The sequence below is a fragment of the Natator depressus genome, chromosome 1, assembly GCF_965152275.1.
Source record: "Natator depressus isolate rNatDep1 chromosome 1, rNatDep2.hap1, whole genome shotgun sequence".
Classification (NCBI taxonomy): domain Eukaryota; kingdom Metazoa; phylum Chordata; order Testudines; family Cheloniidae; genus Natator; species Natator depressus.
The window spans coordinates 16711039-16855217 of record NC_134234.1 but is presented as its reverse complement, the minus strand read 5'-3'; the positions used below and the strand labels follow the sequence as shown (position 1 = coordinate 16855217).

The following is a 144179-nucleotide window of genomic DNA, read 5'->3' as shown; positions in this document are numbered from 1 at the left end:
GCTGATGTGGTTCGGTCCTATGATGGTGTCCCTTGAATAGATATGCGGACAGAGTTGGCAACGGGGTTTGTTGCAAGGGCTAGTTCCTGAGTTAGTGTTTCTGTTGTGTGGTGTGTAGTTGCTGGTGACTGTTTGCTTCAGGTTGGGGGGCTGTCTGTAAGCGAGGACTGGCCTGTCTCCCAAGGTCTGTGAGAGTGAGGGATCGTCCATCAGGATAGGTTGTAGATCCTTGATGATGCGCTGGAGAGGTTTTAGTTGGGGGCTGTAGGTGATGGCTAGTGGCGTTCTGTTACTTCCTTTGTTGGGCCTGTCCTGTAGTAGGTGACTTCTGGGTACCCTTCTGGCTCTGTGAATCTGTTTCTTCGTTTCCCTAGGTGGGTACTGTAGTTGTATGAATTCTTGATAGAGATCCTGTAGGTGTTGGTCTCTGTCTGAGGGATTGGAGCAAATCCGGTTGTGTCTGAGGGCTTGGCTGTAGACAGTGGATCGTGTGATGTGGTCTGGATGAAAGCTGGAGGCATGTAGGTAAGTATAGTGGTCAGTAGGTTTCTGGTATAGGGTGGTGGTTATGTGACCATCACTTATTTGCACTGTAGTGTCCAGGAAGTGGATCTCTTGTGTGGACTGGTCCAGGCTGAGGTTGATGGTGAGGTAGAAATTGTTGAAATCCTGGTGGAATTTGTCAAGAGCCTCCTTCCCATGGGTCCAGATAATGATGTCATCAATGTAGCTCAAGTAGAGTAGCAGTGCTAGGGGACAAGAGCTAAGGAAGTGCTGTTCTAAGTCAGCCATAAAAATGTTGGCATACTGTGGGGCCATGCAGGTACCCATAGCAGTGCTGCTGACTTGAAGGTATAAATCGTCCCCAAATCTGAAATAGCTGTGGGTGAGGACAAAGTCACAAAGCTCAGCTACCAGGTTTGCCGTGACATTATCGGGGATACTGTTCCTGACAGCTTGTAGACCATCTTTGTGTGGAAAGTTTGTGTAGAGAGCTTCTACATCCATAGTGGCTAGGATTGTGTTTTCTGGAAGATCACCAATGGATTATAGTTTCCTCAGGAAGTCAGTGGTGTCTCGAAGATAGCTGGGCGTGCTGGTAACATAGCCCTGAGGAGAGAGTCCACAAAGCCAGACAATCCTGCTTTATTCACTTTTACACTTCTGGATTCCTGTAACAAGCAACAGTAATTAAGTCAGGAGGAGAAGAGAGCTTGCATTGCAACACCAGGCACAGCATCCAGTCATAAGGCCTGCTTTTTAAGCTTGCATTGCAACTTTAAAGTGGCTGTAACTCTTAGCAGTGCTTTATTTTTCAATTTTGCTGAAATTTTTAATATATAACACTTTACACGTAGACCACAAATTACTGAATGGCAGATGGGTGATTCTTTTCTGTCCCCCTTGCTAACAGTGATCTGTTCAAAGGGAAGTAATTGGGACACATACTGAAGAGAAGATACTTGGTGTGCTTCTGCAATCTCATTGGTGTTGTCTGTGCAGGGCTCTCATGTGGTCATACAGAAGGTTCTGGCTTAGGCAAAGACACATTGTTTGTCCTCCGATATAGACCTCTTAGCCCTTTTGGGAAGTGCACAGTCTGATTAATGCAGACTGTTTTGTCCCATGAGTACTTGCTTCATTTGATCACTCTCAAAAGTTTTTTACGTTCTTATGCAGTTAAGATTTATTGGCTTTGGACTACTATGGAGTCGCATCTTACACGGCGGTTAGGTTCTAAAGTCAGTGCATAAGGTGAAAATCGCGTAGAGTCAAAATTACCCTTGAAAATCCCTTAAATTGCCCATAAAATACAGTATAGTGTACATGGTTTTGTGTATACAACCCTGTACAGTAATATGTATAATGTATACAGTAATGTACAGTATATAATAGAGTACATATGAAAAATGTAATTTTACAGTACTGTATTTTTAATTACGGGGGGTAATTACAGGGGGTCATCAGGCCTTGATGTCGATCCAGGAGACGGAGGTGATGGAGAGCAATTCGTAGACGAAGTGGTTGGCTCTGGTTCAGTTCGAGAAGTTGATTGCGTAGGCTCATCTGCTGCTGGTTGTTTTTCCTTGAAAAACATGGTGGTCGGCAACTGTCGCTGTTGTCTCTTGAGCTGCTCAAACATTTCTTGATATGGTCTCAAATCGTCTGTAATACTACGTGTGATTTTTTTTGAGGCTTCCTTCCATAGAGGGATTGTATTCAGAAATTAAATCATTCAAGTGTTTCGCAGCTTAGAACACTTCAGCAAATTTATGAAGATTCCAACTTTCTGGCTCGTCCTGTTCGTCGTCGTCATCTTCGTCTTCTGTAGACAATTTTATCAGTTCCTCTAACTCTTCGTTAGTCAATGTTTCTCTATGGCTCTCAATTAATTCTTCAATTTCTTCCTCAAGGATGTCGACAAAGCCATCACTACCCACTTGCCTGGCCACCTGAACAATGTGTTTCACTTCTTTGTCAATTGTCGGGAAACCCTTAAAATCATTCACACATTCTTTCCATAGGTTTTGCCAACGTGCATTGACTGTTTCAGGCTTGATTGCATCCCTTGCCTGTTTAATATAAGTGATGCAATCGGCAATGTTGAAGGACTTCCAACACTCCATCACATTAAGATTGGGATCAGCATCCATAGCGCTACGTATCCGTGAGAATGTAAGCCTCGTGTACATGGCCTTGAAACAGCGAATCATGCCTTGTTGAGAGGTTGGAGGATGAGGTGGTATTGGGGGGGAGAAAGACTACTTCAAAGTCGTTATGCGCAAACCGGAATGCCACAGGGTGGCGAGGAGCATTGTCTACGATCAGCAACACTTTAAAGTCAAGTCCTTTCTCTTCTAGGTACACCTTGACCTCCAGAATGAAACACTTGTGGAACCAATCCATAAATAATGCTGCCGTCACCCAAGCCTTTTTATTTGATTGCCAGAACACAGGCAGGAGATTTTTGTTCTTGCCTTTTAAGGCACGGGGATTTGCAACCCTGTAGAGCAAGCCCGGCTTTATTAAATGCCCAGCCGCATTGCCACAAAACAACACGGTCACACGGTCTTTAGCTGCTTTGTCGCCAGGGGCTTGTCTTTCTGATTTTGAAGTGAAAGTGCAGATGGGCATTTTTTTCCAGAAGAGCCCACTCTTGTCAGCATTAAAAACTTGCTCCGGAAGATAGCCCTTTTCTTCTATGATTTTCTTTAATTGTTCGGGGCAGGCTTTTACTGCCTCTTCATTGGCAGATGCAGTTTCACCAGTAGTCTGCACGTTTTTGAGGTTGAAGCGGTTCCTAAAACTGTTAAGCCAGCCTTGGCTGGCTTTGAATTCCTTCTCCTCAGAAGGCTGTCCCTCTTCGGCGGGAGGTTTGAACAGCGCATAGAGGCTAAGAGCCTTTTCTCGCATGTGTTACCATCAATAGGCACACGTTTACGGTTCATGTCTTCCAGCCATAAGTTTAATGCCTTTTCAGTCTTCACTAAAGTCTTATCACGCACCTGTCTCATCACCTTAGCAGTTATTGGAGCACTTGATGCCACGGCTTGGTGAATTTCTCTCTCCCGAATCTTGATGGCACGGATGCTAGATTCATTGCGACCATATTTACGCGCCACATTGGAGACCGACATACTGTCTCTCAATAAGTCCAGCACAGCCTGTTTTTCCTCCAGCATTGGAACAGATCGCTGTTTCTTTGGTTGAGCACCAGAGAAAGTAGTTGGCTTGCGTTTCGGGGCCATGTTGTACGAAAAATACGTACAGTATCTTTAAACACTAGAATCACACTCAGTGCGACGAGATGCTCACACTATGAGAGGCACATGGGAACGGAGACAGTCTGAGGGAACAGCAGATGCACGTCTCCCATCTCACGCTCACTCCGGGGCATACGCTCATTGAGTGGAATGGTGGGCGGAATCGCCCGCACTATTTACAGGTATCTTGTTGTTTTTCTTTTTTTTTGCCGAGCGCGTATAGTTGAATTCGCGTAAATTAAATGCGCGTATGATGCGATTCATCTGTAGTCTCTCTGGACCCTTTGACTGTGAAATCTACAGGTTTCCAGTAGGCTGCTTCCACCAGCACTGGTTTGGGATCCAGATGTCTGTGGTCTTCTGAGACTCACCAGCTGTGTGTTTGATTCCTTCCTATGTTTATTGCTTAAAGCAAGCAATTTGAACATGGTGCCAGTAAGTAGCACTTAGATGCCAGTGTAAGGGCCTTAAGAAGTATTTTGGAGAGACCCATATCAGCACCCATTTTACAGATTGGTAGGGTATGGTCATACTTTCACGTGCAGAAATCAGCTGCTTCCTTAAGAAACCAACTCCTGTTGCTGAAGTGCTTGCCAGTTTCAAACTCTCCTTTCGAAAAGGCAGTGGTTCTAGCATACCAGATGTGCTTAAACCCATGACCTCTGTGGAAGGCTTCAGACTGGGTTCTAGCTTTCTTTGGAGTTGAGACTGCATTTATCAGGAATAAGAATAATCTGCTGGTTTTAGTTTATGGAAACTTGGTCATTGTGTTCATGAAAAATGGTTTCAACAGCTCTGATGCCACTGCGTAGTTGCTTGGGCAATTAAAAGGCATTTCCAGTGTTTCTGAAACTTCCCTACTTTGGTTTGAGTGATACATAAAACATAGGAGTTGGTCATGGATGTTTGATGTGTCTTCTCCAATGTTTGTGATATGCAGCATCCCCCAATGATCTTCATGTTTAGAATGTTGAATACAAGAGATAAAGTAGAATGTCATCATTTGTTGGCAATAAACAGTTGTATCTCTTGTTCTAAGTTTTGGCCCATGCATTGGAAGAATGGACAACATAGCTTGTCCTCAAAACAGGCAAACTTGCTGCTGTGCAGAAGTCATTTTTATGAGATGGTACTTTTTTTTTGTTACCACTTTCTGAAGCAACTCATTCAGCATTAGCTAGTGAAGTTTGGGCTCACTTTCAGCAGTGCTGCTCTATCGAAAGCTACATGCTGGATGTGGTTTAGAAGCTTACTTTGCCCTGGGTGCACCCTCTGTTTAACAATAACATCTTGATCAGGAAGATTGATAATTCCCTTAATGCTTTCAAGAGAACTTCTGTTGATTGCAATTTGTTCGGGATGCAGCAGCACTTTGGGCCACTGATTTAAGCATCCATGGTACAACAGTGCCACTTTTAAAACGACCGTCCTTAACATTGTAGTCTCTGGGTATATTTGAGACTACCTTGAACTTTGTTGTAGTGGATACTTACACTAAGATACCGCACACCAACTAGGGATCCCACTATTGTATCTTAAATAAGTAAGCGGCCACTAGTGCCTTTGCTATTATGGGTCCTAGGATGTGAAACTTGCTCCCTCATGACCATTATTTTGACCCTCTCACTTAAAAAAAAATCTAAAACTTATTATCCCAACCCTGTTTTTCCACTGTTGATCCCATATATTCATTCTCCACCACCACCCACTTTCAGTGGTCCATTTAGTCAGTGTTAGTTGTTTATATTTTTAAAGAAGGTCTTTTTATTATGTTTTCAAACACATTTTAAATGGTTTGAGGTATGTGCTCCGAGGACCTCAGCATTTTATATGTAATTACATCATTTTACAACATCGAATGAATGGTAGTCTCACTTACTATTTGTATTACAGTAGCAGTGCCTAGAGGCCACAACTGAGACTGGGATTCCCGTTGTGGGTACGTCTACATTGCATTATAAAACCCACTGCAGCAAGTCTCAGAGCCTGGGTCTGCAGATTCGGGCTCATGCTACGGGGCTAAAAACAGCTAAAAGACGTTGCTTCAGAACCCACACTACATTACAAGCCACAATGTTTACACTGCTGTTTTTGGCCCTGTAGCATGAGCCCAAGTCTGTAGACCCAGGCTCTGAGACTTGCTGCCATGGGTTTTAAAACACAGTGAGACATACCCTGTTTAGTGCTGTACAGATATGTATGAAGCAGTCTCTGCTCCATAGTACTTGTAGTCTAAATAGACATGACAGACAAAGGGAGATGGGAAAAGAAATGGATGCACAGAGGTGAAGTAACTTGTCCAAGGTCACATAGCAAGTCTATGACAGAGTTAGGAATAGAACCTGGGTCTCCTGACTCCCAGTCTAGTGCCCTAGCTGTAGATCATGCTGTCTCTTAAGAGTTGCTCAGAGCTAGGAAAATGGAGGTGATGATAGTCCAGATCCTGGTGATATGGTCTTTCAGGACTTAGTGGAGACATGCCCAGTGCTTGCCTTCCTACACCTGGCTTTATCTCTGGTTTTTGTCTATGGCTTTTTTGCTTACAGAAGTTACACTGTTTATAGATAAAAGTAAACATTGGTATTGCAACAAAATACTCTTCCTCTGTAGAGTTTTCAAGTGACATTCATCCACTAATGCTAGTTAATTTAATATTTTGTTTATCTGACAGATATGCCAAGAGTTCAACAGTACTTGGGCGTGGGAGATGGAGAAGAAAGGATACCTGGAAACAAGTGTTGAATGCAAATTGGGAATTCTGAAGGTAATGTATTTACTATTTTTTTAAATGACCCTTTGAAAACTTATACATTGCAGTAATTAAATGTATTAAATTTGGAGCTGATGTCAGAGCATGTAACAAATAAATATCACCAATCATAGTTGCTGATGGTCTTGTTAATGGGGATAAGCCTCAACTAAATATGGTGTTTTCTATTTGTTTTGTTCGCACTGAAATATATTTGTAGTTACTGTTCTGCCCTTGGAGGGTGTATACCCATGCAGTATTCTTTTTTGTTATGTGCATGAGCTAGTAATGAAGCAATTTTATCTTAAGTGCAATGGTGAGAGATGGGGCTTATCTTCAGCTTTTCAGATCATGAGAAAAGTCAGGAATACCCATGCAGTATTCTTTTTTGTTATGTGCATGAGCTAGTAATGAAGCAATTTTATCTTAAGTGCAATGGTGAGAGATGGGGCTTATCTTCAGCTTTTCAGATCATGAGAAAAGTCAGGAGTAATGAGCCTCATGTGTGATGGCTTAAATTACATGGAGTTTTACTGTAGACTAATATACTAAATAAATAAATATCCACTGTTTAGCTAGGTCATTCACAAAAAAGAAACTTCCATATACATTGCTTTCAGATCTATATAAAATACAGAGGTTAGAGTTTCAATGCTACTTTTAAAAGAGGAAATAGAAACACCATGCTGTGTATGTATGCTTTGGTGGTGGCTTGATTTCATCCTGCTGTAGTAGCTGTTAATGTTTACTGTAGTAGAACCTCAGCCTTGCAAACAGCAGTTATGAACTGACCAGTTAACCACACACCTCATTTGGAATTGGAAGTACACAATCAGACAGCAGCAGAGACAAAAAAGAAAGAAAGCAAACACAGTACAGTACTGTGTTAAATGTAAACTACAAAAAAACAAACAAACCTGGAAAGCAGCATTTTTCTTCTGCATAGTAAAGTTTCAAAGCTGTATTAAGACAATGTTCAATTGTAAACTTTTGAAAGAAAAACAATAACATTTTGTTCAGAGTTACAAACAACCTCCATTCCCAAGGTGTTCGTCACTCTGAGGTTCTACTGTACAGTAAGGATGCCTTCATTCTCCACTGTTTAAAGTTTGCTGTTGAACAGGTTTAATGCCATTCTAAATGGCCACTAACAAGAAATTAAAAACTAATCTCTGATTTACCAAAAGAGTATAATCTGGAGAGGCCTATGCATTGTATCCCCCTTTCTCTAGTTAAGTCACAAAACCAATAAAAGCAGGTATAAAAAGAGAACCCAAATAAATAAGTTTTTTTTGTAGTATCTTGGTGTTCTAAAAAAATTTTTCTACATTGCGATTTTTTTCAGTACCTCTGTGAGTGTCAGTTTGATGACAATCTAAAATTTAAGAATATCATTAATGAAGAGGATGCTGATGCTATGCGTCTGCAGCCAATTGGTCGAGACAAGGATGGTCTAATGTATTGGTACCAGCTGGATCAAGAACATAATGTGAGAATGTATGTAGAAGAACAGGATGACCAGGATGGGTCTTCTTGGAAATGCATTGTCAGGTAATTTTTTTTTTTCTTGTTTGTAACTGCAAATTTTAAATGTGATTTATCTGTGACTATGAAGTTCGGATGTTGACTTCAATAAGTATCCTCTTTTCAGAGAGCAGTATTCCTGTCAATTTAATTCTCTACCTTCAGACGTACACAGTATGTGCACAACTACAATTTATGAAGAAAAGCAGCTTACTTGTTTATGGGATAATAGCCAATGCATATGTCATTTTATGGTTTATAAGAGAAACACCATCTAGAGTTTCAAGAGCACAGTGGTTATAGGGCAGTAAGATCAGGAGGAGAATTGTGCCCCCTGGAGAATGGTTCCACTACGTGCTGACAATGTGCTATCGGGAACATGGAGGAAGACCGTGTTAATTCTCTAACCTCTCATGCTATCGGTCACAAATTAGTAATAGACAACATTATGCTCTCATTAGAATTGCAGGGTTGAGTTCTAGGCTCATACAATGAAAAATAATTCCTTAATCTAGTACAGGAAGCCAAACACAAAAACCTTCTGAAGTCGAACTCAGATCCTGGATGACTAATGATTGAGTAACAGTCTACTAGTAACTGCGGAAATGCAGGGGCTCACTGCTCCTCTGAGTCTCAGTGAGCTCCAGCAGTTTAGCCTGGTGACCTTTTCATGATCTTCTGGACTCAAATTCCTTTCATCATTCTTATTAAAATGAAAGAAAGTGTCTTAGTACTATGTAAATATTTCATTTTCTAACATGTACCTTGTGTACTGTGGCATATTCTCCAAGGAAGAGTCTTTTAATTTTGAATTTATTTATTTAAAATTTTCAGATGACTGATTTTTAATATATTCTCATGTAAAATCTTTATTTAAAAAAAAATCTAGTCAATTCCAAATGTGTTTAAAGCTGGACTCTGATCAAAAGAGAATCAGCATTGAGTAAAATGGTAAACAAATATGGTGAAAGAGATCTCATAAATGCCAAATACTGTCTGTAATTTAAATGATGTGTGTGTATATAGCTATAGCTTTAGCAATTAGGGTTATTGAACAAAAAGTTTAAACTGCAAAGTCAATTCTCAGTGGGTTACATAACATGACCAGTGTTACCACTAAGGAGATTTTAGTAGCTGCTGTGTGTGAATAAAGTAAACACAACAAACCAAATCAGCCAAAAGGTAAACTATGCTCGCCTTGCATCATGCCCCTGGGGACTGCCAGGTAAAAGACAGGCCAAAAATCAAAATAGGATAGGCTTATGCTGAGGGAGCCCTGGCACTATGTATCTCCCGCTGGTAAAACACAGTAATTGTCTCTAAGATCTGAAGTGGTTTTAAAACCACCAAACTCCCCATGCTAAACTTGCGCATGCTTCAAGGCTTTGGTTTTTTGTGTATGTAAAACCGAAATTCCTATCCAAAACAACTTGCTGGGTATTTACTTGAGAGCAGAAATATGAGAGCCCTGACTTCTAGTCCTGTAGTGCAGCATTGCATCCGTTTAACCAGCTCTCAAAACAGATTGTCTGTTACTGCTCTCTGCTTCCTTACTTAAACGTTTTAATTGGTAACTTTATTTTACTTGCTTGAGCATTAATTTCCCCCCATAATCTCTGCATCAGTATAGTAACTAATTTTAAATGTTCAAGTTTTTCTAGCCTTCTGTGTATTGTTTAGGGTGGGATTTTTGAAAGTACTTCAGTGCTTTTTGAAAATCCACTTTTAAATGATATAATTGCTCTTCTGTTTCATGAGTGCTGCACTACAAGGCCTTTCAGTGAGGGAATCTGATAATTGCTGATGGAAAACAGAAAAAATGGGCATTGATGATGATAGGTTAATAATTACAAAACTAATAAACAATATAAGCTCAGATCCAAAGCAGGATGTCTGGAAGGGTCAGCAAGGTAGTTTTAGTTTTACTATAGATAAAATGGCAAGTCGTTTAATCACAAAATGATGGCTATTCTGATTGGACAAAGCCGATCCGCTGGTCTTGTAGTTTGTAATGCAGCATTCATTTAAGCAGGTGGTGTGTTTTGTTTTAGATGGATGGCTTTGGGAAGAGCCAGTAAAGAGCTTTATCAGATAACTTATTTCTTTCCTTTGTCATCCAGAAACCGAAATGAGCTAGCTGAGACGCTTGAACTTTTGAAAGCACAAATCGATCCTGCACTGTTGAAAAAGAACAACCAGCAGGACAGCTCATCACGTGAAAGCCCTAGCATAGAAGATGAAGATAGCAAAAAGGAGGAAGAAATATCTCCACCAGGTTTTCTACCCTCTTTTTACCATTAGAATAGGCCTGGGTTTTTTATTATTATTCTCTGAGCTAAAAATCTCTGATCCATGTATCTAGGATACATTTTAAACCTTTTCACACATCTTAAAATTCAAAATAATTTGGGTGTGTACTTAGTTTACTTTTAAAAAAAACAAAAAAAAACACCCAACAAATTACATCTACAACTTTCCATTATTTTAAAAAATCTTAACTTTGTTTTTGTGGTATTTTGTGTAACACCATTGACACCTGACATTTGCTTTTCTATCCATTATCTTTCTTTCATTTGTCATGCATTAGGTTTCAACCCAGCTTCACGTTTCTAATGGATATGAAACTCCTTCCACCCCCCAAATTTGTGGAGTGGCATAATTGATGTCAAACACCACACCCATAGTTGTGTTGACATTGTCTTTAGCTTTGTATCACAAAATATGGATTTTTCTTCACTTTAGTAATCTATTCTTTAAAATCAAGAGCAACACATCCGCTCAAGATAGTTTAAATTGTTGGATTTAGGTACAGTACTGTCAAGTAGCTTAATCCCAGTGAAGACCTGTGATGAGTTTTGTCTGATAACAAGCCCTTAACTGTGCACATTTTATTTTTCTCACCAGTGAAGAAACATTACTTCATTCCTTACTGCTTTGTCACTGCATATTTCTGATATGTTGCCTAACTTATTTGATGTGTTGGTTTTTTATTAGGAATCAGTTAATGTTAAATGCTTCTCCTTGTAGTAAAAGACCTAATTTTTCAGGTTCAAAGCAATTAAAGGCCTGTCTCCCCTGGGGAATCTGATATTAAAATTGGTTTGCATTTTTTTGGGAAATTTCCACAACGGGGACAGGCTTTCAGGCTCACATTGTGCCCTCAGTTACACCCATGCCAATAGTATTAAAGATAGTGGGTGTTATAGGTGTAACTATGGGCAGAATTTGGCCTAGAGTTCTGGCCTACAAGGGGAAGTATTGCTATTTCATTGACATTCTATGCATGTTCTTCCAAAGAACTGGTAAAGGGAAGAAGCAATTAATACAATGATACTATATTGTGAGGTGCTGTAGAAAAAGTTAAGAAATCTTATTGTACAATTGTATCATTGCTAATATCAATAATTAATACAGAATGTGATCTGTATTGGTTGTTATAAGTTTAATATAACTAAGATATTTTACAATGGCTAAAGTTGCAATTACATTACAAATAAGAGATGATACAATCTCCCCAATCATTGATACTACAGAGTTAATTTCAAGCATTGGTTCAGTAAAAACTGGTCAGACCAGTTTAAGCTACCTAAACTCAGGGCTATTTAGCTGAACCAGTTTTAAAACCTTTTAAAACAGTTCTCCAGTATAGACAAGCACCAAGACCGCATGGTACACCAATCCATCAAAGTTAGCTAATGTCACTACTCATGTTAGGCTAGCATCTGATATGTATTGCTTGTAGAATTTCTAGTGCTAGACAATGGGGTTGTGTCTATACCAGACAATGGAATTACTTGTAGCTGGTTTAAGTACAAACAGTTCAGCACTTAAAACCGTTCCAATTGCACTGCCCTCTGATACCTATCGCACAATCCAAGCACTGCTTTCAGAAACAGTACGTTCTGGGAGATCTTGAAATAACACCCTACCCCCGAATGTACTGTTTGTCCACATCTACACCGGCACTAAATTATTCCATACTAAAACAGTTTAAACTGAACCAGTTCTTAAATCTGCTGAACGTCTACTCAACTCAAATGATATTTTGAGAACTTGTAAACAGCTAACATCCTCTTTGTGAGTGGATGTGAATGCTTTGATGTAGGGAAACTAAATTGGTTCTGAGAATGGAGAATTTGTCTAGCATAGACAAGAATTAGAATGGCTGCTGCCCTCTAATGCTAGAAACTTGAGGGAGAGGCATAGCTGAGGGAGAGTCATAGCTAAGGGAAAAGGGTTGTGAAAGAACAAGGTCAGAGACAAGGGAAGAGGAAGCGGAAAAAGAGTAGACACAGAAAATGCATCCTACTCTTATCTCGGGTAAGCACTGCCTTCAAGAAAGCCACTTGCAGCATTAAGAAGTTACAGGGGAAAGCAGAGTGTAAATCACCTAAGGAAGGAGGAAAATATGGGACTGGACCCTTTGAAATATTGTCCCTGGTTTTGCATTTGTGGGGAGTTGACTTCTCTCTGACTTCTGAAATGAACTAACTTGGTTTTGTTTTTGTTTTTTCTTTCAACGTCCCATGAGTTTCTCCTCACCATTTTATTTTATCCTTCCATACAGTTTCCTGTTTGAATGTGAGTTAAGCTAGCTCTTGGATGCCCCCTCTTCATTTAGAACTAAACCAGCTTTCATCTGGGAAAGGGCTTACATTAGTGCAGGGGGAAAGGAATAACTTGGTGCTGGGATTTATTGCCTTTTGGAATAGGAAGAGCCTTTCAAGTGTGGGAAGATCACAATGAAGAATATGCAGTGCTATTACATCTCATTTTTTGTTGACTTACAATTTCCAGTAGGTATGTGATATACCTCAACTTCTGTGCAAAGACCATACCATCTAACTCTGGGTAGATCTGCTCCCTGCAGTTTTCTCTGACGTACTTGTACTCTGCACTTATTTTGTATGTGTTGGTCCCGTTGAAGTCAACAGGACTTTTGCGTGTGAAATGAATGCAGAATGTTATTTATTATTTGTATTGTGGTAGCACCTAGGAGACCCAGTCATGAACCGTGGCCCCACTAGAGTGCAACAAATCTGGGTGAATTTTGGTTCAGGACATAGTATTGCAGCTTCTCCTCTTCCCTCTGAAACAGAAAAAAATAATAAGTAAACCCTTCTGAAAATATCAGTGTGTATAAACAAGAGTGTGGTTTGGATGTGGACACATCACTTGAAATTCTAGTATAAGGAATTCTGTAAAATATTTTGTTGTAGTGAAATAATTCAAACTGTCAAGTCAGACTTCTTTTAAAAACTAGTGTTTGCAGACCTCGTTCTTAGATTTTATGTACACATACTTTTAGAAAAACTGTACTAAAATTGATTAGGGAGCTAAAAGGTCAGCATAGAAAAGATAGATCTGGGGCTCTGCTGATATTTTCTGTCAAGTTTAGAATTATCTCTGGTTTTTAGTTAAACTGAACTGCCGTTCTGTCCTATTCTTTAGCTAATATTTGTCAATCAGGTGGCAAATGCCAGTGTTAGACCAAACCCTTAATTTCATTAGAGAGGACTCATTTTGATTGTTGTAGGATGCATCTTTTAGCTTTATTTTTTATCCTAGAATTCATCTGGTTATGTTGTTTTGTTTCTATTTTAACAGGAAATGAATTAAAAATAAAAGAAGAAAAGGAGACAGTGGAGGTACAGTCAAAGGAATTGGAAAGCCTTCCTCCACCTACAGTCCCAGCAGATGAAAACATGATGAAAAAGGAGAAAGTGGAAGAAAAGGAAATTATAAAACTGCCAGTCATAGTAAAGCTAGAGAAGCCTTCAGAAAACAATGAGGAAAAGCAGATTACCAAAGAAGAAAGTGATTCTTTTAAAGAAAATGTCAAGCCTGTTAAAGCAGAAGTGAAGGAAAATAAAGTAGAACCAAAAGATTTAAAAGAAGTAAAAAGCAGCACAGATAAAATAACAGTTCATGAGCCTGAGAGATTAGAGTTTTCTGTCAATGTCAAAACCCCTCAAGAAGTTGTGGAGAAATCTGCAGAAGAAAGTGAGAAACTTAAAAATGACCAGCAGGCAAAGATACCACTGAAAAAGCGAGAGATCAAGCTGACAGATGACTATGACAGTCCAGTAAAGGGGTCCTTGTGTAAATGTGTTACTCCAACAAAGGATGTCTTGAAAGAGGAAGGAAAACCAGAGGAGGAGGGTTTTAGACGAGTCCCTACAATCACTGCTTTATGTCCTGATGGGAAATTGCTAGTAAATGGAGAGGTTAGTGGTGAAAAAGTCACCCAAAATAATAAGTCAGAACATTCCATTAGCACAAAGGAAGACAGCAGCAGCTCATCGAAGGAGAAAAATTGCATAAGTGGGGGGAAAATATCAGACTCTTTAAACTCTGTTAGCAAAATTGTGAGAACATGTGAAGATGAGAAAAATGTGCCTACAGCCAAAGAGGTAGCTGCTATGGTCTCTGAGGTTTCTAATCAGAAAGTGCCTTTAAAGGAGGAATCTAGTCCTATGGAAAAAGAGTCCCTCGACAGTATGACTTCTGAGATGGCAATGGAGGACTCCTGGAAAACAGGATACTGCCCCAAGAAACCTGAAGAGAAATTAGCTTTGAAAACTAGGAAGGACAGACGACCACCACTCAAAGAATGTTTAGAAAAGCTGGAAAAGTCCATGAAGACATCCACTCCTAAGGAGCCACCCAAGCTTGATCTAACAGATGAAGAATATTTGAAAAGTAAAAATGAACTGGAGAAGAAATCTGACTCTCCAAAAGCAGCTGAAACACCTCCATCATCTATTCCTCCTGTTCCTTCTGAGAAATCTGCTTCAGAAAAAGAGGGCTCAGATTCCAAAAACATACTTGCTGATGAAAGCAAAGTACAGGAAGGATCAGACTTAAAAAAACAGAAGGAGGAATTTGAAGCTGCCCAGACAGAACCAGATAAACAAGATAATGCCCAAACCTCTAGTGTAGAGGAGTCTTCAGAGACTAAAATGGAATCTGCAGTACAAAAAAGCAAATTTAAATATAAACTGGTTTCTGAAGAGAACATCTGTGTAACAGATAACAAGGAAATAACCTCCGAGAGGCAGAAGGAAGGGATCAAGTTAACCATCAGGATCTCCAGTAGAAAGAAAAAGCCTGATCCACCTCCGAAGACTCAGGACACTGAGCAGAAGGAAGAGGAGGAAGTCAGTGTTGGTCGCACTTTAAGGAGGTCTCCAAGAATATCTAAACCTACTCCAAAAGTGGTGGAGACTCGAGATCAGAAACCTGACAAAAAACGAGGTGAAGAGGAAGAGGAGAAACTGGCAGTGCTGCAAAAGCAAGACCGAAGAGAGGAAGTGAAAAAACAAGAGAAGGAGTCCAATTCTAAAGTGAGCAAGGTAACAGGAGGAGATAGTGGTTTTCGATCTAAGGAGGAGATGGTGGTTTTCGATCTAAGGAAAACACATTTGTGGAGGAATGTTGAGAAGCATGCGATTATGGTCAATTTATGCATGTTACTAGTCCAGTAACTTGGTTAAGGCAGTGACTGATCTGAAAACAGCCCCCAGGAGAGTGCTAAGATTGACTGTGTGATGTATATGTTGATGCTTCGTCAGTTTGATGATGATGGTGGATAGATGGGAACAGGGAAAATGTTAGTGTAAAGTAGTAATGCTATATAGAATTTAACAGGAGTTTTGTTCTTGAGAGTAGCTGAACCACTTTTAGAGGGATTATGAGGGAATCTCTTATGTAGGTTTTATTTTGGGTTCAGAAAGTGTGTTTTGCATGAGAAGTTTGTCTTTCAGGCACAGTTTTAAAGCTTATAGAGTAGAAATCATAGTGAGCTTGCAGGTAGAAGACACGTACATCCTGCTATTAGCCCTGCTGTGACTTTGTGTTCTCTTTGTTTGACCTGTATGTCTTCCTGAAAAGCTAATTAAAATAAATTTAAAAAACAGGAAGATAGAGGCAATATTTTTCTTTTAAAAAGTGCCCTTGTTAAAAGAACAGTGTCAGCTTGAAATCTGGTTAATTTCAAAAATGAATAACTAGTTTTTTTTCAGGTGCTATTCCTGTTCTGAATCTCCGTACTAGCTTTTGTAGTTCTACAAACACCTTTTCCTCGGTTTAAAAAAAGTTTTCTCTCTTCTGTTGCGGTGTGAATAACCTTCACAAACAAAATGAGAAATTGACCTTATAGGGGACAAAGTGAAACTATTATATAGTAAATGCTGTCAAATGCCTTACATAAACTGCAAAAGTACTGAGATTTTTTTCATCTTTCAGTTCTGGTAATAGGTGCTACAAGTAACTATGTTAAAATTGATACGAGTATGGTCTTAAATGGACATAGCTTTTGAAAGACTTAGTGATCTAAATATGTGTAGTGAGATACAAAAATTAATATAATAGAGACTTTTGGGCCTGGTCTCTTTGTATAAAACACACACATGCACACAATCCTCTCAAACATCTTCCTCCTCCAACCCCACAGGCAGAGACCACACGTATTGATGACAGCAATTTATCTCTTACAATATGATGATTCTAAAAGTAAAATAAGTCACATTCTGTAATTTGTTTTTCAAAAAGGAAGCAATGTTAGAAATATATTCTCTTTGGATTGAGGAAAGGCAGCTTCAAAATAAGGTTTTATTGTACTCTGGAGGGGAAAAGTTTACATGTTAAAATTCTCATGTTCACTATGCAAAATTACCTTGTCAGAGTAGAAATTTTAGATTTTGATAGCTCAACAAAGGGGTGGAGTCACATTCTAAGGCTTTGTCCTCACATCTTTTAAACCTCATCTGAAGCATTTTCTTTGCCTATACCCTTTAATTTCTTTTTTTCCTTTAGTTTTAATGAGTTCTGTAAGGATTTTTGGACTCAATGAAAGATCTACTGATTGAAGCTGCTGTATCATGCTATGTTTTCCTCTAGCTATTCTGATTGAAATGAATCCGTTCATTTTAGAGAACATTTACTCAAACTTAAAAGCGATAGTCTTTTTAACTTAGAAAACCCCCAGTGTAAATGACGAGGCAATGTAAGAGCCTTTTGCTGTGTTTTATCTTTGGAACACTAGGCCACACAGAGAAACAAAGTGCGGTGGACAGGTACTCGAACACGTGGCAGGTGGAGATATTCAAGTAATGAAGAAAGCGAGGAGTCTGAGACCGAAGAAAACTCTGAGGAGGAATCTGAGGGGGAAGAGGAAGAAGAAGAACCTGCACCTGCTGATGATGATGAACCATGCAAGAAGTGTGGCCTTCCCAATCACCCTGAGCTAGTATGTTCTTGATCTACAAAATAGTGTGATGGGGGAAAAAACTTCCATTAATCACCCTGAAAGTGATGGTTTTTTAGACTAGTAATGTGTAAAACATAGTTATTTCTGCCATGAGAGAGCTTTCTTCTGAGAGATGTGTAATAGTATTTTACAATAAACAATCCCTCCCTGGGAAAAGTGATATGGCAGGTTTAATAGGTATTAACAGTAAGGGGACATAGATGAGGCTGCAATATGTCCACTATTCATCTTAATACAAACAGGCTTTTAATGCTGTGGGTATGCCTTGATGGCTTGAAGCTAAGATGAAATCTGCTTCCAGCATGGCCCCACTTACATCACTTGTCCTGTCTGCTTTCCAGTCTGGATCTTGCTGACTAACATAATGGTGGCCTGAGTAGGAGGAGGAGGCAGGGTTCAGAATCCAGCTTGATCTCTTCAGCCTTCCCCAACATTTTCTCTCTCTCCTTTCCTCCTACCAGTTCTGAGTCTCAAGCTGGGAAAAGGGAGGTTATATGAGTCATCATTATTCTTGGAGCAATTCTGCGCCAAAAAACTAAAAATTCTGCATACAGTATTTTAAAATCCTGCATATGTTTTTTGTCAAAATAACACAATATAATCATGCCAGTTTCAATTATTTTGGTAATTTATTTCAAAATACCTGTCAACAAGTGTGTCTGTAACAATACAGATGACAAAAAAGATTCAGGAAATGTTTTTTGACAAATAGATTCCTTAGTAGTCATATTAATACAGAACTTTGAGTAATAATTCATTTAAACTACAATACAGAAACATATTTCCCGCACCCCACAGAAGTAGTGCAAAGGCTTGGGGGAGTCAGGGGGAATGGAGGAGCTGAAGGAGAGGGAAGTAATTGCTGGGAAGGAGCCTGGGGGTGAACCTGGAGGGTTGTTGTGGGGAAGAGGGGGAATGTTATAGAGTTGGGGAGCCTTCCCCATGCAGACCCTAGCTGATCCCCTAGTCTCTCTCATTCAGTCAGACACAACTGTCCCTGTCCCCATGCAGAGGTGATGCATGGCGGGGGGGACATGCATATCTCCTCTCCCCTCCCGCCCCCCCCAGGGATTGCTCAACCACATGGTGTGGCCAGCCCCCTCCCTGTGGAGCAGCTGAGCTGGCAAGCTGTGCCAGACAGGGAGAGGCAGAAGCAGGAGGAACAGATGGAATCTGTGGGGAGGGGCTGCTGCTTTCTGGGATGGAGGGGTCCTGCTTTCCTGGAGGGGGGGCTACCTAGGGAGCGAGTGACTTGAGCTGTTCTGGGGTTGTGCCTCCCCTCCCCCACTATCAGCAGGTATGGGTCATCTCTGTCCCCGTGTGTCCCTGCACCCCCACTCAGCCACACCTCCTCGCCATCCCCATGTGTCCCTGTACCCCCATCTGGCCTTGCATCCCTACTTCCATTCAGCCCTTGCCCTAGTCTGTCCCCAGCCACTAGCCCTTCTGAACCCATTCTGACACCATCCCAGGAGCACCATGTGCCCCACTCTGTCTGTCCCCCCCATATCCCGTGCCTCCTCTCCTGGCCCCGTGGGCAGGGCATGGCACTGTGGGGAATGCAGCCTCTCTTCCACCCTATCAGCTGCTGACTGCTACAGTTGGTGAGCCATCTGCCCTCTGTTCTGGTGCCATAGCAGCCTCTGGTGGCAAAAGGCATAACTGCAGCACCTTTCTGGAAGAAAGTATTTTCTGCAGAGAAAAAAAAAAACCTGCATGAGACCTGAATTCTGTGCATGCGCAGTGACGCGGAATTCCCCCAGGAGTAGATCATTCTCTGGCCTCCTTTACTGGGTAAGCTGTGTGATGTTCTTGATCCCTTTGACATCACAGGCAGAGAATTGGGACCATTTACTTGGAACCAAGAGGGAAAAGTGCAAGTTTGTTTCACCCCCTAGGATGTCTTACCTTTTATAGTGTATACTCTGTTATGTTTGTACATAGCACCATGAAGATCTGACCTGATTGAGGCCTCTAGGTTACTAGAATATAACATAAGAATGGCCATAGTGGGTCAGACCAAAGGTCCATCTAGCCCAGCATCCTGCCTTCCGACAGTGGCTAATGCCAGGTGCCCCAGAGGGAATGAACAGAACAGGTAATCATCAAGTGATCCATTCCCTGTCGCCCATTCCCAGCTTCTGGCAAACAGAGGCTAGGGATACCATCCCTGCCCATCCTGGCTAGTAACCATTGATGGACCTATCCACCATGAATTTATCTAGTTCTTTTTTGAACCCTGTTACTGTAATATAAATGAATAAATTACACACACACACACACACACACACACACTATTCTAAACGAACATTAAAGTTGCAAAATCAAGCCACTCAGAAGTTAGGAAAAGGCAAAATTAAGGTTCCCATGCAAACTTAAATGAGCCCCTTTGTATATATGCATTATGGGAGAGTCTTAATTACATGATCACATATTATTTTTCCGCAGGCCCCTTGCCTCATTCAGTGTACAGGATGGATGGTGCTCAATTAATGAGCAGCTATTCAATAATTTGTTTTATCCTCCATTCTTTAATATGTAGCCATAGACCTTATTTACTGCACCCTATTCAAACCCTGCTCAGGAAACAGAATTATTAATTTCTTCATGGACTTTCTATGGCACTCAGACTACATTATATCTGTGTGTTTCACAAATGTTAATTTATTTTCAGAACACCTTGTTAGGAAAGGGGCTATTATCATCACCATTTTATAGATGGGGAGCTAAGGCACGGACAATTTGAGGTTGAAAGTGTCCACTAATTTTGGGTTTCCAATTTCAGACTTCCAAGCACCTGATTTTTCAGAGTATGTAGCATTATATGGTGCTTTGTGTTTAAAGCACAGCTCCCATTGACTTCAATTGTGTCTGTGAGTATTTGTTTCAGAGTAACAGCCGTGTTAGTCTGTATTCGCAAAAAGAAAAGGAGTACTTGTGGCACCTTAGAGACTAACCAATTTATTTGAGCATAAGGAGAGTGGGTTTGTTTGGGGGCGGGGGGGAGAAAACCTGGATTTGTGCTGGAAATGGCCCACCTTGATTATCATACACATTGTAAGGAGAGTGATCACTTTACATAAGCTATTACCAGCAGGAGAGTGGGGTGGGGGGAGAGAAAACCTTTTGTAGTGATAAACACCCATTTTTTTCATGATTTGTGTGTATAAAAACAAACATCTTCTGTATTTTCCACAGTATGCATCCGATGAAGTGAGCTGTAGCTCACGAAAGCTTATGCTCAAATAAATTGGTTAGTCTCTAAGGTGCCACAAGTACTCCTTTTCTTTTTGTGAGTACTTGGCACATCTGCAAATCAGAACCCAGGATCTCAAATTAGGCATGCAGAGGATGAGAAGCACACAGTTAGTGGCCGCCTGTTAAAAGTTGGGTTGAAGTGGCTTGCAGAGCATCACAAAGGAACTCTATGGCAGAGGCAGGGATAGAAACCAATTTTTTACAACAGACTTCAGAGCCTTAACCATGAAATCATCCTTTCTCTTCCTGTAGTCCCCTTCCTCATTTGCTACACACCTTCCAACTTCTGCAAGAAATGAGGCAGGGATCCTGTGATAAATAAATATGTAATTAAAGACTTTATCATAAATACAAGAGTAGCAAATTAAAGTTTGGTAAGCAACCCCTAATTCTGGCATTTCCTAACTTTTGAGTGCTTGCCTTCACAGCCTTAATTTTCCTCGAATGTAGCTTTTTGGCATGTAATATTCACTTTAATTGCAGACTGAAGTTAGAACACTTTCTTTCTCCACGATAAACTGAATAAAAAGAAACTATCAGGCTTCTCACCTGGTTCACTCTTGCTTTGTTTTTAAAAATCGGTTTGGATATTTATGAAGTAAGTGCACAATCAAGTAGTTTGAAAACTACTTGCAGCCCAGTATAAAAAACAAGTGCTCGGAAATCATCCAGCTTGGTGCCATTTAATGTGTAATAAAGTCCAGGCCCATAAAGGACCAGACCCAGAATGTAAACATTAAAAACATCTTTTATGTGAAATTTTAAATAAGACAGTTATGACTTATCCTGAATTTAAAACTCCAGGCAGTTTGGTGATGAAACATTGGGTTTTATATTCTGGATATGTCCTTTGGAATAATAAGGGTTGATTACTTTTTTCCCCCTAAATAAGCCATGGGCAACAATCTGTGTGTCTTTTAGAGGTCATTACTTTTTCTTTAACTCGAATGACATGGGGTTTACTGTGCGTGAACAGTAAAAGAAAACTCCAGTGTAATATACGATCCTCTGATGATTACTTGAATAATTCACCAAAAAGCTAGGTCTTACATATAACAAAGAATGAATTAAATAGGAAGCTACAATATGGGGTATCTGAGAATGCAGGGTAGGACTTAAGAGAAACCGAGAACCCATTTGTGTGGATAGGAAAGGAAATGTAAGGGGTAAGATTTCAGAAAACCCACTGCTATGTTCAGCTTTGAAAGTCCTTGCTCTTCCATGTGGAAGCAGCAATCCTAGTCTCAATCTCCATCATCTGTCTAGAATGCTTGCTGAGAAGTATCATCATTTGCAGCTTCATCTGAGGCCATTCTCATTTGTGAAGGTAATGTGACAAGTGTTTCCTAAAAACTGTTCTAGAGATCCATTTTGAATAAGTATATGTTCATATACAGTAAATTAACTATTTAAGGATCATAACTTATCACTGGAGTTTTCCTTTATATTTTTTCAATATTATAAGATGCTGAATATTACAATATTTTAAATGGAATAGAATTTATAAGAAAAGTATAGCCTGAATATCAGGAAAGACTTCCTGACCTCGAGTTTCTTTAGAAGTGGCATTATCTGCTCAGTGAAGTGTTGAAAACCCCATTGCTTGAGATGCTTACCACTAAATTGAACAAAGGACTAGATAAAACGCTATAGAGAATAGTCTTCTATCTCTAATTTCTACAGTTCTGATTTAACAACACTTGCCACTCAACTTTAACATTTATATTTATCTGGCAAATCAAAATGCTCACTCCTGCCATTAATCCACAAAGTAAGCGTTCTTTTAGTTATGTGACAGACATGCCAGCATGGTTGAGCCCACTTTAGTAGCTCCTTGAATGATTTGTAAACTCCAGTGGATGAGCACGCAATTCACATCAACTTTGCCATCTCCTGTTTGATGGAAAAGAGGCATCTAGGGTTTATCCTGATAAATCAGTATGCATTTTAACATTGTGTGTTCACCTATGATTCTAGGCAATCCAGATAGGGTTTGTTTGTGTCTGTACACATGATAAACAATCCAGAGTTAAGTCTGAACATCCTGGTACACCAACTGTTCCATGAAAAGACATGTTTCATCTTTCCATAAAGCCCTACAAATAAGTGATTTTGGAGGTTCTGAAGTTTGTACAGATCAGAGTATTTATGCAGATGTTTCAACACTGCCTAGGAAATAGCTTTAGAACTTGTTACCTGCCAAGAGGTGCAAAGTGATGCTAATCTGTTACTTTGTTTCCACAGATTCTGTTGTGTGACTCTTGTGACAGTGGATACCACACAGCCTGCCTTCGACCCCCATTGATGATAATCCCAGATGGAGAGTGGTTCTGCCCACCTTGCCAACATGTATGCTTTCTAGTTGACTAGTTTTCGTCTCTGCTAGATGTTGTGGAGGATCATTGTTTGATTAACAAACTGTTTCTAGTATCCATCTTTCTCCATTAAAAAATAACCCCTCATTTGGGATGCATTGCCTCAACCATCCCCCGGCTCTGTTATTAACCGAGCTCTGAGTGGAGATAACCTTTTCCTCATGCTTTTTTCTTTTTTTTCTTCATTATTGTAGATGGCAATTCTACTGCTTCACAGAATCCGTTCTTTCCTACCTTTGCAAAGGTTGCATCAAGGAAACAGTAGAATCGGAAATATTCATTCTCTTAATTTTTCCTGTAAGAAAGACCGAATGTGGGAAGTGTGGCACTAATCAAGGAAGCAGCATCTCTGGTTGAAACCCACTTCCCTCCCCAGACCTATTTGCTCAGAACCTGGTTGGAACATGCAGCCAGTTGCCTGTAGCAAGCCAGCAGGAGCATGTTTGTGATATGCCAGTCGGTCTTTTCTGAGAACAAGCGCTGTCATTGCCTAGCGGCTGGCAAATTTCAGGGCTTCCTCTAATGAGGCTGGATGCTACTATAAAAATATTTCAGTGCAAACATATGGCTGGTCTTCATGTGAAATAGAAGGTGCAAAAATAGTGAGTTCTCCAGGTAGGTGCCTGGAGTTTTAAGGGCTGTAGTGTGACTAGTACTTCTCCTACTGCAGTGATTGGGGAAGAATTAGGCACATTATAGAGGCAGCCTTGTGGATCTCATACCCCATCTTTGCTTCCAAAACAGCTATATCACTTGCATGTCACAAGGCAGGGCTGCTGCTGTGCAAGAGGAGATCCTGATCAGTGATGACGTATAGTTGTATTGTGCATCAAAATTTGCCTGTTTCTGTGGTTTTAAGTATTTTTTTAATTTAAATAATGAATGGGTTGAGTGTGTAAGATTTTTTTTCTTTACAAATGAAGTTAGAAGTGCACTTGTACCTGATTATATATAAAGCACCTCCTCACCAAGGTGCTAAGGGCAATGTTGACTAATTCCTAGTAAGTACATAATAAGAAAAAAAAAAAAACCCTAAAATTACAAAAAAATCCAACGGAAAGTATATGGTGGGAGAGGAGGAATGGATGGAAGCGAACAAATCACATCTGCGAAAGAGAAGTTTTAAATGTGATCAAAGGGGAAAAGTTCTACAGTGATTGCAATAACACTTTTGGGGAGAACTTTTGCACATGTAACAAGTGTAATGGGAAAAGGCAAGTCTCATGTTGAGAGAGCAAAGCAAGTTCTTCTCGTAGGGGCCACTTACTTGTAACAAAGATCAACTCAGTTGCTGACCTAAGACATAATGTTAGAATCCCTACAAAGCAGGTGAATAATAGCCACCTACATGATGACTTGATTATTATCTTGATATTAGATGTGGATATAGGGTCTTATATCATACAAAACATTTTTTTTAAAAAGCACCACAGTAGTAATCAATAGATGAAAACTGAGTGCTATGTGTTTTCCAATGAAATAATGAAAGTTTACAATCTAAAAAGATAATAAATGAAGTGTGGGAAAGAGGACTAAAACGCACTGTATGTATGTATATAAATAAAATAAAATACAAACTACCTCCCAGTTACCTTTCTGCTAACTATACAGATTTTAAAATTTTTAAAAAGGGAATCATTTAGAAGTATGTTTATTCTAAACACTCATCTTTAATATGTACACTGGGCAGACTGCTTTCTATAATAGACACCTCTCACCAGAAGAGTTTATCTCTCTAGCAAAATTTATGCTAAAGTGTACCTTAAATTTAGAAGACTGAACCTTCACTACATGCCCTGTTCTTGTCGGGTGGTATTCCAACAGAAGTAATATTGTGTTGCTACACCACTAAAGTCTCTGGCAGAGGTTAAATTAACATAATCTTAGGCTATATACAGGGAAATGTGAAGAAAACTAGGAATTTAGTTTTAAGTATTCCACATGTAGACACTTATCCCTATTCCAGATATCAATAAGGCAAATGTGAAAACAGTGCATTAAGTGTCTGAATAAACTGATTAATGAAGGTATTTGCTTACGCAAGAAACTGATACTGTGTATTATCCCTCAGAAATTACTCTGTGAGAAGTTAGAAGAACAGTTGCAAGATCTGGATGTTGTCTTGAAAAAGAAGGAGCGGGCAGAGCGAAGGTACTGAAACCTAATTGGTTGTGTTCACAAACAGCTCACAGTGAGTTGCTAGGCAGAGAGGTGGAAGTAATTGATCAAGCGTTAAATGGACCTGGATAAGTGTGTTAATGAGACCTTGAGCTGATACATTTTGTTTTTGATTAATTGAACTTCCTATTAATCAGGGAGTTTACTGCTGGCAGCAAATTTGGAGATAGATACAAGAGAGTATAAAACAGAAGTCCAGTAGTTAAAGATGAGGGGATGGCGTTTACTAAGGTTCAGTCATGGCTTCTGAACATGGTTTTGGTCCTGCCTACAATTGCAGTTAAATAATTTTCAGCACTGGTTCATCTGCACCCTTTGCTAATACAGTCAGCAATGTGTAAATTTCCTGGTGTAGGCAAGTTCTGAATCACCTGACTTGGCTACAGAAGTTTCTAATGTAATTGCCTTACAGACTCCTGTTGCCATTTTCACCTAGATTAGTCTGAAAGTTCATCTGTACTACAGGATCACACAATTGCATGTTACAGTGCTCTCAAGTTGTAACTTGAGATGGAGCTCTGTGTACATCCTAGCCATCATCCTGGTTAGTGTAAATCAACACTGTGTGTCCACAAACAGAATTTCTTCCAACGGTTGCAGTAACAGTGCATTGTGCATAGCAGTCCCACAGTTCCCAGTACAGATATCTGAAACAGGTTTGTGAGTAGCAATCAATAGTTGGGAGAGGTGCAGTATTTCTTAAAACATTGTGTGCCTTTAAAAATCAACTTTAACACATGCACAGTAAAGAAATTTTTATTCTCTTTTTATTTACGATATTGTATGTGGTACAAGTCAGAGCCATGGCTTTTGTTTTGTCTGTTTTTATAAAATGGGTTTTGTATTAAAGTTATATTAATGCAACATTAACAGTTGAAAACTTTAAAAGGTGGGAAATACAGAAAAGTTAGGGTTCCTCCTAGCAATGTTAACTCTTTCACATAGCTCATGTATAGCATTTTTGCATTCCTAAATGTTCAAGTAGCACACAATTTATTAATGCTATCAGATTTGTCGTCTTCATGGCCGGTCAGTCTATCTTGCTTTTTAAATTTGCTGGCTAAGTGTTGCATTATTGTAGGTTTTGTAATTTTTACAGAACAGCAGGCTGTTCACATGTTATATCTGTTTTATATGGTGAAAATTACTATAAGAACAAACATTCCACGGTCTGATCCTCCAGCCAAAATAGTCTAACTTCCTCTTCTACATTTGATTTTTGCTGCTTTTTGAAGCATCTGAACTCTATTGGTAGGAAAGGCAGTACAGTAAACTTGATGGCATAATTTTCTGATCTGGCAGGAGTCCACTGCCACTCTATTGTGTGTTACAGGGTAATCATGGTGAAGAGGGTAGGAATCATGACACAGTGGTGTTGAAGAAAGTCCAGGGGCCTGGTTTTTATCACAGTACAGGTACAATTCTTAGCTAAAATGGGAAAATAAAGGTTATTTGGGGCACAAGAATAGACAAGTATTAAGACACTATTTGCTATACCAGAGCTCAACTTTGTAAACCTATGTTAACTCTTCATGTTTTTTTAGTCTTTCCCTTTGGTGGAAAAAGAACCCCCCCTAAAGGAATTAAAACTCTCACTAAGAGTACAATGGTCTGATCCTTTGTGTCACTGCAGTGACATTGCTGAGTCTCCTAGTTTTGATTATTTCCCATGCAGCCCAGGGTTTAATTTGGCAACATTCAAGGTTCTCATTGAAATTGGTTTAGCTATTCAGCAACACTTCCATACACCTAGCCATAACCTGCCATTTTGAGGGACTTATTTTTAATGAAAACCATTGACTCCGTGGTGGCAATAACAGTTGTGACAAAAATGTAGACTTGGGTCAGAATCTTTCTTCTTCTACTCCAGGCATACTGAATTTCAGGTTTTTCATTTATACACCTACTAACGTTTATAACCATGTTCTGCCACCAGATGGAAGCAGAGGACACTGAAGATTTTGTTGATGCTATTTTGCATTTAAGTCAGGGGTTCTCAAACCTTGTCGGAGGTTGTACCATATCTTTTGACAGTGTCTCCTGGGACTAGTTTCCAGTTCCTGGTCACCTCTTCACCCATGCCCGGTCTCATGGATCGCCTCCTCTCATTCGTAATATCATATCATATATCCCTGTGGCAACTGCTGCAGTTAGTTACACAGAAAAATAATTAAAAACTGATACAGACTAACATGGCTACCCCACTGAAAAATAATGGTACGAGATAATGTGTATGTAGGTTCTTTTAATGCAGTTTAACAGTTAGAGATAAGGAAAGTCAGTGCATCTCCATGGCAGGCAATTTGAGAACTGCTAGTTTAAATGTTGAGCCTTCATTTGTTCCTCCTTGGTGAGGAAGGTAAACGCTATTTCATCTGCCTGTGTAATATAAGACCTTTGCTACAACATTGCAGGCTCCATCCTTAATGCTATTTTTTATCTCCTAATTTTCTACACAATCTGTTGGGTTCCTGACTGTCAGAATTAGGAGCAGAACTTGAGACCCTCTCTAGTAAAACCTGATTGAATTTTACTGTTCATTCCCTTGTTGTACTTGATTTTTGCTTCATAGGAAATAAGTGGAAGAGGCAATGAATCTCCGTACAGAAGAAAATGTGATGATTATTAAAGCTTTTACATCTGTGTTCTCCCCTTTAGCAGCAGCTTCTCTTGCATCAACAGATTATTTTCATGCATTTCCCTTACTTTAAATCTGCTAGACAAATGAAGCAATTTTCTGTCCCTCCACCCAGGTCTCCTAGCACTCAGAGGGAGAGAGAGTTTCTTTTTGATTTATAAGGTTAGGGAACTGGCACTAGGATAGAAAAGTAAGTACTTTCAAATAAAGCCAAAAATGTCAGTGCAGGTGTTACCCTACAGTAATATAAAATTGTGACCGCATGCAGCCTCGTTACTACAGCTATAGGAGAACTATCCAGAATCCACTTTACTGTTTTGTCAGCTTTATTTTAAAACCAGTATTTGCTGCTTTTGCTTAAGAAAAAGGTTGGACGTACTCGTTCTGCGATCTGTTCATTGAAAGGGTACTAAGAGAAGGAAGTTTTGTGGAGATGCCCCGTCACCAGAATGTTCGAAAATCTTGGTCTGCTACTAGACAAATGCAAACATTAGGAAACATATTTTTGAAGATAGATGCTTGCAACTGTGTACATATATCGGTCTGTTCCTAACTAACACATGCAAATATAAAGTTAATAAGCATATCAGGTATTTCTGCATGTGTGTGAATAGTTAGGTCCATAGACAATGCATGCAAATGTGATTTATACATGCAGTTTCTTAGTGCTAACTTTAAAAACTGGTTCTGATTGACAAAACAGCCGTCCAGGATCTGTTTCAGCTCATAAAAATACATAAGTCTAGCACTTTGGCCTTAATTCTTACTTTCTGTTTTAACAGTACTGTAGAACCTCAGTTATGAACACCTCAGGAATGGAGGTTGTTCGTAACGCTAATGTTTGTAACTCTGAACAAAACGTTATTGTTCTTTCAAAAGTTTAAAACTGAACATTGACTTAATACAGCTTTGAACCTTTACTATGCAGAAGAAAAATGCTGCTTTTAACCATCTTAATTTAAATGAAACAAGCACAGAAACCGTTTTCTTATCTTGTCAAATCTTTTTTCTTTTCTTTTTTTTTTTTTTAGTAGTTTATGTTTAACACAGTACTCTACTGTATTTGCCTTTTTTTTTTTTTGGGTCTCTGCTGCTGCCTGATTGCGTGCTTCTAGTTACAAATGTGGTGTGTGGTTGACCAGTCAGTTCGTAACTTTGAGGTTCTATTCTACCAATGCTTCATGGAATATTGTAGTGTGGAGATGAAGAAGGACTATTAGGTTACATCTAGGCCATCCCTTGCCAGCATATAATTGCTCTCTACAGTATATTTCTTAGCACATTATATTGTCCAGTCTAGATTTAAATTCCTCAAAAGATGTGGCTTCCCTTGGGAGACTCTTCCACAGCCTAACAGCTCTGTTTTTCTAGATATTCAACCGTTTCTTTATTTTCTAAATTTTCCTTAATTTTGGTCTGTTACTACTAGTTACCCTCCCTCGTACCACAGTAACCCATTCCTCTCCTTCCTCGGTGTCTGTTCCCTTCAGACACTTGCAGTTGTCTGAACTGTTTGTAAAGTCACCAGTTTCACATGTAAAGGAAATTGTGATCCTTCAAGACAAATAATACCTACTAACTTTAATCAAGGTCTGGAAACTTGTGTTTTGCAGTGAGACAACTCATAGGGCTGCTTCTGCGTGACTGCATGAACAGCTCTGAATGATACTGATTAGATCATTGTTTTAAATCTGTACCATTTTACAAACAGGCTTCTTGTGAACTATTTTTAATTTTCTTTCTCTCCCAAGGAAAGAGCGATTGGTGTATGTGGGTATCAGTATTGAGAACATCATCCCACCACAAGTAAGTTGACTCAGCTGTGTTGTGGTGGTCTTTCATTTCCTAAATGTGCTTACTGCAATAAGTGACTTACTTCAGTCTTTTTTTTTTTTCTTAACAAAGATACTAACATAAGATTTGCATCATTTTTAAAAGGAAATTGTCAACATTGTTTAGGTTCAAAATTTTACCAAATAAAACTACTATGGTGTTTAAGCACATGCTTAAGTTCTTTGCTGGATCAGGGCCTAAGTACCGTTTACTGCCCTATATTGTAATTTGCTGTTTTGTGTATTGATAATGAAAATAATTTGAGTCCTTTTAGTATATCTAGCTTGGTGAAAAAATCATTTCTGGAACTGCTCAAAAGAGTGGCTTTGCAAAGATGTTGTCTACTCTGCATCATTACTCAACAGTCCCTATGTGGTCACAGGGAACGGAACACCGAAGTGTTAGGAGTGGCAAATGCTCTTTCAAGGCAATACATGAATTAACAGGTAGATGAGAATTAATTCAGTGGCTCACATTTTAGCTGGTGAGAGTGTAAGAATTAGGCAAGGATATTAATTGCTGTTGCTTTATTTTGGGATCAAGAAAATCTGTTCAAATTTTAAAAGCTTAAAGCTTTATGAATAGTGCTAAGTAAAATACTTCACAGGCAATTAAGACATTATTTACCTTTTTCAATTCTGACTATCACTTTCCTGATAATTGATAGGGGAAGTCAGTTGTGCACCCCCAAAGAAATTTTCTTGTCCTCTTTTAAAACTACACTGTTAAATAAATGAGCAGCTCTTCATTTTGGTGCCAATGTAATTTGACATATTGGGACTTCCTGAAAGAAACCAGTTGCTGTCCGGAGTTCACTTTCTCTGCAAAAAGACTACAATAACAGTGTTTTGATTTTGGTTTTTATAGTCACAAAAGTCAGAAAATTCAAAGTTATGGTGCCCACAGCATCCATAACTTCTCTCTTACTATAGGCAGGATCTTCTGATACTGGATATTGTATTAACTGTTTGTCTTAATACAAGTGTACACTGAGAGTTACAGCTGCTGAAGGAATCATAATTCTTTGCATTGCCTTGCAAGATTTCAGCCAGAATGTTGTGGCAAAAGTTTATTGACCTTCTTCCCCCCCCCCCCCCCCCCGCCAACTCCCCGAATGGGAGAAAAATGGTTTGCTCCTTCAGAGCTTGTGCTTTTTCCCTCATAAACTCATTTCAAAGTGATTTTTTCTTATGCCTTCCTAACAGATGATTTAATCCAGGCCCAGTAAATGAGCTTTTACATTTAAACTTGTTCAAACCATAAATTTCAGGTAGACTTATCCACTGTAACTCATTGTGCTAAAACAAATTTTCTCCCTCCACACTTGGATAACAGAGAAATGGCTCAATGGGATTTCACCAAACTTAAAAAAAACAAAACACCACAAGCCTCTTTCTCCCCAAAAAACAAACCATCACTACACCTCTTGATAAGAACAAAACATTCAGCCCAAAGGTCAATTTTTATTGAAAACTAAGGCTCTGGAAATAATGGCATAGAATTAAAGCCCTGTCCAGAGTGGGACTGAAACTGTACCACAAAAAGGTATGCAAAGAGTGGGGACATAATATGGATCTTTTTCTCCAGAACTGTAAGCTGTCTAGAGGAGGTGATCAATATAATGGTACACACAGGAAAAAATCCCAGTTTACAATGGCTGCAAACACTTGTTGGCAACTATCTTGTTCAGCTGTAGCATGGACAAGGCCTGAAAGTGTCACCTCAACTAGAAGCATAATGTCACTACTGTAACTGTAATCTACATCCTCAATCCAGGTACTTACAGGATTATGTTGCTAGTAAATCTTGCCTTTGTTATCTGTAGTACCACAAAGAGAACTGGGTACCTGTGAACTAGGTACCTGTATATAAGTCAGCCACTTGGGAACTTGAAATGTTTTGCACACACCACTTATCTGTTTGACATGAAAATAAACAATTCCAGCTCAGTCTTTGTGAATCTTAAGAGGGGAGACAAAGCTATCTGATATCTGCTCCAGCATAATTAACACTTGTTGTCATACTTCAACAGGAGCCAGAAATACTGGAAAGTCAGGAAGAAAAGAAGAAAGATTCCAAAAAGTCAAAATCAAAACGGCTTGAAAGGAGGTCTACTAGAACACGGAAATGCATAAGTTACAGGTAGGCAGCTTGTTCTCCAACTGGAGAATAATAATAATAATAATATATTGCCATTTCCTCTGTCCATCCACTCACCTGCTTCTTAGAGGGTACTTTTATGGTTAGCCAACTGATCAAATTATAGTGTCTTCAGTCTTGCTTTTGAATACTATACATGATTACCAAGCATAGAGCAAAGGTGCCACTTTGGATGACTGACATATAAGAGCAGATACACAGTGTTTAGCGCACTGATATGGGAAATAAATCTTAGAAAATACTTTATTCTTATTGCACTATATGCAAAATACTAATACTGGCCAATACATCTGTTCTCCCCTCTAATGGAGGACTGACTAATACAAATGTCTGAAAGCTTTGCGTTCCTATTCCTTTTTTCCGATTGCCCCTTTCCTCTGAAAACATCTGAAGGAATGTACAAATGAAAACCTTATCACAAGAGACAAAGTGAGAAAAATGAACTTTACTTCTGCAGAATAGCTGGAAACAGAATAGTCATGTCACCTGTGTTTCTAGACAGTTATTGCTAGCAGGTTCATAAGATTTCCCCTTCCCTCCCTCCCCCTCCCCCCCAACTATGTTCTAGAACTGTGCTGTAGATTACTTCCTGAAGTAGTTTGTCGTACAGCATAGCTAGTACTGCTTTTAAGTGATCAATGGCCACGTTGGTCCACAAGAAAACTGTTTAAAACCGTGCTGGCAACAACCATGTTTAAGCCAATAACTAATTTGGCTCTCCTCTCAGTGAATGATAGGGCATTAGTATAACATGATGAATTTGCCAGTGTGATGTTCACTGAGCACTCAGGAATTTTATCTTAATTAACTGTTGATATTTTTCAGTACCTCCTACTCCTGGGGGAATTCTGTGCCACTGCGCATGCACAGAATTTGTCCCCCGCAGATTTCTTTGCTTCCTCGCAGAAAAGTGACTCTCATAGGGAAGCCACAAGAGCAATCATGTGACCCTCCCCAGCAGTATGTTTTGGGTAACCAGGGCAGCTGGCAGAGAGGTAAATCACTGTGTGGCAGCAGGTGGGACTGGGGAAGACCTGGCTGGTGGCTCTTACCCTGCACCGGGCTCAGCTGCTAGTCCCGGCAGAGCTGGGGAGGACGAGACTGACTTTTCCCCTGCCCGGCATCCGGGGCCGTGTCAGACCCACCCCCAGATTTCTCTGCTGGCTGTAGGAAGCTCTGCAAACTCCCACACACTTCCTGCACCCATCGCTCCTCATCTGCAGGGGGAGGGATCCCTGTACAGGAAGCTGCTCCCCCCTCCACCCAACCCCCATACATCCAGACCCCCTCTTGCTCCAGACTCTCCTGCAAAGCCTCCCCCTCCCCCCATACCCAGAACCCCCCCCCCCCGACGAGCCCCACTCCCCTGCACCGGGACCACCTCAACGAACCACCCGCATCCAGATCCCCACCCTACCGAGCCCCAACCAGCTGCACCTGGATCCCCATCCCCCTCTCCCAGCATTGGCACCCCCCCCCCACTGAGACCCCCACACTCAGACCCCTGTTCAGAGCTCTATCCCCCCCACACCAGACCCCTCTATCCCTCCCACTGAGCCCCAACCACCTTCACTTGGACCCCCTGCAGAGTCCCATTACCGTTGCACCCAGAACCCTCCAACAAGCCCCTGTGCATCCAGACTTCCCCCCCTCCTCCCGCACCAGATTCCCCCACTGAGCCGTTTGCACCCAGATTGCCCCACACAGAACCCTCTAAACCTACACCTGGATCCCCCCACATTAAGCCCCTCCACACTTGGATCCTGCCTTGATGAGCCTGCCTGCCCACACCTGATGCACCTGGCATGGAGGGGCAGGGCCCTGGGTTGTTTCTGGGGCAGGCCGGTCCTTGTGCTGTCGGGATTGGGTGCAGCCTCACTGCTGAGTCTGTGTCCCGGGGCAGGGAGCTGTACAGTGATCTCCCACTTTTGTGCAGCCAGTGGCATGTGCTCCCCAATGCCATGCTGGAGCCTCCACATTTATTTGACAAATAAAATCTGCAGAATTTTAAAATATTGTGTGCAGAATTTTTAATTTTTTTATAACAGAATGCCTCAGGAGTAACCTCCCTTAGTTAACAGCAGATGCCACACTGAGGAGAATATTACTGCTGGTATATAAAATTCAATATCGCTTGTAAGAGACATGATGCTAAGGGCAGGTTTTTATAGATTTGCTATCATGCTCCTGACAGTTGAGGCAGTCACTGAGCCAGTGGAAAATGTTTTTGCCTCTAGGATATTTTGACAGTACTGCGATGGGTTTATAAAATCCTGCAGGGCTTGTGATTTTTAAATGGAAATAATTTGTTTCATACAGCATTACATTTGATACTCAGTCTTACGATCTAAAATGACAGAAGTGTCTCTTGCACAGTACATCATAGATGTCTTTGAGTTTGTGAATGTGTGTGTGTATATTGTCTGTACATGACTTCAAATTCACACATATACAATGGAAGTCTAGTTTGTGTTAATGGGAACTGTGTAGGCCCTCCTTCAGTGAGGGGAAATAAATCCTAAAGTCTTATTTTGCTCATAAATGAATCTATAAAATGTATGTTAGTTCTGTTCAGATACCTGCTTTCTGTGTCTTTTGGAGTCATCGGCATCACTTACTGATGAACAGGTTAAAAAAAATCAAACCTACTGAACTAATAAAACTGCAGAAGAGCAAGCTGTCCTGTGTTATGCCTCATATATGGAAAGACAATTGTCAGCTAACACTTGATTCCAAAATAGTTATTAGTAGTGATATGTGTAATGGAAGGAATAGCTTAATTGTTCCAAAGACAAAATGAAGTGAAAAGATTTTTGTTAGAAGAAAAAAATCTTGTTTGGAAGTACCTTAGAATAAACCTCACAAAGGTGGTGTTTCAGAATTGCTTATTTTACCATAAATGCACTTTAAAGGTGACATGCAAATGTGAGGATTTGCTTCTCTATGATGTACAAAGAAGGCCAGAAATCTTTTGTTATGAAGAAAATTTGCTGGTTTTTACCCAAAGAAATATTAGGAATAGTTTCCCTGTTTTGCATGTAAGGTACAGAATGAGGATATCTCTCGCTCATTCAGTTAAGGGCTGAACCTTTATTAAAATAGGTTTTCTCCAGCTGGTAAGCATTTAAATTAAAAAATATGCGGGGGGGAGTAGAATTTTATCTGTCTGAATAAAATGTACTTCTCCAGACAATTAATCCAATTTTATTTCCATGTATCAGATGTCATAGGCCTACTGGCTTTTTGCCCATCCATAGTGTCTTCCAGGGAAACCAAGGTAGACAAGACCTGAATTTCCAACTGAAGAAACTAAACTAAACATATCTTTTTAAACAAAAACCTGTCGTCTTTTGTACATCAAACCAAAGAGGGAACAGACCCTGTTTTCTTCTGTTTGCAGATTGCCTTTAAATTGCTTTCTCCATGTACGAAGTCACATTCAAAATTGTAAAGGCTGCTACAGCAAACATACAAAATATGAAAAAAGAATACTTTTACTTTTGTCCTTCCAGTTTACTTTACAGCATATTTCAACCTGTAAATAATAGTGACCATAATATAATTAAATTTAACATCCTTGTGGGGGTGGGAAAATACCAAGAATTCCACCACAGTAGCATTTAATTTCAGAAATAGGAGCTACACAAAATAAGGAAGCTAGATAAACGGAAATTAAAAGGTACAGTCACAAAAGTGAAATGCCTGCAAGTTGTATGGAAACTTTTAAAACTCACCATAAGAGAGGCTCAAATTAAATGTGTACCCCAAATTAAAAAACATAGTAAGAGGACCAAAAAAGTGCTACCATGGTTAAGGAAAAGTAGGTAAAGGCAAAAAGGCACCCTTTAAAAATTGGAAGTTAAATCCTACTGAGGAAAATAGAAAGGAGCATAAACTCTGGCAAGTCAAGTGTGAAAATATAATTAGGCAGGCCAAAAAAGAATTTGAAGAGGAACTAGCCAAAGACTCAAAAAGTGACAACAAAAATTTTTTAAAGTACATCAGAAGCAGGAAGCCTGCCAAACAATCAGTGTGCCATTGGACAATTGAGGTGCTAAAGATGCACTCAAGGACGATAAGGCCGTTGTGGAGAAGCTAAATGAATTATTTGTACCAATCTTCACTGCAGAAGATATGAGGGAGATTCCTACATCTGAGCCATTCTTTTTCGGTGACAGATCTGAGCAACTGTGCCAGAGTGAGGTATCGGTAGAGTACGTTGTGGAACAAATTGATAAATTAAATAGTAAATAAGTCACCAAGACCAGATAGTATTCACTCGAGTTCTGAAGGAACTCACGTATGAAATTATAGAACCACTAAGTGTGGTATGTAACCTATCACTTACATCATTTTCTGTACCAGATGACTGGAGGATAGTTAATGTGACACCAATTTTTTAAAAAGGCTGCAGTGGTGATCCTGGCAATAACAGGCTGGTAAGTCTAACTTCAGTACCAGGCAAATTGGTTGAAACTATAGTAAAGAACAAAATTATCAGACACATAGATGGACACGATTTGTTGGGGAAGAGTCAACATGGTTTTTGTAAAGTGAAGTCATGCCTTACCAATCTGTTAGAATTCTTTGAGGGGTCAACAAACGTGGACAGGATGATCCAGTGGATATAGTATACTTGGACTTTCAAAAAGCCTTTGACAGGGTCCCTCACCAAAGGGTCTTAAGCAAAGTAAGCAGTCATGGGATAAGAGTTCATGGATCAGTAACTGGTTAAAAGACAGGAAACAAAGGGTAGGAGTAAATGGTCAGTTTTCAGAATGGAGAGAGGTAAATAGTGGTGTTCCCCAAGGATCTGTATTGGGACCAGTGCTATTCAAAATATTCATAAATGATCTGGAAAAAGGGATAAACAAGGATGTGGCAAAATTTGCAGGTGATACAAAACTACTCAAGATAGTTACATCCGAAACTGACTGTGAAGAGTTACAAATGGATCTCACAAAACCGGATGACTGGGCAACCAAATGGCAGATGAAATTCCATGTTGAAAAATGCAAAGTAATGCAAATTAGAAAACATAATCCCATCTATACATACAAAATGATGGGATCTAAATTAGCTGTTACCACTCCAGACAGAGATCTCGGAGTCATTGTGGATAGTTCTCTGAAAACATCCTCTGAATGTGCTGCAGCAGCAGTCAAAAAAAAAACAACCTAACAATGTTAGGACCCATGAGGAAAGGGGTAGATAATAAGACAGAAAATATCATCACACCACTCTATAAATCCATGGTACGCCCACACCTTGAATCCTGTATGTAATTCTAGTTGCCCTATATCAAAAAAGATATACTGGAATTGGAGAAGGTACAGAGAAGGGCAACAAAAATCATTAGGGGTGTGGAACATCTTCTGTATGAAGAGAGATTAAAAAGACTGGGACTGTTCAATTTAGTAAAGAGACGACTAAAGGGGGATATGATAGAGGTCTATAAAATCATGACTGGTGCGGAGAAAGTGAATAGGCAAGTGTTGTTTATCCCTTCACATAACACAAAAAGGAGGGGTCACCCAATGAAATTAACAGGCAGCGGGCTTAAACCAAAAAAAGGAAGTACTTCACACATCACACAGTCAACCTGTGGTTCTAGTTGTAGGGGATGTTGTGAAGGCCAAAACTATATAAACTCAGGAAGGATAGAAACATCAATGACTATTAGCCAAGGTAGGGATGCAATCCCATGCTCTGCATATCTCTAGCCTCTGACTGCATAAGCTGGGGGTGGACAAAGATGCATATGCCATCGGGGGGGGGGGGGGGGGAGTTTGACATAATCAATAAGCAACTATTTCTTGTGAAAATTTTTGCTGAAATACTTTTAAAACAAAATATTCACATTGTGTTTTCTTTAATTCAGTAGCATACCTGTAAGAAGGAGGTGTTTTTGTGAATTTATCTAAATTATTAGTAAGTCAGCCCAGGTAGTAATATATATCCATCCTGCTAGATTGTGCTAGAAGCTGGACATGCTCTACATATTTTTAAGAAAACCCATTGAGCATCTGTCTAGTACACTATGAATATGTATGATGATTTTCTGATTATTTTACCACTTTCCCTCACTTTTGGAATGTCTGAAGCACTCTGAATTCTTACAGCTATTTTAGATTTTGAGACGTGACTTCAAAATATATCTGAATTGTGCTCTGTTTCAAAGTAGTAAATAAAAGATACTATTTTTAGATTTGATGAATTTGATGAGGCAATTGATGAAGCAATAGAAGATGATATCAAGGAGGCCGATGGAGGAGGTATGTTTCTGTTACTTACTATTTGTATAGTTAAAATGGGTGACATGTTGGGCTGGTATGACACACATTCTATTACAATGCCAGAGGGAATGCATGTACTCCTGACCTTTGATACCTCATCTGAATCTCTGCATAACTTGACATTTTTACTACTGGACTTTCAAATGCAAATACTGTAGCAATTTCCCTGGTTGTGGGGCAATGGGTATCATGTGTTGGAGAGTCTATGTAGGGAAAAATCATGTAGCTTTTGTTAATAATTTCAGTTTTTACTTTTTTAAATATCGAAACATAAAACTGGGCATCAAGAACCAAACATTTTATAATAACTCCCTAACTTTGGATGGCCAGATTAGGAAGCCACTGGGTGCTGCTGGTGTTCAATACCTCTGGAAATTGGGCTAATATGTGTTTTCACATTGAGACACCCAAAGCTAGTGAACATCTTGAAAATGTTGGCCCTAATCTTGGTCAGTACTTCCGTACTGCACAGATGTGTTGTGAAACTTTATTCATTAATGCTTGTAAATCTCTTTGAGATCCTCAGATGGAAGGAGCTAATAGCTTAAAAAAAAATAAAATAGAACGAAGTTAGAAAATTATAACTTAATCTTATTATTCTAATTTGTCTTTCTTTTTCTTTTGTAAAAAGGAACAGGAGTACTTGTGGCACCTTAGAGACTAACAAATTTATTAGAGCATAAGTTTTAATTTGTTAGTCTGTAAGGTGCCACAAGTACTCCTGTTCTTTTGCGGATACAGACTAACACGGCTGTTACTCTGAAACCTTTTTCTTTTGTGACATGGTGAAGAGCTGAGGGAGATTTTTCCAAATATGCCCAAGGGATTTAGGAGCTCGGTGCCTATTGCCTGTCAGTGGGATTTGTGCTTCAACATCTCTTGCGTGTTTAAAATGTTCAGATAATCCCTTGCTCCTGTTCTTTTTGACTCCCCAGAACTATGCCTGTTTTTTCAAAAGCCCTATGGATGTGCACAGGCAGTCTGAAAATCAAGCCTGATTATTTTTCTATTTATTTAGATTTAAAGTAATAAATGTACTTATTCAAGGCTCTAAGGACCCTAACATAATTAATAATTCAATTAATACAAGTAAATTAAGTCTCTGTCCCACCAAGATAAAAACAACTAAACAAAATATTTTTAACGCTAAAAGTGGTATCTATCTCCTGGAGCACTTCCATCCAGACATGGTGTTACTTATCATGGGGAACACCCTGAGCCTTCAGGACCAGACGTGGTTAGGACAGCAGAGGAAGTGACCATGCTTCATCATTCTCATATGGTGTTGTGTGAGGGTATAGGGCCTCAGGTTGTAATATCTTTCATTGGACCAACTTCTGTTGGTGAGAGAGCCACACACAGCTCTTTTTCAGGTTTGGGAGTGTGGGCGTGTGCACATACTTTGTATTTATTTTTTGTTTTATAATTGCATCAATAAATGTCAGTATACCCTGACTGCTGCTCAGCTTAGCTATCTAAACGCTGCTAAGCTAATGTTCCCACTACTTATTTCCTTGTGGTAGGGCTCGTGTCACCTCCTAATCGGCCAGTTTTCAAAACTAGTTCCCCAGTCAGGTTGTATGTGATGGGGTGTGCAACCACAGCCCACCTCTTGCATTCAGTTATGGTAATAGTTTGTTAGCATATGCTAATTACTGGTGCATAGGTGGCTGGAGTAAAATACGCCGGGTAGAAGGCCTATGGATATAGCTGTCTGGTGACTCCCATCTCCCTTGGCAGTCCTTTATAGATGATTGCCAAAGAAATCATCGGGACGTACACCATGCTCTGTAAAGACCGTTGGTGCCATTGATTGATTGACTCTCACATCTCACAACTACACCTTTTGTAGATGTCTTGCTATCAACTCAAATCTAGTCTCTCCAAAACAGGGCTGCTCATCTTTCCTCCTAATCCTTCATCCTTCTCCACTTCATTTGCTCTCTGGCATCACTAAGAACTCTGCTACCATCCGTTGTCTCCCAAGCTGCTAATGCCATCTCAGACTTCCCAGCTCTCCTTCACCCACACCCAGTTCCCTCACTAAGCCTTGTTACTACTACTTCTTTAAAATCAGTGTGTTCTTTCACATCTCTCTCTCCGCCACTACAACACTTATCCATGACTTGGGCATCTCTCACCTTGATTACGAGAACCGTATCTCTAATTTTCCTGTCTCACCTCTTCCCCCATCGCACTCTTCTATTCTGTCTATAACAATAACAATACTGTTAATAATACTGTTCCCTTTCAGTTATCCCAAGCACGTCATATCCTTGAATCTACTCCCTAGCTTTCCTTCAGTCCCACATCATATTCAGACTTCTTGTCGTCCAAGAACATTCATAATCTTGTTTTTGTGTGTGTCCCTGAGTTTGTCTTATGACATAGCATTTTAATATGTTCCTATCAGATCAGTGGTCCATCTAGCCCAATATGCTGTCCCAGACAGTAGCCAATATCAGATGCTTCAGAGAAAGGTGCTGGCATTCCTGTAATGCACAGTTTTCCAGTAACCTGCCCATAGGGAAACTTCTTTCTAACATCCCCTGGGTTAATAGTTGGTTTGTGCTCCCAAGTGTTAGGGATTATAGCTCTTCCAAAAAAATACTCTATATAGTATAGCTGTGGATGGAAGAAAGCTGGGTTCAAGAATTTGAGTCTTGGATGATGAAAGGGGTCTCCTTTATAAAAGGAAGTTGAAATTATCAGCAGGATGGGAAGGTCTCTGTGAAATTGAATGAAAAATGCTATAATTAACTTGCAGCTTATTTTCCCCCTCTCCCACTAACACAGGTGTTGGCAGAGGCAAAGACATGTCTAATATCACAGGTCACCGGGGAAAAGACATTTCCACCATCCTAGAGGAAGAAAGGAAAGAAAATAAGCGGCCACAAAGGGCTGCTGCAGCACGTCGCAAGAAACGACGGCGACTGAACGACCTCGATAGTGATAGTAACCTGGATGAGGAAGAGAGTGAGGATGAGTTCAGGATCAGCGATGGGTAGGTAGCTGTTTAAACTACTAGTCTTGGGTTATTAACCACTACAGGTTTCTGTGAACTTATAATGCCACTGGGTTGTCTCTTTGCGGTTTGAAGCTGTAAGAGTGGGTTTCCTGTTAAGGCCAGGTCTAGACTTAGAATTTTTATTAGTCTAACTCTTTCAGTTAGGGGTATGGTGTTTTTGTTTAAAAAAAAAAAAAATAGTTACATCAGTGAAAGCCCTAGTGTGGACACATTTATATTGGTATAAAGGTGACTTATACCAATAGAGTTGTGTTTCTTACTGTATGGGAATTGCAGTGCTAGTATAAGGCATCTTATACTATCAATATAGAAAATCTAGTCACAACTTTCTAGTTTAGACAAGACCTCATAGATATCTTAGAATTAAAGGAGGCTATAGAAATCAACTTTTGATTTTTAGCATACTACAGATTTGAGGTTCAAAAACCAGCAGAACTAGATGTGGAGATCAGGAAAAGGTAGAGTTTACCCTCTCAAGAACATGAAACCTAAAATGTTAAATACATTTTAAGCAGTCTGATTAAAAATCCCTTCCCCTTCTGAATTGCTCAGCTTTTCACTTTCTTGGGATGCTGCCATTTCATTAGTTTTTCAGTCATCAGAATTCTCCAGATCAGACAGACCTGAATTTCTAAAGTTAAAAATCCTTTCAGTCCTTTTTTTATGCCTCCTAAAGACTCACAAAAGTGTACAAGACTTTGTTCCCCCCCTTTGCTGAGAGCCTGTAAAGCTGACATGCTGTTCATTACCCCTCTTGTTGTGTTTTGGAACTATCTCTATTTAAATCTCTTCAGCTCCATTTTCCGCATGTAATGGTGTTGAAGGTTTTTCAGTGGTTGAGCAAGATGTGCTGGAACTTTCCTAGTTAGTGAATTCAACCTGTAAAAATCTCACTGAATTAGCGCTGCATTGATGAGTCCACGTATTTTCAACAATAATCTCTACTAATTACCTGTTGGCTGTTAGATGAGAGTTTGCATTCATATAGGGGAGTTGGATGCCTGTTACTGTTGCATATGAACCTTTTTTTTCAGGTAGGCTGCTTAACTGTTATATAAATTGGCTCAGTCTTTATATGAAAGACCAGTAATATAAATCAGTGAATTAGAAGTTTATTCATAAATGCATCAGCTTCATGGATATGATTCTTTCAACTCTCACAAGTGAATAGATTTGTATTTGGTCAGTGCTTGAATGAGAGATCTCAAGGGAACACCTACTGTAGGCGAAACATGAAACTGTTTCGCAGCTGGTGTTCTGCCTGAACTATTACTGAACCAGTATGACAGAAGGCAGTGTAGGTGTGAGGGTGCCATATTTCATACAAGACACACAAACTGAAGTCTTGACCATTTGTGGGTACTTAAAGAATGTTTCATAAGAATAGTGGTGTTTATCCTGAAGTACTGAGCCAATTAGAATGCAGCCTAAATAAAGCCACCTGCAGTTTCAATTAGATACAGCATTTGAATTCACTTACTGTCCTAATCTACTGTGTAACGTTATATTCTGTAAAGGCACCTTCAGGTATGCAGCAAGTGTTTAATTTCAGTGTTGGGTATGTTGATCTCAGCATAAAGATTTGATGCCTCACATTAGTTTTGAGAAGATTCATTCATTTTTGTGAAACACTCTTAGGCTCTCCAGACAGAGAGAGAGAGAGAGAGAGAGAGAAATGTATTCTTGAAATAACATCTAAATTTATTATAAGCTATATTAAATATATCTAACTCCTATATGTTACAGTATTTTAGTCCATTTATTTCAAGTATCTCTCTTTTGGCTGTAACTTTTTTTAACAGATCTCAGGACGAGTTTGTTGTATCAGAGGAAAACCCAGATGAAAGTGAAGATGATCAGCTGTCAAACGAAGACAGTGATACAGAGTTCTGTGCCCGTAGACCCAGGCGACACCACTCCAGGCCAATGAGACAAAGCAGGCGGTTACGAAGAAAAACAGTCAAGAAAAAATATTCAGAGGATGACGAAGAGGAAGACTCTGAGGACAATTTAAGTAGGGAGTCTGGTAAGCTTAACTTTTGAAGAGTTAGCTGTTGTGTGTCAGAGAAGAGGGCCGAAGCAAAAGGACAGGTGGCTTACACACTCCTGAGTTCTAATCTTGGCCTGGACTTTGAACTTGGCTATATGGATTCAGTCAAGTCATATGTCATCTGTGTTTCTAAGGTTCTAGCTGTAAAAATAGGGCTATTGCTTTTGTAATAGAGGTGTTGTGGTAGTTAATTAGATGTCTCTGTGAGTTGCTTTGGAAATGAAAAGTGCCATGCAAGTACTGTTTTTTAATAATTATGTTCCTTATTTAAGGTTTTCACTTGGTCTGAGTGTTCTGTTCAATATGCACAAAAGGAAATTAGTGTTGAGTGTTAGGTTCTTTGGGTCACATTCATTTTTAAATGTGTGCTTAAGTTGTGAGGGCAAAACAGGCAATTGTGTGCAGAATTGGCAGATTCCTGATGTTTCATTTCCAGTTGCATCTCTCTCTGCGTATTTTGTGGGTGCACAATATTTTGTTTAAACTTAGCAGGAAAAGTAGTTCAAAGAACTATTTCATTGTGTGTACTCAGAGATCTGCTAATGCCTCATGGAAAACTTTCAAAAGCCTACTGCTTAGAGAAACTCAATCCCTGATTTCTTAGGAGGGAAGAATAATTTCCTCAACTGCAGGAATTATTGTACTATGATCTATGTTAAACAAGAGGACAAAGTAAATTACAGTAGTGATCCCTTCAGACTTTATAATCTATGAATCTATGGTTTCGATATTTCTCGCTTTTGAACTTTAATTACTAGGGACACTTGCATGACAACAGCGTCTTTGTTCCTTGCCTTTTACTGCCTGTTCCCCAATCAAAATCCATCCTCTGTCTGAAATACAATTGACTGTGTGAAAATGATTCCTACACAGAGGAATAAGCAATGGAAGCAGATGAACTAACGGGAGAAGATATTTTTTTCTTGCGTGTATTTGTCCTTACTAATCAAGAAGAAATAAATCAGAGACTAGGTAAATTTTGTCTCTTAATAATGTATTGTCATAGCATTCCATGAGGAGATAGCACTTTTTAGGAAGAGCTTTCTCAAGAGTGTAACTTACTTTGTAGGACTGGGCCCAAAACTACCTAATGCCATTGGGAGTTGAAGGCACCAGCACCTTGCAGGACTAGCTCATTGCAGGTATTGAATGGCCTTCTCACTATTGTATCCATCTTTCTGAAGTCAGCTGAGCTGCAGAATGAAATGGAAAGGAGTACTTGTGGCACCTTAGAGACTAACCAATTTATTTGAGCATAAGCTTTCGTGAGCTATAGCTCACTTCATCGGATGCATACTGTGGAAAGTGTAGAAGATCTTTTTATATACACACAAAGCATGAAAAAAATACCTCCTCCCACCCCACTCTCCTTAATAGCTTATCTAAAGTGATCACTCTCCTTACAATGTGTATGATAATCAAGGTGGGCCATTTCCAGCACAAATCCAGGGTTTAACAAGAACGTCGGGGGGGGGGGAGGGGGTAAGGAAAAAACAAGGGGAAATAGGTTACCTTGCATAATGACTTAGCCACTCCCAGTCTCTATTCAAGCCTAAGTTAATTGTATCCAATTTGCAAATGAATTCCAATTCAACAGTTTCTCGCTAGAGTTTGGATTTGAAGTTTTTTTGTTGTAATATAGCAACTTTCATGTCTGTAATCTCGTGACCAGAGAGATTGAAGTGTTCTCCGACTGGTTTATGAATGTTATAATTCTTGACATCTGATTTGTGTCCATTTATTCTTCATTGAATGGCTGGTCTCCAATGTGAGTTTTTATGTATGGGCAAATTAAGAAAGGTGTATGAGCTTAAAATGATTGTTCCGTAAGCTCTCTTCCTTTTCTGCATGCCACTAAGAGACCAACAATGAGTGTAAGAAAGAAATGGTTAGAGTCTGAACATATACAGAGATTCATAGTGGAAATTGTGGTAGTCTATGATTAATGAAAATATGAGAGCAACTGATGCAGAAGCTAAAGGATCTGAAGTTATTACTAATCTACACCTTAATGCAGCTAAATACTTGGGAGCAGTTCCTGTTCAGTTCCTAGTGGTCATGTGGCCATCACAAAAAATACCACCCTAATTAATATATGCACTAATGCTCTTGTTGACAGCTGGAAGAGAGGTCAAAGGCTCAGTGTGCCTGGAAGTTGAACTCCCTTCTTATCTCTGGAAGTGATTCCTCCATGGCAGCTTGATCATAGAATCATAGAATATTAGGGTTGGAAGAGACTTCAGGAGGTCATCTAGTCCAATCCCCTGCTCAAAGCAGGACCAACACCAACTAAATCATCCCAGCCAGGGCTTTGTCAAGCCAGGCCTTAAAAACCTCTAAGGATGGAGATTCCACCACTTCCCTAGGTAACCCATTCCAGTGCTTCACCACCCTCCTAGTGAAATAATGTTTCCTAATATCCATTCTAGACCTCCCCCACTGCAACTTGAGACCACTGCTTCTTGTTCTGTCATCTACCACCACTGAGAACAGCCTAGCTGCATCCTCTTTGGAACCCCCCTTCAGGTAGTTGAAGGCTGCTATCAAATCCCCCCTCACTCTTCTCTTCTGCAGACTAAATAACCCCAGTTCCCTCAGCCTCTCCTCATAAGTCCTGTGCCCCAGCCCCCTAATCATTTTCTTTTTGGACTCTCTCCAATTTGTCCACATCCCTTTTGTAGTGTGGGGCCCAAAACTGGACACGCTACTCCAGATGTGGCCTCACCAGTGCCAAATAGAGGGGAATAATCACCCTGAATCTGCTGGCAATGCTCCTACTAATACAGCCCAATATACCGTTGGCTTTCTTGGCCACAAGGGCACACTGCTGACTCATATCCAGCTTCTTGTCCACTGTAATCCTCAGGTCGTTTTCTGCAGAACTGCTGCTTAGCCAGTCGATCCCCAGCTTGTAGCAGTGCATGGGATTCTTCCTTCCTAAGTGCAGGACTCTGCCCTTGTCCTTGTTGAACCTCACCAGAGTTCTTTTGGCCCAATCCTTCAATTTGTCTTGGTCACTCTGGACCCTATCCCGACCCTCCAGTGTGTCTGCCTCTCCCCCCAGCTTAGTGTCATCTGCAAACTTGCTGAGGGCACAATTAATCCCATCATTGAGATCATTAATAAAGATGCTGAACAAAATCGGCTCCAGGACTGACCCCTGGAGAAGCTTGCTCTGCTGCTGCCCACTATTCATCTGTTTTGTGGACAAATAAAGAACCTCAGTCTTCAAGGTTTTCAGTCCTGTTCCTTTCCCCAAGGCAGTGTATCTCTCTCTCTCTCCCCTCCTCACCACCTCCCCACCGCATGCGCAAAGGGTTGTGGCCTTAACTATATGTTCCTTTCCTTACCCCCACAAACTCTCTTTCTGGAGAGCCTGCCTTGCCTTACTTTGGTTCTAAAGAAATAACAAACACGGAGGGTTGCTTTTTTTCTTCTCCAGATTTGAGGTTTCTCATTGAGCTCTCTTGTTGACTTGCTCTCACCTTTTCCTTAATGTTTTTGAGGGAAAAACACGACTGTTTTAGTCTGAGTCATTTCAGTTAATAACACGACAGGGCAGCTTGTGATATGAATGAAACAGGGCAGCCCGGGGGGTGGGGGGGCAAGTGGGGCAATTTGCCCCGGGCCCTGCAGGAGCCCCCACGAGAGGTTTCAGGGGCCCCCACAAGAGGTTTCGGCGGCATTTCGGCGGCAGGTCCTTCAGTGCCACCGAACACACGCAGAGTGAAGGACCCGCCTCCAAAGACCTGCCGCCGCTTCTTCCGCTCTGGGTCTTTGGCAGCGGGGGTCCTTCCGCTCCATGTCTTCAGCGAAGTGCCCCGAAGACCCGGAGCAGAAGGACCCCTGCCGCCGAAGACCCCAGGCCCCCTGAATCCTCTGGGTGGCTCTGGAATGAAAAGGCAGCATTAATACTGTGGAATAATGTTTTTGACATGGTTCAAAGAAAAAGTAGCTAAACATGATCCAGCTACCACAGTTATTTTCAGCTGCTGGAAAAAGTGGCTGACAAGCTAGACCTTAAAAAGGCACTAATTCTGCAGAAGTCTGGTGCACCGAGAACTAGGAACGACTGGATTGGTTTTTATAAACACTCTCATCTGGTATTCCGACCAAACGTGTAGCTGCAGCTTTGAAACCTATAGGACTGATCTTCTTGTTGCTGACTTGAGAACAATTAATCTGTACTTTCCTACCATCAGTAGTATAGTCAAGGGTAAACTAAGGTACACAGAGTTTAGCCATTTCTCGTTTGGGGAATTGAGTTTATCCACTTCATTTTTTACCACTGCTTACAGTTCACTGTTACTCTGTCAATATCTTTCATGGACTTCGTCTAAAAATTCTTGAATATAATAAAATTAGAGTTAAATAAAAATCAAGGGCCAGAGGTATTTTCCAGTGGAGATTGGAATGAGATTGTATCATCAATTCAGATTCAAGCAGGTTGTTCTAGTTGGCAGGAGCTGTAGAGGAGAAGTATGTTTCACACAAGTAGGGGTAAGATTGTATAGAAGGATAAAAGGAAACCAATGCTAGAGGAGTGGTGGGAGAGGTTTGTGAGAGTAACTGGAAAAATCCATAGTGGAATTTAAAAACTGATGGCAATTTCAAGCTGGAAATGAATGGGGAGCCAGTGGAGTAGTATGAGGCTGGACCCAGTCAAGATAACAACCTTCCCGTTAGAGGCGTAAAGATTGAGGTTTTCCTGTGACTAGAGTGGTTGATTTTGTTCACTCAAGGTTGCACTTTGTTTGAACAAACATACCTTTTGGAAATGTGACAGTGGGTCTGTGCATTTTCATTTTAACAGAATAAAGCGTATGGCTGTTTTCTTCTTTGCAGAAAGTGGTGATTACACAGATTACAGTGATGATGATTACCTGGAAACTAGGCGGAGAAGATCAAGGCGGAATCAAAAGAGACAAGTTAACTATAAGGAGGATTCAGAAAGCGATGGCTCACAGAAAAGTGTTCGATATGGAAAGGAGCTAAGACGACTTCATAAACGGAGGCTTCCCAGTTCAGACAGTGAAGGTAAAACAAGCACTCCACCATTTGCAGGAGCTGATGTGTGAGTGATAGTGGAAAGGGAGAAATACGGGGCATAAAGTAAACACAAGATTTGCATTTAGTGGGAGATACACAGAGAATTCTTTTCTGAGATCCTTGATATTTTCCAAAATCTAAATGTATCCTTGTGATGCACCCTATAAGTTTATATAACAAGGCATTACTACTGCTATTTGTCAAATTTCCTGCTTTCCCTTATCTTGACTTCCTGGTGTGAAATTACTCCATCTGGTAGTTAAATGTTGGGATTGCAAAGGAGGAAATGCGGTTATTGTGGAGGACAGGAGTATTTGTCATGCTTCAGTTGTGGTCATTAAAGATCCCACAGCCCTTTCGTAAGAGTAAGGGCGTTAACCCTGGTGTCCTGGTTGTATCCAAATTGAGTAATTTTGTTCTGTCCCCCTAAATATGCCTGTAGTTGTAATTAAAACTTTAATAGAATCATAGAAATGTAGAGCTGGAAGAGACCTCGAAAGGTCATCTAGTCCAGTCCCCTGTGCTGAGGCAGAACCAAGTAAACCTAGACCATCCCTAACAGGTGTTTGTCCAACCTGTTCTTAAAAACCTCCAGTAATGGGGATTCCGCAACCTTGTTTAGCAGCCTATTCCAGAGTTTAACTACCCTTATAGTTAAAAATGTTTCCTAATATCTAACTCTGGCTGCAGATTAAGCCCATTACTTCTTGTCCTACCTTCAGTCAACATGGAGAACAATTGATCACTGTCCTCTTTGTAACAGGTCTAACATATGGGAAGACTCTTATCAGGTCCCCCCTCAGTCTTCTTTTCTCATGACTAACCATGTCCAGTTTTTTTAACCTTTCCTCATAGGCCGGGTTTTCTAAACCTTTTATCATTTTGTTGCGCTCCGCTGGACTCTCTCCACTTCGTCCACATCTTTCCTAAACTGTGGCGCCCAGAACTGGATCCAGTACTCTAGCTGGGGCCTCATCAGTGCTGAGTAGAGCAGAAGTTAACCTTCCATGTCTTTCATATGACACTCCTGTTAATACATGTTGGAATGGCATTAATCTTTTTCGTATCACGTTGTTGACTCATATTCATTTTGTCATCCACTCTGTAACCCCCAGATCCTTTTCAGCAGTGCTACCACCTAGCCAGTTATTCCTCTTTTTGTAGTTGTATGTTGGGTTTTTATTTTCTAAGGGTATGTCTTCACTACGTGCCAGATCGGCGGGCAGCGATCGATCCAGCGGCGATCGATTATCGCATCTAGACTAGATGCGATAAATTGACCCCCGAGCGCTCTCCCGTCGACTCCTGTACTTCGCCACTGCGAGAGGCACAGGCAGAGTCGACGGGGGAGCGGCAGCAGTCGACTCACCGCGGTGAAGACACCATGGTAAGTCGATCTAAGTACGTCGACTTCAGCTACGTTATTTACGTAGCTGAAGTTGCATAAATTAGATCGATTTCCCCCTCCTGCCCCCAGTGTAGACCAGGGCTATGTGAAGTACTTTGCACTTGTCTTTATTCATTTTTATCTGGTTGATTTCAGAGTAATTTTTCTAATTTGTCAAGGTTGTTTTAAGTTTTAGTCCTGTCCTCCAAAGTGCTTGCAACCCCTCCTAGCTTGAGGTCTTTTGCAAATTTAATAAATGTGCTCTCCATTTAATTATTGCAGTCATTAATGAAAATATTGAATAATACCAGACCCAGGACTGACCCTTTGGACCCCATTAGATACATCCTCCCAGTCTGACAGTAAACCATTGATAACTACACATAGAGTACAGGCTTTCATGCTGTGGTGACACCCACTTTTACAGTGATTTCATCTAGACCACATTTCCGTCGTTTGGTTATGAGAATGTCATGTGGGACTGTGGGACAAAAGCCTTTCTAAAATCAAGATTATACCATGTTTTCTGCTTCCCTGTATCCATTGGGCCAGTAACCATATCAATGAAGGAAATTAGGTTTGTTTGGCAAGATTGGTTCTTCTTCGAGTACTTGCTCATGTTGATTCCAATTAGGTGTGTGCGCGTCGCGTGCACAGTAGCCGGAAGGTTTTTCCCCTAGCAGTACCCGTTGGGTCGGCTCAGGCGCCTGGAGTTGCGCCTCCATGGTGCCGTACTTTGGGCCCCACCGACCCGCCGCCATTTCAGTTCCTTCTTACTGCCTGCGACGGTTAGCCGGAAAGCTCATTTGCTCTTGCTTCGGCAAGCCTTCTCCCGAGTAGTCCTCAGAATGTCTTTCTGTAGATAGTTAAACCAGTTAGCTAGTAGCTGTAGTTAGTCAGTCATTATATAGCTAGATTCCAGTGGGGAATTATTCTGGGGGACCTCCCCCCCACTTCCCTACCCCACCCCCCGGTACCGAGGCATGCCCCGGTCCCCTTGGTTTAAACCCTGCAGAGCTTGCAACAAGCCTATGCCTAGGAGCGACCCCCACACTTCCTGCTTGAAGTACTTGGGGGAATCGCATCAGAAGGACCATTGCAAGATCTCTAGGGGATTTTACCCCAGGACTCAAAAAGAAAGCCACCAACGGTTGAAGATCCTTCTGATGGAGGCCGTCCTCCATCCCTACTTGGAACCGACTTCGGCCGAACTGATGCCTAGCACCTCAGCATTGGTGCGCAGTGCTCCGACGTCGACACAGGAAACTTTGGTACCGAAAAAGGACTGGGATAGAGACACTCAGCACCAACAGAGCTCACTGCTCAGGGGCTCCATGCATGGCAGAGTGCAGCACCGTTCCCAATCCCCGGTGCCCCTCAAGAAAAAGAAGCTGTACCGGGGGTGCTCACCTACGCCGAGGCCGGGACAGAAGGACTCTGGCACAGTGAGACCCGCATTGGGCCACGTAAGTGCAGCACCACCTAGCCCAGCGCCGTTGACTCCTGCCCCAACAAGGGGTCAGTCGAGTCCAGCTCCTCAGGACTCCCCTCCCCGGGAGAGTCACGGAGAGGCTTTGCAGCTGCCCACCACACCAGAGATCTTTAAGGCAGTGAGAGAGCTCATCGCCTTCACAGCACTGCCTTCCCCGCCCAGGCGAGACAGGGCACCAAGCTCAAGGGCAATGGCACCCACAAGACTCTTGGTGTCGTCCCAAGGCAAGCTAGCGATGGTACCACATCAGTCACCATCATCTGGTCCACCAGTCCCAGGTACCTTCTGGCAACAGACCAGCAGGGAAGCCGCAGTGGTCACCAATCTTCCAGCACGGCTCCACAGCACCGGTGGGCACTGCTCTCCCATGGTCCTCCCAGAGTGAGTCTTCCCAATTGGATTCAGAGGTGGAATCCTTTGTGTCCAGGTGGACCCAGCACAGATCGGAGCGCAGACACTCAAGGTCGGACAGGGAGAGACAGCAATTTCCCCCGATGCCATGGCCCGTGCAGTGGCGAGCTCCAGCCCAATGGCCGTTTTGGACACCCTCAGCGTTTCATCAAAGCAAGGGATCCTATTCCAGGAGGTCAGTGTTGGTAGCTTCAGAAAACCATGCACCTCCCCCATCTCTCTTGGTGCAGGACCAGCCATCCCACATGCTACTGGTCACCACACAGGCCAGGAGCAAGAGCTGGTCCCAGGTAGAACCTCGTCGTCTTCATCATCAGATGAGACAGTGGCTGGTACCTCCACAGCTCCTGGACTCGAGGACAGTAGGGTCCACCAGCAGCTCCTGAAGAGAGTGACCCAGAACCTGGGACTCCAGGTCGAGGAGGTCTCTGAGTCATCAGACCCCATGGTGGACATCCTGGCCCCCTGAGGACCCTCCCAAGTTACCCTGCCGCTCATTAAAACCATGCAAGATACCACGAGAATGCTGCTGCAAACCCCCGTCTCCCTGCCCCTGGTGGTGAAAAGGACAGAGAGGAAATATTTTGTTCCCTCTTAAGGGTTTGAACACTTTTATTCACACCCACCACCGGACTCGTGGCAAACGAATGAGAACGGCAAGGGCACCAAGGTCCATCACCTAAAGCCCGAGATGCAAAGAATCTGGACCACTTCGGGAGGAAAGTCTATTCTACCAGGGGGCCCCAGCTTTGGATTTCAAACCACCAGGTGATCCTTAGCAGATATAGCTTCAGTTCCTGCGGGGCTGTGTCAGAATTCACTGAGCTTCTGCCAGAAGAATCGGGGGCAGAGTTTTCCACCTTGGTGGAGGAGGGAAAACTTGTGGCACGGGCTCCGCTACAGGCAGCCCTGGATGTTGCCCATTCAGCCGCTTGGACCATGTCTTCAGTGGTAGCCATCTGGAGGAGCTCCTGGCTGCAGGCATCAGGGCTCCCGTATGAGGTCCAACAGACATCCAGAACCTCCCATTTGAGGGCTCGACCCTCTTCTCTGAGAGACTTGCGGCTTCATAGCCTTAAGGACTCAAGAGCCACTCTCAAGTCCCTGGGCCGCCATATTCCATCTATGCAGCGGAGGCATTTTAGGCCCCAGCCCCTGCCTTGATTCTACTAACAGACTTTGGTAGAATCAAAGCAGGGGCTGGGGCTTAAAATGCCTCCGCTGCATAGATGGAATATGGCGGCCCAGGGACTTGAGAGTGGCTCTTGAGTCCTTAAGGCTATGAAGCCGCAAGTCCTCTGGTTAAAAATAAGCCTTTTGAAGGTGTGCCCAAGGGCGATGTACCAGTTCAGACACCGGATCCAGCTTCCCATCCTTTTCGTGTCAGCTGTCTCACTTCTACCATGTGTGGGCCTGGATCACGTCAGATTGCTGGGTGCTCTGCACGGTACTCCCAGGGGAATTCTGTGCTCTGCGGGGGGCACAGAATGCATACCGTCCGCAGATTTCTTTGCTCCCCTTATTTTAATGCCCGGGCACGTTTGCTGGGAGCAGCCAGCAGCAGAGCGCAGATCACCCTGGAGGGGAGAAGGGAGGCTGGTCAAGGAGGTGGGGCTGGGTGCCTGCCTGCATGTGGAATGAGTGAGAGACCAGACGCTCTCTGTCCCTCTGGTTGCTGTTGCTGCACCCTGGGCTTGGAGGGATAGGGCTGTGTGAAGCAGGCTCTGTCCCTAAGGCAGAGCAGAAATGTAACAACTAAACTGGCAGGCTGCTAATGTTCCCATTGTTAGTTAATTGTTCCCATCTTAGTCAATTAAGGCTCCTTTACTTTGCCAGGTAGGGTAAAGGAGCCTTGTTGTAAATGACAGTAAGGGAATCCTCAGCTAGGAAGGGCTGTGTGGGCTTTCTTGCTTTTTTCCCTCTGCCAGAGAGGCGCACAGGGGGGTCAGATTACAGCTCAGGATCTATTTTACTTATCCATTTTAAAAAATGCAGGACCGTGATTAGCAAAACTGTGTGACTTTCTTGTGTGAAAGTCTGAGCGATTTAAAGCGTCATTCTACTTTACAGAACACCAAACAACAAAATAAAAGTCATGTAATTTAAATGAAAATCCAGGATTATAACTGGAATGCAGGGTCTTGGTTACCAAGTATTTGTAACTTAACTTTCATGTGTTTAGGAAATGCTGAATGGTTAGTATGATTTTTTTTTTTCTCTGTACGGTAGTTTAAATAAATTACCAAAATAAGTGAAACTGGTGTGATTATATGGCATTATTTTGACAAATAAAATTTGCAGAATTTTGGATTTTTTTGGTGCAGAATTCCCCCAGGAGTAGCATGGTAGAACTGGGATATTCTCTCCTGTTCAGCTCCCGGTCCTCGCCTTTGGCTTGTCAGCAGCACCTTGGGTGTTCACCAAGTGCTTGGCAGTTATGGCCACTTTTTTTGCGGAAGTGCCAGGTGCAGGCGTTTCCATACCTCGACCACCGGCTGATCCAGGACCGCTCCAAAACACAAGTGGAGGCACATGTAAGCCTGATAAGAGCAACATTCGATGACCTTGGCCTTCTACTGAACATGCAGAAGTCAACCCTGTCCCCTGTTCAGAGGATAGAATTCATAGGGGCAGTGTTGGACTCAAGACAGGCCAGAGCATCTCTACCAGAGTCACGGTTTCAGACCCTTTGTGACATCATACAAGGTCTCTGACAATTCCCTACCACTACGGCAAAGAATTGCCTGAAGCTCCTCGGCCACATGGCCGCCTGTACTTACGTAGTGCAGGATGCCAGACTGAGGCTCCAACCCCTTCAAGCGTGGCTAGCCTAGGTTTATTGACCAAACGGGGACAATCTAGAAAAGGTAGTCACTCCTTCCCAACCAGTTCTTGAGTCTCTTCTGTGGTGGTTCAACCCGCAAGCTGTGTGTGCGGGCATTCCCTTCTCCAGATCTCAACTATCTCTTTCCCTGGTCACAGACACATCAGCGATGGGGTGTGGAGCGCATCTGGGGGAGCTCAGGACTCCAAGCCTCTGATCCCACGCGGAGCTCTTACTTCACATCAACGTCAGGGAGCTGAGGGCAGTCCGTCTGGCATGCCAGACCTTCCAAGCTCACTTGGAGGGGAGATGTGTATCAGTCATGACAGACAGACAGCAATATATTATATTAGCAGACAGGAGGGAGCATGCGCATCTCCCTTGTGCCAGGAACAGTCCCTCAAACTGTGGGACTTCTGCATAGCCCACTCAATACACTTGGAGGCACCTTATCTTCCCGGAGTTCAAAACGAGTTGGCAGACCATCTCAGCAGGTCCTTTCACAACCACGAGTCGTCCATCCACCCAGTGTCATGAACACCATCTTCCAACAGTGGGGAATTTCCCTAGATAGACCTGTTCGTGACAGGACACACTAGGAAGTGTCCGCTTCTTCCTGAGTCACACCCTGGGCTCGATCACGGTCACATTCCGTTATACATTTCCACCCATTCCACTCGTTCACAAGGTGCTAATCAAGATTCGGAGGGAAGAAGCCTCGGTAATATTGATAGCTCCAGCCTGGCCCCATCAGCACTGGTATGTGTCTCTTCTAGAGCTGTCAGTGGAAACTCCGATCACTGTACCGCTGCTCCTGGACCTGATAACTCAGGACCATGGCCGTCTTCAGCACCCCAACCTCGAATCTCTCCATCTCATGGCTTGGAAGCTCTATGGCTAAACCCAATGGAGCTTGCTTGCCGTGTTCCAGTTAGGGAAGTCCTCCTTGGCAGTAAGAAACCATCCACTAGGGCCACCTACCTAGCCAAGTGGAAGAGATTCACAATTTGGTCAGCGCAGAAACACGTCTCCTACACACTCAACAATACCTTTTATCTTGGACTGCCTTCTGCACCTGAAGCAGCAAGGGCTTTCTATTTCATCAGTAAAAGTCCACTTGCCTGCCATTTTCGCCTTTCACCCAGGCGTGGTGGGCTGGTCGGTCTTTGCCAACCCAATATTTGGACGCTTTCTTAAACACTTGACAGGCTATACCTTTAAGTACAACAACCGATCCCACCCTGGGACCTTAACCTGGTTCTTTCCAGACTAATGAGGCCCCCCTTTGAACCACTCGCGACATGCTCCTTGCTCTTATGTATCATCGAAGGTAGTGTTTCTGTTGGCAATAACATCTACCAGGAGGGTATCTGAGCTTAAGGCCCTAACATCTGAGCCTCCTTACACAGTCTTCTATAAGGACAAGGTTCAGCTTCGGCTGCACCCAGCCTTCCTCCCGAAGGTCATCTCCCAGTTTCATGTTAATCAGAATATTTTTCTTCCAGTCTTTTACCCTAAGCCACACGCAAACAGCCAGGAACAGAAACTTCGGTCTTTGGATGTTCGCCAGGTGTTAGCCTTCTATATCGAACAAAGCCGTTTTGGAAATCTACCCAACTATTCGTTACAGTAGCAGACAGAATGAAGGCGCTCCCAGTCTCTTCTGAAAGAATTTTGTCACGGATTACATCTCCATGTCTGGAGAAAATACCTGCCCCCACGCTGACAGTGCACTCCATGAGGGGTAAACAGTGAAGTGGCAAAATTTGCATAAGATACAAAACTACTCAAGATAGTTAAGTCCAAAGCAGACCGTGAAGAGCTACAAAAGAATCTCACAAAACTGGGTGACTGGGCTACAAAATGGCAGATGAAATTCAATGTTGATAAATGCAAAGTAGTGCCCATGGGAAAACATAATCCTAACTATACATATAAAATGATGGGGTCTAAATTAGCTGTTACCACCCAAGAAAGAGATCTTGGAGTAATTATTGATAGTTCTCTGAAAACATCTGCTCAATGGCAGTGGCAGTCAAAAAAGCGAACCGAATGTTGGGAATCATTAAGAAAGGGATAGACAATAAGACAGAAAATATTATATTGCCTCTATATAAATCCATGGTACACCCACATCTTGAATACTGTGTGCAGATATGGTCTCCCCATCTCAAAAAAGATATTGGAATTGGAAAAGGTTCAGAAAAGGGCAATAAAAATGGTTAGGGGTATGGAACGGCTTCCATATGAGGAGAGATTAAGACTTGGACTTTTGAGCTTAGAAAAGAGACAACTAAGAGGAGATATGATAGACGTCTATAAAATCATGACTGGTGTAGAGTAAGTAAAATGGAAGTGCTGTTTACACCTTCTCATAACACTAGAACTAGGGATCACTAAATGAAATTAATAGGTAGTAGGTTTAAAACAGAAGGAAGTATTTTTTCACACAGTGCACAGTCAACCTGTGGAACTCCTTGCCAGAGGATTTTGTGAAAGCCAAGACTATAACAACAGGGTTCAAAAAAGAACTAGATAAATTCATGGAGGATAGGTACATCAATGGCTGTTAGCCAGGATGGGCGGGAATGGTGTGAATGGGAAGCTGGGAATGGGCGACAGGGAAATGGATTACTTAATGATTATCTGTTCTGTTCATTCCTTCTGGGGCACTTGGCATTGGCCACTGTTGGAAGACAGGATTCTGGGCTAGATGGACCTTTGGTCTGACCCATTATGGCCGTTCTTATGTTTCAAAGAGCAGGCACTGTGTGTCAAGTTGGGCATCCATAATTAGAAGATATTTTGGCAAGTGTTGGCCTAAATTTATAAAGTGCTGTAGGATCCTTCAGGATCAAAGGAGCTTGACTATATTATACAAGCGTATTGTCTTTTACAAACTGAGACTTAAAATGTAATTTGCATTCTCTTCCCCTAAATTGGTTGTAGAGAGAACCTCTCTGCCAAGAATCTGCTATATAATACAGTAGCCTCACTGGGAACTTCAGTCCTTTGACTCCTAGACTTTTGGCTTACCAATGGTTAAATAATAGTATTTGTTCTATGAAATAATTTGCATAGTATTAAATTTGTTACTGGCTTTTTGTTCAGTAAAAACAGCACAGTGATACCATTGGTATTCTCCCCAGGCATATCAAAGTACAGTGTGTAACAGTGTCACTGGATATATAATTACCTGGAAGATTTATTGTGGAACTGTGTGAGAGACTGCTTAGCTGCGTGAAAGACTTGCCTGTTGTAAACTTCCTATGCAACAAATGTACTTTCAGATGGCCATGTACACGCATTCTGGGTAGCTCAAGATGGCCCAATGATTCAAACTGCTTGGTGTTTGATTTCCTGTCCCAGCCTCTTCTTCCCCAGACTAGCAGGAGCTACAAGTGCTGAGGGGCTATAGCATACTCTCCCTATACAGGGAAAAGACATTACATTATATAGTAGCAAACCCTCCAGCTGAAATTTAAGGCAGTGTTGATGAGCTTTGAAAGGAGTCCTACAGTTCTCTTTGGGAAGGCTTATGGCCATAATGTGGGCGCTCGGTGTCGAAGAGTATAAAGTGGGTGTTAAGGGATTAGGAATAAACTTTCTCCACATCTCCCCTGAATGCATATTGTTACATAATTATCCATTATGTGGGATTACACCGTCCCCTCAAGCTGTCAGTGTCAGAAACAAGATACCTAGCAAGATGGGCCACTAGCCTGATCTAATATGGCAATTTCTATTTCTTTTATTTTATGTGTGAGTACGCTAACAAAGTTTCAGAATTGGCGTGAGAGGGGAGGGGCGGCGGGGTGCAAGACAGAAAGGATTGACATTTCAGAAGAGAGGGATAAAAGGGAAAATATAAAGAGCAATTGTAAATGTTTTGCCTGCCGTCAGATTTTGCTAACGGCTTTAAGTCTGTTCCTCATTCCAGAGAGCTACATGTCCAAGAACTCTGAAGATGATGAACCAGCAAAGGAATCAAAGCAGTCTATTCGAAAACGTAGCCGAAGCACAGATGAATACTCAGAAGGAGAAGAGGATGGGGATGAACCAGAGGAGGGGAGACCTGTCCGCAAACGGCTGAATCGAATTGAAACAGATGATGAAGATAACTGCGACAATGCGAACAAAGATGCAGAAAAGCCTGCACCTGCAAATAAGCCATCAGCACCTCATGCTCCTCATGACAGCACCAAGAAGCCCTGCTACCGGATAGAAAGTGATGATGAAGATGACTTTGATAATGTAGGGAAAGTAGAAAGTCCGTTGGACTACAGCCTAGTGGACTTGCCTTCCACCAATGGACAGAGCCCAGGTAAAACTATTGAGACCTTGATTGGCAAACCAAGTGAGAAGACTCAAGCCCCCAAGGACAGCACAGCCAATGCCACCCTGGCACCCAATGGGACAGGGGGTGGGCAGGAGGTAGTAGGGCCAGAGGAAGAGGAGGATGAACTTTTGAGAGTGACTGACCTTGTTGATTACGTCTGTAACAGTGAACAGTTATAAGACTTTCTTCCATTTTTGTGCTAATTTATTCCACGGTAGCTCATACCAGCGGGCCAGTTATTAAAAGCTGTTTTATTTTTCCTAGAAGACTCTCCACTACAGTATCACTTTTTAGAAGCAAGAATTTCACCAGTTCTGCAGTCTTTCTGTGAAGTGACCAGTTTTGAACTTTGAAGATAAATTGCTGTAAAGTCCCTCTTAATTTTTTTCTCTCCTTCCAAGTCCATGGTCCTGGGTAATTTCATTCACAAAAACCTTATAACAACAAGAGATTTGTATATTTTTGACTTTATATTTCCTGAAAGCATACAAATTTGTTGAAATGTGTGGCCTATGAAAGCATTCCAAATCGGTGTGGGCCCAAAATGTAACTGGGGCAGGGGGCAGTGGGAGGCGGGAATGGGGGCGTGTGTGCAGAAACACTTGTGCTCTAGCTTTTTCATATGAGATATATATTATATTTAAATGTTCACAACTTAGATTACAATTTAACAGACAAGTTTAAAAATTAATGTCTCTACTGTTGCATTTTGTGAGTTGTAGGTTAACATACATAGCTCATTTTAGTAACCACCTTCATGAAAGCAGCTTGATTTAAGACTGGAGATAACCACAGTAAATAAAGAGGCCGAGAAAGTACAATAAACAAGAACTCTAGTATCCATTTTGACTTGCAGAGTTTCCTGATAAACATCCTTTAAAGTGTTTGTACAGTAAAGTGTACTGTAATGAAGTTTTGACGGTCGAAACATGCCAGCAATGAATCTATAAAACAGTTTTTCCATGCATATTTCATCAGATGGCCTTTAATGTACAGTATCTGGTGGGAGGGAATCTCAGTGTGAAGTTAGTTTGTGAGTGGGATGATACCATGTGAGTGCTGTAAACTTTTACAGATGCCAGAACCACTGTATAAAGTAACTGCCTGGCCGTTTGAGTTTTAAACCATATGTCAGGGTATTTTGAAAGGAATATGTTTGTACATACTGCATTGACCACAGGATTACAGCACATCTGATGATGGAGGGATTTTCAAATAAATCTTGACTGGTCCATTCATGCCCCTAATATCTACTTCAAATTGAAGTAAACAAATGGAGCAGTTTTCCTTTTGGAGGTTTTCTGTTTTGGATTTGCGTGTTTCTGTTTTGATTTACTTATCTGCCTGGATGTACTAGCAGGTTTTGAATGTAGTGTTGGCCTTTGGCCATTAGAATTTTCTTAAAATACATTTTAATAGTTGTCATGTGACCAACTGATTTCAAGAAGGCAGTATTTCTGGGAGAAAATGCTTGACTCCAAGACAATATCTCATCACTTTGAGTGGCATGTACTTTAGCTCAAGTATATAGATTTTTTTTTAACAGTTTATTTGGCACATAATAGACAGTGAAGCTGAAGTTTGTTTTGGATAGCACTCAGTTTTCTCTTCGCTCTTAATTAAGATGCAGGCTATAAAGTTTATACATGTTGTAGCCCACAGCTAAAACATAGCTGCCAAATGTTGAAATCTAATAAGGTCACATCTATTAAACCTTTTGCGCTGAGATTTGGATTTTTTTCCCCCCTGGTGTTATGTCCATTGCCGGCAATGGATACACCAAATTTGCTGCTGGCACCAAGGAGAGAATTCTCCTTCCTAACCCCATCCCCACCTCCTCAATGTCGTATTGACGAGTCAGTCAGTAGTTAAGCACTTCTATTTCATTGTAATAAAGCTGGCATTAGGCCTTTACTAAATACCTCTCTAGAAAACCTAGATCCAAAAATACCTACCTTCTAGCCTTGAAAGTCCTTGTTTTTGTTTTTCCCCTCTGTCCATGTTAGTTCTGTAGAACCGACTGCATTAATGTTATTTCATTGGAATTCTAGCAGTTCATATATCCTCACGTATAAAACTAGAACCATCAAAGCTGCAAAAGGTTAGGACCCACTCATCGTTTGCTATGATAAGCAAGGTTTGTAACTTAAGAAAATGAGAATTCACTCTTTCTTCCCAAATGAGTTTATTCCATTTGAATTTTTAAACAACGAATTATTTCCACCATGTCAATTGACAGTTAACAGGTTTCATTAACAGATGTTTAAACAGGGTAGTGCGAAAAGCCACAGAAGTTTAGAAAGTGTTCTTAAAAGCCTATGTAGCATTTTAAGCTACTACACAGTATATGCTTTTTTTTCCCCCTTAGGTGATGCAACAATGTAGTGCTGCTACATTTCTAATATACTTGTGTTTCAAATGATCAATGACATGTGGCTCCCATTTTTCAATGTTAGTAACTGTGCATTTTTAATATTTGCAATGCAAACTGTCTGATTCACATATGCAATACTCTGCAGCCAAGACTTCTGTTTTGTTTAGGCAGTGCCATAACCCTTTTGCTCTCTGACTTAGCCTTTTAGTATCTGATCAGTGCTGTAGCAAACATTCTTGCTGTTGCATTAACTCTAAATTATAGACACGTAGCGGGCAACTAATTTCAATGTAAGAAAAATACAAAAGAGTTGGAAGTATTGGATATGCAACCAGAGGAAAAAAATCAAATATTGTGGCTTAATTGTGGGAATGATGTAAAAGCAGACAATATCATAAAGTCCAGTCAGAACACTGGAACAGATGATCCAGTTATTTTTCAGGTACTATCAGTTCTGAAAATATGTACATGACTTTGACACTGCTTGGAGCTTTACTTCCTGTATGTCAGTTTTGTAGATTGACCTTCTATTTGATAAAGAAAAATTCATCTCTGGTGTTATTGTCATCCCAAAGAGTCCAAGCCTGAAACTCTTACACAGGCAAAGCTCCCTTTTATATCAATGGGAATCATATCTGAGTAAAGACTGCAACATTTGGCTCAAAGAGAGGGCTACATTTTCAACCCACTCCCAATCCCCAGTTCTGAAGATTTTCTGCTTGATGGGAAATGTATAGTATCTTCTTTGGGAAATGGCACTTCTTGATAAGAGCACAAGTGACCCCTAGTCAGATGTTAAGAATATTTTCATTAGTCCACACTATGGAAATGTCTTCCAGTTGATTTAGTGTCATTTGCAGATTGTGTTCTACTGTAATCTTGGTAAGGAATGAAGTGCAATGTTTTTGGATTATGTTAATGTCCACAATGAATACTAATCTTCAGCTGTTGCTTAAGTTAATAAGCAAAAGATCAAATAATTTTAGAAACACAATGGAGACTTGCCTTGGGTTATTTAACACAATAGTTCCAACTGGAAAAGAATAGGCAGATATCAATCCTATATGTAAGGATTTGATTACACAAACAGCTACCCATCAGGTTGTGACTAAAAGTTGCTATACGGGTATTGCAGATTTTTAAGTTGAACATTGTTTAGTGCAGAACTGACTGGGAAGAAAGTTAATTAAGTGCAGTTTAGGTTTTAAGCAGCATTGTAGAGTGGAGGAAGGTACAAGTTGAGGGAATGAAATGAGGGATGGAAATTTCTAATCCATTTCACAAAGAGAAGAGTAATATTTGCTGGCTTGCAAACCACTTGTATGAGCATTGGTGTCAAAAGTGTACAGTAAATTCACTTCACGCTAAATCGATGTGATGGATTACATTAACAAAGCCCGTAATATAGTAAGAACTTCACCATGGCTGTTTTTGTCGTCTTTGATTCTTCTAAATGAGTGTATTCCTGATTTTAAAAAACAAATGTAGACACAGTTTATGTCTCTTTGTTTAATTATGGGTACAGGAAGATCAATACTAAACAATGAACTCTTTGAGCATTTGATAGTTGATTCAGAGCTGTGCACATTAAATTACGTGAACACATTAACACGTTTTCTTTATCTAATGGCTTTTGCATTGTAACTGCACTTGAGAAGAACAGTGATGCTTTTTTCTATATTTTATGTTTATAAGGTATGTCACTGTCTTTAAGACTATCCTTTTGGATTAAGGTGCCTCAGTTGCTCTTCTGCTAATGGAAGTTGGCTTGTATTCCATTTGCTTCTGTTTTGTTTTCACTGTGTCTGAACACCTCATGAGAGACTGACTTATTCAGAGAACCTCAGGCAGCATATATGTTCATAAAAGAAAAAACTTTTGCATGGCAGTCCATTTGTTCTCATTTATCTTAGTATCTTTATCATTTGAACTATGTGACTATCCAAATGCTGTAGTAGTTCAATAATTCTAATAGTACACTGTCAGGGTGTCCATTACAAACCTCTGTTTTCACGCATTTCTAATTTTGCATTGAAAGCTCTTCAGCATGAAGGCTTGGCCCAACAGTCACTTTTTAAAACTTGTTTCCAATCACACACTTTCATAAACTAGCTTTCTTAAAAGTAAACAAGATAAAGGCACCTGGGTTTTTAAAATCCCCTTTGTATACATTAATTAAATAATATTTTGCAGTCATGCTAGTCCAGAAATGGTCTAATCAAGATATTTGTGTCAACTGGCTCAAAATGGCACTCTTTAAGCCTTGAAAAAGTGATTGTGGAACATGTGCAGTGACTACTGTTCACAGGTTTGTATTATAGATTTTAATATACAGGATGCATCCTATATGCGTATTTATGTAAGAACACTTCCAGTCCATTGGGTAAATAAAACCTTTAAAAAATTGTATATAAATAAATATTAAATCCTTCAAACAGAAACAAATCTTTACTGGAAAAAAAACTATACTGAATGGAGAGGGAAGAAAGAAAGCAGTTCATGTTAAGTAGTCCTGATCTGCAAGTCCTTACACACAGGTTTGTCTATGGAAGTCATTAAGACTGCTTTTAGCAATAAAGGTTTGCAGGATTAGGACTAGAATTCTTGACGCAATCTAGGAAATCCTGGCTGCCAATCTTAGCTTTTGTGTTTCACCCCTCACCTGAGGTTAGAGGGTGGAATGTTGCTTTTAACTGTTTTGGAAGGCAGGAAATATGAAGTGAGCAGAGAGAGGCCTTAATTTTAATTGAACTAATGTTTGCAATATGTATTGACCTAAATTTTCAAAAATGACTAATGAATTTGGATGCCTCCATTTTTGGGCGTCCAGTCAGAGACATGTTAAAGACGCCTGACTTTTCAGAAACAGCAGAACACTCACTCACTGAAAATAAGGCCCCTTTGAGGTGTCTCCCATTGGACAACCAAAAATTGAGACACTGAAAATCATTAGTCCCTTTTTGAAAATTAAGTCACTTACTAAGCTCTTTTTATAGCATCAGTATAACTCCTTGTTTGAATGACAGAATTCCAAACAGCAAAAAACAAGGTTGCATGGGAATTGAAATAATTGCCCAAAGCTTCAGAGTAATTTAACTTATTTGTACATTCCAAAAAATTTATATTGCTTAGAACAACACTTAAATTATGTACAGTTTCTGAAGGAAAGAGTAGAACCCTCTAAAGTAGGTAATAGATTTTTACAATTGAGCATGTAGTGTAAAGGCTCCAGACACAATTACAACTGTAAAAAGTCTGACAACCTGGGTTTTGAGCTATCACTCTGTAACTACTTGCACCCAGTACCTGTTCTCATGAGCAGTAGAGACAAGGGAAATGCAGGCAGAGGGGACACATTGCTTAATAATGGTACTTGTGGCTGTAAATATATCTGAGATTGCTACAAATAACCCCAAAAGTTACTAACTAGAGCTGCGAGATTAGAGGAGGCAAATGTTGCTCTGTTTTTTCCAGTTTGTTTACTTTGTGCACTGGATAGCACTTTGTGTATAGTGAGCCTCACTGGTTCCCAGGGCTAGTCAGAAATTGTTTCCCCCTGTCGTTTTGAATGGATCTTTCAAATGGCAGTATGGGACAGGAAGAAAAAATAGCAAAATGTGATTGCAGACTCACGACCATTTGCAGAAGGGGATTCAGAAAGGCATAGTGTTGAAACAACTTGTAATTCACTCTTAAAAACTGACTATTTCAAATGGACTGTGCCCCTTTAAGACACTGAGGCTGACACCCTCTTGACCTCATTCCTATCCCCACAGCTGCATAAAAATCTGTGTATGCTAGAAAAGGTGGTTTCCTACAACAGATGAATGAGTGCTATAGGGTAGGTGTGGATGTGGGGGGTTTTGGAGCAATACATTAGATACTTTAACACTGTTTGGCTTTGGCACAATCTGATAGAGGCCACTCTGTTTGCTTATCCCTCCTCTTATGACCCAAACAGCTATGTTGATTTGTAATATTTAGCTTAGCCTGTTAGGACGTAACGAGTTGTTGTAGCCATGTTGGTCCCAGGATATGAGAGAGAAACGGTGGGTGAGGTAATATCTTTTATTGGACCAACTTCTATTGGTGGAAGGTACAAGCTTTCAAACTACACAGAGCTCTTCATCGGGTGTCTGAGCTAAATACAAGTCGGGATTTTTGTTTGTAGTTAGTCCCAACTTTTTAGCTCAGGCGCTCTGCTTCCTTCCCCAGACCTGAAGAAGAGCTCCGCATAGAACAGAAAGCGTGTACTTTCCACCAACAGAAGTTGGTCCAATAAAATAGATTACCCCACCTTGACTCTCTCAGGACTTAACAAATGATTATACAGGAAAAAAACTGTTCTGCTGAAAGCCGTAATAGGCCTAGTACTGGCACACCATTTATTAGCTAGATGACTACAAGGTCCTTAATAGATATTAATTTGCTACTAAAGTTAATGTGGTAGGAAAGGAAATCAAATCATAAATCTTTTGCTTTTAATTTCATACTCATTATATTGACTCTGAAATCTTGTCTTATTCTTACAAGTACATTCATTAAAATGGTACTTCCCCCTAATTGACATTAAATTCTTTTAAATGCCAATGGTTACTAATTTCTTTCTTGTTTCACAGCTCTCCTTTATAATACATAGCAGCTATCATACGCTTTGGTGTATAATGGCTGTCAAATGGGCACGTTCTGTGTGTTTATACCTGATGTTCATGTCTCTATTCACTGTCCCAGTAAATTTAGTACAGATTGCTTGCTAGCAGAATGGTTGTTCCAATACTCTGTGATAATTAGGTCAAAACTCCCAAATATGGTCTCTTAAATTTTAAGATATGCTTACATGAAATACAGTTTTTGTCTTACTTCTGTGTGCTGTTTAAATGTTGCAGAGAAACCTACAGTTCCTTAAAGTTTATCTCAAATTCACTGATGGCCTCATTTTTGTTTTATCTTACTCTTAAGAGGTAACATGGTAAATTTCCAAACGCTTAGCCGTTCTTTGTAGAGTTTAACCCTTGCTTTGCTTGAGTCCTAAACCTTGATTTTTAAATCTTTCTCTGAAATCATGGCTTGCTATATTTTGAAGGGAAAGGACTGAGGTGCACACACTGCATGTGGTGTGTGTGTGTGTGTGTGTTTGGAGGGGGGGAAATATGTTGAAAAAACTGGAAGTGTAATTCTTGTTGCACGTAACTTGGGTGGTGCTTTCACTGTTTTGTTTCCCACCAGTAATTTCACCTGCATGTAAAACATGATACATTAAAAACTTTAAAACGAAAGTCATGGTGGTCTCAGTGCTCAAAGGGGTTAACTGCAGTTTAATAACAGCTGATGTTTTTAGATTTGCAGTACACAACTGTTTAAATACTGTATTCCTTGTAAATGAAGTAAAAAAAAAAAAAATGTTAAGGCTGGTGCCAATATTTTTGTTAATGAAATGTTCATTGTTGTCTGTCACTACAGTCTGGTCAGAACTCTTTGTGTATAAGCTGGGCCTGAAGCCATTTTATAGCTTGTAGGCCTAATTGTGTAACTTTTTCTTTCATAATGTTTTTGTTATAATATCTACTGTCATTTCTTTCATATAAATATGACATGTAAATTGTCATAATAAAAAAATTAAATAACTTGATGATGTACAAAGTATAATGTGTTTGGGAGAAGCATGTTTGCTTTTAATTATCCTGGCACCTAAATAGCAAGGAGGGGCTTCTTTTTGTCTGACTTTAAGGTAGATAGTAGAAAATGGTTGCTGCAAATCGGTCCAGCCTTTGAAAGTGACATTTGTTTGGCTACAAGTAGCAAATTGTGCTGTTTTGCTTATGGCAGTTTAGCCTGGGGGGGTTTCTCTTTGACCAGCAGTTGATGACAGTGAAGAAATTTTAAATTCCTATCTTTTATATAGCTGCGCTTGACTGGTCTTTGCTATCAGTTTTCTTTGTATTCTGTATCTTCTAGATATACTATTTTTAAAAATAAATATAGGGCTGTTCTATTAGTTGATCCAGAGTGGCAAATTGAGAGACTAGCTGCTTAGGGCCAGATTTTTAAAGGAATTTAGGTAGGGTTACCATATTTGAACATTCAAAAAAAAAGGACACTCCAATGAGGGGTGCAGGTGTGTATTTTCTTGTGCCCCTCCCCACTCCCAGCCCCGCCCCAACTCCTCCCCTTCCCCGCCCCCATTCCAACCCCTTCCCCAAAGTCTCCGCCCCCTCCCTGCCCCATTGGACCCCTTCCCCAAATCCCCGTCCTGGCCGCGCCTCCTCCCCTGAGCATCCCACGTTCCCCCTCCCTCCCAGCCGTGCGAAACAGCTGTTTCATGGCGCAAGCGCTGGGAGCTAGGGGGGAAAAGCGGGCACTCTCAAGTGATCAACGTTCATTCTCTTTCTTGAATGATCAACTGTTCTTTGTGGGAAAAATAATAATGGCAAAATCCCGGACATTTTTAGATATATAAAAATTCTTCCCAGACAGCAATTTAAGAACCAAAAAGCCAGACATGTCCAGGAAAATACAGACATATGGTAACCCTAATTTAAGTGCCTGGTGTGATTTTCAAAAGCATCTGGGGCACTTACCACCCATGGAAAGCAGTGAGTTTTAGGCATCTAAGTGCTGAAAATCCCACTAGGTGCCTAAATATCTTTAAAAATCTGGCCCTTATTGCTTTAGCTCTGCTGCCACCTGCTCTCTTTGACTAACTAGACCCATGTTTGTACAAAATCTTTGTCATTGTAAGGCTTAAATAAGTTCCTCAAAGTGAGACATCCGAAGCCAGTCTGTCAACAGAACCTGTCAGACATTTATGGGTGCCTTGGTCACAGGTTCACAATCTCCTAGATCAGAGTTCAGTAATTTGATTGTAGAGGCAGGTTAAACATAACCTGAAAAAGGATCAACTTTGCTGAGACCTGGGGAATGGAATGCTGGTGCTTGGCAAGAGGCCTCCTTAAAGAAACAGCTGCAGTTAAAGGTCCAGTTTAGGAAAGGAAACACATTTGATGATTCCTTAAAATCATGTTGATGGCAAGTAAATTGATTGGGAACCTTTATCGCTTGTAATGTTCTTTTCCTGATGTGGTTTATGGAGACTTTTGGAAAGGGGAGATCCTGGCTGGAGCCTGTTGCTTTGTTGGAGTATTAGGAGGCAAAGGAGGAATGGACCATGTAAGCGGTACACAAAAATGAGTTCAATGACCCTACATAGAGTTCCAAACCAACTGGATTTTGCCAAGCTCTGACACAAGTGGAAGAAACTCCTAAATCTACAATAGTTCTTCTTTTTCTGCAGTACAGTGTGGCTATAGCGACCCTAATATTAATAAGAGTTTAATACAGGAAGGGGGTCATCTTGAATTTGAAAGTGGAAACATCATTTTGTATGGACATGGAAGAACCAAACTCATGCATCTGAGAAGAAAATGTAGAGGATACAGATAAATGGTAGATTCTCAAGGTAGGCAGAGTAAGCTTTGTCTATGCAGTTCTGAGCTGGAGACAGCATGCCATTTATGTGATGCTGTAAATAGGCTCTGATCACTCTACATATTCATTTTCCTTAACCGCTTCAGCTTTGTCTGCCATAATCCACTTAATGGTGCAGCTCACCTAGTGGTGAAAGTGGTTTGGTTCAATGTGTCTCTTACCACAGCATTATTGTGGTTAAAACACCTAAGCCATGTCTATGCTACAGCTCCCACCATTTCTGTTACTGGTGGAGCTGTACCAGTGATGAATTACAGCCATGAACTTTGTTTGTATAGACAAGGTTTTCCAGGTGTCGTCAGCATCTCCTTACATGGATCACAGCTTTTTAGCCATAACTTACAACCAGCAATATGATATCCAAGCCAGACAATTCCAGGCATAAGGCTCTGAAGCTTTCAGATGGGACTGCAAGAGCTCTGCTTCTTTGTTCACTTATTCATGCATGACAAGAGGTGCATCTGGGATGAGCCAAGTCCTGCAGAGAATATTAGAACCACTAACTGCAACAAATCTAAAGAGAAATGTATTTACAGCTTGTGATAGCCGGCCTGATAGGTGCTTATGGCAATGGGCAATCATAACATTAAGGAAAGGAGTTTTTAGTGATCAACCAGGAAACAGCCCCAGAAAGTACGGAAGAAAGCAGGAGCTGAACTGGAGATCAATTTGAATTTAGCCTCTGTGAAGTCTCTCTTAACCTATTTCCTTCTACTCTCAGTATACTTGAAATCTAGGCCCTTATTTTTCTTGGGATACAGTGAGATTTACTTGTTGCAGGATTGTGCCAGGCTTGGATTTATTGTTGTTTATTATGTATTGGTATTGTGTTAGCATCTAGGCGCTTCAGTCATGGACCAGGACCCTAGTGTGCTAGGTGCTGTACAAAGACAGAACAAAATGATGGCCCCTGTCCCCCAGATCTTAAAATCTAAATATAAGACAAGAGCATTTAAAACAAACTTTGTTTCTAGCCCTTGTGGCTGGGAAGAAAAGCTTCCGACTATGAACTGTGTAAAATGCTGCAATGTGTTTTCCTTACTGAATCTGTAGACAACCTAAGATGACTTCTCTGAAGGGTATGAACTTCCCATTTATCTCAGTAGTGTTGTAACACTGAAGATTAATAATGGTGAATGGAAATGACAGTGTTGGCTTTCACTGATTATTTTAGCAGGAACCAATTAATGAGCTTATTGTTAGATCCAGCGGCAAATGCTGGCATATGGGTCAGCTGGCTGTTACAGGGAAAGATACTGTAGATTTTTCCCCTCCCAAGTGCTAAAAACCCTTAATAGCTGCCATATCCAAACCATCTACCCTTCCAGTTCCTATCCAAACTCTAACCCTCCCCACCCTCCGCCCCCATACCGTCTTCTGCAAGGTAGTATTCATGGTCAGCACAGAAATCTGTGGCACAATGAAAATAAGTGTGTGTATGGAAGGAGTGTAAACTTCAATTTAACACAAGTCACTGTACTGTTGTTTGGTTTAAATTTTGTACTCAATAAAAACCCTCCATTTAAAAAATTCTTCTGAATCTGATGCAGGATTTCCATTTTGCCCCAGAAGCAGTGGAAAATGCCTAAGGATAGTCTGTATATTAAGAAGCCGTGCAGTGGGTCAAATTGAAATGGTGGCTTCATAACCTCTAGTTCATGATTTGTAGTGGATGTGTCTTGTGCAATGTGGAGGGGTCATCTCAAGAAGACAAGAAATTTGCACTGGTGTAGCCCCACTGATGTCATTATGCTGGTGCAAACCCCTAATGCAGACACATTTTCCTGGTGAAACTTGATTTAGTAAGTTACCTGTACTGGTGCAAGCCCCCACTTTAGACCAGTACAGCATGTCTACACTGGGGACTTGCCGTGGCATAGTTAAAAGGGTCCAAACAAACCCAGTATAGACAGGGCCTAGATCTGAGAGGGTTGTCCAGTCTTCCGAGCCACAAAGTCACTAACCTCAGTCCTGAGACTGCCAACAAGTGGGCTAAGTAGTAGAGGCTTGTGATGTAGTTAGCTTCCCAGCAGAATCTGATTCCAGGCCTCCAAACTCATCTCTCAAGAAGTACCCACACAGTCATCAAAGGGTAAGTTAAATAGTAGAAAGTAGTAACAAAGAGCTACTTTGTTCTTTTTTTTCCCTCTTAAATTTGCCACCTTTCATGCTGAGGCCTCCATGCCTTAACTAGTGTCCTCCATTAGTTTCTCTGCATTGTCACTAAGGTGTATTGAGTACGTTCATCTCTTGTATCTGAACTGGTGCTGACTAACACTTCTGTTTGCTTTTTGTTTTCTAGATGATAATGTTTTAAAAAAGAAACGGCGAAATACACATGCTTTCTGAAACCCAGACTGGAGGTGTGTTTTGAAGTCAGGCCACCAATTGGTCAGGACACTAAACCCAAAAGCAAGAAAACAGATTTTTCTGGGTGAAATCCCCCCTCATTTTATTTATTAAAGAGTTGTATATACTTGATGGAAGATCAGTGACTGTGCGTCGGAAAATAACCTGGCTCAATGGTCAATGAGTAGTGCAAAGAACCTCTTGAATCAAATATGGAACATGATATCATTACCTATTGCTCTCTTCCCCATCTCTCTCTCTCTCTCTTCCCACACCTCCATCCTGTTTTATGGAGGGTAAAAGGAGCCAGATCCTTCAGAAATTGCTGTATGCCTAGGACAACCCCTCTGTCCCTGTAGAAAGGTAGGGGTGTGTGGGGCAAGTACCTCCTTGGAAATGTTCACCTTCTCCCTCTGCTCCTGTAGCAAGTGTCCTGGTGCACAATGCAGTCTCAGCCACTAGCGTTCACTTTATCGGTCATATGAGCATGTGGATGTGGCCTATACCTAGAAAGTTGCCACCAGAGTCTTCTACCCACTGCCTGCCCTAGAAGCAGCAAGATCATCATGTGTGCTTCCAGTGGGTGTGGGCACAGACACTGGAAGGCATCAGCCAGCAGGATGGAAATAGGGACAAAACAAAAATCTTGCAGATAGGAAAGGAGAGAGGGTTAAAAGGGACAGAAGAACACAGGAGAGAGCAGTTGTGATGGTGGATGGGTTGTAGGTACTCCTTTCCCAATCAACTGCAGAGTGTGGAAGGCTCAAATAGAAAAGCGTGCCAGCCGCTGCTGTATCTAGTGTACCTGAAACTAGCGGCTAACCTGGGAGCACCACTGGGCCCTCTACCTAAACAGAGGCAACTCCAAAGCTGCATTGTAAAACTTTGCTTGTCACTATCTTTTTGTGGTGTGTGCATGAAATCTTGTAAGTTCCATCGTCGCCACCGCAGTGGCTCTTTGCACCTGAATGAATAAATTTCCACGATGATTTTTTTCCACCTCTGTTCGGAAGGACTGGGTGTCTTTGGGTCGAATAGATTGTTAAAGGTCCTGTGCTATTTTATGTTCAGAGCTAAGAGTGTTAACTGTCATGTTTTGGGATCCTATTTTCCTGCCATAGAATAAGAGTAATTCCTATGTAAGACAATAGCAATTATTTGTATTCTGTAGAAATAAAATCAGGCCCCAGGGGCCCAGCTTTCTCATTCCTTCATTGCTGTGTTTCACAGGAGTCTATAACATGCATTTCTCTTGCACGTGTCACATCGGGTGGTTTCCTAGAGGGGTTGGTAGAGGGTCCCTGAATGTGCTATTGCCACGGGGGGGGTCTCCTGTTGGGTATACGTAATCCACAGTCCCAGGAGCTGATAGTTAAATCAACACAAATTCTTCTCTTGACTTAACCCTGTCCATGGGGGGAGGGAGGGAGGGTTTGAGGTCGTCTTAGCTATACCACTCACGTGTGGATTTTTCACATCCCTGAGCAATGTAGTAAAGCCAACTTATTTTTGCGTGTAGACCTGGCCTCCCCACTGCAGGGTTTATGTGTCTTCACGCTCCTACCCTAGTTCCTGCGTGCTCAGCACTGGCTGCTGCCGTGGAGACACGGCTCTGTAGCATGACCCCCCACTGCGGGCAAGGCATGGGCCCTCACGTGTCCCCGGCCGTTCCCCCTGCTGCCGGCACTGGAGTGACCCACCTCCTGGTGCGACCTCATGCCCCTAGCACCTTGTGCCAGTCTGGACCAAGCCCCGTGGGGTTTGGCCCAGTACCAGCTGGGAGACAAGCCTCCCCGGGCAGAGGCGGCAAAGCGCCCTGTGGCACCGTATAGACTAACAGACGTATCGGAGCAGACGCTTTCGTGGGTGAAACCCCTTCGTGGGACGCATGCATGCGCCCATGTGTTCGCCCACGAAGGCTTATGCTCCGCTATGCCTGTTAGTCTGTAAGGTGCCACAGACCCAAACGGCTTCCCTCGCAGGAGACCCTACAATAACACAGCAGGGCACGTGACACCCCCCGGGGTGGGGGTACTGGAACGCCCGCTGCCGAGCGCAAAGGGGCGGGGCTTCGCCGCGGCCGCCGTGCTGGCCTCGGGGGGGCGAGCGCTCCGCCTCCTCACCATAGAGCGCTGCCTAGAGCGGCTCGGGCCTCGGCATATCGATGGCTAGACCGGCGGTTCCGCTTCCGGCGGCCTGGCTCGGAGCGGCGGGCGGAGGGAGACGGTTGCCATGAGCTTCCTGAAGCGGTTCCCGCCGCCGGCCGAGGGGGTCCGGCAGCAGCAGCCCGACACTGAGGCGGTGCTGGGAGGTCGCGGGCTGGGCACCGGGACGCTGTACATCGCCGAGAGGTGCGGCCCGGGGAGCCGCTGGGGGGAGGGGCGAGTGAGGCGCAGCGTCTGGCTGGGGGCGGGCCCGGGCGAGGAGACCTGGCCGGGGGGGGCGGGGGTGAGACTTGGCCCGCGGGGGCCTGGCGAGGAGACCTGGCCTGGGGGGCCCTGGCGAAGAGACCGGGCGGCGGCGGCGGCGGCGGCGGGGGCGAGACCGGGCGGCGGGGGGGCGGGCCCGGGCGAGGAGACCCGGGCGGCGGGGGCGGGGGGGCCCGGGCGAGGAGACCTGGCGGGGGCGGGCCCTGGTGCGGTGGGGCTGCTCCGTTTTCAGACTTCTACTTTCGGAGCTCAGTGCTCTCGCCCCCTTCTGGGTGTTTATCCGAGCAGTAGCTGTCTGCAGTAGCGTGTTGGGAATCCCACGGATGCCCAGTGCTACTCTGGGGATGCTCCCTGTGTGCCTGAAGTCCACTGCTGGCTGAGAGCCTTGTGCCTGCAGCCTAGGCACAGTGCGGAGCAGCACTTCCAGCCTGCCTGTCTGCTCCCGGTCCCTCCATCTCTAGGCTATCCCAGGATGTTCTCTGTCCCTCCGGCCGGGGCTCTCTTCTTGGGCTCTTGTACAGAGATCTGCTCCTCTGCCTTTCTGTGCACGGCTCTTCCTCATTTAACTGCTGACTGTGCTCAGTGCTGTAGAACTGCCCTGGGGAGCTTAGAGACACATTTCTTAAGTAAACTAGCTATCTGTGCTGAAATCCAAGTTATAAACCAGGTAATTGTGCTGCTGTCACTCTGTCCTGAGCAATGTAGCTAGGCCAAGCTAAGTTTTAGGTGTGGACTAGGCCAAAGACATGTGCTGTCAACATGTATAATACTGAGTTGCGTCTTTTACTTTGCTTTCAATAGACTTTTGTCTGAGGTCTACACAAATATTTCTCCCTGCTTCCTCATATAGTGTGTTGGGAGGCTTCTACCAGAGCCATTTACTAGCAATGAATAGAATGAGCCAGTATGCACTCCAGTTACATTACTGGATTTCCATAGTGTGGGAGAACCAGGCACTGCTGAATACAATGAGGCATTAGATCCAAGTACAGACTCAGTGCATTTACAACTGTCAACATTTAAAACTAAGGAAAGAAACAGCTTGCCTATCATAATTAGGAAAGTGATTCCCCACCTCATCAAATCCTGTTTCTTCCTGGTGTCCCATAGAAACTCATTTACACTCACTGATGTAAGCTGTATTGATGTTGCATTTGTTATCCTCACCTCAACTTCTGGAAGATCTTATTTTATGTTGATCTCTTTGTTTTGAAAGATCACAAAGCACTTTACAAACTGAGGTATGGACTATACTCATGGATTGGTGCAGCTACCTCTGGGGTGCAAGATATCAACAGCACATATAAGAGTAAAGGACAGAAAATTAAATGTATCAGAATGTATTAATCTGAGATGAAACTTGTCCAGAACACTTGGATTCGCACTCCATCTCTTGTAAAAAAATGTTATAGTATCTTTGACCATAAGTTGTCTCATTTTAAACACAAGGACCTGTTAGCATAGTTCTTGGGCCTTAGTTCAGTACTAAGTGCGATGAGTGCTGCCTACAGAATCTCTTCCATAGATTTTATTGTTTCTGATTTGTTGAACTTCATCTGTAAGGTTGAGTCACATGACTCAGAACTTCTTTGGAGTTGTTTAATTTGACTTATTTTTTTTCCAGTCGCCTCTCATGGTTAGATAAGTCTGGACTGGGTTTCTCTTTGGACTATCCCACCATAAGTTTACATGCTGTCTCCAGGGACCTAAATGCCTATCCATGGGAACATTTGTATGTCATGGTGAATGCCAAATTTGAAGGTATGGTATGTCTGTATTGTTACATACTTTTTCTTCCTTCCTCTTGTAGTTCATAAACAACTGAAATGAAAATGGTCTTCCTGTTGGGGTAATTTGTCACTTGAACTGTTCATTATGAACAGTGAGGAAATTGAGATTTAAAAGTGTCAGGCCTTGGTTTTTTGTTTGTTTGTTTTTGTTTTTAAATTTTTTATTTTTATTTCAAACACTCTGCCCCATTACTTTCCTTTTCTTAAAGGCTGTGCCTTTTCTGGAAGCCTGACTGTACACTTCTACTATTCACATTTTCTACCCTGCCTCTTGACCTGTTAAAATGTATAGCAGGAGAGTATTCCTATTAAACTTCAGTTTTTAGTTGTTCCTTCTCTCTTTGTCCTATTTAAACAGAATAAAAATCTGCTTATCTGCTCCTTTGATACTTGCGTTCATGCCCTTTTCCTCCACTGCTTCCCCTTACTCTACTCCTTCCCTTCCTCTGGGTAGTGAATGGGTGTTTGCATGCCTGTGATTTGAAATTACGCTGGAAGCCTTCATTCAGAATTCTTTCAGGTGTGTAAGAGCAATTCATGGTATGAAGCTTATTACTGAATCTTTAAAGCTGTCCCACAGAGGTTTTTAAGAAAACTAAGGCTTATGCTCTTTCTTGTTTCTTCATGATCTAGAAAGGAGACCTGAAAGTGGTGGTTTTTTTTTAAACCCCTTTAGATATACCAGGTTTGATAAGTCTGTCTTTCTCGAGGTGCTTTTGGGGATTTTTGAGCTCTTATATGATGAACTTCTGCTGAAAGGGTAGGGTGTTGGATTCTTTTAACAAAAACATTTTTTCTCCACAACACTCGTCCTTTTAAGTTAAATAAGTGTTAACAAAGACAAACTAAAAGTAAGTTTTAAATAGACTGACTAAAAATCTCTCCTGTTTCCCCACTCTCCAGTCACTTGCTTCAGCTTTCGGACTGTTAAAGATTCTGATGTCATAACTTTACTTGTAATAATGTAGTAATAAATACTCTATTTAACAGTCTTCCTGGTTAGACAAGACATGGATTTCTACTTATAAAAAAAACGTTTTTGGGCGGAGTCTTTTGTGCTACTTTTATGCATCTTAAAGAAGCAACAGTGTGTGCACAGTTCATATTTTTCGCAAATTTCCTTTTAAAGTCTTTTTTTTTTTTAGTGCTTCCTTAAGAAAGAAGCCCACTGACTTCATAGTAGGTGCAGGTAGCAAATGAGGAGGGAAAGGAGCAGTTTGGTAGCTAAATTAAGTGTCCTAGCTTTGATAATGTCTGTTTAAGGTATATTTTAAGGAGCCTATTGCTTGTTAATACAAAAAGACAAGTCATTCCACTGAACCTTGTTCAGATAGCGTGTGAGGGAGAAATGGACAATGTATATATTTTTTTATTCAAGTTCTGTAATCCATCTCTTTCTAACTACGCTTCTTCCAAAATGTTGAGTGAATCTAGGTTAGAGAAAAAGCTTTGTAAACTTCTTGAATTAAAAAATAAATAAATAAACAAGGGTAAGCTCTTAGTTTTGGCATTACCACATGGGAACCTAGAGCTGCTTCTACCTGGAGAAAGACCAAGAGTACTTGTGGCACCTTAGAGACTAATACATTTATTAGAGCATAGGCTTTCGTGGGCTACAGCCCACTTCATTGGATGCATAGAATGGGACATATAGTAAGATTATATATATATATACACACACACACATACAGATAAGTTGGAAGTTACCGTACAAATTGTGAGAAGCTAATTAGTTAAGATGAGCTATTATATATATGTCTTACTGTATGTTCCATTCTATGCAACCGATGAAGTGGGCTGTAGCCCACGAAAGCTTATGCTCTAATAAATTTGTTAGTCTCTAAGGTGTCACAAGTACTCCTTTTCTTTTTGCGAATACAGACTAACACAGCTGCTACTCTGAAATCTACCTGGAGAGATTTCCCCTGTGTTGTAACAGCAATTTGACTATTTTTTCGTGCAAACTCAGGCTACAGTAAATCTTCTGTAGCCTGTGGAAACCTGAACAATTAGTTTTCAAGTCCATTCCTGGTTTGTAACACCATATTGCTGCTATCTGCTGGTTGGAATTCAGGGCATTAAAGCAAAACCTCACTACTTCAATTATTGCAGGAATTTCCATGTTTTGTGTAGCATGGCTGGTTAAGATCCATAGTATTTTCTCTGGAAGTTTTGTCATACTCCAGGTGAGTTGTGTGTGCCTGTGAGCATCTGTGTGTTTTATAAAGGGGGGAGCATGAGATTGACATAACTGAGAACAGGCAGCTGGGCATCGCAATCGCGAGATTTGCCTGCTGATGTCAGCCTGCAAAGTGTTGCTTAGTCTCCTTGAATCCTTTATTTTTGGAGGTAGCCAGTGGACACTCTGCTGGCTTGTTTTGAGTCTTGACATTACTACATTGCAGAATTTCTGGGCTCTGGTGGTAAAAGACGCTCTTCATGGAAATGGATGCCTTGCTGGACTTGTTCCCTATTCCTTTAGAAAATCTGCAGTTCCTGGGATGTGGGCTTAGTTTGTACCCCTATGCTAAACCTTCCAGGTACAAGGCTCCATGTTACAGCCATCTTCCTTATTTTATTTATTTCAGTAGATGTAAAAATGCAGCAGGCCTCTAACATGGGTTCTCAACTTCATTGCACTGAGACCCCCTTCTGAAACAGAAATTACTACACAACAGCAGTAGGAGGGGGGACCAAAACCTGAGCCCCATGAGGGGGGCGAGGCAAAGCCAAAGCCTTACCGCCCCAGGTGTGGCGGCCAAACCGAAATCCAAGGGCTTCATCCTCGGCAGGGGGCCTGTAACCTGAGCCCTACAGCTGAAGCCCCCGGGCTTCAGTCCCGGGAAGTGGGACTCGGGCTTCGGCTCAGGGCCCCAGCAAGTTTAACGCCAGCCCTGTGACCCCATTAAAAGAGGATTGTGGCCCATTTTGGGATCCCGACCCACAGTTTGAGAACCACTGCTCTAACATGAATCTCTGTAGAGTTTCTCAGTACTGCTTCTTAGTTGTCCAGAGACTTCACTCATAGAAGTCATGAGGCACCCATCCACACCTGCTCCTTGGAGGCTGAGCATGCTTCCTACCCACCACTTCCACCACCTGTGCCTGCCTAGCAAAAGGAGCAGAGAGATCAGAAATCGAACATGGGTTAACTCTGTCATTACTGGGCCAATCCAAAAAGCTCATTGATTTAATGGGGACTGTATCACAGCACTATAAAATAAACATGGTATATCAAGTAATTACTTACTGTCATTCTTATAATTGGAAATTATCATGCATATAGAGACAAAACCATATTTTGAACACAGTTGTTTTTAGGAAGAGTCTAGGTCAGTTTCCTTGACCAGACTGGACTGTGGTTTCTCTATAACCCTTGATGTTACAGTATAGGGGAAAAAAATGCCCAATCCACATTGTTCAGGGAAACTGCTAGACTGGTAAAAACAAGCATTCCCATGTAGATGAGTATCTTTTTCTATTATCGTTTTAAAGCTATGCTATAGGCTGCATTTAGAAGAAGAGAAACCCTTGCCCCATTGGACACAGAGTGGGGACACTATGCTAGAACCTTGCTTGCAAAAAAATATGTAAGTATGGTTGTAACTCAGACAGTTGTGATCCTAGCATAGACATGGCCTTAGTCATTTATTTGGGCCTGCCTATACTACAAATAGACTAAGGCAAAGGGGCTCAATTACAGTGCTATTCCAGGATATTATGGTGCTTGGCATCCTATAAATTCCTAAGAGGCAGAGCAGACAAGGGCCTTAGCTATGCTTTGCCTGTGTGTTCTTTATGTGACTTTAGTTCTATTATGGGACACTGGTACTGTTGCTACATTTTGGAACCAGGTCCCTGATTCCGTTATATATGTAATATGTATGTGCATTAAAAGAACAGGTGGGCCAGAATTTGGGGAAATGCAAACATTTAGATTTATTTTGAACACTTGAATTCCTTAGAGGAAGAGCCAAAAGAAACTCCAATGGCTGAAGGGGAAGAGGAGGAAGACAGTGATGATGATGATGAACCAATTGCAGAATTCAGATTTGTACCCAGCGACAAATCAGCCTGTAAGTAAAGAAATAAGATAATGGTATAGCTCTTTTTGTTAAGAGATTCAAAGCTCTTTATGAACACTGAGTTAAGCCATATGGGGTGTTGAGGTACAGAGTGGTCAAGTGACATGACTCCCACTTAGGGCGACCTGACAGCAAGTGTGAAAAATTGGGACAGGAGGTGTGGGGGGGTAATAGGCGCCTATATAAGAAAAAGACCCCAAAATCGGGACTGTCTCTATAAAATCAGGACATCTGGTCACCCTATTCCCACTACCCTTTGGTAACTATTAGACTTTTGCCTTCCTAGAAATAGCCTTAAGTAGATTGTGCTTAATTTGTCAGTCTTAGTATCTCAGTTAAGGCTGGGATGTGTTGGGTAGCCAGTTTTCAATGAATATTCTAGTACGGTTGCAGTTTGTAGCTGAATAACATTTCTAAGAATACCCAGACTATATCTGATGAATAATATTTCTGAGAATAACCAGACTATATGTCTGCAACTCCTAATTCATCTACAATGCCATTTTACTAGTGTAGCAAATGTGTTCATTAACTACTGTTAGTTTAATCTCTCTTGTGGCAGTCTTTCCATACCTCTAACAACTTCCATTGCCGATTTCTGAACCTCTTCTAGTTCCCCTCTGTCTCTTCTGAGATACGGTGACAATATATGAACACAATATTCCGGGTAAATGAGTGCCCTTGATCTATGGAAAGTGATTTCATTATTTTTCTGTCATTCCTTATGTCCCAACATTGTTTTTCTTTCTTGACTGCTGCAAATTGGGATGAAATTTTCTGTAGGGGTGAAACCTAGGCTTTCTTTTTGGGTATTTACAGTGCGTCTAAACTCAGAAATGCTAAGTGCAGGGAAAAAAGGTTTACAGTATGCCTATTCTCCTAGTTTTGTTATGTCTCTCTGGCATTCCTTGGTCGTCTTCTGTCTTGACTAAAGAGAATTTTGTGTTGTGTGTAAATGTTGTTCTCCGCCTGTCCACTTTCAGATCATTCAAAAATATATTAACCTCCCTGCCCTAGTATGGGTTCCTGGGGCACCCCGCTGTTAACTTCTTGCCATGCTGGAAACTGACCTTTTATTCCTACTCTGTTTTGTGTCTCAGATGATTTCTAATCCATGACAGAACTTTTATCTCTCATCCTGTGATGACTTTAGAGACTATTAAGGGAATTATCTAAAAAGCAGTAACTTAATTTGTTTGCGAGTTTGTAATCTTAGTATAGTGTAACTTTTAATTTTAATTCTGTGGCTGCTTTAGTGAAGGAGAATTCCTATTTTCTTCGCTCTCTGATCTCCTCTCCCACCCCAGAACCTCCTGAGTGCTGTCATGGTGTATTGGGGTGGAGGGGTTCTGTTACTCTGCCCTTTCACCATCCTGGATGCTGCCATGTATGTGATGAAGACCCCTCCCAGTCTGAAGACTTATATTTACTATCCATCCTTTTTCAGGGGCAGATATTTAGTGTTTGGTTAAAACAAGTATCTTTGTCACGTCCCTACTAATGTATAACTGCTCTAGGATTTATTTTGGGGAAGTTCTATGGTCTGTGTTACACAGGAGGTCAGACTACATGATCACAATGGTCCCTTCTGGCCTTGGAATGTGTCTATAGAGCTGTTTTGGCCATTCACCAATGGGAGAATTCTGTGTGATTTGTTTTTACAGTGGAAGCTATGTTTTCAGCAATGTGTGAATGCCAAGCCCTACACCCAGACCCTGAAGATGAAGATTCAGACAATGATTACGAAGGGGAGGAGTATGACGTGGAAGCCCATGGTTAGTGATAAGCTACCGTTTAAATTCCTACCAGCTTTTGTGTATCTGGAGCCTGTCTTAGAAGGCCTTTCTCAGGTTAAGAATTGTCTATTGTATTTTTAAAAGAAGTTCCTTGGCTGTGACTGGTGGTATCTACATTTTAAAATGTAAATAATTCTTTATATTGTACTTTTGGGGCGTAGAAGCTCAGAAATGAGCAGAAAATCACTAATCGGACTGTAGAGTGTTAGTTGGAGTTCAGCAAAAATCCAAACACAGCCTTGTTTGTATTCTCAGAAGCATCAAGATACTGACAGCAGCCTTCCCAGTCAACAAGCTAATGTGATTTCACCACCTACCCTATGGCTTGGTCACTTTGTTTAACACAATGTGTAGTGCACTGTTAGTTTACACACACTCTTAGAGTCCCTTGATAGCACCACACTAGCTTTCTCTACTTGACCTGTCTAGCAGCTCCCCTCTGATTCAGGCTCCTCCTGCTTCCAGAGGTATGACCTGCAACTTGCTTTGCTGGAGATGGGATTCTACATGGCAGTAACTGCTAGGTGGTTCCAGCCATGTTGTGGAAGAGTCAGTGGTAAAAGGTCCTGATTCAGCAAAGCACTTGAGCAAATGCTTTATTTTAAGCATGTAAATGATGCCAATTGAAGTCTGGTCCAGAAATGGTAATAAAGGGAACTTTCAGGGAGAGTGTGTGTGATTGAAGAACAGAACGGGAAAGGTAGGTTCTGTTCTCCACTATTACACAGTTTTCCTGGAGAGCTTGGACAACTGATTTCTGTTTCCTCCTCTGTAAACCAGGAAGTATTATTCCTAACTATTTTGTAAAGTTTCTAGCAGTATGAAGTTTATTATAAGCTTGGTTTAAGTGACTTTCCTTGGATCACATAGGAACTTTGTGGCAGAGACTGGGATAAAATCAACTTCTCCAGGATAGCATTCAGCGGCCTTAACCATGAGACCATCCCTTCTCTTCCTGAAATCCCCCTGCCTCATTCACTACACACCTTCCAACTTCTGCAACAAGGGAGGTGGGGCCCCTACAGACCACAGTCTCCTTCAATACACAACTCTGATTCATTCCCTGAACACTGTTAATCCTGTGCATCTTGTGGGGGGAGATAGTATGTGGTCATATAATTGAAGATGATACTAGAATCCAAATGTGCAAGGGGCTGAATTAAGGTTGCACAGACCACCTGGTTCTGGGATTTCCTAAATGTTGAGTGTTCAACTTTGCAACCTTACTGTTTTCTTAACAGATTTTATATGTAAAATGTAATTAAATGGCAAAAGACTTTAACACAGGGTTATGGTTGCCCAGTGATAGCTTGTGCTCTTCCCAAATGCTGAGTTCAGCAAAACTCAAACTTCTGAAAACAAGGACATACAACATTAAGGTAAATGCCCACACAATTTAACTCTGCTCCCCTGGAGCTGGTTGTAGTCCCTGGGAATTATATGCATTTATTGTGTTAGGTGTAACTGTATTGAATGGGGGAGGAATAAGTCAAAGCAGATTGGAAGAGCAATGATTGTGATATGAGGAGATCTGGATCTGAGTCCCCCCATGTGTGTGGTCACAGGAAATATACCTCGAGGTTTCAGTCTGCATTGTTTCAGTGAAGAACTGTGTAGGTTGTGTTAGCAACAGGGCACTGGGGCCTTTTTTTGCCCTGGGTATTGTCAGTAGTGAGATAGGGTACGAGAACGGTCTGGATTTAATGAGGAGTAAAGGAGAGTGTAGGTGGAGATGGTATTCTGTGAGTGAGTGGGAAGGGGTTATAAAATGATATGAAATAGTTGTTAAATTTTACAGGTGTGGTATTCTGTCAGGGGAGTAGGCTCAGTGTTTGAGCGTAGGGCAAGTGCAGGTAACGCCTGTCGTTTACAGTGAGAAGGCAGTGTGTATTCTGGGTGTATTGGGGCATCGCTGAAAGAGGGCAGAGTTAAGGTAGTCTGGGCAATTACCTTAACACTCTCTTTCCTGGTTTTCAGAAGTTTGAGTTTTGTTGAACTCAGTGTTCAGGAAGGGCATGAGCTATCACTGGGCAGCCTTAACTCCGTGCTAGTGAATTTTTTGCCATTTAATTTCCTAGTTTTTTAAATAGAGAAATGTTGTGGGTAAGCATTAGTGGTCATTTAGGCAATTGTAGTTCTCACCAAGGTTTGCAGTTTGTATGCAGCTGTGGCTAGGTAATAATCAAAAGACCTAGCTTTTATGCAGTGCCTTTCATCAGTAGATCTCAAACAGCTTCACATCCTTATCCCTATTTTACAGTTGGGAAACTGAGGCATGGAGAGATGAAGTGACTTGCCCAAGGTCACCAAGCAAGCCAGTGGCAGAGCTAGGGATAGTCCCTGTCCAGTGGTCTTTCCACTAGGCCACATGGTTGCCATGTGATTCTGCAGTGCTCCTCCCCCTCCTACATGTTTTGTTATAGTGGAGTGGGGAGGTGGGCAAGGCCGGCAGCTGCGGAGATGAAGGGGCAGGGCCAGAGCTGGATGGGAAGAGATGGTGCTAGAGACTCTCCCCTTTCGGCCTACTCTTCCAGCCATGGTGCGGCACACAGCGGCTGCACTCTCCCAGGCAGCCTCTGGCCACGCTGCTTGCCTGGGACGTGCAGGGGGACTGGAGCAGAGCCCCTCTCCCCTGCCAGGTAATGTGAGATGGGGAGAGTGCGGGGGCCCTGGACTGGAGGCAGGGCAGGGACGAGTCACATAGGGGGTGGGGATGAGTCACTTGGGGAGGTCACGTGCCCCCTTTGTGTCCCTCTCACTAGTTGCCTCTGACAGGTTTCCTTTGAGAACAAGAACTGAGAGGTCGGATGCAGAGTAATCTTTTTGTGAAATGTGTTCGCCCAGGGGAGATAGTGGTTTTTGTCTTTTACCATGTGTTTTATATGGTTATCACCATAACTTTAAGCATGTGAGAAAAGATTGATGTGTGTCTCCTTCTCCCTGCCCCACCATTCCCCACAATGTGTAGCCCAGCACTCCCCCCCCCCCCCCCCGCCAACACTTCCAATTCCCCTCCCCTTCTCATGAAACCATTAGTTAGCAAGGAGCAACTTTTTACAGTGCAATCTTCTTCCCTATGCTGCAGCTTGCTGGAGGGCTGCATGCTACCTGGGTTATGTAGCTCCAGCTGCATGCTGAACTGGGCAGTCACTCCCACTAACCTACCTCCAAGTTGGGACTCCTGCCCCTGCCTCAGCCAGACTTTGCCAGCCATACCTTGAGTCCACCCAGTTCACACCACCTCCAAACCGTTCCCCTCCCTGATATGCATCACTTCTGTGTGGGCTGGCCACAGTGTATCTTCACTATTCATTTTCTGGATTCTTATTTAACGTTATCTTCATTCCCCGTACACCAGACCCCAGTTCACATGGAGGGGCAGAGAAAGGGGCTCAGACACCCTAAGTGGAGCAGGGTGTCCCAGATTCCAGAATATGTAGCAGGCAAGCAGAGGTCTCAAACCGCTGCAGAGGGATAGGGGTCTCTAGATCTCAGCACACACACACACCCACAGAAGGGGAGAACTCAGGGCTGATATGAGCTCCTTCTTGAACCCCCAACTTCTGCTACCCTAGGTAGTAGAATCGTGGAAATGTAGGGTTGGAAGGGACCTAGAGAAATCATCAAGTCCAACCCCCTGTGCTGAGGCAGGACCCAGTAAATTTACACCATTCTTGACACGTGTTTGTCCAACCAGTTCTTAAAAGCCTCGACTGATGGGGGATTCCACAACCTCCCTTGGAAGCCTATTCCAGAACTTAACTACCCTTATAGTTAGTTTTTCCTAATGTCTAACCTAAATCTCTCTTGCTGCAGATTAAGCCCGTTACTTGTTCCATCTTCAGTGGACACGGAGAACAATTGATCACCATCCCGTTTATAACAGCCTTTAATATATTTGAAAACTGTTATGAGGTCCCCCTCTCAGTCTTCTTTTCACAAGACTAAACGTGCCCAGTTTTTTTAACCTTTCCTCACAGGTCAGGTTTTCTAACCCTATTATCATTTTTGTTGGTCTTCTCTGGACTCTCTCCACTTTGTCCACCTTTCCTCAAGCATGGCGCCCAGAATTGGACATAGTACTCCAGCTGGGGCCTCACCAGCGCCGAGTAGAGCAAGACCGTTACCTCCCATTCCTCGCATATGACACTTCTGTTAATACACCCCAGAATGATATTAGCCTGTTTTCCAACTCCATCACATTGGTAACTCACATTCCATTTGTGATCCGTTGTAGCCACCAGATCCTTTTCAGTGGTACTACCACCTAGACAGTTATTCCCCATTTTGTAGTTGTGCATTTGATTTTTTCCTTCCTAAGTGAAGTACTTTGCACTTGTCTTGTATTGAATTTCATCTTGTTGAATTCTGACCAATTCTCCAGTTTTTTCAGAGTTGTTCTGAATTTTAATCCTGTCCTCCAAACTGCTTGCAACACCTCCCAGCTTGGAGTCATCTAGATTTTATAGGCATACCCTCCACTCTGTTATCCAAGTCTCTAATAAAAATATTGAATAGTACTAGACCCAAGACTGACCCCTACAGGACCACGCCTTCCCAGTTTGACAGTGAACCATTGATAACTACTCTCTGAGTACGGTCTTTCAACCAGTTGTGCACCCATCTTATAGTAATTTCATCTAGACCATATTTCCCTAGTGTGCTTAAGCTTTACTAAAATCAAGATATATCATGTCTACTGCTTCCCCTCATCTGCTAGGCCAGTAAACCCTGTCAAAGAAGGAAATTGGATTAGTTTGTCCAACCTGTCCTATCTTCTCCCCTCCCACTCCAGTTAATCCCTAAATAGATTTATGGAATATAGGTCCATCAGTGGCTTTTAGCCAGGATGGGCAGGGATGATGTCCCTAGCCTCTGTTTGCCAGAGACTGGGAATGCACAACAGGGAATGGATCACTTGATGATTACCTAGTCTGTCATTCCCTCTGGGGCACCTGGCATTGGCCACTGTCAGTAGACAGGATACTGAGCTGGATGGACCTTTGGTCTGACCCAGTATGGCTGTTCTTATGTTCTGACCCCTTCCCTCTGAGATGAGTCCCCCAAGCCTTCTTCCCTCCTCTACCATCCATTCCCATTTATCTTCTGCCCTTGCTGTAGATCCAAACATCACTTCCCATATCACCAACTACTTTTGCACCCTTAATCACAACTCCCCTCCCAGTGAGCATTTGCATGTGTAATTTATTTTCTTTTCAAATATGGTTTCAGCATCTTCTGAATATTCTGGTGTACTCAGATTACATTTTTCCAAAATAATAATTAAAAAACAAGTTAGTGAATATTTGGGAAAAATTTTCATTCTCAGATTTCTGCCCAAGTTGCAGGCTGAGGGCAGTGTTAATAGGCCCCCTGAGATGTTCTCCGCTGAATACCCTATGGAGTTGAATACAGCCTGAAACAATAGCTCTGAGACTTGTGAATGGCTCCATTCACATCCATGGATGTTCTTTTCCCCACTCCCCAGTGCCCATTCCCAGCTTTTCATGCCAGTCTCAGCAGTGTTTTCTTAGTGTCTGTTCTGAGCATGCCCATTCTAAGCTCTCCATCCAGAGAGGCAGGGCTTCCTCAGATCCCAGCTCACGTTGGGGGGGGGGGGGGGGGGGGGGAGAGGTTAGACCTTCATAGATGTGCTGAGGTGCCTTAAATACTGGCGCACAAACAAGGGAGAAGGGAGTGGGGCGCAAACAACTCTGGGATGCAGGAGACCAATATCCCAACTCACACTGGTGGGGCATGCAGCAGGGGCTCAGACCCCCTCCCAGTAAGGCAAGCCCCCTGCAGAACCTGGCTCCCATGCGGGGAGCTGAAAGAGGGGGGTCAGACTCTTCTCACCCCTAATCCTTCCACTTCACCACCCCCTAAAATGCAGCTCCCTTGCCATCACGTATTTGCATATCTAATTGTTTTGCCAAAATACATTTTCCCAAAAATTAATATCTGACCGACAGATTTTAGCAATATGCCATCCAGCCTCTTCTAGTCTCTGCCCCATGCTCTGTAATTTCATTAGCATCTCATTTAGCATATGATAGTTTTGATGTGCTACAGTACAGTAACAAAATCTTTGTCAAATAAAGTTTTAATGTGATTTTCCCCAATGGGCTGGTGGTTGCCAGGGTAACCCTTGATTGTCTGAGATCCTGGTGCAGGGATCTGCACCCTTGTTTGATCTCTATCTGTAAGCACAAATCAGTTGCCAGGATGTGTCAACTTTAAAAAAAAAAAAAAAAAAAAGAGGCTGGGTTTTTTTTGTTTTAGTGTGGGGGAGATCTGTATTTAGGGAACCCCTTGGTCAAATGTCCCCAGATTTGGTCTACTAACGGAAACCTGTGCTCTCATGAGGTACTGCAAATTTCAAGGCAATCTGAGTAACTGTATTGAATTTAGAGCACTTAAAAGATTCAGGCTTTAAACAGAAATCTGGTCTGAACCTTAACTATAGCAGGGCTGTCACCTGCTATAATGCCTTGCAGGAGCATTGAGGAGAAATGTATTGACTGAAGCACTTTGAGATCTGCAAATGAAAGTGCAAAATGCTGTTCATTAGAGAGTTCTTTTAAAAGCATTTTAGACAGTGTATGGATTTCTTTCTAAATGGTCTGTTGTTGTCATCAAGAGATCCTGCTGCGTAGTCAATGCTAGTGAATTGTTTTCAGTTTGACTCTTACTATTGGTTTAAAAATAGCCTACCTGGTTAATAAATAAGTACACGTTACCTGACCCCTGTCTGGAAATATCTTTTTTAAAGTGGTTTAGTATCTTATAACTTCATATCTGCTAAATACAAATTTGTCTTTGCAGAACAAGGACAAGGCGATATCCCTTCCTTCTACACATATGAAGAAGGGTTGTCACACTTAACTGCAGAGGGTCAAGCCACTTTGGAGAGATTAGAGGGCATGTTAGCTCAGTCTGTGAGCAGCCAGTACAACATGGCTGGAGTGCGAACAGAAGATTCAGTGAGAGAGTTTGAAGGTGAGACGTGCCCCTTTCCACCAGACTACAGGTAGTGACATTTCTTGACCCCTGCTGCATGCAGCTTTATGTGGCAGTAGCAATGGTGAAATTGGCTTGTGAGCAATAATATCATAAACTTCTGTGTGTGGGGGGGGAAAAAGAAGCCGGTTTCATGGTAAAAACAGTGAGTAATAACGTTATTTGAAACATTAAGAAAAATTACATTGATGTGTAAGTATTTCCATTATCATTTAAAATATCTATTTTGTAGGTCGATCACTGTTATACGCTTTGTGAATGCAACCTTAGCAACCTGGAGACAAATATTAGAAAACATGGGGGAAAAGCTGTGGGCTATTAGCCATTTAATCTTTAAAGGGTAGTACCTCTTGCTTTTCCCTGGGTCAGAAATGTGCAGTGTGTGTGTCAGAATATAGGCTTGCACCAGTTTAGGTAAGGTTTTTAGAGTTTCTAAATCAGGGGTGGGCAAACTTCTTGGCCTGAGGGCCACATCGGGGTTGTGAAACTGTAGGGAAGGCTGTGCCTCCCCAAACAGCCTGGCCTCTGCCCCCTAACTGCCCCCCTCAGAACCTCCGACCCATCCAACACCCCCCCCCCCCGCTCCCTGTCCCCCGACTGCCCCGACCCCTAAACGCCCCCCGGGATCCCACCGCCTATCCAACCCCCCCCCCCCCGACTGCCCCCTATGCCCCCCGAACTTCCACCCCATCCAACGGCCCCCTGTCCCCTCCCGGGACCCTCTGCCCCTTACCCAACCCCCCCCCCGCGCGACTGCCCCCCGGGACCCTCTGCCCCTTACCCAACCCCCCCCCCCCCCCGCGACTGCCCCCCCGGGACCCTCTGCCCCTTACCCAACTGCCCCCCACGACTGCCCCCCGAACCTCCACCCCATCCAACTGCCCCGACCCCTATCCACACCCCCACCCCTAACCGCCCCCCGGGATCCCACCGCCTATCCAACCCCCCCCCGACTGCCCCCCATGCTCCCCGAACTTCCACCCCATCCAACGGCCCCCTGTCCCCTGACTGTCCCCCGGGACCCTCTGCCCCTTACCCACCCCCCCCCCCGACTGCCCCCCGAACCTCCACCCCATCCAACTGCCCCCGGGACCCTCTGCCCCTTACCCAACCCCCCCCCCCCCCCGCGACTGCCCCCCCGAACCTCTACCCCATCCAACTGCCCCCGGGACCCTCTGCCCCTTACCCAACCCCCCCACCCCCCACGACTGCCCCCCGAACCTCCACCCCATCCAACTGCCCCCTGACTGCCCCCGGGACCCTCTGCCCCTTACCCAACCCCCCCCCCCCCCACGACTGCCCCCCGAACCTCCACCCCATCCAACTGCCCCCTGACTGCCCCCGGGACCCTCTGCCCCTTACCCAACCCCCCCCCCCGCGACTGCCCCCCGAACCTCCACCCCATCCAACTGCCCCCGGGACCCTCTGCCCCTTACCCAACCCCCCCCCCCCCACGACTACCCCCCGAACCTCCACCCCATCCAACTGCCCCCTGACTGCCCCCGGGACCTTCTGCCCCTTACCCAACCCCCCCCCCCCCCCGCGACTGCCCCCCGAACCTCCACCCCATCCAACTGCCCCCTGACTGCCCCCGGGACCCTCTGCCCCTTACCCAACCCCCCCCCCCCCACGACTGCCCCCCGAACCTCCACCCCATCCAACTGCCCCCTGACTGCCCCCGGGACCCTCTGCCCCTTACCCAACCCCCCCCCCCCCCACGACTACCCCCCGAACCTCCACCCCATCCAACTGCCCCCTGACTGCCCCCGGGACCTTCTGCCCCTTACCCAACCCCCCCCCCCCCGCGACTGCCCCCCGAACCTCCACCCCATCCAACTGCCCCCTGACTGCCCCCGGGACCCTCTGCCCCTTACCCAACCCCCCCCCCCCCCCCACGACTGCCCCCCGAACCTCCACCCCATCCAACTGCCCCCTGACTGCCCCCGGGACCCTCTGCCCCTTACCCAACCCCCCCCCCCGCGACTGCCCCCCGAACCTCCACCCCATCCAACTGCCCCCGGGACCCTCTGCCCCTTACCCAACCCCCCCCCCCCCCCACGACTACCCCCCGAACCTCCACCCCATCCAACTGCCCCCTGACTGCCCCCGGGACCCTCTGCCCCTTACCCAACCCCCCCCCCCCCACGACTGCCCCCCGAACCTCCACCCCATCCAACTGCCCCCTGACTGCCCCCGGGACCCTCTGCCCCTTACCCAACCCCCCCCCCCCCCACGACTGCCCCCCGAACCTCCACCCCATCCAACTGCCCCCTGACTGCCCCCGGGACCCTCTGCCCCTTACCCAACCCCCCCCCCGCGACTGCCCCCCGAACCTCCACCCCATCCAACTGCCCCCGGGACCCTCTGCCCCTTACCCAACCCCCCCCCCCCCCCACGACTACCCCCCGAACCTCCACCCCATCCAACTGCCCCCTGACTGCCCCCGGGACCTTCTGCCCCTTACCCAACCCCCCCCCCCCCCCGCGACTGCCCCCCGAACCTCCACCCTATCCAACTGCCCCCTGACTGCCCCCCGGGACCCTCTGGGGCAGGGGAGGAAAAAACATGAAGGTCGCTATCTTACAACAAAAAAACTTCAAATCCAGAGTCCAGCGAGAAACTGCTGAATTGGAATTCATTTGCAAATTGGATACTATTAATTTAGGCTTAAATAGAGACTGGGAGTTGCTAAGTCATTATGCAAGGTAGCCTATTTCCCCTTGTTTTTTCCTCCCGCCTTCCCCCCCCCCCCCCCGACGTTCTGGTTAAACTTGGATTTATGCTGGAAGTGGCCCACCTTGATTGTCATGCACATTGTAGGGAGAGTGGTCCCTTTGGATGAGCTATTACCAGCAGGAGAGTGAGTTTGTGTGTGGTTTTTGGAGGGGGGCGAGGGGGTGAGAGAACCTGGATTTCTGCAGGAAATGGCCCACCTTGATTATCATACACATTGTGAAGAGAGTGGTCACTTTGGATGGGCTATTACCAGCAAGAGAGTGAGTTTGTCTGTGGGGGGGCGGAGGGTGAGAAAACCTGGATTTGTCCTGGAAATGGCCCAACTTGACGATCACTTTAGATAAGCTATTACCAGCAGGAGAGTGGGGTGGGAGGAGGTATTGTTTCATGGTGTCTGTGTATATAATGTCTTCTGCAATTTCCACAGTATGCATCCGATGAAGTGAGCTGTAGCTCACGAAAGCTCATGCTCAAATAAATTGGTTAGTCTCTAAGGTGCCACAAGTCCTCCTTTTCTTTTTGCGAATACAGACTAACACGGCTGTTACTCTGAAACACAATTAGTATCTCCTGCATCACTAATCTCTCACCAGCAGAGGGCATTGACTTTGTCACAGTGTGTTCAGCTTGTGAGTGCTGCAGTATTTCATTGCCTTGACTTTGTTTTCAGATGGGATGGAGGTGGACACAGCACCAGTGGTTGCAGGGCAGTTTGAAGATGCAGAAGTTGATCACTGAGGAGGTTGGATGCTGCTGTAAGCTTAAACCTTTAGTTTTTTTCTGCCTTCAGTGTGAGGCTCTTCAGTCCTGCAGAGCCATATGCTTTTGTAGTTCGATGAATTGAGAATTGATAAGTCCCTGTGTTAAATTACTTTGGAAACCATTGAGAGTTCTGTGAATAAACCAGGGATTGTATCTTCTAGTAAAAGAAGAAATATAGCAACTTTGAAAAAAAATTAAGTGTTTATCAAAACTCTGGAAAGGAGTTAAACTGTAAAATGAACAGCCAGATCAGGTTAAATTACCTTCTTATTCAGGCACTGACCTTACACACTTCAAAGAAAGGGTAGATTAGGCTGTTGGTAGATCTAGATCCTTGGGTCACGTGAATTGTCTGATCTCATGAAGTCTCTTGGAAGCTACACAAGTACTGGGTCTGTTGCTGGGAAGTTATTGTCCCTGGTATCTATTGTTTTCCCCCTTAGCATACAAGATTTGCCAGACTGTTCAAGGGGGTAAGAACTCTGTGGCAAGTCCATCTCTTATTTTACTGTGGGTGGCACAGGACTTCTTTCTTAGTGGAGGTGTCATTGAAAGCTTTCAGCTTTGGAGCAGGTCTAGAAAAAAGTCTATGTCCCCTCTTTTGTAATGTCACCCTTCCTGTCTGTTTGATCTTAGTGGGATAACAAAGTGATCCAGTATTTCCCAGGAGGGAGGGGGGGCGGACAGGCAGGTAGCAGTTTAATCTGGGAAAAGATGAGAAGAATTGACTTCTGACATATAGAGATTCTGCACTGGGCTTGTACAGCTCCATGAAAGTTGCCTGTCTTCCAGCTTCTGCAGCAGCTATTGAGGTGGCCAGCCACAGGAGCAGCTTACACGTGCTGGCCGCATGCATAGACTTTAGCATCTCTGGCCTGCTCAACCCAGAAGAGCACAAAATCCTGCCTCAGAAGCCACCATTAGACAGCCTCACTCCAAGCAACGTGTCACCCTTTGGGGAGTGGGGGGAAAAAGGAGGGGAACAACAAACTAACCGAAAGTTAGTGCAAAAAGTGGCTGAAAAAGGACAAGTGAAAATGAATCAAAAATAATTGTTAGCAAGTGTAGGAGGCAGGCAGGCAGCTGTCTCAACAGGGGTTGCACAAGGAGGAGGCTGGGAATCACTATGGGGTGCTGGTGTGTGGACAGTCACTACATATGTGGCTTTCCCACCCTCTTCTCCCCTGCTACTACTTATTCTTCCTGTGTGCTGCTCCTTGTACATCTGACTCAGCTCTTCCTACTATCTGGGGGCTTTTGAATGTCCCCCTGGTCACATACTGATCCTGGGAGGCTTGGCCCTGAAGTAAGCTTTCATTCTCTTTCTTCTTTGCTGTAGGGACTCGGGCTCTGCCTCCCTTACTCTTTGCCTCTCAGAGGTCTGTAACAGAGCCCTGCCACCCTCCTGAAGTAATGAGTGGTTCAAAGAGGAGCTATTACGGGTACATCAAGATTCTAGTCACTCTTCCATCTATGTCCAGATTCCTCACTCTGTATCAGGGATACCCATGGCATCTGCACCTTGAAGAGATCCGCTCTTATTACCATAGAGATGGAGTTCTTAGAGCTGTGTTTTCCCTCCAAGGGCTATCAACCCATGGATTAAGAATCCATCTGCCACATCTAAAGTCCGGTTTCCTTTGTGGTGGTAATATCACTGCAACCATGCTACTTTCTGTACTAACATTGCCACCAAATGGTCACACTATAAGCTGAGCTGGGTCAGGCTGGGTTAGCAGTAGAATTGGAGGCATCTAAGGACGCCTAGGAAGTGGTATTGTAGGCCTTATGGGTTGGTGGGTTTTTGGGGGGGAGGGGGACGGTGGTGGTGGTAAAGTTCTGTGTAGATGTCCAAAAATCGGGGGGAGGGGGGGTGTCAGGGCTTTCTCTTTGTATACCTACATAGTGCTATTTGAAACAGTACTACATGAAAGCACCCTAGGGAACTTTTAGTTTACATGGAACAATTAATGTGCAATACATTTGTGTGCTTTAGAAATCACCCCCCACCCCACCCCCACCAAGTCTGCATTAGTGCTCTGTGAAGACTAGCCCTTAGGTAGAAGCTAGGGAGTAGGGACTATATAAACAAACTGCACTGGGAAGGGGGTGAAGTCAACACAGATTGGGTAACCAGTTCTGGTGTGTGTTGGATAAACACTGATTTAATTTTTTTGTATCCAGGTGTTTTATTGATGTTTATCAGTTAAAACCTAAAATGAGAAGCCTTGTGTATTGGTCATGCTTTTGCTGGCAAAGCACCTAGCACATGTTATGTTATAATATCTTCAGTTGGCGGTACTCTTCCTGAGTCTACACTATACGTGCCCCAGTATGTTACAGAACTTGGTGTCACTGGAGTTAATTGGTTTTGCTATTCTTTGCTTCCTGTCCTAACCTCTGTTGCTGTGCAGTTAACCAGCTGCTCCAGTTCAGTGGTGGATAAAGTGATCTGTGTATGTAGTGCTAAGTATTACGTCACTTCATAAAGCAGTTGAGAGCCTTTGGTATGAAAAGCCCTGTAATGAATGGGCCACCAGGTTGGTTTGCTGATGTAATTTTAACCAAGTTCAAAACACAAGAAATTATAAAGTAACTCCCAAGTAATCACAGAATCCATGTGACGAACAAACAGCTCTTTGTCTCTGCTAATCACCGTGCTAACAAGTTTTTGGCATGTAGGTTACTGTAATAAAGAGGAAGTTTACTGAGATTTTCATAGTACGCTATGGAGCAAATCATTTTAGATTTAATTCTTTTTAGTTTCATTAACATTGCAAGCAGACTGAGCAAACAATCTGCAGGAACATCATGTCCCAGTGATCCTTTAGAAAACAACGAACCACCACGCCTCTGAAGTGACACCCTCATGTGAAACTAACGTTGCATGTCCCTGTTCATTACACAAATGAGATGTCACAGTTGCCTGAGGAAGCTCTTGGAGACTTGTTGATGATAAAAGTGTGAAATTTGTGCTTCGTCTTGTCAAGAGTAATTTTTTATTTATGCCACTTACAAAAGTTCACATTTTATTCAAACAATTTTGTATATATGAAACTGGCAGTTTGGTGGTATTGATTTTTAAAGCAGTAGTATGCGTATACAGCCTGATTTTTCAGACCAGCTGGCCACTCAGAACTCCCCGTGAAGTCCGTGTGAGCTGCAGGTGCCCAACCTGATGAGGTTCAATAAGGATAAGTGCAGGGTCCTGCACTTAGGACGGAAGAACCCAATGCACAGTTACAGACAAGGGACCGAATGGCTAGGCAGCAGTTCTGCGGAAAAGGACCTAGGGGTTACAGTGGACGAGAAGCTGGATATGAGTCAGCAGTGTGCCCTTGTTGCCAAGAAGGCCAATGGCATTTTGGGATGTATAAGTAGGGGCATAGCGAGCAGATCGAGGGACGTGATCGTTCCCCTCTATTCGACATTGGTGAGGCCTCATCTGGAGTACTGTGTCCAGTTTTGGGCCCCACACTACAAGAAGGACGTGGATAAATTGGAGAGAGTCCAGCGAAGGGCAACAAAAATGATTAGGGGTCTGGAACACATGACTTATGAGGAGAGGCTGAGGGAACTGGGATTGTTTAGTCTGCGGAAGAGAAGAATGAGGGGGGATTTGATAGCTGCTGTCAACTACCTGAGAGGTGGTTCCAGAGAGGATGGTTCTAGACTATTCTCAGTGGTAGAAGAGGACAGGACAAGGAGTAATGGTCTCAAGTTGCAGTGGGGGAGGTTTAGGTTGGATATTAGGAAAAACTTTTTCACTAGGAGGGTGGTGAAACACTGGAATGCGTTACCTAGGGAGGTGGTAGAATCTCCTTCCTTGGAAGTTTTTAAGGTCAGGCTTGACAAAGCCCTGGCTGGGATGATTTGATTGGGGATTGGTCCTGCTTTGAGCAGGGGGTTGGACTGGATGACCTCCTGAGGTCCCTTCCAACCCTGATATTCTATTCTATGATTCTATGAACCCTTTTGAAAATCCAGCCCAGGACATGTTGAGAGTGAATAGTTATCCCAGGCTGTTGCGAGCAGCTGTTCAGAGACTTCTGTGTAAAGATTATTAACCTCATTAACGCCAATTATCTAAACCCCATGTCTTGTATCTTTCAGATTCCTCTCGTGGCACTTCCAGAATAAGCTGTAAAACTGAAGGCATTGCAGTGACTATTGGGAATTAACCTCTTTAATAACTTCTCTATTAATGACCTAAGCATGGACATCCATGTTGGTAAATGCTTTTATAGATGTGCTTAAAACAGAGTTTGATATTTCTGTGACCACCGTGGGGTTTTTATTTAAAAGATAAAAACAATAACACCTCTTATCTAATCTTTGAATGGGGCTAATCATGGCTCGTTTCTAGGAAGCCTTTGTAGGAATTCTAGGAATTAAGAAACAAAATTGTAATTAGAACAGAATTCTAGGTTGTCCTAGAATTTGTCCATATTTTTGTATCTGTTTATCCACTGAGTCAGCCATGTATGATAGAAACAGGAGTTTGGTAAAGAAAAATAAAGTCAGCTGAGGATGCAAAGCAAAACCAACTAAATTTTTAGCCCTCCAAGTAACTAGCTTTATCTATTCAGATCTTTTGTCTGTCACTTTTTACTGACAGAGTCTGGGTAGGGGAGAGGGTAGAGTGAAGTCCCACAGATGAGACTTGTTTTGTGTCTTTGTAATAAACATTAACAAAATTGTTTAATAAACTTAGACTTTTGTATCTCACAATCCAAGCTTGCGTTGCAACCTTCAATCATTTTCTTTGGAAGACTCATTTAGTTGCTCAGGGCTCTTTTTGGGCAGTTCTTATTTGTGTTTTTTTGCGGGGAATGGGGTGGGAGAGGTATTAATTAAGTGCATCTTAAAGGGGATGTTTTCCTTGAACCCATTTAAAGTCTTGTCTACATATGGGATTTTTGCACTATTGTAACAACACTGATGCAAACTCCCAGTATAGATGCACTGTACTGAGGTATGGTAGAGCTACCTTCACTGTGACTTATCCTGGGTTTAGGAGATTCCGGTTGCCAAGAACAATGAACAGATCTGCTGAGGCTGCCTTTCATCCCACTCCATTGTGCACTCCGATTTGTTAGACTGTTTTCTGCCAGATAAACGCTCCTCTCCATATTCTACTCCTGGGGGAATTCTGCGCCACTGCACATGCGCAGAATTCATGTTCCCCGCAGAAAAATGGCTTCTGATGGGGAAGCAAAGGGAGGCTGCAAGAACAGTCATGCAACAGCGCAGGCAGGTCAGTTTGGGTGCCTGGAGCAGTTGGTAGAGACCCATCTGTTCTTCTGAAGTCAACCTGAGAACCTGCTTCAATCACAACTATTCCCCTCTTAAACTTCTGGTTAGAATTTATGCCACTTATAATTATTTCAGACACAGTATTGAGGAGAATTTTTCTTTGAACTGGTTCTGCCCTCTCTGGATGACTTGCTTATTATGGAATACCAGAAGATACCAGGTGGCATAATCACTGCTACAATGTACATAACATGCATTAGTTATAGCTGCTCTTTGTAGAGCATTCTTATTTCAGTAAAATTAATGGTCTTCTAACAATATTATAAACAATGTGCCATGTACTACAAGAAGCTTTGATGATTATTTTAAAATTATTGATGCGTCTTTTATAGCCTGTTCAGATAAAAATGCTGGCACAGTTGGAAAATAGTAAAGACCATTTATTGGTAAAGAACATAGGCAAGTATCTGGAAATTGGGAACACTCGTAAATCAGATTTTATATGTATCATAGGCTGGTAAGCAAATTGGCTAATATGCTTTTGAAACTGAGAATTACTTGATAAGTCATGGAGAACTGGAAAGGCACAGAAGACTGGAGAAAAGGAGATAGGGTACCAGACTTCAAAAAAGGGAAGAAAGATTCTGGCAAGTAATTTCATCTTCTGTTCCTATGATGCTTTGTAACCTTCAACTATTTGTCTTTGTTCACCTCCAATCATTGTGTTTTCACAATGAAATTTACCTGCTGCTGACAACAGGTGCAGCTGAACCAGTGCTGAACACTGTTTAACTGCAAGTGTAGCCACTTCCCTCCTTTCTATTCTGTTTTCCACTGGGACTGCGACATGAATGTTAAATCTGTCCTCGATCAGCCTTTTTTTAAATACAATCCTGGGCGGGGGGGCATATTTTAGATTTATTTTTAAGTCATCCTGTTAAACTTTTTCTGTTTTTTCTTTTTTCTGTGAAAATTAATTTTCACAACACTCCACCTGTATGCAAGCTTGTTATGCCTGTTTTAGAGATGGAGAAATTGAGGCACCAGGAGGTTAGGTGAATTGCCTTACATCAGTGAGTCAGTGACACAGTTGCAGATAGAAATTAGGAGTCCTGATACTGTGGCTGTCACCTACTGGCCAAAGGGAATGGCCGTGATCATTAAAGACAATGAATGGAGCTACACCCATTGATGCTAACTGAGAATGTAGTCTCTAAATGTTATCACATTGTAGTTGAAAACTATTACCTTTTTAGCTACAGAACAGGGACAGCATGGGCAGAAGCTGTGTAATTGAACAGCTATCTAATGATGATTGCAGAGAAGTGAGTTTGTTAGAATAAGAAACACACCTAGTATTCATTTCTAACTAAATCCATAAGAGCTGGGGAAGAGGAATTACCAACATGGACCTTACTGATACCCTTCCACCATTCTTGCTCCCTCCCACTTTTTAACTGTGACCACGAGTAGGAAAGTGAGTACAATTGTCCTTTAACCCCTGAAATGAGAATTAACTAGTGTTAAATATCATGAAATCAATGTGAAACCACTGCAATCCATAGGGTATGGAAGTTTGTTTTCCCTCCTCAAACACAGCAATGCAAGGTCTGGAAAGCCACTGATCTGTACTTCTATTTGCACCTGAGGGATACTGATGTGCAGGTGTAAAACAGAGTTGCTGGCATGTGGGTTCACTGGGGGGGGACAGTCTCCAAATTGCACAATATGGTTAAGATGCTGGGACATTGGTAAAGTAAAAACTGCCTGTGCTGATAAGTCTTGTGTGGTGGCTGAAAAGGACCACTTCTGCTATGAACCTAGGGGATGTTGTTTTAACTGGCATATGTTCTGTTTCAAACAATTTTCTCTGGTGCTAAATGGAAAAAAATTTACATTTTGTACCAGTTTTTTATAATGTAATTAAAATAAAAGTACAATTAAAATTACAGAAGCATGCTTTAAAGGGAGAGCAAGCTAATGTGGGATTATACCCTGGGAGGCTATGCCATAGAAGGTGAGTTTGCACCCTCCAGCCCCCCACCCCCTTTGTACATTGAGCCTAGTAGTAGTGGTTTAACTTATTACAACTACTGTAGTCTTGGGGAATGTGTTGCTAGGTAGCAAACTTAAAAAAGCACAGAAAGCTTGGAATATAATACAAATAAAACACATGCTAATATAAAAGTGAGAAACAAAAGCAGTGGAATGTAGTAAATCCAATGTAATGTATATAAAGAAAAAGGTTTGCTCTGTAACTTTATCTGGTGTGCCTGGTAACCACCCTCTATCCTGGAGCCTGATCAACTCAAGTGTAGTTTGATTTTATGCTAATAAATAAACCTCAGTGATGAGTTTGGAGTCAAACTGAGCTCTTAAGAACCGAGTGGATAAGATCTTAGAAGCCTTCCCAACACTGGCACATGGCAAGCTAGGCTTTTTGTTTTTAAGTTACTGAATACAGAAATACAGCAGTGAATGTTTGTGTGCTGGGGTCCTACTGTATGAAAGTTTGGGCAATTAGGTTAGTAGTCATGTCATCTCATAGTGAGTTCTGAATTCGTGTATCTAAAATGCAAGGAAAAATATACAAGCAAAGATTTTATTGAGAACAAAACACTAGATTTAAAACAAGTTATCTGAAGAAAGCATTAACAATATAGAATTTATCTCCAGAACACTTGTAAAAATAAGAGATTAAGAAAAATATCTGTTCAGTAAGGCTTAGTTCATTCAGTACCAAGTACTTTTGTAGTGCAAAAACAATCTGATCTGGTCCTACAGCAAAATGAGGTCTGCAGTGTAATCAAGGCCAGGAATTTCTATTTCAATGTTTAAAGGGCAGATTTTATTCATCCATAGCTTTATATTTCTGAAATATTGATGAAATATTTTTTTGCTTTGTGGGCAATTTGATGCATCATCCCTTAAGTAATCTTGATAACAGATTTGTTTTGTTTATATAAGACTGTACTGAGTAGCAATTTCACTTTACCAAAGGACAGATTTAAAATCTCACAAGAAAAATAACTAGCAAGAATCAAATCTGTAAACAGACCAATATTATTAGGTCAACACTGATAATTTGAGAAACTCTAATCTTGAGTTTAGGTTACAGCTCAGAGTTCAGTTTTGCAGGTCTCACTATTTTTTTGTTTAAGATTTTAAATGAATTAGAGGTGAATCATCTCTTTGTCAGTCATCTTAAAGATTCTGGAAATCCCTAACAGCAACGTGTCAAAAATAATTTCAAATGTCTCTCTGGCTGTTCCTAAATGCATTATATTGTGTGCTGGGAGAAAGATCAGGGGTTTGCAACATTTGCAGACCTGGACTAATGTAGACTAAGTATGTTGATGAGGTGACATTTGTTTTTCAGTTTTATGTCTTACTAACACAGCACTACTTGGATTGGCTCTGAAGTAAACCCACTCCTCATCTTAAGTCGAGAGGAAACTTAGCTGAGATAAGGCTAACAGCCAAGAGACTAGAACATCTTGCATATGCACAGCTATTTAAAACAAAAAAGGCAAAATGTGCTTATCTGTGGCAGTACCACTTGCTCTAAAAATTAATTAGAGCAGCTACAGGCAAAATACCTAATGGTATCCATAAAATATTCACCTTATAGCTTTTTAAAGTCTGGGTGGGGTTACTGTTTTATACCAGAATCTAATAGTGCAAAATCTCCTGACTGCTTTGAGAGTCCCATGCTTCAGTATCTCAATTACGTATAAAACTTGTTAACTTTGTCCCCTTTCAAACCTGCTAAACATAAATGGAGAAATACAACCAGCCCCTCTACATACAATTTTAAACAATTATGTTTTTGCAGATGAGCGGGGGCCAAAGTGTTTTCTATGTTAATGACATTATAAAAGCATAGAGAGAAAAATGCCCTATGACAATGCAGAGAGTACTGTGGAATGCTCACATCCTGTGGGTGATCTTCACCACAAGCAAAGGTGTACTCTGACCTGTTTGGCCTGGTGTGCAGCAGGAGTACTTTTTCGGAGGCAGCAGAGCTGCTCTGCTGGTTATTTTTTGTACGGCAGAGTACTGCTCCATGTAAAAGAAAAATACTAAAGCCTAAACATGCCCACTGAGAGCTTTTAAAGAGACATAATAGAGTCACAAATGATTCAAGCTCTCTGAATAGTCATCAGAGTACACAGTCTGACTAGTATTAATAAATTCTTCCATCAGACTCCTCATGCTCATAATACTGATTAGTCTTAGGCAAAGTTAACATTAGAAAATGAGCTCCTGTCAATCAGGACCAAGAATTAATTACTTAGTACTCAGAAGAAGAGAGGACAAAAATAATTGAAGTATGGGCCTGATTCTGCAACTTTTACTATCATGCAGGACTGGCCCCTAATGAGCCAATACATGATAGCGAGGTGGCAGGAGGCAGATTCATCACAAGAGGAAAAGGTGGGTTAGTACTTATCAGTAACTCATCTTTATCGAGTGTCACCTCTGTATGTTCACACTTGTGGGAAGTGGTGCCTCTGGTGTCAAGCTTTGGAATTTTTCTAGCAAGTAGCATCCTTTGGGGCCACATGCCCCACCCTGCCCCCTTGCAGAAGCTACATATGCCACAAGTGGAATATGCAAAGATCATTTGAAGAATGAAATTTTCAGAACCCATCCCCTCTCGTGGGTATTATATATGGATAAGAGCCTGATGTAATTTAAACCAGTAGTGGCAGATACCTAACTACTTCAGATTGCTTTTGTATATCTCTACAATTGACATTTTATATAGGTTTGGAAGAAAGGTCAATGAATGGCATTTTGGATTAAATTTAAAGTGACAAGTTCATTTTGCAATAGTGTTTTTCTTCATATACATGGCTTAACTGAGAAATATGTGATAAACAGTTTCATTCTTGTTCTTACCATACCAATTTGTTATGTAATTAAGTTCTACTGTAAAGTTCTAACACTGTATTTCAAAACATAAAATCATCTGGAAAGCCTGTAAGGAAATTAGCGTTCTCAACGCCTGGTATCCTGGTGTCTTCCCTCTGTGTACTGTGTTGCTGCAATTCAGTTCTGTTTTTAAGAGTCTCTTTTTAACATATGTAGTTCTGGAGTTCACCATTTAAAAATATCTCAGAATATCAAAGGAAGGATTTCACCCCACACAATGGCCACAAGTACTGTACCTGACGGGACAAAATACAAAAAGGCAGTTAAGTACGTACATTTGAGAAACATACAGTCCTGGTTCTATGTACAGTAAAAGCATTTTTAAAATATGTTTGAGAGTCTAAAGAACAGTGGAGACTGGAGAAAAAAAGCAAAGAATCATAGCAAACATGGTTTTCTGCAAAGAGAAATCTTGCAGAACCTGTAGAAGATCGCAGCATTAATTAATTCTTCCCTGTCAGATTTCTTACCGTAATAATAGATTATTCAAAAGACAGAAATTGTGTGGAAAAATCTACCTTTAAAAGCCAAACAGAGCATATATAGTTTAACTGACTTGAAAATACAACAATAATCTAAAAACTTCGAAGTTATGTGCCAACTGATCCAAGTAACAAGGCTTAGGAGCATTCAGCACACTGACTTAGTTTACTCTGCCTCCACACCCCATTTCCAGTTTTCCATACTTTGACTTGCCAGCTTCTTTTCAAAGCTAGTGATGTCACATTAAATCCATGGGGGAGGTGATGACTGACAAGTAGAAGTAGAATAAGTTAACAGGGTTTTTTAAAACGAGGTACTGTCTTTTGCAGTTTTGCTAAGTTGCTTTTTTAATATCCTCATTTTGTACCTAAAAATGACATCTTACTACTACAGGCCAGTTCTAACCTCCAGTGGGGTTCCATGACAGCTGTATCACCACCAAAGTAGGGCACATTTAGATTTCATGGAGTGGAAGCTGCCAAGTCGAGAGTTTAATAAGGAGGAGGAAAAGGTACATTTTCACATTAATAACATACTGGATGTTCTCCTTTTCTTGTGATTTTGAGCAATTAGCCCAATATTTAAGAAAAATCCATCTTTCTTAGTTTTTGTGTGTTGTAATTAAGCAGTACAGAATCTAACTGGATGGATACCAGCTGACCAATTTCTGTCCATTTTCAAATTCTCTCAGGCTATTTTTCACTTTCACAGCTCACCCTCCCTTTTAGGATCTGCCAGAGCCCAGCACATGCGGCTTATATTTTTCTAGAACCTGTACAGTCCTACAGTATGTTCCACATCTCAAACAACCAGAATTTTATAACCGAGGCACCAGGGCCAACTGAAAGACAGCTATATCAGATTGGAATATCATTCTGGCAGAGCCAAAGTAGATAAGGTATGTCAATTTAAAACTGATCAGTTAAAATGGATCTCCTTGTATTGCACACCAATTTGGAATTTTGCCGTTCCTTTCAAAGCACCCTGTGAGCATACAGACTTTAGATTTGTAAGTTAGTGGTCACATAGTCAAAGATCACATAGTCAATCTCACTTTTTCTTATCAGAATAATAATAATAATAATAATTCCAACACCTATGTTAATATGGCAGTAAGGCTGAGATGTAAATCTCACAGTCTGGCAAGTCAAACTTATGTTCCCTACAGCAAACCTTACTAAATCATATGTATGTCTGCAGTATTGTAGCAGTGCTGGGCCCAGGATATTAGAGAGACAAAATGTGTCAGATAACATCTTTTATTGGACCAACTTCTGTTGGTAAAGGAGGCAGGCTTTCAAGTTGACACAGAGCTCATGCTTGTCTCTTGAACCAACTTCTGTTGGTGAAAGAGACAAGCTTTCAAGTTGACACAGAGCTCATGTTTGTCTCTTTCACCAACAGAAGTTGGTTCAATGAAAGATACAATCTCTTCCACCTAAGTCGTATGTACTACTACTATATGGCATGAGATTAAACTCTCTCTATATATGCAAGGACAAATTATGATTCATCTGGGAACCATAACCTTGAATGTCCTGACTTGAATCAAGTTCTAACCTTAACATTGCATTAATGTAGCTTTTTGGATTCAATTTGAAATGAAAAACTAGTAGATTGTGAAAATAAAGGATTTTGATTTCTTTCCCTAAATCACGTGTTACAATGTTTTTTTAAGTGCAAAAAAGCATAAAGGCACTTACCTAAGGAAGGTGCCATCCAATACACTATTGAATAATCCCAGAATTTGTCATGGAAACAACTTGCATGTAACGAAAAGGCCAGTGCTGGATTAAATATTGCTCCAGTGAGGTTTCCTCCTGCAATAAATTTTAAACAAAATTAAACTAAACCATCTCTCTTGACTTGTATTTCTTTGAGCGGAAATATTTGGTATGGGGCCACAAATGTTAATCCATGATACTATATTAAATGTATGTTTTGTTACACTGGTAATAAACAGCACTAGCAGAACTGATTTTAAATACAGTTTAATTCTGATTTGGTTTGTCTGGTCAGGTGAAACTGGGCAGAACTATTTTTAAAACTATTTAAAAAACATGCTCTAACACAGGCTATAACTCAGCTCCCTTTCTGACAACATCTGAGTTTCCAGTGCATAGTGATAAGCCCTATCTCTGTGACTGTCCTTGATCGATACTATATAGTATCAGTTCTTCTACGAGTGCCCCCTGCATAGTCAGTCTCTTGGGATGCGCTGACCTGGTGCAGCTAGGACAGCGAAACCTTCTGTAGTAGTGCCTGTTAGAAGTGCCTTGTCCCTCCCCTCCCATCCCTAGATCCTGTGCCAGCAGTTAGGGAGGTGTGGCTACAGGAGGATCACTGGCGCCATTGCCACCTCAGTTCCTTCCAACTGCCACAACATTAGGACACCTTAGAGCTGTCTGTCTCCATAATTAGTGCAATTGTCTACAAATAAATAAATTAAATTAAATGTTAGTTGCAGTATTGTAATAGTATAGTTATACTTAAATTAAAAAAATTAAATTAAACATTAAAACAACATAATTAACTTACTGATCATGACAGAGGTCAAAGTGAAGAAGCATGGTTTCAAAAAATGTGCATTGTTTCTGGCAGTCTTTCCTTCCTTCCTTCCTGTCTAGCAGATCATTATCCCTTGATAGCGTAAATGAGTGGCTGCCACTGAGAGAACCTTGGAAAATACTGTTAGTGGTCGTGTCCCAGAGTGAATCTAAGAAATGGTCTATGAGCCGGTATGATCGAGATGTGAAAATAGGCATCCTGGAGGTCGAGAGCCAAAAACCAGTCTCCCTGTTCCAGTGCTGGAATAATCATCAATAAGATGACCATCTCGAATTTTTGAGCCTTGACAAACTTGTTGAGAGCTCTGAGGTCTAGTATGGGTCTCTAACTTCCCTTCCTTTTCGGTATGAGGAAATAACGAGAGTAGAACCCTTGCCTCATAGATGTTGAGGAACTAGTTCTATAGCTCCGAACTGGAGGAGGCAATCTCTCTCTTGTCATAGCAAATTCTCATGAGAAGGATCCCTGAAGGGGAAGGGTGTTGTGGTATGGGTAGGGAGGTAAAATGAATGGAGTATCTGGTTCGAACAATCTCTAGGACCTATCAAGTTTGTCAAGGCTCAAAAAGTCAATATGGTCACCTTATCGATGATCATTCCAACGTTGGAACAGGAAGACTGGATGTCAAAAAGCTGATGGTGGGTGTCCTTAACTTCCTCCAGTGGTATCAGGAGGGTGTCTGCCACCCTCTTCACCAGCTCCTGGAAGAGATCAAAGTCATCTGCCAAAGATGGTGGGGGAGGCATGATGGCTTTATTTGGAGAAGAGGAGGATATGATCCTTGGTGTCACTTCCTCTTCAGTATTGGCTTCCTGTTCCTCTATGTTTTGAGGCAGTTCCAAATCCTTGGATGCTGCGGCTAAGAAGGTGTGCCTGGAGGATTCTCAGGCAAAGCTTGAAGCTTGAGGGGGTCCCAATATGGTCACTGGGGTGGCACAGTGCCTGGTGGTGATGCCCATGAGTGGCTGTACCAAGATGTTGGTGATGGGGCCATTTGTGGGTATTGGGCTCACTGTCTGAACCCTCGCTAGAGAGCAGAGAGACATGGCATAGCAGTGGGAATACTTCCCATGCTTGGTAGAGGCTCAGTGCAGAGGTCTCCCTACCAAGGTGTGGGGACTCTGGTGCGTCCAGCATGCAGAGGTCTCTGGAATGGCGAGATTCTGCCAGAACTAATCGTCCTGGCATCAATGGTGATGCTGGGGGGGGAAGGAGACCTTGTCCACACTGGTCGTTCTGGTGCCAGGCGAGCTGTTGCTGGCAGTTCAGAAGTGGACTTGCGTACAAGGAGCGTCTTTTTAGCATGCTTACTCTTGTCCTTTGGTACCCATGACCTGGTGCCCGTGCCCATCGGGTCTATGGGCCTGTCAGCAGTACCAGCTGCCATCGGTCTTCATGAGGCATGGATGCCAGACTGAGATGGTCTCAATCCTGAAGATACTGAGCAAGATGGTGATCACTTACAGCTATTTTTGGGCTCACTGAGGGGATTTTTCTGCTCTCTTCTTAGATGATTAGTGAGAAGGGTCCAGAGCCTGTTTCTTCAACCCACAGCCCTAAGATGTAGAAGGCAGTGGGGAAGATGCATGTCTACCTGGCAGGTGGGGCCAGAGAGCTGCCTCCATGAAAATGATCTTCTGGTGGAGCTCTCTGTCTTTGCGCGATCTTGGCTGGAGTTCTTGGCAAAGACCACACTTCTGTTGTATGTGGCCTTCCTAGAGGCAGTGAATGCAGTGAGAGTGCTTATCTGTAATTGGGATTGCCTCTTTACAGGTGCATAAGAACATAAGAATGGCCATACTGGGTCAGAACAAAGGTCCATCTAGCCCAGTGTCCTGTCTTCTGACAGTGGCCAATGCCAGGTGCCCCAGAGGGAATGAGCAGAACAGGTAATCATCAAGTGATCCATCCCCTGTTACCCATTCCCAGCTTCTGGCAAACAGAGGCTAGGGATACCATCATTGCCCATCCTGGTTCCTGGCTAATAGCCATTGATGGACCTATCTTCCATGAATTTATCTAGTTTTTTTTTTTTTGAACCCTGTTATATTCTTGGTGCAGCACTTCTTGAAGCCTGGTGAACCGGGCATACCCTGTTGGGGGAAAGGGTCCAGAGCAGGTAAAAAGGGAGGAAAGAAAATAAAGTCTCTCTTTTTTATTTTTTTTTAGGGTAAATAAGAAAGGGGAAAACTAAAACTATAAGTAGGAGACTAATTAACTATAGGTATGTAAAATAAGAAACAATAGTCTTAACAGACTGCTAAGGCTCTGTTTCTAGCCTGGGGCAGTTGAGAAAAAACTGAGGTGGGTTAGCCCGTGCATGCTGGCTAACCTCGTGGAGCAGCACAAGGAGAGACAGCCCAGGCCTAAAGGACACTCCTACCAAAGTTCTCCAATCAGTAGTGCAGGGACACAAGCACACCTACAGTGGAACACTGTGATATTCTGTACCCCAAAGCAACACCCTGGCACCCCCATATTTACCATGGCGATATGATTCTGATACATTTTATATGAAGTATGTCATGTAAGATGTTAAAGGAAAAGTTATGGTTTGCTGAATAGGATTATCCTATTTGTATGTGTTATACCAATAAAATAAAAACCAGCAGGATCTTATTAAAGGGAAAAAGGCAAAATACCACATTTATTGTGAATACAGAAAGAATCACAGTAAGCAGTAAGTTATAGCTATAACATTCCATTCAATCTCATATTTATTCACACATTCATTCATACAAACACACACACAGGTTCTGCAAGGTTATCATCATAGTTACCAGCCTTAGAGTTGCTCATGCCAAGCCACTGGCCAGGTGGCCTGGACATGAGGAGGGAGCTTGTACCTTGGCAACTGTACCCAAGGAATACCCAAGACTGTACCTTGGGAATTCAGTGTAATAACCCATCAATTTAAGCTTCCATGAAATCTGAAACACAATGCCCAGACTGCACGTGACACGCCACACACCAAATGATAATAGAACATGAAAACAGTGATCACAATTTTAATATTAGACTAACAATTACTTTATGTAATTTTTAACATTCATAGAATCACAGAACAAATAGGGCTCAAAGGGACTTTGAGAAGTCATCAAGTCCAGCCCGCTGCACGGTGGCAGGATCAAATAAACCTAGACCATCCCTGACAGGTGTTTGCCCCATTTGTTTTTAAAAGCTTCCAATGATGGGGGCTCCACAACGTCCCTTGGAAGCCTATTCCAGAGCTTAACTACCCTTATAGTTAGAAAGCTTTTCCTAATAGCTAACCTAAATCTCCCTTGCTGCAAATTAAGCCCATTACTTCTTGTCCTACTTCCAGTGGACATGGAGAACAACTGATCACCATCCCATTTATAAAAGCCCTTAATATATTGGAAGACTTATCAGGTCACCCCTCAGTCTTCTTTTCTCAAGACTAAACATGTCCAGTTTTTTTAATCTTTCCTCATAGGTCAGGTTTTCTAAACCTTTTATCATTTTTGTTGCTCATCTCTGGACTCTTTCCAGTTTGTCCACAGCCTTCCTAAATTGTGGTGCCAAGAATTGGACACAGTACTCCAGCGGGGGCCTCACCAGTGTCAAGTAAAGCAAGACATTTACCTCCTGTGTCTTACATACAACACTCCTGTTAATATACCTCAGAATCATATTAGTCTTTTTCACAGCTGCATCACACTGATGACTCATACTCCGTTTGTGGGCCGCTCTAATCCCCAGATCCTTTTCAGCAATATTACTACTTAGACAGTTATTCCCCACTTTGTTCTATGCCTTTGATTTTTCCTTCCTAAGTGAAGTACTTTGCACTTGTCTTCCCTGAATTTCATCTGGCTGAATTCAGACCAATTCTCCAATTTATCAAGGTCATTTTGAATTTTAAGCCTGTCTTCCAAAGTGCTTGCAACCCATCCCATCTTGGCGTCATCTGCAAATTTTATAATCATACTCTCTACTCCGTTATCCAAGTCATTAATGAAAATGTTGAATAGTACTGGACCCAGGACTGACCGCTGCAGGACTGCACTAGATATGCCCTTCCAATTTGACAACAAGCCATTGATAACTACTCTTTGAGTATGATCTTTCAATAAGTATGATTCACACAGTTGTACACCCACCTTATAGTAAATTCATCTAGACCACATTTACCTAGTTTGCTTATGAGAATGTCAGAAGGAACTGTTTCAAAAGTCTTACTAAAATCAAGGTATATCACGTTTACCGCTTCCCCCCTGTGCACTAGGTCAGTAATCCTATCAAAGAAGGAAATTAAGTTGCTTTGGCATGTTTTGTTCTTGACAAAACCATGCTGACTATTCCTTATAACCTCATTATCCTCCAGGTGCTTATAAATTGATTGTTTAATAATTTGCTCCAGTATCTTTTCAGGTACATTATCTTATAGTAAGTAATTGCTAGGCAATAATGGGTGGGGGGAGGGAAATAACATCAAATTTGCCTTATGCATTACTTTTTTCACTTTTTTTTTTTTAAACACGTAGGCTAAACATAGGGATGATCTTGAGAGATGCCATGCACCTTCACCTCCTACTGACTTCAAATGCAAATGAAGATGCTCAGCATTTCTCAGGATTAGGCCCACAAAGACAAATGAAGTACATTATGGAAGCTAAATTCATCATTAGTGTAACACCACTTGCATCGGTGAAGTTATACTGGGGATAATTTGGCTTTTTTGTTTTTTCACTTTTGATGTGTGTCCTTCTGGTAGTGGCCATTTTGCTGAAGAGTGATATCTGCAAATCAGAATTTTCATGCTGCTAAACTGCCTGTGTTTGATCATGTGTGAGAGGGTTGTTTTTGCAGGATTTTACCCAGGGTTAAGTCTTTTAAAGCTTGCTTCTAATTTTCCTTGGGTGAATAAATCAGCATGAACAATGAACCCTTACTGAATTTCAACTCCTATTAAATCCTACTAGAAGTGAAGGGATGTTTCAGAAAATGGACTGAATCAAGAAAAAGAGTTAAAACTTTAACTTAAAGATGGCTTGAGAGTTTCCTGCCACTAAAACAAAAGCAGTATAACCAGAAAGTTGAAGAATTACATTATCTCTACAAGCAAGCAAGCAAACAGCAACAAAACAGCTAATCCTCCCACCAGAGACAGTAACTGTTGATAGTGTGGGGTGGGGGGGGGGGCACAATTTAAAGGTTCTGGTGGTATGCAGCAAGGTTCAGGGCAGGGCATATAAACGCTGGCAGAAATCAGGGGAGAGGGGGACATCACCCAATGTGACCCTCTGTCCCATCCTCCCCCCCCACATCACAGCATCAAGAAGCAACCTTCCAATCCATCATTGCTTCTGCAACACGATGACATCACTAAGATTTCAACATCATTGGTGAGATGGAGTTTGCAAAATTACTACCAAGTGTTTAGATTTTAATTGTTTGTGTAATAATGTTAAGATTTAATAATTATCCTCAGGACATTAAAATGCTAACAGCTTCTCGGGCTACACATCAGAAAAGAAAGAGAGGGATTTAATTGAAATGTAAGATTCTTAATATTCATTCGACTATCTGAAAACTGTTCCTTGAATGGTTTCTTTTACGTTACCAATTTAAATACTTCCTTCTATTTAACAGGACCTAGTTTATAAACTGTTCAGAGACTATCCCAGCAGCAGGTAGTGCGGCTGCCCCAGTGACTGCCTGACCTGCTCAGGTGGCCCTGGGGCCAGCTGCACTGGCTGCTGCAGAAGTCACAGAGGTCCTGGAAAGTCACAGAATCCGTGACTTCCGTGAGCTCCATGACAAACTCACAGCTTTAGTGACAATGCTTCCCAACTGGTGGTGGTGACACTACAAAATTATGTCAACCTAAGTTCCATCGGCATACAGCCGCTGCAGTTAGTACATCACTTGTGCGCGTGCATGCTTGGCTCCTTTTGTTGACAGCGCACAGACTCACCAGGAATGCTTGTATCGATGCAGAGTGCAGTGCACCCTGGGCAGATATCCCACTGTGCAACTCGCCAGCACTCAGTGCACTGTCTTTTGGGAGTTTTTGCAATGCCTGATGAGGCCAGAACAAGTAATGCAGGGGTGACTGGGAATATCAGGTCAACTTCAACAAAGAAGTGTTCTCCATCCCATGATTTTCATGCCTTTTCAAAATCCCACAAATGCGCGTGTCCCTCCTTGCTGTTCACCATCTCTGACAGAAGAATGGCGCCTGCACAGCACTGCACTATTGTCACGAGCATTACAAACACAGGGTGCATGATCTTGCAGTATTTGGAGAGCCGCAAGAAAAGCTATGGGGAACATGATGATTTCTTGGAGACAAGAAAGAAACAATTCAAGGTTGGGGGTAGTGTGCATAGAGCAGCAGGAGATGATGAAGCAATGGTTCTGGGCTTGAGAAACAAGCTCTGACTGGTGGGATCACATTGCAATGCAGGTTTGGGATGACGAGCAATGCCACATTCCTGGGTCTGTGTGCCGAACTCGCCCCCGCCCTCCAGTACAGGGACGCCAAAATGAGAGCACCACTGAGAAGTTAGTGGCGATTGCACTGTGGAAACTTGCAATGCCCAATTGCTACTGGTCAGCTAGGAATCAATTTGGAGTTGGGAAAACCACTACAGGGGCCACTGTCATGCACATTTGCAGAGCCATTAATCAACTCCTGCTATGCAGGACTGTGACTCTCAGCAATGTGCAGAACATAGTGGATGGATTTGCAGCAATTAGGTTCCTGAACAGTGGTGGGGTGACAGATGGCATGCATATCCCTATTCTGGCACCAGAGCACCTAGCCCCAGAGTGTAAGGTCTGGTGAATTACAGGGAACTCTTTACTGACATCAGTGTGGGCTGGTCTGGGAAGGTGCACGACGCTTGCATCCTTAAAAATACAGGACTGTTCAGGAAGCTGCAAGCATGAACTTTCTTTCCCGCCCAGCAGATTACCATTGGGAATTTTGAAATGCCTATAGTGATCCTGGGCGACCCAGCCTATCCCTTGCTCCCACGGCTCATGAAGCCATACTCTGGTCACCTTGACAGCACCAAAGAGCTTTCAACTACAGACTCAGCAGGAGCAGAATGACAGCTGAATGTGCCTTTGGTTGTCTGAAGGGTCGCTGGTATTGTTTACCACGCGGTCCACTCATTTCTCTGAGCCATCTGAGACTGAGGCCACCCAACTTATTTCACATAAACTATCAGATGGTAACAATTTCCTGTCACCTCTGAACTGACCTAAACTACACTAGCAATGCAGAGTCCATAGGCGCTACATCCCTTTATTGGGGTTAATAGGTTATCATGGTAATTATACAGAAAGTGATGGCCTGGTCATGGAGGATAACGGGTAAAAGTTACAAATTGATAGTAAAGGAGAGGGCCAAAAGTCACAGACGCATTATTTTAATTTTAAAATACTTCTTTTGTAATAGAATTGTGTAAAACTATTTATATCTGCTATCCAGTGCTTCCAGTTCAGCTCTGTAGAAGCACCAAAGCAGGAAGGCAGACAGAATAGACCTGCTACTGTCATTTCTTCACCACTTTTCTGCTTCAGCCACTGCAGACACTTCAAAAACCAGCAAAGTAAATTCTGTGATGTCTTTAAAAAATCCAAAACCATAGAGATCATAAAATCTGTTATACTCACCCATCTTCCTCAAAATGGCACACCAGAAGCTCAAAACAAAATAGCAAATGGGTGCATTTTTAATGTAATTATAAATCAAACAAAATAAAATAGATGCTAGAGCTCCCATTACCTAAGGCCTCATCTAAACTAGCCTGTTTTCTGATTTTAAAAAATTCCAACTGTTGCAAATACTAGTGCATCTCATCAATTATTACGATGGTGGGAGTGCTAGCAAAGACAAAACAACAACAGTCCATCAGCATTTTAACTTGTATTGTGTAAACATGCTTTCAAATGGTTGTGGGTGCTTGAAGCTTTGTCTATTCTAGTGGTCCCACCATTGATACCAATGGTGAAGTTGCACCAACTGGAAATTTTTCAAGGGAAAAAACCCAAAAACCTAGCAGAGATATGTTAGACACCCTGCCCTCCACGGCCCACATACCTGAGCTCTCAATGAAACTGGTTTAACTATTTGTTATTGCATGCCAAAATTCCCAAGTTCCAAAATTACCATTTTTTAAAAACCTGGAAATCAATGAGTCTTAGACTCCCATGACAAAAATTCAGCCTTACCCATTGACAATCCTCTGAGCTATCATTTTCCTATGAAGGCTTATTTGAGAATTGCCTATAATATGGCTTGGCAATATAAAATGAAGTTCATTTTGATTTTTATAACTTTAAAACATGGGCTGCCTTTTCTAGCTTAGCTATTCAGTGAGCTGGGGTGGTTTGATTTTGTAGCTCCCACAATGCACAGCTGAATGCTGCAGGTATAGTACATATTTAAAGTGATGGCACTGTATTATTTCCTTATCTTCCAATATCTGCTGACAACAGACCAACATCACTGCTGATCATGAGGAAAAACAGTACTTTTTCTGTTTAGTATTTAAACAAAATGTTTAATCGTTCACAGTGAAGTTTTTATATCACCAAGCATAGTATTTATTTCAGCAAAGGCAAACTACTCTGATATCATAGTGTTTGATGTCGGGGGCGGGAGGAGGATAGCTCAGTGGTTTGAACATTGGCCTGCTAAACCCAGGGTTGTGAGTTCACTCCTTGAGGGGGCTATTTAGGGATATGGGGAAAAATCTGTTGGATGATTTAATTGGGGATTGGTCCTGCTTTAAGCAGGGGGTTGGACTAGATGATCTCCTGATGTTCCTTCCAACCCTGATATTCTATGGTTCCAGAGCCAAAGTATTTTTAATGAATAATTCAGGATTATACCAGTATTTAATAAGAAATATTGAATTAGATACTGACAGTGAAATCCTGTCTTAAAATGTGTAATTCTAGGACTGAAAGCTGCAGCTTGTGATAAAGACGGAAGGAAATGTGCTACTGGGAAAACATTGCCGTTCTGTCAAAAAGCATGTATGCTAGCTGTCTTCGGGTTGCCATCATCTAGCCAGTAGTCTCTATGCCACTTCATGTGTTAAGTAGAGATCCTATCCTGATGTTGCGAAGAATGTGGCCTGCATACACTCTCCTCTTCCCTACCTACCTGTGCCATCATAATAATACAAGGCAGGCCCTTAAATATTAGATGGCCACCTCTGCAGACATGGAACTCTTGTAAATATATTACTAGAATGAAGTATGCTATTTTGTAGATTATACAACATGTTTAGGCTGCTCATTGGGAACAATGGATAAATCAGATTGGGCAGAAAGGGTCAGGCAAGAAAATGAGACTTTTCCCCCCCGCACTTTTATATTTAAAAAAGGAAGAAAAGAGGAGGAGCTAGAAGAGATATGTAAAAAGAGACACACAGAAAAAGAGCGATGAAACTTTCCAACATACAAAAGTTTTTCTAAAAACATTGAACAGGTAGTTAGCTTATCATGCAAAAAGTACAAACTTTTTTTTATTTGCAGGGTTTTAATTTCATTTTTGTCTGTGAGGGGCAGCAGGTTTAAAACAAACAAAAGGAAGTATTTTTTTCACACAATGCACAGTCAACCTGTGGAACTTTTTGCCAGAGGATGTTGTGAAGGCCAAGACTATAACAGAGTTCAAAAAAGAACTAGATAAGTTCATGGAGGATAGTTCCATCAATGGCTATTAGCCAGGATGGACAGGGATGGTGTCCCTAGTCTCTGTTTGCCAGAAGCGGAGAATGGGCGACAGGGGATGGATCATTTGATGATTACCTGTTCTGTTCATTCCCTCTGCAGCACCTGGCATTGGCCACTGTCAGAAGATAGGATACTGAGCTAGACTGGCCTTTGGTCTAACCCACTATGGCCATTCTTATGTTATGTTCTTATGAAGAACTCAACAATTTTAGGGGCAGGAGTTATTGTGCAGGAACACAGCTCTCATTCCTCCACTAAAAGCTAAGAGAAATTATTCTTGGGGGAGCACTGCTCCCCCAAACCTCCCCCCTTCCTTTGAAGTGGGGACTCACAAACCAAAGGAACATGAAGTGGTAGCAGCACTAGGAGAAAGTGCCTTGCAGCCCCTAATGGGAAGAGGCAGGAGAAATAAATATACAGATTTAACATAAACTTTCTCTTTAAATGTCTTGATTTTCTAAATTGTATGGAACTGCATCGTATATTACAAAATTTTCTGGGAAAGTACCCCAGCTCCCACTTCTTATCTGTTTTTACATTAAAACAGATTGTCCATCCTGGTCAGAATGGAAGCGTGGAAAAGCAGAGATGTGTAGCTGGGTAGAGGCGCACACATACTTTTTACACTTTCGGTTTGCTGACCAAAGGTCTGCTTTTGGACATTTTTCCTGTCATCCTTATTCTCTTTTCCTTGCAGTGACTCATCACAACAAGGTGATGCAGCACTACATTACTTCACAATGTCCAGACCTGTGATGGTATCCACCAAAACTGGTGAACTCTCCAATTTACCTTGAACTATTTTAACTACTGGTTAGGGGGTAAATTATAGTTTGACCTTCTTTTGGCTGTTGATCTAATTAATGAAGAGACTCACCTGAAACAGTAAAGAAACAAAGAATGATTCTCACCCTTAAAGTTTGCTTCAATTTTTTCTTTGCTCTTTCCCTCCCACATTCTCAGTCCAGGGATTTTTAACCCTCCCCACCTCTCTCCTATGTTCTCCTGTCTCCTCCATCCTTTGTTGCTTCTTTCCCCTTGTGATTTCTTTTGTCCCCTCCTCTTAACAATGTTGTAGCTGCTAGAACAACTTAATGTTCATAAAACAGAGGAGTAGGAGATTTTCTGACTCCTGTTCTCCTGCTATTTCCGAAGAGCATCAAGTAGCCAAATTTGGTGAATGAGGGATCAGCTCCTCTTCAACACAGATAATAACGTAGTAAATAATGGAGTATTAGAAACTGAAGCAGTAGTCCTCCATAGCTAGTTTTGCATAGGAAACGGAGAACTTCTATAATCTCTCGTTATACAGATAATGATTAACAGAACATTTTAAAAGGTTATTTTACATACAGTATAAATTTTAGATTAAAAAGTCTTCAAGGCAGTATCACCGTATTTCTGTTTGTTCTCCAAGGTACCTCACATGCTTTTGGGCAGTTTTAAATATTGAGATATTTATTCTAAACCCCCCCAAAAATGTAATTTGAACCTTAATAAAACACTACTTTAAAAAAAAATCTACAAGCGATAAAAATTGAAGTTATACTTTAAAAACAAAAACAGAAAGGAACACCAGAAAACATAGAAATGCAAAGTTAAGGTACCTTAATCAACCTTGAACTTTTCCCTCATATTTGTATCCCCCTGGGCTCCCTGCATTCAAGGATGATACATGTGTGTAGGTATCACAGCCAGTTCATATTTTGAGCTACTGGTCTCATAAGGATAATGCATCAAAATATTCTTTATTAATTTGACAAGTGTAGTTTTAATACTATATAACACTTCATAGTACAACAGTAAATATTTTGTAGTATATTTTTTAAAATAATGGTAATATTGCACATCACTTAATAAGCTCTTTGCACTTGAATTTTGATGGTCAGGGAGACTGGGAGTTACTGTGAAAATTATGGGCTGTGAAAGGTACAGAAGGTGTATTTCCATTTTTACACTATGCTTTTTAAATATAAGTGCCTTCCTTCAAACAGAAAATATTTAAAGACCTAAATTACATGGGACCAATTACTCACGTGTTTTTTGGTACTTCCATAAATACTATATGAAGAGTAACAAGGCAGAAAAGGTTAGTTTTTATAAAAGCTGTTTGTACTTTCAAAAAGTGAAAGAATATGACATTGAGGGCTTCCAAATTTATTCTCTCTCAGTCACTCCCTATAAAAGTCATTCAGTTTACAAATAACAATGATGATTTTTCTAACTTTCTTGCACATCATCAGCAGTTAATTCGACCCATCTGATACGTATATTAGTGGTAGTTAAAATAAATTGAGGTGTAACACCACTCTTTTGGGTCAGGTTTACTGGTAATTATATATAAGGAAATAACCCAGCTAGACTTTAGGATCCTAGTGAAAAATGTTGGTGATAGCAGTTTATGCTTAAATGCCCAGGTGAAAGTTGCCTTATAACTTCATAAACCCTGTTTATCTTTGGTATTGTCCCCAAGTATGCTGCTAGGTACTTTACGGCATGCAAGTCTCTGTCCAGAACAGAAAAAAATAGAGGAAAAAATCGTTTTAAAAAATGTACACAAAACAAATTTGTTATGGAGCAAATAATAAACATGTTTGTTTTTTTTAAAAAACAATCGCTTTTTAGAATATAGTCACACCTACACTTGCAGCCCAAAGCTCTTGAACGTTTACTAGGTCATAAAACATTCACCTTAGGCTGAAGCCTGACATATAAGAAATGTACTCTGATATATCTGGGTCATTCATTACTGAAGCACATGTCAGTTTGAAAAGTACACCCACAATTTGGCTTTTAAAAACAAACCATCTAACTTAGTTCAAATTCACAGATTTAGTATACTTTTTATAACACAAGTAAAATAATGTAAAATTTTAAAAATGGCAAATTACTACTCCATATTATGGTCTAATCCAGGGGTTCTCAACCTTTTTCTTTCAGGCTCCCCCAACGTACTACAAAAACTTCACAGCCCACCTGTGCCACAACAACTGTTTTTCTGCATATAAAAGCCAGGGCCAACATTGGGGGCAGAAATTAGGGCAATTGCCCGGGGGGCCCCCCGCCACAGGGGACCCCACAAAGCTTAGTTGCTCAGACTTCAGCATCAGCCTTGAGCAGTGGGGCTTGCAGCCCTAGGCTTCAGTCCCATACAGTGGGGATTCATCTTTCTTCCCTGGGCCCCAGCAAGTCTAATGCCGGTCCCTCTTGGCAGACCCCTTGAAACCTGCTTGGGCCGCCCAGTGGGCCCCAGACTTCTGGTTGATAACCACTGGTCTAATCTATTTGGTATTTGTTGGAGAAAAAACTGAATCTTGAAGTACATAACAATGAAAATGGCCCGGTTTAATAATTTATAAATATTAATCTGCAGCATTGTGAATCAGGATCCCAAAGCCTAAACAAGCTTTTGGACTCATCCCTCATGATTTTTATATTTGAGGATTATCTCATTCACCTATACATGATTTTCAGTAATATCTGAAAAGAACATTAAGGTTGCAAAGTCAAGCATTCAAGCTAAGAAATACCATAATTAAGTTTGCCTAGGCAACCACAATTCAGCCTCTTTTCATGTATGCATTATAACAGTCTTGCCCAATATAGGACGACTGAGGCAGAAAGAGAACTCAGCTCTCCAGAGTCCCAGTCCAATTGCCTTAACAGCAGGAGACCATTCTTTCTCTTCTTGCAACCCACTGCTTCATTCAGTATCCATCCTGTGCACTAAATGAGGCAGTGATCCAGTAAAACAAATAGCAGGTAATCATGTAATTAACAACTATATCATAATGTTACATAAAGAAGGATGAATTATGACTGCTCAGGCAACCTTAGTTCTAGAATTTCCTAACTTTTGAGTGGTTGATTTTGTAACCTTAATGTTCTTTTAATGTAGTTTTTTTATACGTAATATTCCAATGTTTTTAAAAAACAAATTAAAAAAATACAAACATTCCCTCACGTTGAGCCATTCTGATCTCCTGCATAGATCATCAGCAGGGCTGGAACCCAAGAGCATTAGATCCACAGTTAGGGTGACCAGATGTCCTGATTTTATAGGGACAGTCCCGATTTTGGGGACTTTTTCTTATATAGGCTCCTATTACCCCCCACCCCTGTCCTGATTTTTCACATTTGCTGTCTAGTCACCCTATCCACAGTGCAGAAGTCTACCACTTGAGTTCACTAACAGCAGTAACAGGCCACTATCCTCTACGAGGACCAGCCACTAAGGGGATGACATGACACATACTTTGGCTTACACATATATTTACTAGACAGCAGAGGAATGTTACTAATCAGGAATCTTGTGTTATATTTTATGCTGTCAGAATACTATAATCTAGTGTATACCCCTCTTCTAAGACTTTTGCTGAAAAATTCAGATGAGACACTTAAAATCTGTTAGGAAGCATCACCACGTTGCATTTGTCCTCAAAATTTCACTTCAGAATGTAGTTCAAAATTGCTAAACTTTTTTCTGCAAATCTTTATGGACTTGCTCCATTCTTCCTGGTCTTGTTTAGACTAGAGTTGCTGGTTGTGCTGTAACTTGAATTAATTGATTGCTAATTAACACTACCGTGTATACACTTGAGAGACATTTGTTCCTGGTCATGGTTAAGAGTCCTGCACGGATACAAAATTTGTATCCACAGCCAATCCGCGATCCTCAAACATAGTCCATGGATATCCACCGATTTGCAGGGGTCTAGTCATGGTTTACCTGAAGTCTCAGTGTAATATACCTAATTAAATCACACTGGTGTAAACCGTGCTTTACGTGTGAGTAGTATAACTATGTTAAGGATTTGCCCATTGATGTTACTCAGTAGTTCTCAATCAGGGGTCCGGGCCCCCGTGGGGGGCCATGAGCAGGTTTCAGGGGGTCGGCCAAGCAGGGTCAGCATTATACTTGCTGGAGCCCAGGGCGGAAAGTTCAAGCCCCGCTGTGTGGGGCAGAAGCCCGAGGCCCCAAGCCCCACCACCTGGCCCGGCACTGAAGCCGAAGCCTGTGCAACTTAGCTTTGTGGCATGGAGTCCTGGTAGGCAATTGCCCTGCTTGCTACCCCCTAACGCAGGCCCTGGCTTTTAATCTACTGGATATGCAGAAAAAGAGTTGTGGCACAGGTAGGCAATGAAGTTTTTATAGCATGTTGGGGGTGCCTCACAAAGAAAAAGGTTGAGAACCTCTGATGTACCTGATGTATTATGATGTAGTTAAACTGATGCAAATGTATTGACACAAGTTGTATGAAAGATGTCATGTAATATAAAGTTGTATTATGAAAGGATTTTTCTGTTTGTTTCAGTAAAATATTTAAAAGAACCATCTGGAGAAATTCTTTATATTTAGTTTACCCATTATAAAATGGTTATAGATTGCAAATTCTTTAGAACAGAGATTTCACTTCACTTCATTCTCAGGCCCCAATCCTGGAATGGGATCTATGCAGGTAGACCTTTACATCTATACAGAGTCCAAATGAAGTATCCCTATCCGGTTCAGCTTACTGGATCAAGGCCTTTGTTCAGTGTTTTTTGTAAGCTGTAAAGCACAACAGCACTACAGAAACAATTTTGCATGCACACATTTTTTAACACATCACATAATTCATAAATATCTATAACTTGAGACCACCATTGACAAAAAAAAAAAGGTAACTAACCTCCATACACCAGCATAGTAATGAGAAGAGCAATTAGGTGGACTCTGAGCATGGGTTTAATTGACTCAAATTGCAGTATGGTCAGCTGGAACACGGTGGAGAAGAGCAGCTCTATGCAAAAAGCCTGGGTCTCAGTGGTTTGGATGGGATTACAGCAGCCCTCGGACAGTGCCTCAGAATGCACGTTGATGATCCCCATGGACCAGATGCGGTGCATGTAAATTCTGGCCAGCACTGCACCAGCGAACTGGGCTCCAATCTTCAGCCCGCCTTGCTTGACTGAGATCCCACCATCCAAGATTTGTTGCAGAGTGCCACAGGGGTTGCATGTGCTGCCAGTCAGTGTCAATCCATGCAGGACAGTAAAAATGTAGGTGAGGGTGAGGGCAACATGTGGCTTGGGCTGCACATTGGCCAGCAGCCGGAGCTCATTGGTGCAGGCACAGATTTGGAAAGTGGCAAACACCTCCAGGAGAAACGTGCGAGGGCGTCGGGTGTACATATGACGTTGGGTTAGCTTCCGGCACCCTCCTACCAACATCATGGTGCCAACCATCAGCAGGAGCGAGATCCAGGTCTCAGCCAGAACCATAGTGAGGCCCAGGCTGACAGAGGCCAGGACTTCTCCCAGCACAGGGGCAATTACACTCCGGTCCTGGGCTCACCCCTCTCCAGCCCTGCTTCCCCTGCTGCCTATGAGGGGGGGACTCTGCTTCTCCACAGCCTGTCAGGCGAGTGTCTCAGCTCTTCCCCTCTCCTGCCAAGCTCCCCCCACAGCCTGTTGGGGGGTGTGTGACTCAGCTCCACCCTCTCCTGCCAAGCTCCCCCCACAGCCTGTCGGGGGTGGGGTGTGTGTGTGTGACTCAGCTCCCCCCTCTCCTGCCAAGCTCCCCCCACAGCCTGTCGGGGGTGGGGTGTGTGTGTGTGACTCAGCTCCCCCCTCTCCTGCCAAGCTCCCCCCACAGCCTGTCGGGGGTGGGGTGTGTGTGTGTGTGACTCAGCTCCCCCCTCTCCTGCCAAGCTCCCCCCACAGCCTGTCGGGGGTGGGGTGTGTGTGTGTGTGACTCAGCTCCCCCCTCTCCTGCCAAGCTCCCCCCACAGCCTGTCGGGGGTGGGGTGTGTGTGTGTGACTCAGCTCCACCCTCTCCTGCCAAGCTCCCCCCACAGCCTGTCGGGGGTGGGGTGTGTGTGTGTGACTCAGCTCCCCCCTCTCCTGCCAAGCTCCCCCCACAGCCTGTCGGGGGTGGGGTGTGTGTGTGTGACTCAGCTCCCCCCTCTCCTGCCAAGCTCCCCCCACAGCCTGTCGGGGGTGGGGTGTGTGTGTGTGTGACTCAGCTCCCCCCTCTCCTGCCAAGCTCCCCCCACAGCCTGTCGGGGGTGGGGTGTGTGTGTGTGTGACTCAGCTCCCCCCTCTCCTGCCAAGCTCCCCCCACAGCCTGTCGGGGGTGGGGTGTGTGTGTGTGTGACTCAGCTCCCCCCTCTCCTGCCAAGCTCCCCCCACAGCCTGTCGGGGGTGGGGTGTGTGTGTGTGTGACTCAGCTCCCCCCTCTCCTGCCAAGCTCCCCCCACAGCCTGTCGGGGGTGGTGTGTGTGTGTGTGTGTGTGTGACTCAGCTCCCTCCTCTCCTGCCAAGCTCCCCCCACAGCCTGTGGGGGGGGGGTGACTCAGTTCCCCCCTCTCCTGCCAAGCTCCCCCCACAGCCTGTCAGGGGGGTGTCTCAGCTCCCCCAATTCCCGCTCGGGGGTCACTCCCAGCTCCCCCAGTTCCTGGCCAGCTTCCCCCGCAGCCGGTCGCTACCTCCCCTCCCCTCCTCTCCTCTCCTCTCCGCAATGCCTATGTGGCAAAGCGCCCCTTCCCCCTCCCCGCTTCGAGGAGCCTCCACCAAACGGCAGCTGGCGGCACCGCGCTTAGACCCGGCGAAGGAACCAGCCTTTGCTCCGGGCCCGTGGCCGCCTGGCGGGATAGAAACAGACCGAGCCCGAGCCTGAGCGAACCCGCCGCGTGCGCAGGCAGCGCGTTCCCTCCGGTGCCTGGCGCCCGAGCCGGCGGAGCTCGCGCTGCCGCCTGTGACCGTTGGTCCGGTGAGGTGACGCTCACGCGCTTGCTGAGGGAGCCGGGTCCCCGTGGAGGGGAGGGGAGGGGCGGGGCTTGGTCCCGTGCCTATGGCCGGGGGCGGGAGCCGCGTCGCCTCACAGGGATCTAACCCCACACCCGGGCTCCACCACAGGGGCGCGCCCCCCGCACACCGTCATGGGGAGAAGCCTCCTCCCCACCTCACAAGTTATCCGCGTTCCTCAGCCTGATTCTGCCCCCAGCCTTACTTGGGCGTCTTGACAGCCCCGGGCATGAAATTACCCGCATGGCTCTGAGGGCGTGACCTCGGCCCCCTGGGTTGCGGTCCCTGCCGCGCTGTCACAGGTCAGGCCCCTGCCGGTGTATTTCTCCTCAGGGGTCCAGCCGAGGGGCGCCCACTCCCCGGCTGCCAGCTCCCCAGCCCCCGGGATGTTTCTCGGGTAGAGACGCGCGTCCCGCCCCTGTCTGACCCCCAGTACTTCAGGACACTGTCCCCTGCCTTCACTGTGTCCTTCCCAGCACAGGCAAGTTGCTTAAGGGCACCGCCTGCTTGCTCTCTCTTCAGGTCTTTCTAAGCAAACCTACTTTATTCTTAAGGGGGAAAGCATTACAGAGAAAAAAACATATTAAAAACCCTAAAATAGGGTGACCAGAGAGCAAGTGTAAAAAACCGGGAAGGGGTGGGGGGTAATAGGTGCCTACATAAGACAAAGCCCCCCAAATTGGGACTGTCCCTATAAAACCGGGACATCTGGTCACCCTACCTAAAAGAACCTACATGCATGCTAATAAGCTTACCAGAGATCACCCTAACCTTAGGTGGATTATGGTACGGATAGCCCCTCAAACCTACACCCAAATTGGATTCCTTCTGGTTATAGGTTCATCACAGCTTCAGCTGAGAACAAGCACACTCAGTCCACACTTTATACATTTCAGGGATCTTCCATCTAGAGTTTCCAGAAGCAGGTCATTAGTACACAGTGGATCTCTCTCCACATGATGTATCTTCAAAAGTTTGGCTTGGGTAGGAAAAATGTGCATTCCCCTCACCCCAAGGTACTTTTTAGGAAATCCACTTCACACATATTGTTCCAAAAAGCTCTTTGACTTTCCTAATACCTTCCAAAGATTGCATTAACCTTATCATCCTGATAAAGAAGCCCCATACAACCTCAAAATAGTATATAAGCATTTGCATTTTTAATACAGTGAACTCCAACTGTCCTGTTTCTGGTACAGTATGTACATTCTGGTTCACCAAAGAATGTCATGTGAGGTCTTAAACAAAAGCTGGGGTCACACTGCTTATTAATACTACTGTGAAATGTATGTAGAGATACTATGTAAGGAGTTATGTATACACACTGAAAATATGTTCTTAGCTTCTGTATCACAGCAGATGTGGAGAAGAAGATTTTCTGTCAGATAAGAGATGTTTATTCATCTCTCTCTCTCTATTGGATGTAAGTTAAGCATTGTAAGCTAACACAATGGATGCCTATTTACATATGAAGTTATCAAAGAGATGTGAAGTCCACAGAGAAGCAGCACACAGGAAAAGAAACCATGAGGGACAATCAGTGAACTTTGGGGATGTAAATAGAAGGCAAACACCACACTCCCTTATCCTGCCCATAGGAGTTAAACAGGCAGTGCCTTTACATTCATCAAAGTGGGATCTCAACCAACCTTGGTTGAAACACTTCAGAGGACCTTGGAGGTGAAATAAATGTCTTTAGACAGGAGATTAAGCAGTTAAATTTAGTCTCTAGAAAGCATGTTATGATTTTATTTTATATGTAGCCTTTTGTTTCCAATTTCCTGACTTGCTGTCACTTGAAAATAAACTTAAGAATGTAAGAACAGCCATACTGGGTCAGACCAAAGGTCCATCTAGACCAGTATCCTGTCGTCTGACAGTGGCCAATGCCAGGTGCCCCAGAGGGAATGAACAGAACAGGTAAGCATCAAGTGATCCATCCCTATTCCCAGCTTCTGGCAAACAGAGGCTAGGGAACATATTGTTGTTTTCACTATAAATATATCTCAGTGCTGTGATATTAAGTAAGGTGCTGATTCTCAGTTGAATCATATAAACTAGTGTGTATACTGTTCCTTTGGAAACAGCAGGCCTGGTATTTCTGTGAGTGTTCAGTTATAAGGGGCTTAACACTACAGGGAGAATGCTTCAAAGGGATTGGGGTGCACCCATTGTTAACCTACAAGGCAAAGCAAAGGCTGGTATAGGTCAGAGGAGAGTGCTTGGGTGGCTAAATAGCTGGTGATGTCAGGGAGCTGATATCTAGTTAAGCACAAGCAAGACTCCCTCATGCTGTAGGTTGGGGGGCAGGGGTGTAACAAAATGACTTTCAGTCCTGGGTACCTCTGAGACCATTACAGGGCCCTGCCTTGATATATATAGAAGGCCTGTATTGTCTCAGGCCAGCCCTGAAGATAGGTATTGTCCCTCCTTTGGGATAGCTTCATGTTTGGCCAATTGAGAAGAAGGATGGTGAATTCTAAATTACTCAGCATAAATATAACCAGTTACTTTTACACAGGAAGATGGTTTCTTGCCTCCATTCTCACATATAGAATTAGTTCTCACTTGATTGGAGGCAGTTCCTCCACTCCGCGAGAGTATTTTTCAGCTGCAGAGGGAAGAAGTGAAGATCTACCTGTTCCAGGCTGTGGGTGTAGGTGGGTTTATGCTGTTCACACTGGGCCTACAATTTTTATTTCTGGAATGTGTGGAGAAGAAACATTTCTGATGGTGTCATATTTTTTTTATCCTTCAGGAGGAATTTCATTATCTCAGCGCTAGACCACTCTGTAGTATCGACACCTCCTCATCAATTATTGGGAGTGGACTACATCCACCCTGACTACATTGGCCTTCAACACTAGTTCTCCACTTGTAAGGTAACTCCCTTCTCTTCATGTGCCAATATATATGTGACGGGTTGGATCACAGAAACCCCCTTGGGAACTGCCAGCTGATGTGCCAAGACTACTTCTGCCCCTGCTTTCCCTGCCCTCCCAGCCTGGGACTTCAGTGCCCTGCCTGGTGTGAGCCAGACTCACTAGCCTGCTGCAAACCCAGACCTAGGTCTGAACCATGTCCCCTAACAGCTGTAGGCTTAAACTGAAATCAGCTTAAGAAGTGTTCCTGTCTTTAACACTCAGATGCCCAACTCCCAATGGGGTCCAAACCCCAAATAAATCCGTTTTACCCTGTATAAAGCGTAAATAGGGTAAACTCATAAATTGTTCCCCCTCTATAGCACTGATAGAGATATATACACAGCTGTTTGCCCCCCGCAGGTATTAATACATACTCTGGGTTAACTGATAAGTAAAAAGTGATTTTATTAAATACAGAAAGTAGGATTTAAGTGGTTCCAAGTAGTAACAGACAGAACAAAGTGAATTACCAAGCAAAAGAAAATAGAACACACAAGTCTATGTCTAAGAAAACTGAATACAGATAAAACCTCACCATCAGAGGAATTCCGGTAAGCTTCCTTTTACAGACTAGTCTCCTTCTAGTCTGGGTCCAGCAATCACTCACACCCCCGTTAGTTACTGTTCTTTCTTCCAGTTTCTTTCAGGTATCCTTGGCGGTGGAGAGGCTATCTCTTGAGCCAGCTGAAGACAAAATGGAGGGGTCTCCCAGGGGTTTAAATAGACTTTCTCTTGTGGGTGGACACCCCACCCTCCCCCTGTGTAGAATCTAGCTACAAAATGGAGTTGTGGGGTCACATGGGCAAGTCACATGTCCATGCATGACTCAGTTTTTACAGGCAACAGCCATCGCCCACATGCTGTCTTGAATGTCTCCAGGAAGACTTCTTATGTGGATTGGAGCCTTCCAAGATCCATTGTGCGTTAAGTGCTTCTTGATTGGGCACTTAACTTGCAAATTCCTTTCTAAAGAAGCAGACGAAATCTGGTTATTTAAAATCAAACAAGTATACAGCCAATATTCATAACTTCAAATACAACAATGATACATGCATACAGATAGGATAAATATATTCAATAGATCATGACCTTTACATAGATATGTTACATGGCATATGTAGCATAAAACATATTCCAGTTATGTCATGTATATATTCATAAGCATATTTCCATAAAGCCTTACGGGGAGCACCATCACAATACATTTATGCCTGTATCTGTAATTTTCACTCATGCATCTGAAGAAGTGGGTTTTTTACCCACAAAAGCTTATGCCCAAATAAATCTGTTAGTCTTCAAGGTGCCACTGGACTCCTCGTTGTTTTTGTGGATACAGACTAACACAGCTACCCCTCTGACATTCTGTAGTTGTGATCATAAGGTAGAAAGCACATTGTCCTGGCTTCTGAGTGGTCAGTAAAGATACTGGTTCCAGAGTCTTGTCTATTCTATAGCAAGCCGGGGAATGGTCCTGCTATTGTGGGGAACTTTCCTGGCTTCTGCACTACCCCGGTGAAGTGGGCTAGCGAAAGAATCTGAGTCCTCGCTCCCACTGCCTTTACCCAGAGGCCTCCCTGCCCTTGAGGACTTCCCTTCCATTTTCCTGTCTGGCAGAGACCTCGTAACCCCGACAAGGTTGGGCCCAGGATTCCTGGGGGGCTCGACCCCCAACCCTGCTGTGGTCACCTAGGACAGGGGCTAGGGTATCCCCACTCTGGGGTACTATCTCTACACTGGGCACTTCCCTGACCCACTAATCATTACATATAATTTAAAGCAAATACAAGTTGTTTAATCAACAATTAATTTAAAAAAGAATAAGGCAAAATGGAAAGGTTAAAGGAAACACATCACCCCACTCTGTGGCAGGGAACATTACAAACAGTGTCTCTGGAACGTCAGGGCAGTTCACAGTCTGTTCCTTTTAGGTCCCAGGCCTTCTCAGTCCCTGGCTGTGCTACAGGGAGGCTGCAGGTTGGACACTTGCTCTGGTGGTGGCCACACATCTCCAGGCTTTGGGTGGTGGGACCCTTCTTCCCAGCATCAGCCCCCCGTTAGGTTAAGGTCCCCCTCCCAGTCTGGCCTGCAAGGACCCTTGGCTGGGGGTGTCTTTCTGCGCTTGGCCCTTTGTCTAGGATCCCGTCTTGGCTGGCCCCAGTTGCTCACCACACCTGGCTCTGTGGCTGCAGCTCTGCTCCCAGCACAGGATCTGCTCTCTCCTTGGGCTGTGTCTCTGGCTCTGTGGCTGCAGCTCTCCCCCCAGGACAGGTCTGCTCTGTGGGCTGCTTCTGTGACTCTGCTTCCAGCTCTGACCTGCTTCCTGGGCTGCTTTTCTGGCCCCTCTGGCTGGCATGGCTCTGCTTCCCAGCTCAGCTTGGGCCCCTGGTCTCTCCTTAGCTTGGCCACACTCTCTCTGACCCAGGCAATTCCAGCTCACACGGAAGATGGGACCCACCCTGGCCTCCTGACTCCCTGATTAGCCTGCCCACCCTGTCAATCAGGCTGACCTGGAGCATTGGCCTCTCCCCATTGCCCCTGGGGACTGTCAGTCTCAGGGTCCTGATTTCCCATCGACCCTTCCCCTTTTGGTACCTGGAGCTAGCCAACCAAAACACCCCCACTGAGTTTTAGTAAGGGGACAAGAGTCCCCTTGCACTATGAAACTAAACCACTGCTGTCAGTGGTTATCAGTGATTGTTGCAGCTGAGCTAGTACTAAACAGAGTGTATCTGCAAAGGCAGAAAAGGACAGAGTTCAGCATACCTGGGCATATATACACATAATTTTCCAGAAGATGGCAGCAAAGATTACCTTATGTTATCAAAACTTTCAGGAATTACTTTCTGACTTGCAATTTGTTGAACAAGGTTCATATAGACCAGAGGTTCTCAAACTGTGGTCTGTGAACCACCAGTGGTGCACGAACTCCATTCAGGTGGTCCGCGGATAGTTCCCTTTAAGGTGTGTGCCTGGGCAGCCGCACTCGAGAGAATGAAGGGCCACCCGCCTAATTAGTGGAGCCACGCCTGCGTGTCTCCACTAATTAGATGTCTGGACCCTGGAGAAGACACACATGTAAGATGAGGTGGTGGTCTTGGGGGGGAATAGGGGGTAGATGGGAAGGGGCAGTGGGGTGAGAAGAGTGGGTGAGAGGAATTTGGGATGTGCAGAGCTGTGGTGGCCAGAGAAAGAAGCAACTTTCCCCAGCTCCAGGGCTGTGGCTGCTGGGGAGAGACAGCCCTCCTTCTCAGCCTCAGCTCTGTGGCTGCTGTGGGGGGGAGAGAGGGAGAGACCCCTCCTCCTTTCCAGGCCCAGCTTGGGGGCTGCCACAGCAGGGGAGAGAGGGCACATCCATCACATTAGAAAGGTAAGACTACTGATATTAAATATGAGTTGTGTGCTTTTATTTGTAGAACAAAAAAAGTTAATTATTATTAAGGTTTTTTTATATAGCGCTTTTATCCAAAGTGTTTTACAATAGTTAACTAACAGTCAAACAACATTTGGAAAGATCATTAAGTGGTCCGCTGAGACCTTCAACAATTTTCAAGTGGTCCATAAAAAATTTTTTTGAGAACCACTGATATAGACAGTAAATTTTTTGCAGAGGCAATGCCTACTGGGATGAATATGTTGCCTTCCACCAACAAAAACAAAACCTTACTTTCAGCTTAAGGTCAGTATAATGTTCAGAGCAAAGTTGCAAAATCATTTCAGAGTAAACAGAACAAAATAAATTCTCTCGCATAGCTGTGCCTTACCACCTGTTCTTTTGTTGATCCCTGCCAGTGCTGAATCAGGGATCAACAATTAGGAGCAAGCATGAACATAAGGGTTCCTAGGAGTTTAAAATGTGCTGCTACTTTATATTAAACAAACAAGGACATCAAAGTAAAGAAATAAATAAAATGCAGCACTTCATATGCTCTAAACACACATGTAGTTACAAGTTAACAATTGCCTCATATAGGATCAAAATTTTAGCCTTCGTCACAATTGTACAAACCTGTTTTTGCATATGTAGCTTATTATACATTCAAATATGCACTGTACATCATCCCACTCCTAAGAAAATATGCCTTCCATTTGTCTTCACTTCAGGAAATAATTATTATTAATTATTTGTATTATAGTACAGTATTGTCTAGTGATTGGGCCCCATTATGGTAGGCCCTGTACATACTACACATAGTAAGAGATAGTGCCTGCCCTGGTGATCTTACAGTCTACATCGGGGTGGTAAACTTTTTGGCCCGAGGGCCACATCTGGGTGGGGGAATTGCATGCAGGGCCATGAATGTAGGGCTGGGGCAGGGGGTTGGGATGCGAGAGGGGTTGTGGGAGGGGATGCGGAGTGTACAAGGGGGCTCAGGGCAAGGGGTTGGGGTGCAGGAGGGGTGCGGCGGGGGCTCAGGGCAGGGGGTTGGGGTGCAGGAGGGTTGTGGGGTGCGGCATGGTGCTCAAGGCATGGGGTTGGGGTGCAGGAGGGGTGCGGGGTACGGCAGGGTGCTCAGGGCATGGGGTTGGGGTGTAGAAGGGGTTTAGGGTGCGGGCTCCGGTCCAGCGCCACTTACCTTGAGCAGCTCCGGGGTGGCAGCAGTGCGCGGCTAAGGCAGGCTCCCCGCCTGCCCTGGCCCCATGCCGTTCCCAGAAGCAGCCGGCACCATGTCCCTGCGGCCCCTGGCGGGTGGAGGGGCAGAGGGCTCTGCGCACCGCCCTCACCTGTGGGTACCACCCCCAAAGCTCAGAAAGGGCTTCTGTGGACTGTGGAAAGGGATCTGGGGATTATAGTGGACCACAAGATAATATGAGTCAGCAGTGTAACACTGTTGCAAAAAAGTAAACATTCTGGGATGTATCAGCAGGAGTGTTGTAAACAAGACAGGAGAAGTAATTCTTCCATTCTATGGGCATGTCTACACTATGAAATTATGTCAACCTAAATTATGTCAGCATACAGCCACTGCAGTACTTGAACAGTTTTTGCATGTCCACAACTACAATCCTTGTGTCAGCGGTGTGTGTCCTCACCAGGAGTGTTTGTACCAACTATACTGTCCCAGAATGCCCCACAGTGACGGCTTCTGAAAGTGGTTTAGATTGGATATTAGGAAAAGCATCCTAACTGTCTGGGGTCGTTAAGCACTGGAACAAGTTGCCTAGGGAGGTTGTGAAATCTCCATCATTGGAAGTTTTTAAAAACAAATTAGACAAACACCTGTCAGAAATGATCTAGTTATTATGTAGTCCTTCCTTGAGTACAAGGGCCTGGACTAGATGACATATTGAGGTCCCTTCTTCTATGATGCTAAGACAGATAAATGGGGAAGGAGTGGGTTAGCAAGGGCCAGTCTTACTATTTATGGTGTCCTAAGTTGTCATGAAGGGCAATTTGGGAATTAGTCACTGAGTTGCCTCCCACTTCTATGGTCCTGCTATGGGTGAGATTCCTCACATTCTTGTCAAGTTGCCAGAGAAGAGGAAGATTGGACTGGCTCATATATATATATATAACATGAAATGATATACGGTTTGCTGACATATGGATCATCATTCATTCCTTTGATTTGCAGCTTGCTTGACATGTCAGCATGGAATTTTCCATTATATGCTCATATGACTACATGAAGAAAGGATCAAGCAGTCATAGTTCTCTAAAAGGTCAGCTCAAGGTCACCAGCTTGCAATTTTAATTGGAATATATAAATTCTTTACATAAGCTGTGTATACATAATTGCTTTTTATGACCACAAGATATAGCAGCATTCTACAAACCAATCATTTGTTGGGTAATCCTACAGCAGCTTTAATTTACGTTATCTCTGTTGGAAAAGGTTACATATTTTCTAGAGAGAAGCCCAAACCATAAAGTTTGTGTGATTAAACAATTTTAATGGGTGCCTAGTGTCTGTGAGTAGTTTTTCTTTTGACCTTGTTTTTATAAATCCAATTAAATAGTGAGGTGTTCGTGTAACAATCAGTGGCCACATACATGCAGACACCATGGTCCTCAGTGAGGCTGGGACTTTGGATTGTCAGCACCAAAAACACAGGCCTTTACTACTTGAACTCTTCTAGCTGTGAGAAATTAGCAGGCTCTTTTAGTCTCTGAGCCCAGCCACTAGACTGAGATATGGTTGATCACATACACTCAACCACTGTAATAATTTTAGATCCAGTGTTTTGTTTCTGAACCCATTGTGTTAATATCTTTGCAGGGACAAATAGAATACTAGAATACATGGCTGCCACAAATAACATTTTTGGAAGAATAAAAATGCAAAACCAAAACCCTGACATAGTTTTTTGTAGTGATGTGATGGGACATTCACCCCACCCCACTAGCCCTGGAGGGGGTTAATATAGGCAAGAGAGGCTAATTAGCCACAGATTGCACCTGGCGGGGAGCTAGAGTGCAATGAGGATTAACTGAGGATGAAGTTCACCTAAGCAGAAACAGGTGGGGCTTCTATAAAGCCAGGGAGCAGACAACAGAGAAGAAGGCTGAGGAAACCTACAGTCACACTCCCTGATACAGAGGGAGGCGAGGCGAGGCGAGGCCTGTAATAGGCAGTGTAGGAAGTGGTCCAGGGACGTAGTAAGAGCTGGAAGAATAAAGACTTAAGCTGCTGGGTCAAGGGTCCCTGGATTGGAACCCAGTGTTGAGGATGGGCCTGGGTTCCCTTACAAGCCATTGTGGGAGTAGCATGCAAGGGGCAGCCTATTTGGAGACTGCTGGGGACAGTTTGGAATGGATTTTGATAATACTCTGGAATGGGGGGACTTCAGTGTGACTGGCCTGGATGGCTAAGCTATGAGGAAGCATGAGTGAGACTACAAAGTGAGTGGGACGACAGGCTGAGCAATCAGAAGGGATGTCAGACCACATGGTGAGCCAATCCCCAGATGGGCCACTAGGAGGCACCAGAGCCATAAGGGAGCTCCTTCTTACAATTGACTTCAAAGAATTAGGTTATACTTTTAAACTGTTCATAACAATCAGGTCATATAAATGAGCCATTCAACACATACAGTAGCAGAATTATGAGATGAAGGCTATAATCCATCTGACAGAGGCCCTATCTGATTTTCAGCAAGCAGGAACTTAGGGGCAGATAATGAAGTAGGATTGGGCACTGGACACTTGATCAAATTCTAAGGGGAATCCAGAAAAATCTGGAACTCTTCTCATAGCTTAATGCACATTAGAAAACATAATCCCAACTATACATAAATACAAAATGATGGGATCTAAATTAGCCATTACCACTTAAGAAAGAGATCTTGGAGTCATCATAGATAGTTCTCTGAAAACATCCAGTCAAAGTACAGTAAAAAAGCTAACAGAATGTTAGGAGCCATTAGGAAAGGGTTAGATAAAAGATGAAAAACAATATCCTAATGCCACTATATAAATCCATGGTTCACCCACACCTTGAATCCTGCATGTAGTTCTGGTCACCCCATTCCAAAAACAGATACATTAGAATTGGAAAAGGTACAGAAAAGGGCAACAAAAATTATTAGGGCTATGGAACAGCTTCCATCCAAGCAGGGATCAAGAAGACTGGGACTGTGGGGGGCATACCATAGAGGTCTATAAAATCATGAATGATATGGAGAAAGTTAATCAGGAAGTGTTACTTACCCCTTTACGTAACACAAGAACTAGGGATCACCCAATGGAATTAATAGGTGGCAGGTTTAAAACAATCAAAAGGAAGTACTTCACACCATGCACAGTCAACGTGTGGAACTCGTTGTTATGGAATGTTGGCTTCAAAAAAGAATTAGATAAGTTCATGGAGGCTAGGTCTATCAACTACTATGAGCGAAAGGTGGTCAGGGATGCAAGCCTATGCTTTGGGTGTCCCTAAACCTCCAGCTGCCAGAAGCTGGGACTGGAAGATAGGATAGATCACTTGAAATTGCCCTGCTCTGTTCATTCCCTCTGAAGCATCTGGTACTGGCCACTGTCAATAGACAGGATACTGGGCTAGATGGACCCTTGGTCTGACCCAGTATGGCTGTTCTTATGTTCACCAGGCCGAAGAGTAGATAGCCTTTGAGAAGAGAAACAATCCATTTGTTGTAGAGATTGATTGTACATGAAGTTGGGTTTATTTATGGCAAACAACTTTTCCTTTGTTTTTCTGGTTGTAACCAATGCATTCTAACCTTCTTCAAGAATAAAACCTAGAGGATGGAGCCTTGCTGACCAGTGACTTTTAGTTCTGGCTGAACTCGGTGACCCACTGCACCAGCTTGCAGTAACATTTCTCTGTTTCATTTTCTTTCAGATTGTACTGCTTACTTTATTAAGCATATTTGTCATTAAAACCAAGCATAAAGGTTATTTATTTATTTGTCACAGCATAAAGCCAAGAAAAAGGTTATTTCTTGGGCAAAGAATTGAAACCTCTTTTTTCACATATTTCCCCCAACCTTCTCCTTCCCAGTGCTAAAGGATAGGATATAAGTTATATATAGCAATACATATACAAAAATTTATCTGCATGAACACTATAGGTTTTTAAATAATAGAGGATCCTTGGTAGAATCCTGTGGAAATGGGGTTTTAAAATAAGATTTTTAATATGTCAAAAATACAATTGATTATTTTTAAATGAATGATGATTTGAAGACATAGGTTATTTGAAGAAGGCCAGATGTTATTTAATTTTGCCATTCATCATGAATCTTGTGATATTTGACATTTTTCTTAAAGCCCTCCTAGTTGTGGCAAAAACCTTGAAAACATGGTCCAAGTGCATCCACAAGCCAAAAGGCAAATAAAAAGAACCCAACATTTATTTTAAATCTCATGGTTTCTAAGCCAATCTCATAATTTTGCGGGGACTGACTCTGATTTTGGCAAGTTTGGGGCTGGCAATATTGGATTAGTCATCTGCTTGATAGTGCCAATAAGGATTTCAGGATCTTTTGCGAGAGGATAAAATTTGATTTTTCTGGGTGGTGATGAATTGAAATCCTTCTCTTGTTGCATGCTGCAAGCTTAAGTGGCACAAAATCTCTGTTATAGCTAGGAAATCCCTCACCTTATTATCTGTGCACCTATATAAACTTCTATTAAACTGCACTCTATTGCAAGAAGTTACTGAATGTTCTTCAAGAAAGACAAGGTATTATTTTGCATTCAGCATTGCATCTTAAGTAAAATGGAATGAAGCCTCTGCCCTCAGAATTGTAAATTATTATATCCATCTGTGCCTTTATATCTCACTCATCACTATAGCCTATATGCACCAAGTTCTCGAAGTCACGTCTCATTCTTAAAACTGTAAGTAAAAAGTAAAGGAAAAGAATTTTTTCCCCCTCCAATAACAAAGCAACATTTCCATAGGTACATTACAGTATATTCAAATATAGGGTATGCAAACGAACATTGACTGCATATCAAGACAGAGATAACTTATTCTAGGTACACTTCAGGGAACTAATGCCACCAAAAAGAATGTGTATACTAGACAGGTTAATATGTAGCTCACACTAGCATGATTTTCCAAAACCATTTTCTCTCTTTATCCATCGAAGGAAGAGGGCTAATTACATTGATCTTAATAAGCTGCACTAAAGAATCAAAGATCCTTTTATTTCCACTCTGCAAAGTGTCATTACGTTGCTTACTTGTTACTACTCAAATGAGTCAAATACAAGAAGTAATATTATTAGCCAGTGATGGTGCCCAGCCATCTGGGTATCCAGTATAAATGCACAGGTTAGGACTCAATCATAATTCAGATGACTCCACTAAATTGGCATCATGATGTATGGCATGTCCATTTAATTGTTATAATTGCCAGGGAACTGATTCTGTGCAATGCATTTTAATTATTCTAAGCAGCTGTTACAACTCTATTTAAATGGCATCTCTGGTTAGGGATTGGTCTAACTTGAAACTATTTATCTGAAAGCCTTACCCCTTAACCTATGTCAAAGTTTGGATAAAGTGATACCTCTATGTGAAAAACTTCTGCGTTTGGTTTTACAAAACTACTTTTTGCTATGCCTTTCTTTAGGTTTGGTGTTAGCTACTGTAGGCTTATTCGTGGTATTGACAAGAGAATTACTAGCATAAATAGCTCAGTGTGCAGTCCTTAGTCCTTTGTTCATTTTTTATGTTACTTCCCATCAATACAATGGAAGTCAAACTATTTAGATTAAAATGCAGTCGTATTCTGAAATGCGACTCTGTAAAAATGACATAAAGGGACTCCATGTTTATTGTCTCTCACCATATCAGTTGTGCTCAGTTTAAAAGTAGAAAAATATTTTTCAGAGTTCCAAACCTGCAAACTCACCTTGGGATTTAAGAGTCTGGTTGGGTCTCTTCTGTCTCCTGGATCACCACTGGAAATAAAAGTTCCAAAGCCCACATTAAGCCTTCAGGTATACCTGTGAATCCCCATTGTCTTCAAATTATGCTGTCACTAACAGCTATGCAATCCTGTTGCATTCAATAGGTTTACACCTGTTCAGTTTATATATATATACACACACACACAGTTTATATGCATACACATACACACACACACACTACCTTCTTCAGGCACATCTGTAGTAATTCCACAACACAGTGTTCCCCTTCTTTGTGTTTTCTACTCCCAAGCAACTTGCTTCTCCCACAAAGACCAAATCAAGTTAAAATTTCACTTTGGTCTGAAAAGGGTTTACTTACTATAGCTATTACTAATACCTAAGATGGCTATAACACAGAGAGAGAAAAAATCTCTATTTTAGTTTGTTTACTTTGTACAATGGCAACATGGGGAGAAAAACATTTAGTAATATAGTTAAATGTGATTGTAAAACCATAAAAATTGGCAGAAGGACTCAGGGTAAATTGACTAGTTTCAAGTTAGCAGTGTCCATTTAAGGCAATAGTCTCCAAAATATTCTATCCAACAATCACTTACTACCAACCACAGGCCTATCGTTCAACAGAAAATCATAGTCATGTATTGCTTTGCTTATGAGTTTCTGACTAGCAGACAGTTATGAATAATATCGTCAAACAAAATGCAATATTTTCTTAAGATTGAAATAGTACAAAAATTCGACTTCAGTTGTTTTGACTGAAAAATTAGATTTCTCTATATTTCTGTAATGTGCTGTGGAACAGACTGACTGTTACTGGAATTTAAAGAGGCTCAAGTTATTTAATGGGCTGTAAATCTCTGGGTGCTAGGCTGACATGGAAGGCTGCCTAGGGGACTCTGATGTGTTAAGCAGCATTGACTCCTTTTAATATATCCACTTGGACAGCTGCATGTCTAACAGGGCTCTGAAACCTGTCAAGAGGGGAGAGTCTCAGAGTTCGGTCTCCAGCCAGAGCAGGAATGTCTACACTGCTGTTTTTACACCTGTTGCGTGAGCCCACGTCAGTTGACCTGGGCTCTGAAATTCATTGGCGCAGGGTTTTGTTTTGTTTTTTTCTGGAGTGTAGATGTACAAAATCCAGCACTCCTGTTTTCCACTTTCTCTAGCTTCTAACCCCACTGTCAAAACCCTGCAGAGCCCATTCCACACAGATCAGATGTGCTGCTGCCATGGACAAAGGAGATGAGGAGAAGGCTAAGGACATAGAATCATAGTCATAATATTGTAGGACTGGAAGGGACCCCGAGAGGGCATCTAGTTCAGTCCCCTGCATGTATGGCAGGACTAAATATTATCTAGACCGTCCCTGACAGGTATTTGTCTCTAACCTACTCTTAAATGTCTACACTAAGAAGCTTACAGTGGCATAGCTGTAATGGGTCGCTGTAAGATCACTCGTGTAGCTCTCTCCCACCAACATAATAAAACCTCCGAAACGAGTGGCGGTAGCTATGTTGGCAGGAGAGCGTCTCCCGCTGACATAGCACTGTGCACATGGGCACTTATGCCAGCAAAGCTTATGTCTCTCACAGGTGTGACCCTGACCAACATAAGTTTTGCCGACATAAGTGGTAGTGTAGGCAAGTCCTAATAAGTAATATTCCACCTATTAGAGCTGTGCCCATGTAGGGTTCCCTTTGCCCAAGTTAGCAGAGCAAATCCCCTGGCCCAGCAGAAGTAGCTACTAAACTAGTATAGAGCTGAGGTCTAATGGCTAGTTCAAACCTTAGCATTGGCTCTGTGATGGTGGCACATTATTGCCAAGTGCCCTTTTGAGCCTGTTATCAGATGCTATATTCACTCAACAGATAAAAAGAGTTTGTCAGGCCAGTAACTGCTTTGTAGAGAATAATTAGGTTAGACTTTGTGTTCTCCCTCTCAATTGCTATGGTGATGATAATACATCTGGTGCTTTTTAAGGCCATAAACAATAGCAGCAGTTCAGAAAGTAAATGGGAGCTCTGGTTTTCTTTGTGAACATGTGAGGTTTCATAAGCATGTGGTGCAAGATTTTGGGAGAAGGAGGAAGACAACAATCCTCTTAAAAGGGATCCAACTAGCCAGTGTTATCAAAGAGCTACTGACCAAAGATGAAGAAAATAAATTAGGTGAATGATCCTGCCTTTCACTCCTGTGGTTATGTCTATTTGTGACAATAATTCAAGGGGAAAAGGATTGTAGAATGAGGAAGGAAGAAAATGACTCAGATTTATTCCTTATTTTATCTACAGCTTCTCTGTTTGCTCTGTACAATTAGTTCTATGAGGATCTTCCTAAAGAGATTACTTTGTAAGGCCAGCTTTATGCTTCCCCACAGGGGCTCCAACAATTGTGCTTTGTTCCTCCTCTCTAGCCTGCAAAACTGTGACTGACACTGTTGCAGCGAACTGCTGTGAAGCCAGTACAAAGTGGAGTTACTCCCTTTCAACTTCAGACAGTCAGTTCAGTATGGGTGAGTGGACACCTATGGCATGGGTTTCAATCAGCAGAGTTGCTGCTGCAAGTGCAGAGAGACACCTGCTGCCTGTTTATCAACATATTTGTCTAATTGCTTTTGAGGTTTAATAAGATTAATGCTTAATTAACCTGATTGAGTTTCTTTCACTTTATCTCTTGAACTGACACTGTGGTTTCTTTCTACTTGGGGTGGGGCATAGATTTGGATAAAATAAGACTGTCACCCAGTTCTGAATATTCAACTAAGTGGTTTTTACTTAGAGCTGTTGGCTGGGATGGGAGCTGGAATTGCTGAAATTCTGTGAAAAACCTGTTTCCATTGCATTGATGGCCAGAAGTATCAGAAGTTATATGAAAAAACATGTTCTTGTGAGACTAACTGACTAATTATTATTCTTATTTCATACGCTATTGTTTTTTGTTTTTGTTTTTTTTTGTCATTCATTCATTCAGGCTGGTAGTATTTTTTTTAGCATAAGAAGAGTATAATACTTTGTTCCTCTATAGTGCTTTCCAGGTAGGGATCCCAGTATAGTCTCAGGAAGGAGTGCAGTCTGGTGACTAGAGTACTAGGTTGGGATTCAGGAAAGCTGGATTCTAATCTAGCAGTGTCCCGAACCTGCTGGGTGATCTTGGGTAAGTCAAGTTACTTCTATGCCTTTGTTTCCTCTTCCATCCTTTCTTGTCTATTTAGGATGTAAACTTTTTGGAACAGAGATTGCTGCTCCCTATATGTTTGCCCAGTGTCTACTACGATAGGGCCCCAAACTCAGCTGGGACCTCTAGGCACTGTTGTAATACAAAAAATTATTATTATTAATAATAATATCAATCACTTTACAAACATTAAAAAATTAAGCTTCACAACACTTGTGAGATACAGTAGGAGAGTATTATTTTGCAGATGCGTAAACTCATGAATAAAAAGTGTGATGCTTTTCAGGGCCACCCAGGGTTGTGAGGCACCTCACTACCACTTGTCCTTAGAGTGAGAGAGCCTGTCTGTGCCTGTTATGGGTCAACTCCACCAGTGACAGGCAACACAAGCACTTCCCTCCACGCCCTATAGGCTCTGCTGTCACTGCAGGTTAGGGATAGGGACACTCCAATCCTTAAGCCCTCCAAGCATCTCCCTGAAGTGTACAACCCCTGGTCCATTGGACGCTCACAATATTCACCTGTCCGCTGCTTCCAAAGAAGTAGTACCCCCCAGCTTACCAGTTTTACCTAAGATCACTACTCTGCTTAACTCATAGCTAGGGTTGCCACCCCTCCGGGTTTTATCAGACAGTCCAGTTTTTGGCTTCTGTGTTCAGGTACCATTTAGGGTTGCCAGGTGCCTGGTTTTTGACTGGAAAGTCTGTTCGAAAAGGGGAGCTGGCAGTGTCCGGTCAGATGTACTGACCAGACACCAAAAGTCCGGTTACTGTGGGGTGGGGGGAGGTGCTAGGTCATTAACCTATGCCAGCCCCTGCTCAGCTGGGGCTGCCTCCTTCCTGCAGACAGGCTCCTTGTCAGGCTGTAGCAGCTCCCGTCCCAGCCCCAAAGCAGAGGGAGCCCAGCTGGGGGTAGGGAGGGTGGTGGAGACGATCCAGCGAGAAATGGAAGGAGGTTGGAGAGAGAAGCGAGTGATGGGGGTGGGGCCTCGGGAGTCTGTTACCAGCAATTAGAAAGGTGGCAACCCTACCACAGCACTTAGTTTCATTTATAGTGAAATCAAGTATACTTTTATTTAACAAAGTATAGGGATACAAGAAGTAGCAAGTAGAAGTAATGGAAACAAATGGTTGCATATAAAATAAGATCATAACATACAATCTAGAGCCCAGATTTAATTAACACAATACTTTCATGTCTAATGAACTGTTGCTCACCCAAAATTCTTGATTGGTGTCAGATACCACAGATCTTGAACCCAGGCCTACAGCATTGCCAAGCAAGACGCTTACCTTCTGCTCCTTCATACAGCAGGATCAGATGAGGGAACTGCAGCTAATGCCCCACCACCAGAGGCTACACCTACTGGGTCAGCAGGGTCAGGTAGCAGTAGATTGCTGATTGGACCCCACTGGGTATAAAGCTTCGTGTTCCTGTCCCTCCCCTGTCTGAGCAACTAGTTGTTAGGCTTGTTGCTGTGTAGACCCCACCGACACCAAATCCCTGATTGGCTCTTACTCCTTGTCCCTATGCCTGGTACCATGTCCTGACCCCTGCTTCTGACTCCATCTTTGACCTTTGGTATGGCTTCGAGCTCAGGTTTGACCCATAATGTGACTTTGGGCTCTCACTCTGGCTCTGGTCTTTGGTGTGACTCGTGAGAGCGACCCTGACATCACCTCTGGTTCTGACCACTAGGTCAGACTGCACTGTTTTGGGCCCTGACACACTGCCTTACAGCCAGGCTGGCTATGGCCCTTCTTTCATGAGATATACACACTGTCAGTTTGCCAGGTGAAGGATCCAGTGTGTCTCTCTTAAGAGCATAAGATGTGTCTATAGTGAAAATTAAGTATTATCCATACCTACATTTCACAATGATTAAGATGACCAGTGAGCTACTGGCTCTCAGTAGAGACTTCACGTGCCACACTTTGGTGAAATATAATGCAGAGGATCCCTTTAAAACCCTATACACACCCTGTTTCCTTTATCAGTTGGCACCAAGGGATCCCTGGGTCACAGAAAGGTTAAGTGATTTGTCCAAGATCACAAAGGAAAGCTGTGGCTTACTACCCAGAAATGTGGAGAAGTGTCCAGATCCCCTGACTCGCCAGCCTATGTCTTAAACCCAAGATCAAGGCAAAGCAAACAATTATAAAATTGGTCTTGAATGTCCCATCACTGCAAATACTTGTTACTGCAAAATAAATGTCACTGCAAATACTTCCTCACTCCTCTTTCTTATCTATAAACAGAGTATTATAAATTAGAAGCTGGTGTTAGAAGATGTCACGCTATATGAGCAGCATGGGGAGGTATGGAGCATAAGCTCTGCTCTGAGATGACTTCTTTTCCTTCCAGATGTTGCCATTTGAGTGTTTGGGGTCTTAAGACTGAGTCTTGGGATAGTTGTGAGTTGTGGAGACTCTAGACCCAATTCTACTCTGATTGAATAAATCGGAGTTTTGCAGGTTTCAGTGGGGGTGAGAGATGGACCTCTGTTACCATTAAACAATGGAAAGATGGTCTCCTATTACTGTTCTTCAGTTTTATTTTAGGAAAATTAACTAAATATATATTTAAAAAATTCTCTACTGGATGAGTGGGAGGCTAAGACTGACTTTGAATAAACTGCAACTTCCAGTCACATCTGGAGGGTTCTGCTTCCCCAGCATGGGGTAGTGTCATACAGCCTTTATTCTTAGCCAGGCAGCACTGTGGCTCCAGAACATGAAGTTGCAGACCACTCCCTGGCTATTGGTAGAATGGGAATTTGGCCATTCCCTCACATTCTCAGGAATACTGGGTTCAGACTATTATTATTTTGATCAGAAAATGTCCCCTACAACATTGGCTACCAGACAAACATGGGTCAGTTTGTCTACAAAATTTAAATTCCATCCGTTCTCACATATTGATGCTATACTTTGGGGCAAGCCATTGTTGAAAATCTACAAGAAACCATTAATATGGAGACAGTGGATGGATAAAAGTTTAATTGGGTCTCTCAACAGATCTTGGAGGACGAAGTTCTGCCATTCCAAGCACTGTAACAAGAATACAACCTACCTGGTCCAGTTGTATCGCCTTACATGCAGGTTAAGCATCTCTTGAAAGACATATTTGGTCCTGATCTGCTTGGAGCATCAGAGACTCCAGAATTGCTTATGTAGAGAAAGGTCCATAGGTTCACACAACGAGCTGTTCTGATTTCCTGGCCTAAAAGACTCTCCCTAACTTAGATTGACTGCGCCAGGCTTGGAATAAAGATCTGTGTATATAAGATGACCATCTGTATCATTGTTGCTACCACTATTATGCAGTTGCAACAAATCTTATACAAAGTATATCATGTAAGGTGTCAATGGAAAAGTTATAGTCTGTCAAGTATGATTATCCTGGTTAAATTCATGTAGCATCACTATATCTGAAGTTTTAGGAATATTGGCTATGTATTTGTATCTAAAATGTTTGTTCTTGGGGTGACACCCACAAGGTAGTACAGACCATTCTGAACGGGCTATTCAAGCTTGATGGGCCATTAAGAAGAATCAGCTCTCCAGATAGCTCTTCCTGAGAATGCTGCAGATATAGGGATGACAGGTGCCCGGTTTTCAACCAAAAAGTCCCATTGTTGAAAATCTACAAGATTTTTGACCGGACACCAAAAGTCCAGTTATTGCCTGCAGGGGTGCTGGAATGGAGGGGTGCTGCCTGCAAATGCTACAGCCTGGCCAGGGGTGTGGGGACTGAGGGGGGCCAGGGGTCAGAGCAGTGCAGGGGGGTCATCAACCCATGCCAGGTCATCAACCTATGCCAGCCCTTTTTCACCCTGGGCTACCTCCTACCTCCATCTCATGGGCTGGCAGGCAGGTTCTGTATCAGCTCCCAGCCTGGCTGTGCAGGTGGCAGGTGAGTCCCAGGGAGGGAGAAGTGGGGGGGGAGCAAGTGAGCGGCTGATGGGAGTGACCAACCGACCAGGGGAAGGGGGAAAGTGGGGGGAGGGAGCAAGTGAGTGACCGGGGGAGGAGGGGAGCGAGTGATGGAGAAGGGCCTGTAGCGTCTGGTTTTAAGAAACTGAAAGTTGGCAACCTTAGACTGAGCACCTTCCAATCTTTTGGAAGTTACCAGAGAGACTTTTGCAAGCCAGCAATCTATCCATTATTGTTATGATCCTGATCTATGAACATTGAAAATCACTTGTATGTATGATTCTTTAACAGTTCAAAAACTCTCTTCTTTTCTTTTATTAATAAATCTTTAGTTAGTTTACTAAGGATTGGCTGACAGCATGATATTTGGATAAGATCTGAAATATATATTGACCTGGGCTTAAGTGTCTGATCCTTTGGGATTGGTAGACCCACACATATGGTGAATTGAGTTTTCAGTAAACTATCACTATATTAGACCAGTTTGTCTGGATTGTAACCAAGGTCTGGAATGCCTAAGGGGGACTATGTTTGGCTTCTTGTTAACCAATGTGGAGCTACAGAAGCTCTTTTCTTACTAATCTGGTGAACCTAATTATAGTATAAACCAACAGTTTTGGGGATTGTCTGCCCTGTTTCTTTCAGTCTGCTCTGAGTGTGGCATTCTCATGTGGTCTAGCCCATGCACCCAGTCACTCTTTGCAAAACATTAAAAACTCTACTATTGATCTATGATTAAGAGTGCTTCAGCAAAAAGTTACATTTTGTTCACACTGGTCCTCACATTGCATGGGTCTTCCCCCAGTAGACTGCTGCTGAAGATGCTGGTTCACATATTCTGGGATTGTCCCAGGATACAATCCTTTTGGCTAGAAACAGGCAGGAAGATTAATATAATAATAAATACTTCCTTAAAAGTTACTTGCTAGAACTTTGTTTTGGGATATATCCCATCATCTTGGAAACTCTCCACCTCACAGAAAGCTCGGTTCTCTAGAACTGCGGTTGTAGCCAAATGGCATATATTGCTTAGAAGGGAAGAGCAGCCTGCTGCTAGGTATAGAAGCCTGGCACAGCGACTTGGTTGACCTGGCAGCTCAGTAGCAGGTAACATTCAGGAGAAGAGGAACTTCAAATAAATTTGAAAAGATTTAGTCTGACTTTTTAGAAATCTTGGATTCATTCCTAGTGGGTAGAAACTGAGAGATCATTCTCCTTTCCACCTCCCTTTCCATTCTTTACTTTTTGTTTGTTTGTTCTTTCCTTACTTTCTGGGGAAGAATGAGTGAAATATAACGAATAAAAAACAAACTAATTATATGATTGGGGTCAGATTCAATCAGTACTGGGTGGTACACCATATTAGCATGTTACCAGTGGTACCACTATTTTCTGCAGAATGTGAGCTTAGGTTATTTTCTTTTTTGTTTTTTGTTTTTGTTTTTTAAAGAAACATCTAACTCTTATAGTTGCAAAGAAAACTTTCTGAATGTGACTCAGAGGTATTTTTTCAGTCTGTCAGAAGAAAACTGAGAGGTGTGAACTGCTCCCTTTCTTCTGAGTGGGTGTTGTTGCTGAAGCCTTAAAGATGACAAAG

The 144179-nt window shown here is 42.7% G+C and overlaps 3 protein-coding genes and 1 long non-coding RNA gene across 5 annotated transcripts in view; 3 read left to right on the top strand and 1 right to left on the bottom strand.

Moving 5' to 3' along the window:
- Positions 1-59159, top strand: part of RSF1 (remodeling and spacing factor 1) — a 99549-nt gene extending 40390 nt beyond the window's left edge. Inside the window, exons 3-16 of one of the 2 annotated variants that reach the window (XM_074955500.1) lie at positions 6436-6528; positions 7859-8064; positions 10158-10312; positions 13645-15383; positions 17084-17287; positions 22811-22915; positions 25013-25092; positions 29509-29563; positions 31623-31732; positions 37958-38025; positions 40843-41050; positions 42877-43100; positions 47970-48161; positions 58228-59159. In XM_074955500.1, coding sequence (XP_074811601.1) covers positions 6436-6528; positions 7859-8064; positions 10158-10312; positions 13645-15383; positions 17084-17287; positions 22811-22915; positions 25013-25092; positions 29509-29563; positions 31623-31732; positions 37958-38025; positions 40843-41050; positions 42877-43100; positions 47970-48161; positions 58228-58805 — 4017 coding nt within the window. In that variant the 3' untranslated portion in view covers positions 58806-59159. Of the gene's footprint in view, positions 1-6435; positions 6529-7858; positions 8065-10157; positions 10313-13644; positions 15393-17083; positions 17288-22810; positions 22916-25012; positions 25093-29508; positions 29564-31622; positions 31733-37957; positions 38026-40842; positions 41051-42876; positions 43101-47969; positions 48162-58227 lie in introns of both variants that reach the window. The other variant, XM_074955490.1, reaches the window with a different exon arrangement.
- A 13839-nt stretch (positions 59160-72998) lies between these two features.
- Positions 72999-96124, top strand: CLNS1A (chloride nucleotide-sensitive channel 1A). Its single transcript, XM_074943023.1, has 7 exons — positions 72999-73185; positions 74888-75024; positions 79019-79129; positions 80803-80913; positions 87760-87933; positions 91361-91445; positions 95566-96124. Exons 1-6 carry the CDS (start codon positions 73067-73069, stop codon positions 91426-91428), a joined length of 720 nt encoding a protein of 239 aa, XP_074799124.1. The 5' UTR covers positions 72999-73066; the 3' UTR covers positions 91429-91445; positions 95566-96124.
- A 2813-nt stretch (positions 96125-98937) lies between these two features.
- AQP11 (aquaporin 11) lies at positions 98938-121024 on the bottom strand. Its single transcript, XM_074955468.1, has 3 exons — positions 120093-121024; positions 103833-103949; positions 98938-101882 (listed from the first exon to the last, which is right to left on the bottom strand). Exons 1-3 carry the CDS (start codon positions 120682-120684, stop codon positions 101830-101832), a joined length of 762 nt encoding a protein of 253 aa, XP_074811569.1. The 5' UTR covers positions 120685-121024; the 3' UTR covers positions 98938-101829.
- Positions 121025-121959: 935 nt separating this feature from the next.
- On the top strand, positions 121960-126313 carry LOC141989124 (uncharacterized). Its single transcript, XR_012639915.1, has 3 exons — positions 121960-122173; positions 124967-125090; positions 125770-126313. It is a non-coding gene; the product is annotated as an uncharacterized LOC141989124 (long non-coding RNA).
- The last annotated feature ends 17866 nt before the right edge of the window (positions 126314-144179 follow it).

Bases quoted from the DNA above. Each gene is read 5' to 3' on its own strand.
- CLNS1A (XM_074943023.1), top strand. From the start codon at position 73,067: ATGAGCTTCCTGAAGCGGTTCCCGCCGCCGGCCGAGGGGGTCCGGCAG. The intron at 79,130-80,802 runs GTAAGTAAAGAA...TTGTTTTTACAG, and splicing joins ACCCAGCGACAAATCAGCCT to TGGAAGCTATGTTTTCAGCA. The intron at 87,934-91,360 runs GTGAGACGTGCC...CTTTGTTTTCAG, and splicing joins TTCAGTGAGAGAGTTTGAAG to ATGGGATGGAGGTGGACACA.
- AQP11 (XM_074955468.1), bottom strand. From the start codon at position 120,684: ATGGTTCTGGCTGAGACCTGGATCTCGCTCCTGCTGATGGTTGGCACC. The intron at 103,950-120,092 runs GTTAGTTACCTT...AATTTATTGCAG, and splicing joins TACTATGCTGGTGTATGGAG to GAGGAAACCTCACTGGAGCA. The intron at 101,883-103,832 runs GTAAGTGCCTTT...TTGTCCCGTCAG, and splicing joins TTGGATGGCACCTTCCTTAG to GTACAGTACTTGTGGCCATT.